Source organism: Melopsittacus undulatus, chromosome 7 (genome assembly GCF_012275295.1).
Source record: "Melopsittacus undulatus isolate bMelUnd1 chromosome 7, bMelUnd1.mat.Z, whole genome shotgun sequence".
Taxonomy (NCBI): domain Eukaryota; kingdom Metazoa; phylum Chordata; class Aves; order Psittaciformes; family Psittaculidae; genus Melopsittacus; species Melopsittacus undulatus.
The window spans coordinates 30,506,162-30,650,340 of NC_047533.1; the positions used below are offsets into that span (position 1 = coordinate 30,506,162).

The 144,179-nt window shown below is 36.0% G+C and overlaps 1 protein-coding gene across 1 annotated transcript; it reads left to right on the plus strand.

Annotated features, from left to right (window-relative positions):
• The first annotated feature begins 10,217 nt into the window (after positions 1-10,217).
• TUSC3 (tumor suppressor candidate 3) lies at positions 10,218-90,273 on the plus strand. The gene is made up of 10 exons (XM_013129046.2): positions 10,218-10,274; positions 12,473-12,642; positions 22,423-22,540; positions 25,077-25,217; positions 25,691-25,831; positions 33,155-33,244; positions 67,122-67,185; positions 79,260-79,334; positions 82,186-82,276; positions 89,992-90,273. The coding sequence occupies exons 1-10, from the start codon at positions 10,218-10,220 to the stop codon at positions 90,005-90,007; spliced, it is 963 nt and encodes a 320-aa protein (XP_012984500.2). The 3' UTR covers positions 90,008-90,273.
• Positions 90,274-144,179: the final 53,906 nt, after the last annotated feature.

A 144,179-nucleotide genomic window follows, 5' to 3' on the forward strand; every position in this document is an offset into this window, starting at 1 on the left:
GTACTGAATCTTCTCACTCCCAAAGGCAAACTATTTGTAGGGAAACTGTTTCTGAAGATTCCTCAGGCTATAAAATAAGATTTGAGGTGCACTATTTCCCCTGTGCATCAGACTAGGTTGAATGGGAGTTGAAAATGGGGTGATGGGAGGTGCCATGGTTAACTAGTGTGCTAATATTAACCTTAAGGAATTCAGATTTCAAAAATCTAATGTTGAAATGTGAGATAATAATTTGAATTGGCTGTAGTGTATCTTTTCAGCTAGCTGTGAACAAAGACAAGAAGCTGCATAAATTTTATTCACATATGAATGTATGTGTCCTTTAAAGACAGTGCAGCCTTTGACTTCAATAATTTTTCAGTGTTTTTCCTTTGTGGAGTTGTTTTACATACAAAGATAACATTTTCTGCTTCAGGATGTTGCTGAGATGCAAATGAGATTATATATACCAGGGTATATAATGTTTGCTCAGTTCTCACAATGTTTAGGAGGAGTCCATTATTGAATGTGGACTAGGCTGACATTTGGCCTGAGCTGGTACAGCCTCTGTTACGTCCTTATGGACTTGGCATCTACACAGGACTTCAGAATGCACCTGAGTTCATTTAGGTAGTCAGGAACAGTGATGTCTTCTCTTCAGCTAAAAAAAACCCCAAAACCATAAAACATAGGGAAAATGCTTTGCAGAATTATCCTAATTGCTTTCAGAAGAAATCTCTGGGATAGGTCTGTGGAATGTCAAGTTTTTTAGGCATGCTTCCTTTCTCCTTTTATATTTTTCATTATTCTATGCCAACAAACTCCTTAAAATCAACCACAAAACCAAACTGCCAAATAATTTTCTTCTTGCATTTCGCTAGCTTTAAACACCCTACACTTCAAAAGCACAGGTATTCAGATTTCCTTAACTTTAGATGCAGAATAAACAGCAGTCTATACTACTGGATTGTTACAGAATTGAAGCTTAACATTTTTTGACTTGTATAGGGCTTGAAATAGGCATTTTTCTCTTCAGCAAAAGTATAATATAGGATTTTTTATGGAAAATCCACATTGGTTTTGATGCTGGTTACTGCAGACTTAGCATATGTAAAAACTATTTTTTTTTATAGTGAGAATAGTAAGGATATTTTATGTGGTATTTATTTATATTTATATATGTTTGTGGTTTAGAAGCTTAATCTTGTGGGTTCTTGGGTTTATAGGTAAAACATGAACACCTGGAATTTAAAGAATAATAAAACTTTTACTTGTGTTAGGTAATTAGAATATGTTTCAGTGTCTTTGGAAATAACTTTTTCCACTCTAAATGCTGATAATTGTTTCGTCTGCAACTTTTTGATTGTGATCTTCAAAATTCCTAATTTGTACTTAGACTAGTTTGTGCATAGTTGGATATCTTATTTCAGAAACTACCTCATTGGCTTCTCACAAGTTAGAAGGTGCTTATTGCTCATCACTAACATATCTTTCCTCTGGCATCAGTCTTTTACTATTCAGTCATTGTGAAGAAGCAGGTGAGAAATGCAATTCTATTTTTTAGTTTCACAGTGTGCTAATCAGCAAGATAACCTTTCTTATTAATAGGACAGGTGTCAATAAGGAATAGGTAATTGAAAATCTTCTCCATAATATCAAAAAGGCATCTGCCTATGTGTTTTTTTTAATTGGGATTTTTTTTTTTTTAATCTGGGGAGATCAAGTAGCCAGAGTGCTGTACCCATGATGTTTTCCAACTAGATGCTTTATGTGGCCTCTAGATCAACTGAACCTCATCATTCTGTGCTTGTCTGGAGCAACTTATTTGAAGAATTCTGCTGATTTGTTGATATAATTAAAGGTCACTTAGCTTCCTTCCATCTTTTATGTTCTATACCCTCATTTTAGTTGTCTGTTATATAATAACAAAGTAAGGTACAGTACTGTTCTATTCCTTGATGGAACAATTTAAAAAAAAAAGATTTTCATTATTATTATGGGGGCTCTGTCAAAATTATTTCAGTATGTTTGATTGAGGCTGTTTACTGTTCAATCAGTTAGATTTCTGATTATTAAACAGTGTTTACGTGGCCTTATAACAGTTTAATTTCAGCTCTTTTATTCTTCTTCATTACAGTGTGTTTTCACTCACTCATGAAGCCAAAGCAGCTCTGATTTGTATGGTATTTAAAAATGCATTTTAAATTGTTGTTGAATTAATTTGTTCTTAGCATTCTTTCAACAGTACATGCTTCTTCCCCTTTCCAGTCTTCCTTTGTAATCTAATTCACTGTAAAGTCTTGATGCTTTTTCCATAGCTAGCAGTTCATAAGCTTCTTTTAAAAATTAAACTTGTTTTCATGGTAGCAGTTCAGTCATCTGTTCTGTACCTTCAGTGATTGAAAGTACTGTATTTTAACCTAATGTTTGAAATAACTTCAAAAATTGAAGAAAAGGAAGAAAGTTCTTTTTTTTAACATTACCTATTAGTTGTCTGGCTTGGTTGCTGGGTAAATCTTCAATGGTAGCACAGTACTCCAGGGCTTTCAGGGATTAGTCTCTGTGTGGTGATTCCATAGTGAAGAGAGCTCTGTGTTTACAGAGAGCAAAAAGGTATGGATGCCATTTCAGGTTATAAATTTTCAGAGTGAAAATCCAGTAATACCCTGAACTTCTGTTGTTCTTTTGGTTCCTCCCCCTCCCCCCTTTCAAATTCTGATTTGTTGCCAGTATTCCACCAAAAGCAAAGCAACCTCAAATTTCTAAAGTGATGTACCTCTCTGTGGTGTTACCATCATCGTTGCTATATTAACTTTCAACATAAGATCTTTTTGTTCCACAAATATACAGAGGAATGTGCAGGGAAGGAGTGGGAGGGGAAAGAGGAGCGGCAGTACGCTAATTCAGTAATGCTGTGTATCACTAGAAAAGGAAGAGTCTTTCTAGTGATACAGATTTCTGAATTACTTTATCATGAAATAGAGAATACATACACTTGGAACAAAAGGGTGATTTTTTGATGCCTACACTTGTTCACAATGGTGTCTACATTCCTCTAGATGCTATTTGCTCTATAGAGTAGAACATCCTTTACACTCACAAAGAAAAAACATAGGTGGAACTACAGTTTAAGTGAGGTCTTGTCATACACATTCTTTAAATATGCTGCCTGCTTTTTTCAACAAACACTAAAGAAGTGAAGGAAAAAAGAATAGGATCAAAAGTTTTTCAATATGCACAGTGTTAATTGTGTGTCTGAGAAGTCAATATTCTTTGTAGCAAGAGATCTACGCAAGGTATGTGATAGTTCTTGAATGGCTTTCAGTAGTTCATTGATAATTCTCCATTGCAAATTCAGCCAGGCTGCTGGATGCTCTGAGGTGAGTATTGCAGCAAGCTGAACTTCATAAATAGTATCCTGGGGAGTATATGGAAGAATTTCTGAAACTCAGAATGACTCTATAAATAACAATGAGCTTAAAGGCTATCCCAGCTAAGTTTAGTCTTACCTAAAACTCAGAAATATTTGAAATGGCAGGTTGAATGAGTATATTAATATCATAAATGCCTTTATAATCTGTAACTGAGAGATGGGTTCCTATATTTAGTAAAAGTTTTTATTTGTGGAATAGTAATTGTGCATAGAATTACCTCGAAGTATCTGCTTAAATATCATAAACTGTACACTCTAAAAGGCATGGTCATATCCAGTTCCCAGGAATGTGAAGGTTCTGAGTACTGAGAAAAAAATATACAGCTATTTAAGATTAGGAGGTTGGTCATCTCAATATTGACTTGAAGTATCTGTGTGGAGTGATGTTAGTTTTTAACTTTTTTGCATCATTTTAATATTTTGCTAAGGATTTTCCCCCCATCTTTCAATCAAGAACTTTTGCAATATTTTTGCAAGGTCACTCTCCAGTTTCCTACTGAGAATAAATGGAACTTTTTTGGTCTTTCTATATAACAAATACTCTTGGAATCATTCTGGTTGTCCTGTATTATGTTCTCCTGAGACTAATATCCTTTCAGTGTAAAGGTGACCTAAGCAAAATGTACTTCGAGGTTTAGCTGACGCTTTTGTTGTAATATCTTTTCTCTAATTCATAATTCATCCTTTTGATATTTCTCATTATGTTTTTAATTACTTCCATGCTTGTGAAAAAAACCCCAAATGAAACCGTAGGGAAAAAGCTTGGAGATGTATAGGGCATCTTGTCTAGGCTTATTTCTATAAACTCTTAAACACTTTAAGTTGTGTTTATTTAACGCAATACAGTAGGGACTTCCTGGAATAAATTGTGTGGTTGTACACTAGAGTTACTACTCTGTAAGTCGTATTGTTGACTTTACAGACTTAAATTAGATGAACCTTATCAATACTTACATTCATTAAAAATAAAATATGTGACAAATCGTGAAAATTTTGAAAAGTGTTAGTAACAAAATTGCGTTAGTTTTGGACTGTACTCCATGGAAATTAAGAATATATTTTTAAGTCAAATGGATGAAATACATCCAAGTAAACCATTATGCAGGTTACTTTTTATCTTGCATTTTCTACAGTGGAAAAGTATTAATGTTGCTACTTCCTTGTAGAATGTTCAGAAAGTGACAGCTCTGTGTAATAGGAAATCAACCAGATTTTTTTTTAATTGCTAATAGAACAACTTAGAGGATAAAATAAAAAAATCCTCAGTATTTCTATTTCTCTGTTCATTTATCTACTCAGTCTTAAAAGAACAGTTTTAAGCTTAATACCACAGAACGTAGGCTATTTTGCATAAAGATGAAAATCAGCGTCTGATTCCATGAAGCAAATCCTCAGTCGCACCTAAATGACTTCAAGTCAATGGAGCATAATATCAAGTCAGTCATACTGTGCCAGCTTCCATGGCTTCTCAGTTATGTTCAAGCAATTGCTTTTTTGTAAGTAAATAAATTATCTGAAAGGGGAAAAGCATCCTAACATATTTCTGTATATACTAGTGGTTAGTAATATTTGCATTAACTCATGCTTATTTTTTTCAATTGAAAAACAACATTTGAAAAACTATGGAAAGCTGCAGAGAAAAGGAGTCATTTGCAGTGCTGATACAGCCATTCTCAATACAAGAATTAGTTTATGATCTAATGACTTACAGACCAGATTGTACTGTGCTTCCAGTGCCTTTGGAATCTGATGTAAATGTTGCTGATTTTTGTGACAGAAAAGTATAGTGCTCACTGGAATACAGAATCATAGAATAGTTAGGGTTGGAAAGGACCTTAAGATCATCAAGTTCCAACCCACCTGCCATGGACAGGGACACCCAGTTACTTAATCCTGGCATTCTCTGTTAGACCTCGGGTCTCTTGTGAATTAAGAAATTGCATTTAACACAGTTTGTAAATTTGACATGGCCTGTGATCTAATTTCTGATTATAAACAAGTTCAAGATAGGGAATACATAATTTGGATAAAGCTACTAATGCTGCAGAAGAGAAATAAATTTTTATAAAAGTGAAATATGTTTTAATTTTTGCCAGGTTCCAGCGTAACCCAGGAACCATTGGAAGGAAGAGTGAATATCTAGAGAGAGATCAAAAAATTGCTCTTCTGTAGCACCTTCAAGTCCATAAGCCATGAGAGGGCTTTTTTAGAAGGCTTGTGCAGGACACTAGTCATTTATCTTCTCCCTTTTTAATGTATAGAGAGTGATATAAGTACATAAAATTACCTGAGTATATTCAAGTAGAGTTTATCAAGGTTTATGAATGATAAAACTGTGTTTGATAGTTCAAAGATACTGATATATTGGTAGTGTAAACATGTAGGCATCAGGTGAACAAGGAACAGAAGAGGAATGAACAATTGTAAATTCAAATAGTCTGTAAAAATGCTTTAAAAGTTAATTCCACTGTCTTTCTGCCATTAGTGTAATGGAGTCAGTAATTGCTTATCTCTGGTTATCAGATACATTCTTAGAGGAGTTAACTATTCTTCCAGCATAGTGCTGAAATGCATTTATTACTACAATTTATACCATTATTCTTAGTAGAACTAAAAACTGAAAAAGACTGCTAAAACAAATTGGAATTTAAGCTGCATAAATCAGATTGAGAGACTTGTGAAACACTTTACATGCCTCATTGGTGATACCTTGGTGGGCTGCTTTTCCTTTTTTCAATGTTTCTTGGGGATTTGATGCACCTAAATGAACAAAGGAGAATCTTTGTCAAGTGTGATCATTCAGTCTACATTAGCTGGTTTTTGTAAGATGCATATAAAGGAAGCCCAGCCACCTCTTTTAATTAATTAATTAATTAATTAATTTATTTTTATATTTTTATTTTCAACATCATAGTTTAAGAAATAATACAAACACAAAAAAATACCCCCCCAAAAAAAAACAACAACAAAAAACAACAACAAAACTGAAAACCAAACCAAAGGAAACCCCTAAACCCTGTAGTTAATTTGTCTCCAGTGGCATATATAAAATATAGTAGCAAATCATTAATTAGAAACTTCTAGTTTTATTTCTTCCTCTACAGAAACTGTGAAATATGAGCTATCGGACTGTCTTGATCAGGAAGGATTAATGGTTTGGTAATAATCAGTGCCTCGCTCAGTGTTACTAGTAGTCAACAGTCTCTGCCTGTTTTTTTGAGGACTTTTTACTACTGCTGATGTCTCATCTTAGATCTTGACCATGCCTTTCTGGGGCTGAAGTCTTCCATGTTTACGTGTCTAGGAGAACTGAGGAGGCACACTCTTGCATCAGAAAGAGCTGAAGCTTCTTGTGAAACCTTAGAGAAGCAAAGCGGTAGAGTCAATGTGTTTCCAAGGAAAGGAGGCCGATTTGGTCACTGAAACATTGAATAGGATTGTTGGGACTCTGTTAGTTGCTTTTTTAAATAGTCCTTTATGCTAAAAGTTGCCTGTGTTGTGATGTTCTGACTGCAGGCAAGGTAAAATAATCATAGAATCATAGAATGGTGTGGGTTGGAAAGGACTATAAGATCATCTAGTTCCAGCCCCCTTGCCATGGGCAGGGATACTTTGCACTAGAAAGGAGGTCTAAAGAAGAAACCTAATTTGAAATATATTTTCAGTAATGTAAAACTGTTCGAAATACATTTATATGATAAAGACAATATGATAAAACTGTTGTGAGAACTGAAGAGAAACTTCTTTTTGCCACACTTCAGCTATTTTGCTATGATGTTTATTTCCCAGATGAGCAATTCTGAATCAACAAATATTTAAATGTTTTGTTTTAAAAATATGAGGTTTGTCTTGAAAATGTCAGTGGTATCCATTGAACAGAGAGAGCAAGCAGTATTTGGGAAAATCTGGACTAGTTTTGTTCTGTTATACTTCCTCAGAGAGTATGGGTTTTTTCGTGTTTTTTTTGGTGTGTATGTCTGTGTTTTGTGTTGTTTTTTTTTTTTTTTTGGGAGGTGGGGTGGTTTTTTTGTGTGGCTTTTTTGTTGTTTTTTTTTTTTTTTTTTTTTTACAAAAGAAATTTAGAAAATCTGGCGAAAGAAGATTAACAGTCAGCTAAGGCAAAATCTGTGTATGCAGGGTGGTTGTTATTGTTGTATATGCTTTGTCTTGCAGACACCATGTCTTGGGATAGTGAATAAATAAAGTTGCATTTTGAGTAGCTAATCTGCTAGTCAGAGTATGAAAGGGAAGGCTTGCAGATGCCAAGCTTTACTGGGTTAAGAAGCAGAGAGGGGATATGGGGGTTCACTGGGAAACAATCTCTAATGGGGAATTGCTTCAGGTGCGGATGCCAGAAGCTAGGCTTGCAAGTGGCATCTTCTGTTTCATAACTTTTCAGAATTTGCCTACATTTTTGACAGGTAGCTTAGTTGTTTCATCACATCACTGAAAACTGAGATCTGTAGTAGATGACCTTTATTCTCTTTGCTCTTCATTCAGTGATAGGGACAGCTGCAAATGGAAAAATCTTTTGCTAGCCAGATTTATTTAGAATTGCTGTCCCAGGCTGCTTATTTCTTTGGGGAATGCTTATCTCCTAAGGATTCAGGTCACAGTGCCAAAGACTGCTCCTACTCCAGCAACAAAAACATTTTTCATAGGTGATCTCTTTCTGGAGAAATCATTCTCCTAAATAAAGAACTGCTTTCCTTGTTGCATAAGAAAATTCCTGGGTTCTCAGTTTTCTCAGTTACACTTTTAAGGTTTATTTAGTTTTTTAAAAATGCTGTTGTGCCATAAATTTTATTTTGTTACAAAATAGTTCAAGAACAGCAAGTAATATGTAGTTCTGTTTGTTTTACAGATACTAACATTCATGTGGTGAAACAACATGATCACATGATCATACAGCATCTACATAGGTCGTATATATTCTCTTATTTTTCTTGATCCATCAGCTAATGAAAATAAAGATAAATGATACATGGTTGCCTCTCACCTGTTGATTTAAGTGTTCTTTGTGCTTGTCAGTAAACTGTTATCTGTTGACCCTTGTGTATTTACACCAGCAAAGCTGCAAATTTTCTTAATAAATTAAGATTTTTCTCAGGTTTATGTTTTGTTTTGTTTTTTTTGTTTGGTGTTTTTTGTGGTTTTTGGTGCTGGTGGTGGCGGTGGTGGTGGTGGTTTTGGTTTTTGGTTTGGTTTGTGTGTGTGTGTGTTTGATGGGTTTTGGTTGGTTGTTTTTATTTTCCAGTTTCAGCTAAAACGGTCCCTTTGAGTTTGCAGCATAAAGCCAGGAAATACTTGGAAGAATTCCTTAAATAAACAGGTTTAAACAAATGTAGCGTCTTTACCTGTATAAACTGTGGAAAGGAGCAGAAACTAGAGTTAGTGCTTCATTTTCTGTACACGAGAGACAATGTGTCTCAGTCATCACAAGATGTGTTTTGTCTAGTGGGCTTGATTAGCAGTCCTCTCCTATTTATAGATTTTCTCTGACAGAAAAGTTTCTCCAGGAGTTAGAAAGAGGCGAGATAGTTTTTTGTAAATGTGTAGAATCCTAATGGGAGTTCACTTTGATGACAGTTTAATGTATGGTTTGTATAGCTGGATGGTAAATGGTAAAAGGAAAATACTGGAGGACATGTTCAGTTTCAGTATGTTCGTGGCAAGAAGAATTTGGGATAGATCATTGTCTTTTCTAATAATGTTCTCCTGGGTATTAATAGGTTATGGTGTTTATTATTATCCCATTAGAGTAAAAGGGAAGACTATACCTGTTTTTTTTCTGTTTTATTATGATTTTTCTTTTTCAACACTGTTCTTTTACACAGGAGACAGCTTTTGACTGCAGGTAGAGCTCATACTTGCACCTTTATTCAACAATCTGTTTTTCATTTTTGCACGTTATTTTACAGACTTTCAGTTTTCCTACGAGTACATAAACGTTACATCATGAATTATGAAATCCATGAGGCCAGTCTGCTAGCTTGAGCATTTGTTAAAAATACACAATTCTCCCCCCACCCCCTTTTTAACAGACGGATCAGTTTTCTAGGTGTAGTGTCTGAAAAGTGAGTGCCTTTTTCATCCAAAGCTAACGTAGATAGTTGGAATGTTGAACTGTGCCATATTTCCTGAGCACAGGTACTCAACTTTAAAGTTCAATGCACAGCTAAAATGGAACCTCATTTAACACTAGATATATTTCTTGGATTTCCTTCTATAATAAGATGAGGAAAAGGTTGATAACTTACTCAGCAGCATATATTGTGCACGTATTTTATAAATGAAAAAATACCAGACCTTCATCTATCTGTAAAATGTTGCCAAATCTGTAAAGTACAGGATATTCCACAAGTTTGATTATGAATTCTAGAGCTGCCAAACCTATGATCTCTTCTATCATTTATTCTGCAAAAGGAGACTTTCAATAATAAAGTGGACTAAAAAGTGTTAGGATATCAATGTGCAGTCAAGTTGCCTAAGAGAAATCTGGCCTGTATCAGAATATTTCATGATGTATGTGGTTATCTGCCATCTATTCAGTGATAACTTGCTATTCGAAAAAATTAGGTTTCTTCAGAATCCAGTGAAGCCAGCAGTAAAATTGTACATACTGACTTTATACTCCTGAAGTACTAGCTTTATTACCTAGTGTAGTACACTTAGCAAGTTAGTTTCATTACTAGCTTTTCACCTAGTGCGTTGAGAAAAGACAAACCAAAATACATGCATGGTTTAGAACATTATGGTAAGCTTCATAGTATTGCACAAGAGCTATGGGCAGGTGATGTTAGACATGGCTGAATCTGAAGGAGTCAAGGCAATTGTTGGCAACAAGCTTCCAGGTAAAACGGTGTATGGGACTTTTCTGAGTTAGACTTTTCTGGTATCACATGTTTCTTTTCCCTAAGTAAGGCCTATTCTGAAAAATGTTTTGGTTTTCTGAACAAAGTAGGATATTAGGCATACTTCCTGTTAATTTGAAAGTTGTGTATTTTTATTAGTTCTCTTTGGTTTGTCTCTTTGCTTCAGATATTAAAGCTTTTGGAAGTACAAGTACACACCCTTTTCAGCTCTGTATGTTCTATTGCACATTACCAGGTGGAGTGCTTCATGCAAAATTAGTGAATCTTTTGAAATGAACAATAAGATTTAATCCAAGTGCTGCTAATCCTAGGAAGTTTTACAAATGAGTAAATTAAATGCTTATATTTTTTTATTTAACCTGCTTTATGTTTTTTGTTTTGTTTTGGTTTGTTTTTTTAAAGAAAATACTTTAACATAATACCTTTTTTGAAGCAATATCAGAACCATAGCTGTCTTTTTGCAGCAGAAAATTTGATTTATTGGTATTCTCACGTTAAACAGAACTGTAATCTCTCCTTCACTTTTGTGTTTACAAATCTCAGCTATATTCCGAGACTAGGAGTAAAAACCTAAAAGTTTTTTTTTTAAAGACTTTATAGTCTCAAATAAGTGTGTCTGTCTCAGAAACATTTATGATTTACATAGATCAAAGCTTCCTTTGGACTCAAAAGTTCTGATGACCAGTTGTGCTGTACCTTGTAGGGAGCTCCAAGGGCCATCTTCTGCTAATTTTTAAGATGGAAGATTTGGCAGGCAAAATGCAATTTTCCTTTACCCTTATAGTTCACTACTTCCCCTAATATAGCTATTGCTACTCTTTTTATAGCCTTACTGATTTGTCAAAATGTTACAAGATGAGCTAATTTTTTCTTCATTCTGTTTTTTTCTAAAGTCCTAGAAAATCACCTTGCCTCCTTAGATTTTTTTGCCCTGTATTTAAGTTTTATCCTTGTCTTGCTTGTCATCATGTTCTCTTTTCTCAGGGTATCCCCATTTCAGTATGTTTTGTTAAGCTAGTTTATTCTTCCCTCCACAGTAGACACTCATCAGTTTGTATATGCTTTCACTAACTCATGTATTTTATCAGAGATCTCGCACCTTCCAGTTCTGAATTTCATTTGTCTTTTTTTCCAGTGGCCCTTCTTCGCTTTCTATTCTCCTCTTTTTTCTTCCCACTGCCTAGCACCCAGCTTCTGTGCAAGTTGTAATATTGTAATATTCACATTTTCTCCACCTTTTTTTTTTTTAGGTCTTATTTGATACAGGCAGCTCCCACAGTGTTGTTAAGCAGAGAACTAAAGAATTAAAACAAGATTGTTTCATTCATCCTGATGCACTGTAGGTGTAGCAGTCCACCTAGAGCATGGCCAATGCAACCTCAGTAAATCTGAGTAACTTGGGAAACTCAAAAGTCTCTGCTGAGCGTGTGTGACATCTGGCTTACTTGATTTAAAAAAACCCAAATAACTGAATAGATCTTCATAGGAATTGTTAGATGAATGTGTTTGCCTTGAGGGTTGTGTTAGCCTGCTTCTAGATCATTCATGTGATGGAATACTTTATTGCAAAAGAAAAGCCACTCAGTGATTTTTCTTTTCCTTATACACTTACAGTTCAGCCAAAATATTTTTGGGATATCAATCTTAAAAGCAACTAAAAACGTTGATGTCAAAATGGAATGTGCTTATAAGACTGCCTTCCTGTACGTAGCAAAAAATACAAAACTTGTGTTAATTTGAATTCAGTATGGTACATATTCATAAAGAAGTTCTCAGCATAGTAACTATTTCTGTCTCTTTGTAGCTACATTTTTCTTTCATCTTAGTATTTGAGTGACTGACAATATCCTGTTGTGATTATTACTAAATAGGATAAATATAGTACTGCATTTTCTAAAGTTTCCAGTTTTTAATGTAAGTTAAATGACTGTTGCACTGGTTATCTTGTATGTAGACAGCCTTACATCTACTCCTTTGCCTCCAGTAGCAACCTGTTTGGTTTCATTTTAAATGCTTAAAATTCAGTTGTCTACATAGAAGACTAAATGGTGCTATAAGCTATATAGAGGATCCCCCGACCTCCTGCTTAAGACCATTGGATCTGTGATGATGCAAAGGCAGAATATAGGTATGAAGTGTTTAAAGTTTAGTCTTAAACATTCCTCATCCTTGTCCTCAATTACAGAATCTTTTGGCTGAGAAGGTGGAACAGCTGATGGAATGGAGCTCAAGGCGCTCAGTCATCCGCATGAATGGAGACAAATTCCGAAGATTTGTGAAGGCTCCACCTCGTAACTACTCTGTGGTAGTGATGTTCACTGCTCTCCAGCCGCAGCGGCAGTGCTCTGTTTGCAGGTAATTTATACCTTAGTGATCTTTTTCACCTTCCTTATCACAAGTTTTTCACCTGCTGTACCACAAGTTTTCAAGTGAATCTTTCAATCAATGTGCAGTACACTGAGTAGGATTGTTCTCTGCATGGGATAAATGCTCACTATTTAACAAGCTCATCTATTTATTACCACATCTTTTCAACTGAGTTTTAATCTGTATGTCAAATTTTAGAAGTATTCCTAGTTTTGGGTTTTATTAAATTACAGTTGAATAAAATGTATAGAACTGAGGAAGACTTTAAGAAATCTGTTTTATTTATTTCAGTCAACCATGATCTTTCCAAAGACATTTCAAAATGGTGGAAGTGAATTATTAACATTTAATAATACAACACTTCACTGATTTTTTTTTTTTTTCAGCTAACATGTCCAAGGCTGTGATGCAGATGTGAATTACCCTGTGATTTCACAGCTTTGAGCAGTTCTTACATGGTTTTTCCACAAGGACATGCTTATTGTGGAATACAGTCTAGCACTACCCTTTGTTATGTTCTGGTGGTTCCTTTTAGAATATGTGTTAGAGTGGCTCTGGTATTCTTCTAAGTTCTTTCACTTCAAGCTCCTAGTTCAATAAATTAATCAAAAAAATGACTAATGATATACATGGAAATAGGACCAAGGGACTGAAAGCTGGTAAGGTAATTAAATGCATGACTAAAAGAGAAACTGCTAATAAAATCTTCCTAGGCCAAAGTATGCATTAGTAATTTTTGTTTTTAGTAACAGATTGGATCATTATGCAAGGATTTCTAAAATGTATTTAAATAGGCAGCAAAATACTCCATAGAACTATGGAAAACATAAGCTGTATATGAAGAAATGTTATTTCTTGGTTTTAAATAGGGGTCCTTTAAACAATAATGCAAAACTGGTAAATGTGGCAGCATATTAGATTTCTCAGGTGTTGGAATGTGACATTTATAATATAAACTTTTAACTTGTGTACCTGTAGTAATATATGGGTTTTATTAATTTTTTTTGTAGATTAATTTTTCATCCTTGAAGTCAGTTGGTCAGTTTTGAGGGAGAGTATATAAACTGCATTCCTGTGAGTTCATCCTCCACAGCCAAACAGTGAAGGGGGGAAGGAGTAGGTACAGAAGCTCCAATGCTCTGAAGTCCAATTAACAGCCCTTGGTTGCTGTTATTTCTTCTTTATGTTGCCACAGTCCAACTTCAGGAAATGAAATAGTAATTGAAACTTTACCATATTATTTTAAATAATTTCTCTTTTCCTACAAAGTAGATAAAGCTATAAGAGATACATTAAGTTTAGCTTTATAAAGGTCAGTTTGCCGTAACAGCCATAGCAGATTCTTTCCCTGTCTTATGTGCAGCTTTTTTGTAGGGCATGTGAAAACAATATAAATATTGATGTTATTAAGGAAGTTAATTTTGCTTACAGTTGTATATTGTTTACTCTACTGAAAAAGAACTTAAAAACTTTGTCCTGTAATATGCCAGGCTAGCCATTTATGTAAGATGTAACTGAAAATCTTTAAGCATAAAATAAAGGAAAAAGATCAACATACTACTTTCAGTTGGGCTTGTTTAAATAAATGTCTATGTGTGATCTACTTTTTCATTGGAAATAAAAGGAATTTAATGAGGTTGATCGTATTGCACATAAAACCATTATCAGGAAAATTGACTTTTTCAAATCAATGGCTAATTAATGGACAGGAGCACTGAAAGGATATGAAATGCATGCATTACTTTTTTGTTAGCTATTCACTAGCCAGTTTGCTTAAAGGAAAAATAGATTTTTATCTTAATCTATAATATTCTGTGAGGATACTTTTGTCCAAGATTTCAGTTTATTGCTACTCATCAAAATATTTGCAGAACAATTGCATACAAAAAGAAATCGATGTCATATATCAAATAGAAAAAGGCACTTAGACTGGAATTTTTGACTTTGAATAACTTTGTCACAAGCATTGGTACTTCCTCCCCCCTACACTAAAATTTGAGCCTTGTTATGTTTATGCACCACAGAATCAGCCTTTTTTTTGAAAAAAAAAAAAAGGTTTTGTCTTTTCCCTATGTGCCTGGATTTGACGTTTCAGTGTGTTCCCTTTTCTAAACATCCAGAGGATGAACAGAGGAGCAGTATTTTCAAAATGGATAAAAGATGTTTGTGCGCTGCATAGAGCTACATCAAATGCTAAATGTGAAAAACATAGTACTATTAAAAAAAACCAAACAAAACAGTAAATACCAAGTTGGGGAGAAATGGAAGGACGTGTGGTCCTGTTCTGTAGAAGAGCAGTTAAAGCTGATTGCTATTAGAGTGGGCCATTGTAGATTTGCATGTTTGAGGACAGAAGAGATCATGTGTGTCCTATATTGTTAAACTGTATTCTTTGTTTTATCTGATTTTGCATTTAGTTATATTTAGAGTGTTGTTAAAATGAGTTTACAGTAAAATCAGTATGACTTTTCTGGCAGGTGTTTTGAATGATTGTGGTACTGGGGATGGAGAAATAGCTTTTTGTGTTCAGAAAGTTAGTGTCACTTTTGGCACTCTTCAAAATGAAACAGTCAGTTTGAGCCAAGTTCTCTGTCAGACTAAGGACTGTTGTGTCTGTCCATTGCTGAAGGATGATGTAGTTTTTACCTTGTGTAGAGGGTATGAAGGAAGGAATTCTGCACCCCGCACCCCGTCCCAACCCACCCACCCCAATCCTTTCTAATACTCGCGAAGATCCAAATTTTGGATAAAACTTGGTTGAGGTTGAGTCATTAAATACCTGTAGGCATGATACTTAACCATTTTAAAGAAGTCTTACCTATCCATATAGCAAGGAGCTACATGTAAAAAGCTGACCAAATTCATCTTGGAGAATCATATGCTTTTCGGAGCACAGCGAGGAAGGCATTGTAACATCAGTCACATAAATCACTTAACAGTTATGATTTGTGAAAGCATTTGGAAATAATACCAGCTTATTCTTAAAATGACACATACAAAGAAGTCCTTGGTACTACAGATACTTGGATGAAACTTCTGTATGTAAGAGAATGTAGTTTGAGATAAAGGAGCTGATCTTTTTCAGTAAAACCAAAGCATATTGTGCGTTTTGTAGGTATTCCCTAGCAAAAGTTACTTAACATAATGTGATACATATATTATCACACTGTAAGATTCTCACTTTTAAATGTTAGAATCACATCTGGAGCAGCTTCGTATACATGTTAGTAGCACCTCTAGTCATTCTTCTAGAGTGTTTTAAAAAGAAGTTCCATCTTCATCCTAAAGCAGAATTTGGAGTACATTTCCATCTAGCTTTGTGGACAAGCAAGTTTGAGTTTTCTAGTCCAAACAGTATTCTAAGCTATGCGATTCCTTCACAACTGTGTTAGTGGTAGCATAAATGTCAGTTTTGCTGTTTACATAATTGTTTAGGTTCAAGATAACATAGATGCTATTGAGATATGAATTAACCGTAATAGATTAGATATCCTATGTGCTTTCGAATGTGAAGTCATTGATGGGGATGGGAAGTGTTTCTAACAATTGAAGATATGGGGTTTTCTTAGTGTGTGTTTGGAAGCATGTTTGATTAAACAGTTTTGGTCCCAGGAAATCAAACTTAGTCTTAATTGACTTTGCTTGTTGCTACTGTTCTTGGTCTATACACTCTGTGCATTAGAGTTTGATACATAAGAAGGACCTCTACGCTGTGATGATGAATCAGTTTGGGGTTTTTATTTTTGTTTGGTTGAACAGTCAGAACTAGAATCTAACTCTAAGCAGTGATTCCTCTGGATGTAAGACCACTTTCAGTTTTTTGTTTGTGCTGAGCTACTCACTCAAGTAGATAGTTTCTATCTGTTACCCACATCAGTCACACTACTGAGGAAAAAAAAACCCCAACCTTATGTATGTAAGGAGGAGAACAAAAGAATGGTCACTCCGACAGCAGCATCTTCACAGAGGTGAAGACTTTCTCATCCTGTACTTTTGTACTGCATCCAGGCAAATAGTAACTACTAACCTGACTTGAATGCATTTTTGGGTGAAAATTCTCTTCAGCTTCTCTGCTTTTCATCTTCTGTGTCTTGCAGTCTCTTCTCACGTTTTATTATCACTAAGTTTTCCCAAAAGGTTCAACGCTATTTTACCAACCAGACTTCAGCGACAACCCCCCACCCTCACTCAGCTCAATTGAGTATTAGTGCTTTGATATTCAGCTGCACCTAGGCTTTAGCTCTAGCATGCTGAAACTGTCACTGTGCTGTTTCTCTGCTTCATTCATTGTTACCATTAGCTTTTTCTTTGTTGCTGTACCATCTGATCAGGCTATAAGCAAATTATGTGAGGTCTTTTATTTCCTAAGCTTTGCTTCTCTTGTCTCACTGGCAGAAACAACTGTCTCTGTTTTGCATATCAGAGATGTCTTTCATTTTTGTCTGATTAATTTTTGGAATTCATTACTGGGGTATTTTAATTTAGAAGGGGATATCTGAGTCAGAGAAATGAAACTGATCACTTGAGTTGCCCCTCTGCCCCCGAACAGAAGCCCATCAGCAAAAAGATGTGTATTTTGTTTTGTGGTGTTTGCTTTTTTTTTTTTTTTCTCGACGTCTTTTTTTCTCCTCCATGTTTCTTGAAAGCATTGGAGCAGTGTTAGAGGCTAAAGTACAGAGTTTTAGTGGATAGGGCCTATACGTTGACCTGTTTCAGTAGTTTGTTATAATGGTTAAAATATGTCATCTCTCTGTGAATTTTAAGCCAGCTGAAACAAATGGATCTTGTTGTGCATACTTTGTTGTACCTGCTTATACCTGTGAATTCCCAAATGTTTCTTTTATAGGGTTACCTGAACCAGTTTGAATCATTGCAGATAAAGTTAAAGATTATGGTTATAATCATAAATGGTCAGGAGAAAAATGGGGAAACACAACACAGGAAGACTGTAGTAATGGCAGGTGACAATCTGCAGAGACAAACATGTAAACTACCCAAACTGAAATTATGTTTTTTCAGTCCTGTATGGTGCTTAATAGTGTTTTACTGTGGAAGTAACAAATCTGCTTCCAGATTCTTGGAAAACACAGTTTTGTAAAGACAGTATTTATGAAGAAGCTGCTAGAAATGGCTGGTAGTGCAGAGGAGTTTGTGTAGACAGTAATTTTCTTCACCAGAGTATTGCATTTTTAAAATCATCAGAAGTTTCATTATAATGAAAGGAGCAGGATTACTCCCATTAGCTAAAGTTGCATGTGTGTAAATATACATATAAAGTATATACATAAAATATGAGAGAAGAGATCCCAGATAATTTTATTAACATCTGCCCTATCAATGAGATCTCCAAGGGAGAGTTTTTAATCTAGAAAAGAGAATTCTGTTGGTTTCCCTGTTCAGGAAGGTATCTCAGGAAACTGTTTTCAAGTAGCCAGTCAAAGAATAGTTCAACAGCAAAAAGAATTCTGACAGTCAAGGAGGTGTTGTCAGAAAGAAAAAACAGGATCCTCTGCCTTTCATTTTTTTTTGCTGGTTGATCAAGAGCAGGTACTGAGAAAATCATTGACAGGTCTCTTAACTGTACTGAGAGTGAATTATCTTTTGAACTTTTGTTCAAAGAAGGAACAGGAAATGTGGAGGGAGCTGTTGAAAGTTCTGCAATTGCTTTTCCAGTGCACTTCAGGGGCTTGATAAAAGTATTGATGAGTCCTGTTTAACAAGGCATTATAAGAGACACATTCTTCCTGTGGTCACAAGTCCCCTTTCACCCCCTACAAAAATATGATCTAGCTTCTTTTCATCTGTAGAATATTGGAAATTTCATGGGATGCTGTAAATACAATAGCGTGGGTTTTAGCTTGCTTTCTGCTCCTATTCCTATTATACGTATCTAGATTGCATAAGCGCTGTAGTTTTCAGCTAGTGTCCATACTCTCTTCATTTTGTTTTATGTGTTGATTTTTTTTTGACACTTTTGCAGATTCTGCAGTGCCTTTTGTTGTGACATTATAAGTCATCCTAAACAAAAATAAAAACAAATAAGTATTCTGAATTTATTATTTTCTTGATCCTGAGAAGAAGTAAAAAATTTGCATTCAGCTGTCTCTTCATTTTGGGAAAAACATTGCAAACAAAAAACAAAAGTTTTGGAGGTAAATTGCAGCATTGATGACCGTTTACTTTAAACAGATGGGTAAGAATGGGTAGGTGACCTGGTAATGCATTCTTTGGCAATTGTACATTTGTAATTATTTTGTGCAGTCAATAGTTTGCCAAAAAAAGAAGGCTTTACTGGTTTCTTTGGCAGATAATTCCACAGTCTCCTTTATTGTTTTCCTAATATTCTGTTTGTGTTTTTCTTACTATAATGTTGGTCTTATTGGATAAAATTAATCCAATTTAATACAGCTGAAGCTATAAAAAATCTGATTATCTACTTTATCTTTTAAAATAAAACTTCTAATGTTTCATGGATGCTTCCAATGTACTAGAAGAAAATTTTGTAGAGCATTTGCTTAGGAAGCTACTTTTCATTATGTTGAATTTTATAGGTAAATCTAATAGTAACATTCCCTTTTGATTTGGCTACTATTTTCTGCTACCTGGTTGATATTACTATTGTTGTTGCTAGCTCCTGTGTTGCTGTTCTGATTAAATTCTTAAGAGGTGGCTGTAGCAGCAATAACATTTAAACCTTCTATCAAAAAATCCTGTCAAACTAATGAGCAGTGTTACTATTACAGTAATACTGTAGTGTTACTATGCATGTTACTATTCTGATGAGTTCATACCAAGTGTAGTTCTGCCTTATGCCTTTACAGTATTTCAGATAATGATAATTTCATATACTTAGCATTACTTCATAGAAACAAACATAGAATTGGTATCAACTAATGATAGCTATAGGTAGATAAGAAGTGAGAGAGTTGATGTTGCCTGATGTTAATTGGAGGTTGACTTTTTTCCCTGACAAGTACTTGCGCTTTTTTTTTTGTATCTGAAAAAGAGTAACAAGTGCTCCAGTTATTAGTGTGCTTGTATCAGCATTGTATCCATTGGAATTTACACAGTGGACTGACTGTAGGATGTTCTTCAGTTCTGCATGTGGTAATCCTGTAGCTTTGTATTTCTGCCTCTCCTTGTTTCACTATTGCTTCTACGCATTCTTCAAAAGCTGCAGAGAGGATGTGTTATGCTTTTCTATTTTCAGTGTGAGGATGGAATTATGCTTTGAATCCGTTTATTGAAAATCTAAGGCAACCTTTTGCGAAGTGATACTTCCTACCCATTATATTCATTCAGAATAGTCAAAGATGCAAAATAGATGGAGATCAGTGGAAACAAGTTTCTCAAATAGTGGGGGCATAACTGGAGTATCTGAATCTCCCAGAAATACTGTTTCATCCTAAGTGAAAGGTAAAATAAGAAGAATGATGGCATCAAAATTAAATGATTTTTATCGTGTTCTTATAATAAAAATGGTTCAGTTTTAATATAGTGGGTTTAACAGACCAGTGCCCTACAGATATTATTTAAGATTTTACAGCGTTCCTTTGATGTTGTCTGACTGCCCTCTTCAGGATGACAGTGAATATGTTAGTCTCCTTAATATTAGTATCTGTTTCTAGAAATAACTAACGCCTAAATCACTTTTTTCTTTTTATACAATTGCAAACTTTGCCCATTGACAAATTGTGTTGAGTAGCAGATTTTAATCAATCAGGCAATAATGGTGAAACTTGAGTTTTATATTACTTTGTAATGATTTCATAATATTTAGGGATTATTTTTTTGGGGGGGGCAAGAGAGCATAACATTTCATTTTAACTGTTTTTCTTAAATGATAGATTTTTTTCATGTACAGCATATTCCTCGATACAACACAGTTCCACTAGAGTTGTAATATATTTTATGCCTAAGAATGATCTCAGGAAATGGGGAGGTTCTTGACATAGGATCATAGAATCATAGAATAGTTAAGTTTGGAAAGGACCTTAAGATCATCTAGTTACAGCCCCCCTACCATGGGCAGGGACACCTCACACTAAACTGTGTCACCCAAGGCTCTGTCCAACCTGGCCTTGACCACTGCCAGGGATGGAGCATTCACTACCTCCCTGGGCAACCCATTCCAGTACCTCACCACCCTAACAGTAAAGAATTTCTTCCTTATATCCAGTCTAAACTTCTGCTGTTTAAGTTTCAACCCATTATCCCTTGTCCTATCACTACAGTCCCTAATGAATAGTCCCTCCCCAGCATCCCTGTAGCCCCCCTCCAGATACTGGAAGGCTGCTATGAGGTCTCCACGCAGCCTTCTCTTCTCCAAGTTGAACAGCCCCAACTTTCTCAGCGTATCTTCAGCGCTCCAGTCCCCTGATCATCCTCGTGGCCCTCCTCTGGACTTGTTCCAACAGTTCCATGTCCTTTTTATGTTGAGGATACCAGATCTGCACACAATACTCCAAGTGAGGCCTCACAAGAGCAGAGTAGAGGGGCAGGATCACCTCCTTTGACCTGCTGGTCATGCTCCTTTTGATGCAGCCCAGGATATGTTTGGTTTTCTGGGCTGTGAGTGCACACTGAAGCCGGTTCGTGTTCATTTTCTCATCAACCAACACCCCCAAGTCCTTCTCCACAGGGCTGCTCTGAATCTCTTCTCTGCATCTGTGGTCCTGTCATTCGATGTGCCCTTACCAAGGAAATTGTGAATGCTCCATCCCTGGCAGTGTTAAAGTCCAGGTTGGGCAGAGCCTTGGATGACATGGTTTAGTGTGAGGTGTCCCCTGCCCATGGCAGGGGGGTTGGAACTAGATGATCTTAAGGTCCTTTCCAACCCTAACTATTCTATGATTCCCTTTCCGCCTCTTTGTTCTCTCGAGCTACAATATGTATAATGTATGTTTAGTGCTGAGTTTCTCTTGCAGCAAAGAGATTTTTGCATCTACAGCTTTTAAATAAAGTGTCCTGCACCATCAGACACATGGAACTGGTTTTATTGAAACAATTTTTTGAAAAAAACTGCAGAATACATTTATTCATGCTGTTTCTGCATCTTACCACATGCAAAGAGAAATTGTCATGTGGTATAACCTTTTTTGGACTTTACGCAGGTACAGTTAGTAATATACTATAATTTTATGTTTAATTAGTAATATAAAATACTTTAGTTCCTTTGATAAAATAATTAGCAAAAGAGCCTGTGGAAAGCCCAAAGTACTGCAAGGATCCTTTCAGATTGTTTTTCAGTCTTTTTTTCTTTTTTTTTTTTCTTTCTTTTTCCTCTGAATTATTCATTGCTATAGATTTTTCCTGAGGTAGAACCTGTGGTTTTATGGTTCTGTGGTTGTGTGTGTAGAGGATGTCTTTTCTGGAAAGGGATTTCAGAATTCTTCTCCTGATATTATACTTGAGGGTCACATAAGCATGTCCTTACATGGATCTGTTAGCAGATTATGTGATGCATGCTATTCAGGCTACTTCTCTTCTCTGAGACTGTTAAATATGGAAAATATTCATTTTTGTTAACATCATCTTGGGGTTTCTGTGCCATACTTTGACTTAACACTTAATTTTGGAGAAGATAAGTTTGAAGCAAAAAGTTGCATAGCTAGCTGGAACTTTTTAATAATATGGGTGTTGAGAATGGTACTGCTGCAAGTGTAATTCATCTGACTGCTGCAGCTAGTTATAGAATCATTCTTGCCAGCAAATGCCATGTACAAATATCCAGCAAATGGATGTACCTTTGTTTCTTTTCCTTTGCAGGCAAGCTAATGAAGAATATCAAGTGCTGGCTAATTCATGGCGCTATTCATCTGCTTTCTCAAACAAACTATTTTTCACAATAGTGGATTATGATGAAGGTGCAGATGTTTTTCAACAGGTAAATGTTGAATATTGTAAACCATTATTAATTTTTAGAACTATATGTTGATTTGCCAACTGATACAAAATAAATTATTTTCTGTGTGTAGGTATGTACCTCCGTGTGTTGTACACAAGTTCTTTCTGGTTAAAAACATCAGGCATTAGGGTTTCTGTGACATTAGCAATGATAGATTATACCTGTAGCCACTTCTAGTATTTTCCAGATGCTGTTTATAATGTTTATTTATACGATACATTATATGTATGCAAACTATTTTTCAACCCATAATTAATGTAATTTATTTGAATTAAGTGAGTGTAATTAACATTTGCATTTAAAGATTTCCTTTATTTTATCATTAGGGGAAAAACGCTTTTTAAGTAAAAGAGCTTTTTAATTGCTTTTATATAATACAATATTCTTCAACTCCAGTAATATTTGTGTTAGTCTGGAAGTTGTTCAAGGAATAGGAAAAAGGCTGGTTTAGATTTTCTGCTTTGAGGAGTGAAAAATCAACTGTTGGAGAACAATCTATGATCCACTCTTGAGTCACCAGGGTGAAACACATCACTTGAAAAGAAATAATAAGTACCGACATGCATTTCTCTGATATGTTCAGCCTGGAGAAGGCTGTGTGGAGACCTCATAGCAGCCTTCCAGTATCTGAAGGGGGCCTACAGGGATGCTGGGGAGGGACTATTCATTAGGGACTGTAGTGATAGGACAAGGGGTAACGGGTTGAAACTTAAACAGCAGAGGTTTAGACTGGATATAAGGAAGAAATTCTTTACTGTTAGGGTGGTGAGGTACTGGAATGGGTTGCCCAGGGAGGTAGTGAATGCTCCATCCCTGGCAGTGTTCAAGACCAGGTTGGATGAAGCCTTGGGTGATATGGTTTAGTGTGAGGTGCCCCTGCCCATGGCAGGGGGTTGGAACTAGATGATCTCAAGGTCCTTTCCAAAAAATTTATATTTGTTTTTGAAATACTAAATTAAAAAAGTCTAATTACTGTTTAGTAAATATTTTTTCTTCCAGTTGAGATCTGAGAATGTGTTGTGTAAAGAATGTTTAACGGCTTATGATTTTGCCTTAAAAAATTTAGTTCAAATAAGCTTTAAAGTCATTTTGCATTATCCTACATGGTTACAGTAATGCAAAATGTTGTTTGGTCTTGCCTAAGCCAGTCAATACATTTTGGAATAGTCCAGTCCAACTTAGTCCTTGTGTACAAGAGTACAGATTCAGTTTATTTCGGGTGGTATGTATTTAATGTAAAAGCAAGACAGATAAAATAGGTTAAGTTTTTGACTGTGTTTGAGAAATACAGCGTTAAGGATAGGTGATACTAATGGCTATTTAAAGGTGGATTTAAAGGTGTGGTTTAGGCTTGCTTTATGTTTTTGTGTACAAACAAGGCATGTAATATGGATGCCATAGCATTAAACACCTCAAAAGTCATGGGACTGATTTTTTAGGTTTTATTCTGTTTGTAGAGAAATGACAAAGCAGTTGAAGAGCAGCTGCCCTCAAACTCTATACAATGTCAGAACATATACGTATCTTATAAAATACTTCATTAAACTATTTAACAACATTTATATTAGTCTTTCTTTCTTATTTCCAAATCAGTTTACTAAAGAAGTGGGCTACTTTTTGCTTAGATGTAAAATATTTTAGTAGCTGGTGATTTCTGTTCAGTTCTGTACTTGATTAAATGTTGAGTTTTGGTAGTGTGATAAAGTTCATTTTGCAGTAATGAAACAAACAGGTTTACTCTGCCTTTGTTATTTAAAGCTCTCCATATTGCATCATCTTTAATTATTGCGCTGATTTTGTTTATGACTCTATGTTAAGTTTTTCAAGTGTTTTGCTGCACTGTTTCTAAGATGGACTGAATATGGAGGAATTTGATATAGTACACTTATATTCTCCTATACCAAAGTTGAAGTCAAATTTAAAGTGGAAAATATAAATATATTTGTTTATCATCTTTGTTTGGGTTTTTTTTTTATATATACTGTGAATAGTTCCAGTGACATCAACACGGTTGTGTAATTTATAGGGCAAGTTATGTAGTCTAAGCTAGTTACCTAGGCCTATCTGAATTCAAAAAAGACTAGTCACCATTGGGTAGTGTGTCTTGAAGCGAATGGAAGGCTAGTTAACATTGTATAAGGCAAGAGAAACAGTGTCACACTATTTTCCTGCCCTAGAATTATAGCCAAATATACTTGAACAGATTGAGTGGATGTGGGGTCTCTGTTTTACTACTTACAGGAAAGTTCTTCCAGTGTATAAGAACTTTAAAGCTTAAGATGCTCAGAAAAGTTTGGGGGTGAAATACTCTGAATAATTAAACATCCCAATCTACTGGAAGGAATATTATTTTTTTTGCAGGACTATACTTGAAGATGTATAAAAAGAGAGTAATGTGTAGAGGAAAATACTACTTCCCATGCTGATTAGGCTTGTGCTGTCATGTATGTAAAAGGTACAATTTTTTGGGGGTAGAGTTACAATATTTTTTCCTATTATTTTTCTGTTTTTGTAGCTGAACATGAACTCTGCTCCGACTTTCATGCATTTTCCTCCAAAAGGTAAACCCAAGAGAGCTGACACGTTCGACCTGCAGAGAATTGGCTTTGCAGCTGAGCAGCTAGCTAAATGGATAGCTGACAGAACAGATGTTCATGTAAGTCTTTCAACAGTTTTAAAAGTTGAAATCAAATGTGTCTTTGTGTGGCAATTTATGCAGTTTTGCAGATTATATTCCATTCCTGCTTTGTTGAATTGTATGTAGTCTTATTTTGGATGAAAACAGGTAGTGATACTGTGATATTTAGTTGTTAATAAGTAAATCTTATATAATGCAAACCTTCTACAAACCAGATAGATCCAAAGGTAGGTGCTTCTAATCCAGACACCCTGCAAATGTGTTGAAGAAATAACATTTTGGAATTTAGCAACTCAGTATGATGCTTAAAACTTGTTTCCAATTATGTATGTATTAAAGGAAGTACTATTTTTTTCTTAGTTAAATATAAGATTAGGGTTTAGTCTTTCTGATGCTGAAACCAGATTTCAGGTACTCCCTGTTTATTTATATATAGGACAAGCTGTATGTATGCATTTATTGCAATCTGTGTTTTCATTTATGTTTTCCAGATTAGAGTGTTCAGGCCTCCTAACTATTCTGGTACAATTGCACTGGCTCTTCTGGTATCTCTTGTTGGTGGATTGTTGTACCTGCGAAGAAATAACTTGGAGTTCATCTACAACAAAACTGGCTGGGCCATGGCAGCTCTGGTATGCAGATTTTCCTTACTAATATATTTTTTATTAACTCCTTATCTTAGCATATGTGTCTTCATTACTTGCAGAATAAGTAAATTAAAAAACATTGCATTAATACAGTGTTCAGTATAGTACTATCAGACAAAGATTCATAATCTAGATTTTGGGGCTAATTCTCATTAGCTTTATCAGTCACTAATATTTCTAATCAAAAGTGTTACTAATCTCACTGCTGTTGTTCAACCTGCCCTTTTTTGTAAAATCAGTAATGTCATTGGTTTAGTGTCGATATTAATTTCAGACTGTATTGCCTTAGAGTAATGAAAGGTTAAGAAAAGCAACAAAGGCTTTTAAAAGTTTGTAAGAAAATTATAGAAGAACTAAGAAATAAAGAAAAAATTATCATTTTTTCCAAGACTGATTTGAGTAGTACTGACATTAACATCGCAGTGTTAACCTAGACAAGAATAAGATAGTCTTACAGAGTTAACTCTGAGGGAATTTTAAAACTGTCCAACAGCATGCTTGAAATACACACTTGATAGTGTACTGCAGTATTTTTGTTTATATAGTGGCTTTCAAATAGCTTGAGTAGACTGAAAAATATGGACTGTGTAGCATAGTCAGCTGTCTCAGTTTTAGATAGGAGACAGCATGCAAGGATGGCGCATGAGACAGTTAATGTGTATCAGTAACTACTAGTTACTTCTGCCATCACTGTGACTGGCAGAAGAGGAAGAATCTGAGTACCAGCGTCTAAGGCTGGTAGGGATAAAAATTTATAGGGACACAAAGTCAGGAGAATGATTATCAGCACTAGAATAGTGTCTAGCGTTACCAAGCAATACATTAATTGGGAACAGTACTTCTTAGCAATTTGTTTGTGTATTTTGACAAAATAAGCCAAGGGGTTTTTTTTCTTTTTTCAAGTATATGGTTATTCATTAATTTTAAAGACTTTGTTTCAACTTGCATGAATGTGAATCAGCCTTTCTTTGAAAGCATATGGCTAGGATTGTAGATGGAATATGAGTTGTGCAGAAGTATTTGTATTTTATTTCTCATCTAAGCTCCCTTTCCCATTAAAGTTTGGACCAAATGCTCTTTCGAGTTCCCTTCCAACGTGGGTGATTCTATGATCCTGCGTATTTTAGCTCTGCAAGAAGTTACTGATACATCCTGTAGCTGGTTTTGCCTTTTCAACGGCACATCATGTTGATGGTTTGCTGTTCTGCTTCAATTCAACATTATGAGAAGTTAACATCTTTTTTGACACTTTCAGCTGATGAGGGCATTGGCAGCCTTTATTATATACATATTACATATATGAAGTTATCTGGTACTTGTTGGGCTCTAATTAATTTTTGTAGCTAAATGGTTAAGATCTTAAACCAAACTCTTTGTCCAGAGTTCTTTAATATTACTCTTGAATAATGGCTACTGATAATGCTGTTTTCTCTGCTGTGCTATCACAGCATTTCCTACAAGTGTACATGGAATACAGCCTTTGTTTAAGCAGTTTGTTAATCTAGTACATACACTGAGGAAGGAATAAAGAACAATATTTCAAATAAACCACCTACGGGACTAGATTTCAAGTAGAATATTTACTTTTGACCTAGAGAGCCAGGGGCAGAATGTCTTCTCTGTTCCAGGATGTCGTTTGGAGGATCCTGAGCTCTAGCACAGTTTTGACAGTTCTCTTTCAAAGTAAGTCCACCATATTTAGTGTCATGTATTTTTCTACATTACCAGCCTTTTTCAATGATATTTAAAGATACACTACCACCAGAAAGCTCAAAATTGATATGTACCAATCTGATTTTTTTTTTGAGTCGTAATCTGTAGAGATCACTTGAGTAAAGCAATAATTAGCACAGCAAAATAGACATTTTTGTCAAACTTCAAATAAAGATATAATCAGGGCATTTCCTTTGTTTAACCATGCAATATATTTCTGCAGAAAGCAGTTTCATTCTGATTTCATACCTCAGGGATTCAGATCAGAAGTTTAATCTTTGAATGTTTTGGGGAATTGAGTTTTTTGTCTTGCAGAGGTTAAAAATCAGTTAGTCAAATCAAGAATGATTATATTACAATCTGTATTCAATAAATAGTTGAAGACATAATTAACTTCCTAATTGAGTTAAGAAAATGAACACATCAATTCTTTCTTATTTGCAGTTCTCCTTAGCAGTAGCTGGACATTTTACATGTAACTGTAAATTACAATGCTGAAAACTTATAATCACATTCAACTGAACCTGTGTGGACAGGGTCAATGTCCAAATGTGATCAAGCATTTAAAGAATGTTGATGCCATTCAGTAGTTTTCATCCTGCTGATTATATTGACAAGCAGTAATAGCATTAAAAGGAATTAAAATGTCATTAATGCTGTTTATTGTTGTTGCTAATACTGTTTCCTGTAAAATTCTTTTTACTTTAAAAAAGAATAGCACTTAGGGGGTGTTTTAGAAAAAGGTCTTGCATCTGAAAGTATCTTAAGAATTAATCATGGCCTTGAACTGGTGCATCCCAGTTTAATCATTACTCTTCTTTCACCTTCACAATGTTGTTAAAGGCCCTTAGTGCAAAATGGTGTTTTAGCAAAGATCATGCAGTTACCAGAAGTCCTTTTGGTTTTATTCAGATCTACAAGTGGACATACAGGCTAATGTTGTAAGTTCTTTTTGGTGAAATCAGCAGGGACACCAGATTGCAGGCTTTTGCACAGATAAGCTTATTTCTGTAAAATTACTAGAATAGGATAAGATCTGCAGACAGACGTATTCATTCGAAGGTCTTGTGTAGTTATGAATCTCCTCCATGGTGCCTTTTCTGCCAGTAAAACTTTGAGCTTCTTTTTTCATCAATGCTCATTAAAAGGAAAAATAGGGAAGATGGTATCTAGTAGAGGGGAGAGAGTCATGTCTAATAAAATACATTTATGAAGGATATAACTAATAAATAATTATATTCCTCATTAATATTTTTTCCTTTCTCAACTTTAAAAAACAATTAAACCCTTGAAAGCCTGGAAAACTACAGGAAGTCCATGTTTTTGATAAGAGCTTTAGCAGTTAGTTTCTTATTTGTAGTTCCTTTTACAGATATTGTGGAACTCAGAAAGCACAGGAGATTTTTTTTTCTAAAAGCTGTAGGTTTGGGTTTTGATTGGTTTCCAGGAGATGTTGTACTGTTAGGTAGCCAGCATTCATTAATCATTTGAAAAATAACATTTTAAATTTCAACTGAATCTCTTTCATATATATCCTGGAATTCTGAAAACTGTATCATTGCAAACAGACAAGTGTCTTGTTTACTTTTCCTTGTCTTTCAGAGCGTCTTAGTTTGTTTTGAAGAGCATTTATATGCTCCCAAATGTTGGATACTTTTTATTTGAACGAAAAATTCACAGTACCTCTCTCCCTGATTGAATGATCTGTTCCTAAAATTAGAAAACAATTCTCAGCATAAAGTGCCTCTGTGTTTTTTTGTAGTGGTTATTATTTTTTTTTTTTTACTAGCAGGGGAAGAGAGAATCCTAGAAGTATTGGCTGAATTTGATATCTCCATTGATACCAGAAAGTAGTGTCTCATAGAATAGTTAGAGTTGGAAAGGACCTTAAGATCATCTAGTTCCACCCCCCCTGCCATGGGCAGGGACACCTCACACTAAACCATGTCACCCAAGGCTCTGTCCAACCTGGCCTTGAACACCACCAGGGATGGAGCATTCACAACTTCCCTGGGCAACCCATTCCAGTGCCTCACCACTCTTACAGTAAAGAACTTCTTCCTTATATCCAATCTAAACTTCCCCTATATCCTCATAAGAGATATTTCCAATGCTGTTTTATGAGAATATTTAGGAACGCAATTTTTAGTGATACATATGGTTTTGGTAAACTTTCAGAAGCAAGACCAGAGCTTTCATCTCAGATGTTGATACCAATCACAAGACTGTTGGACTGGTTTTGTCCTCAACATTAGATTGCACAACAGCAATGCTATTAGTGGTTTCATCCCCTTGTAGAAGCACTGAAAACTCTGTTGGTATCTTGTATGCCTTAGGCATTTTTACTTACAACATTACCCAGAAGACTCTTAGAATGGCAAACCAGATGACTGAGTCACAGTACATAATATCCCATAAGATTTCTTTTTGAGATCACATCCGAAATTTATCCCCTAGATTATTTTAGATTTTAATTCAAATCTTACTCTTCGACTGTGGACATTTTTCCGTCTCCCATGGTTGCACAAAGATAAGGAAGGACTTTAGTTCTTAGATATTTGCAGAGTCCTGGCCACTTATAAAAAGAAACAGTTTAGATTCTTGCCAAGACTCTTCATTTCTTAAGCAGAGAGAATAAAAGGTCAGATGACATAAACTGGGTGGATTTCTAACATTTTAGAAGGAATTGCTGTATTTTAGGCAACTCACTACTGGTGCTGAGAGCTTGTTCAGCTGTCTAGAATGTGAGCTACAAGAGTGAATAGGGGCTACAAGGGTTTCTTTTAAAGCATTTTCTTTACTAGGCTGCCACTGTGGTTTTCTGCAGGTAATTTTTGGTTTTATGTGTGTATTTCAGATTTGCCTGTATACCAGTGGAATCTGGGAAGGCAAAGTCTGCTTAGATTAGAAGGCAGGTGCCTAGGAGTTGACTCTGTTGGGCAAAATATATTAAGTTGCTTGAATTGGAATATAAAGCATGTGCTTACAATTGTCATAACAGTTAATGGCTATGAGAAATGTGTTCTGTGCTGGTATCCTCTGCAGTACTACACGATACAGTACATTTGTCATCACTTACTATTCCAAAAGAGCTTGCTCCAAACAGGTATCATGGTTGTGAGCGGCTTCTTTACCTGCTTGTGGGAAAGAAACTAAAAAAGTAATGTGTTTTATTCAAAGACGTGGCTAGAAAAAGTTAGTCTTCTCCATATGAGTGGATAGGCATCTCAAAAGAACAGCAATAAATGCAAGTTATTAATTTCATTTTCTTCCCATAGTTAGAGAGTGGGGGAAAAATGCATGGCACTTTTCAAAGATATGGAAACCCATTCTCTTTGCTTCTGTATTGTACTTCCTATCCTTGAATTGTATATCTTATATTGGACATTCCAAGAAGTGATGTATTGTTATTTAGAAATTGAGTACAGATCCTGTAATTCTGTAGCCTTCTTTGAGTACAGAAGCAAAGTTAAACTGGAAAGAAAGGATTACATTTCTTTAAAACAATAATTGTGAAATGGCTAAAACTTACATATACAGAATAGTATAGAGTAAGTACAGAACTGGATGCCTGTGTCTGCCTGTTTGTTGGTTTGGTTTTTTTTTAACTATGCTTAAAATTAACTATTGATTAATGAATCTAGAATGTAGTTTTTCTTATGTTAACAGATATTTATCTGTTACAAAGTATATGACTGGGGTGGAGTGTTTTTTGAATCTTTCCATATGGAAGAAGGTTTGGCCCTAGAGAATGTAAATTAAGTACAGTAATGGGTAGAGTAACTTTTAATGGAAAACTCACTTTCATAGAGCCACAGTTTGCGTACTCTTAAGTGTACTCTTTCAGTGCTTTACATTTCAGCTAACTTTATCCTTTTAAAACATCTCTTCCACCTCAGTTCTGTTACCCACATTTTCAGTTTCTCCACTTTTGTACTTTCACATAGGCTATCACTCCTGTGTTACCAAAATTGCAGTATAAATTTCTAAAATAGTCTGCAAGGCATAGAAATAGCTGTTACCCTTTTCCCAGTAATTGAAACATACACTCTCTTAATTTCTTTGCATATTATTAATTAAAACATAATCCATTTGCTAGTAATCACTACCATGATGCTTTCATCTTCCGTGTTAATTACTAGACTGATATATTAGAAATCCTGCTAAGGGCAAAATGAAACATACCTTGAGTATTTCAAGTCAAGAATCTGTTCCTAGTGTAATTGAAAACTTAACACTACATCGAAGAATTATTATTTAACTTGACATGAAGATGTATTTTTTTCATTATTTTCTTTTTCTTTCTATTACAAGGGCAAAAAGTCTCAATTATAACACCACAGTTAAAATTGTTATGTACACATTTCCTAGATCTTTCTCTCATGTCATGGTTACTCCTCCAGTAATCTCTGGATTTTTGAGAGCATTCATTGACTTCACTTTGGGGTGAGTGGGTGCTGTGCTGTGTTGTTAAGATTCAGTCGTAACGCCTTGCAGAGTTTGTTCAAATGATATTGCTAGAGGTGGCAATGCTGCATTTATGGGGATAAAACCCATAAAAATAGTTTACATTTATTTCATTAATGTGTTTATGAATATTTTTTAAAGAAAACCCAGTTAACCATCATGGTATTAATCTTTACATTTGTGATCCATTGCTCAAATCACTATGACTATACTGTGCTGGTGAGAATATTTTACAATAAAAATTAGCATATATGTAAAAACTGTACTTAAAGTATGTTGGAGTTTTTGTAAGGATTATCTGTACTGGTAAGCCAAAAAGCATATTTTTAGATGATCCAAGTTTCGCATTTTTGTTTTTCTCATTTGCTACTCAAAAGATACTGTATTTTCTTCCTTAAGGTATTTATAATGACACTTGCTATGACTGTGATGACATGTAGATTCTGCAGTTATGACAATATTATATATATAAATCTGCAAGAATTGTCTGTTTTTGCAGTTGTCATGTATCACTAACCTAACTTCACACTTCTTTCCATAGGGAGTTTGACTTTTCTACCACTCAAGCAGTATTTTTCATAGCTAAAATGAATCATAGTCACATAGGACACACATGAGAATTTCAAAAAACAGGGCAGACACTTTTTTCTACAATTGGATTTTTTTTTTCTCTTATGCTTGTATATATCATTTAGTACACCTGAAAGCAAACAGGTGAGCTAAACGTTTGTATTGCATCAGAGGCAGAATTAATTTTAGGAAAGTTTGTATAAAACTTGAACACTGATTTGCAGAATATTTACAATGTATGTTTTTTACTGCTGTGAATGCTTTTTGCCATATAGACATGGCAATGTGGCAATTCCAAGTGCATATAACGTCAGGATTCTTTTAAGTGAGATTTTGAAAACCACTGTCTTGAGCTAACTCATTTACTAAGAGGAGACATTAAGAATTTTATGAGAGCAGCACATCTGTAAACCCTATCCTAAAAATCAAATAGAGTTTGATACTGTATCTGGTTACATAAATAATTATGTATCTAAAACAAGTATCACTAACAGAATGGTTTTCTATTCAATTCTTCCAAGTAAATACATGAGCATATATTTTTGCTGTTTTTTCTAGTGTGTTGTATTTGCTATGACATCTGGTCAGATGTGGAATCATATACGTGGGCCCCCATATGCACATAAAAATCCTCAGAATGGACAAGTGGTGAGTTGATTCTTTCATTTTGAGGGAAATATGATATTGATAGTAATTTGCTACACTGAGTCTACAGTTGCAAACAGTTGCAGTTTCAAGGCACTGTTTCACAGTCTGTTGGAGTCTTAAGTCTCCAGTTGCAAGCACAGTCTGTTTTGGTATTTCAGGTGTTTAGAAAGTGCCACCATCTTTGATTTGAGAAATGAAATGAGTGACCATGTTTGCCAAATTCTCTCAATCGGGTTCCCAGCTGTAGTGCATGTGTTATAAAAGGTTTGATACCACACAATTTCCACTGCCCAAAGATAAATGGTACTGTATCCTTCTGTAGAAATATGCTCCCTCATAAAGTAAAAAGCAAGTTGTTTGGGTTTTGGGTTTTCTTCTTTTTGGGCTTCATTTACACAAACCTTTGAGATTTGTTACCTCTCTCTTTCTTGAGCATTTTAGTTAGAAAAGGAGATGGCAAATATTTTCACATGCTTTGTATCATTTTCTATCACACCTGGAATTTTTCCACTGATTTTTAAGGAGTGCTTTTTACTATATCTCTTTATTCCTTCAACTTACATTCTTAATCAGCTTTAATACGAAGTTACTAATAGTTGACTACTACCAAAATTAGTTGTACCTCACTACTGCTGGCTTTGAAGGAATTCTACTTGCTCCTTCCTGATCACAAATCAGTAAATTAGAGTTCAGAAGAAGAAACTCGCTGTCTGCTGGGAAGGTAAAGAGAATCTTGGCTAGTTTCTGCCACTATTTGTTATTTACAGCTTTTCAGGCAAGTTGTTGGGATGTAATCTACAAAGCTTGCAGTGAACTTAGTAGCCAGGAAGCTTTTTTTGTAACTAGTGTCCTGTCAAGCTATTTTCAGCTTTGGCTATCACTAGTTAAAGGAGACTGCCATATGTCTTAAAGAAACAATGTATTCAAAGCTCCCTTTGTGGCATATCTTAATTGAAGTAGCAAAAAATTATGGTTTGAATTTGATTACTGATCTGCTTTTAACAGGAATGTAGCAGTTTATTGGTGTAATAAAATGACATGATTCCATCTGTCAACTTTGTTATGCAGAAGTGGAATTGATAGTGTAATAAACAATCTCTATAAAACACTGTTTATAAAAATTTAGAGTATTTCATTAGTGCCTTTCAGTATTTATGATGCTTTCCTATGGAGTGGCAGAAAGGATTAATCCTGCAAAGAAAAAGCACCGTTTGTGACCAGTTGGTTTTTATCATATCCAGTTTTGTACACATTGCCCTTTTTTTAAATAGCTGTTTCTGAAGTGTACCTTACATTAAGTAATAAAAACAAATCCCTTAAATTGTTCCTGAATTTGTGCCATCTTATCTGTTTTCAGAGTGTGAACTCATATCCTATCTGAGTGTCTGTAAAGCTGCTAGTTTAGGAGTGTTAGCATACAAAACTGAACAATGAAAATAATAGTAAAGATAGCTTTAACTTCTGGATACTAATCTGCTGTATTAGTCAGCATACATGCCTTCTTTTATGATTTTGCTTCAATATATGTCTTCAGGTAAGTTATTTTGTGCCTCTGTTTCACCTGTCTCTCCTTGTTCACAATGTGTCAGTACTTTTGCCTCCTTGGAGTTTTGTCTGTGGCAGAAAGTAAAACCAGTCACAATGTCACCAAGTTGTTGATTTAAGGTATCACTGACCGGTATAACTGTAACTTAAAGCTCTTATTTTACCAGTATTAGAAGCTTGTTAAGCATTCTGTAACCCTTTGCCTATTTTAAATTGTGGATTTTTTTCAAGTAACGCTATTGAACATTTTGCTATTTAATTTTTCTAACACTTGTGTATATTCCTGTGAATTTGAAGTCATAGAAGTGCTTATCTAACACTTCTGTGAGATTTATTCAGCCATGATAATTCACTGTAACACCGTTCTGCATTAAGTCAGCAGCTGCTGTCTTTACATCTGGATGAAATTTAACTCGTCACTTTCTTTCCAATGTCTGGGATTCATTATCAGTTCAAAATTTGTATGCCAATTTTACACAAGGATTACTTGTATGTAGTGCCCTGAAACCTTGCTAACAGCCTTATCATGTAAAATTCTGTTTTAAGAGGAGGCATAGAATAGCTCACCAAGCTTAACTGTTTTATTGTTAGCTAATTCTTAGCTTTTTATTTCATAGGAGTTGATGTTTCAGTTTTGTACTAGCTGTAGAGCCTGATACACTGCCAGAATTTGATAATATTCTGTTTCTATAAACTGCTTCTTGCCTCAGACATCTCCTGTTATTTGTTTTGTTCTTGTCATAAGTTTAGATGACACCTCATTTATTTTCCTTAAATTCCTATTTTTTCAAAAGATGAAAAGACATTGGTGTGCTTTTCTTAAACAATACTACTTACTAGTGCTAGTATCTTGTACAATAACATTACCGGTTCTTAAATTTTTTGGCTTGTGCACGAGCACAAAAATGATTCTGATTGCCTAAACTACTTTAATTCTATGATTGTATTCTTTGAATTAAGCTTTTAAACCATATTTTTGTACTTGTGTGTGATATGCTCACTTACTGAGGTTATTGCAGTTACTTTCATTCCCCATTGCCATCAGCTAATTTCAGTTTCTGGGTCCACGTGGAAGCAGTATCAACTTTTACATAGACAGCTGAATCATGCAGTGCCATTATTTGATATTTCAGTTCTGGTTTAGGTTGATGAATCTGGTGCTATTTTGACACATTCTTTCTCTCACATTTCTGGAGTTTTTAATCATTTGCCTCATACCTTTGTTAGGATTAGGCCCTTACTGACTCTGTGACTCTAAAATCTGTACCTGTTTTACTGGGATTGAGAGTGAAAACTGAACATCCCTTTGGTGTCTGTATAAAAACAGTTTTGGGAGAGTTCTGATTTTTATTCAGAGCTTGGTCTGTGGTGAGCTGGAGAATGCAATTACGTATTTTTGAGCCTTCTGCAGAGGTAGTTCTGCTGTTTAATTGACCTAATAGCAAAGAATTCTCATTAGATTTTCATAAGCTTTTAGTGAAATAGCAGTGTATAGGAAAGCTTTGATGTATATCTATCCCAGGATTAGCAGCCATTTTTTTTTTATTTGGATACAAATCCTACAATTTTTATTATGCAGTATGCTCAAGACCACATTTTTAAAATGGTTGAAATTTTGCTATAAATGAGAACAGGACAAAAGGCAGACTTGATCTAAACCACAGAATTAAGATGGTTTCCCAAGCTCATAATTTTCTTTCCTTTTCTGAGAAGAAATTATTAGATGTTTTTGTGTGAAGAGAAAAATACTGTATTTTTGTTGCATAATAGATGGTTTTCCCATATAAAATGATGCTTATTATCCACATGAAATGGGTAATGGTGTTATTTACCACTATATGAACTGGATTTTGGGTTTTTTTTTTACATCTTATATTTTAAAAACTTGTTAAAATTGCCTAAGTGTAAGACAAATTACATCCTTTTGAAGCAATTTATATCTGTGTTGCAGATTTCTCAAATAGAACACCTTGTAATATCAGATCAAGGAAGTAATTCAGTTGTGGAGTTTATTCGGCTTTTTTATTTCCCTACTTTCATAGTTCTGTAACCACTGATCTTTATTTGGGAGCAGTCTCTAAAATACCACTTTTCAGATGGTCCTGCTGGTAGGGCTATGTGGTAGTCTATGATTCTGAAGTTAAATGAAAAATACATTTCACTGCTTGCATCACTTTTGCATTTGTCAATGCAAAATTAAGGTACTGTGGGAAAAATTTATGCTTAGAATATTGAGGTTCTTAATTCACGTTAGTCCTTTACCTCTAAGTGACATTTATTCAGGAATATTCTCTGTGTTTTCTGACATGACTTTTTCATATGATTCTAATTAAAATAATTTGAACTGTTTCTTGGAACAATTTTAAAGAATGGCTCTCTCTTTCCAGCTCAGTAAGTCACAGTAAATACATTGTCCTATTGGCTTTAAACTATCTGGGATCACATTTGAAGTACATTTCACCAAGATTGTATTCATAATGCCTGATGCTTCTGAAAGTAGACACATTTCTTGGTAGCAGTTTCAATATACACAAAAGTCACTTTACTGTGTGATTTATTATTATATAAAAAAAGTTCCTACAGGTTCTTATATCAGTATCTAACATAAATTATCCAGATAGGTGTCACTTTTACTGCATCAATATTTTGGTGCATCTCTTGACAATAATCGCAACCATAGTGATATTGAGAATACTTCTTACTATTTTATCAGAATAGCCATTTTTTATGTTAAAACGCTTGATGGAAATAAATAGGTTATTTATGTTATAACCATATTTAATGAAATGGCTTTCCTGTGGTTATCAAAGCAGTGAGTCTATTTAGAAGCTGCAGTTAGTAAAGGGTTTCTCAAGCCTTTAAATTAAGCTTACATCTTGAATATTTGGCAGTGTCAAATATAGAACTAGTATAACACAATCTTAATTTTAGTAATAGATCAGTACATTAGCAAATGGGCAACATCTTATCTAAACTACTACTGGGAAAACAATGTCTATGATACCTGTCCTAATTTTTTATATTGTAGGAGTGATTGTAACTTGTATTTCAATAACTCTGTATAACATGTTTTTACCTTGTTATTAGAAATGATGAGCCTTACACAATATTTTGTATCCTTTCTTACTGTCTGAAGAAACAGAAGTAGGTAAGTGGTCATGACAGAAGAGTTGCTTAGATGAGGCATTAGAACCTCTAAATTCTTAAACTGGCCAACTCTTGAAGCATACATGCTGTAAAAATTCAGATAGCACCTTGGTGTTGCAAGCACTGCAGCTTTGGCTGAGTAAAGATGGAAGAGCTCCTGTCAACTAAAATTTGATTTTAGACAAATAATTAGGCAGAAAGTAGTCTATCATGATAAAATCCAATAAAATAGAATAGTACTATATTTTAGTTGCTGTTTGTGACAACAGAAGTCCAATTTTAATTCACTTATACCGTTTTCAAACAACAAACACTTCCCCACCACCACCTTTTGCTAATCGTAGATGATCTCCTAGAAGCAATTTGGTCTCATTTGAATGAGGAACTGTTTTGTACTCAATAGTTCTTTTTGTGTCAGAAGTCGGAGAGACCTCAAATATGTGAAATTATGAAGCATCTTAGGATAGAGTGATAATGCCACACAGAAAAAGAATTTTTTCTTAAAACAGAGAAACAGTATGATAACAAGGGGAAAATCTGTCCATGTGCTGTTATTATTCAAACAAGAGACATTGTCTTAAATCCTGCTTGAGTGCCAGGTAAGAATCTAGTTTTATTGAGTTCCTGGTCTTTACTGGTTGTATAAATGTTAAAAAGTAAGAGCCTTCTCTAATAAAATAAATTTGATGGAAAGATACCTCTGATGATCTCTAGTCCAGCTGCTTGTTCAAAGCTATCAGGTTGTTCAGGACTTTGTCTAAGCAAATTTTGAAAGTCTTCATGGTTAGAGATTCCCCAACCTGTTCCAGTGTTTCACCATCCACATAATTCTTTTAATTGTACAATCAAGGCAAATTTTATCCTTCTCTTCAGTAAAAGCTGATTTACCTGCATTCTTGATTAGAATAAACACTGACTTTAATAAAATTAGACTTAGCTAAGCAGTACACCTTTTCAGACCTCCTGACAGCATATATTTGCTGAAGTGGCACTAGTACTATTATGATATCACTACTGTATCCACACTGGAAATGAGAAAACATTAAACCTGGAGCAGTCATAGAGATTTTTCTCTATATAGATTCTTTTCTCTGAATAGAGCTGTGCAGACATTCTTCCTATAGCTATTAAACAACTTAGCCATGTCTGTTTTCTTCTATAATCTTACAAGTTTTTACAAGAGAAGAAAGGTTTTACCTACTTTCCCTATTGCTCAACACTTTAGACCGATTATGTTGTGAATCTTTCCTATTCCCCGCAGAAAGATAATTTGTAGTACAAGGGTTGCTTTATTGCAGCAGCTGGGAATTGTTTTGTGAATTGCTAAGCAAGCATCAAAATATTTTCTATCATGCAGACCCTTACAGAGACCTGGGGCAATTTTCCTTTGGAGAGCTTTTCCTTCTCCATATAGTTTTGCTAGTAAGCTCTACTGTTGTCATTTCAGTGTAACAGATCAGATTTCTCTTTTGCCTGTGAATAATGTCAAGAAAGAATGTGGATTTGAGTGACATCATATAAATGAAGCAGCATACTTCAGGCAGTCCTTCATGAACTGATTTACTCATCATCTCTGGTTCAGAGACCTCTACTGAGGTTGATCTGGTCTTTAAATGATTTAAGGATATCTTGTATCAAAGTAATATGATGCACAGAAGTGTGTTAAGCACCAGATGTAATGTATATCACATTTTCTTAGTATTCAGTACTTACAGAATGAAATTTTTATATTTATTGGACAGTAGTTCGTTTCTACATTTTTATACTGAAAAAAAAACATTTTGCACTGTCCCCTTTAAAAGGTACTATTTGTATGAAAGCTGTTTAAGATTGGAATGCGTTAGGTACAGTAAAAAGTTATAAAGACCTCTTTACTGAAGGTCTTGCAAATCTTAAGTTTTGAGCAATAAAGAAAAACATGAAATAACCTCCTTCCTGTTCACAGGTCCTGAGGTCACTTAGCAAAGTAGAATGCTCCACATAAAGAAAAAAATAGCATTGTTTAAAAGAAGAAAGTTGTCTGCATTTACCAGCACTTCATACTTCTAATATGGGTCAATGGAATGAAATTTGCCTATGACTTTTTTTTTTCTTTAATGATCACTGTTCTAAAAAACACTCCAAAGAAATGTTCATGTGCCTTTTGCACATCCTTAAGTCTGTAGTTCGTATTAATCATCTTGAGTAATTCATGTCAGGTAAAAGAAAGCATTATTCCATAGTCTTTTCTGTGTCTAAATACCAGTCATAGAACTAAACTTGAAATTATTTTTTCTATTATTATTATTTGCCTATCGACAGAGAACACTTCAGTGAATGGTATAATGAATGAATACACACCATCTGATCTTGTCAGACACTGTCATTTAAGATAATACTAATGCTGGAAATAGGGGGAAAAAGACAGATTGTTTTCAGAGCACAAGTAGGTATACAGCCATTAAAATGTTTTGTATGTAAAAACAAAACTTTACAATTGAGCTCTGGAAAAGTGCAGAAATATTTGGGCATAGCAGTGCTCTCAGAACTGGAGAGAATTTTGTCAGTGTCACCTGCTTCACCTTCTGAATGCACATTTAACTAGAAATATGCTACAGTAAGTGGAAATAATGCAAACATTAGATCAGCTGCACAATTTAAGAATGATTTTAAGAATTGATTTGTGAACCAAATTGAATTAAATTCATACTGTTAGTCATTTACTATCCTAGCAATTGATCACTTACATTATTATTAATTATCTCTTTAAAATACATGACCATAAGGACATGATGTGAATGTATATGCCACTTTAGGCAGTCTTTACAGAGACCAAAGTGTGTGCTATGGTCTTTCCGCCGTATTCCTCCCATCCTTTAAAAACATTACATTAAATTAAGGCAAATGATTTGCAAACCTTGAGTAATTGGAAAAATAGAAACAGTACAGATTAAATTTGCATTTTTTCTTTTTTTCTCATGTTTAATTTCCTGTTCCCCTTACCCTACTACTACTACAGAACAAATAATTGAACCCCCTCCAAACAAACTTCTTTAAAGCTGAGGAAAAGATTCTAGAAAGAACAGATTGGGAAACATACAAACTACTGTTACTCAGAGGATTATTTCCTGTATAAATTGAAAAATGTACCTGACAAAAATGGTACCAGATACAGCACAGGTTACAATGAATCTTGAAACAAAGAGCACAACTGAAATAATAAACACAAAACAGCAATTTGAAAATGGAAGGTACAGTGGGGGGGTGGGGGACCAAACCACTAAACCAGCCTGGATTTTACTCTTATAGGTGACCAGTACCTGTCTGATAATACATTTAATGTCTTTAAAATGAGCCACTTTTGAGTGGAAATTACTTTGAGTCTTGAATAATACTGTAATATTAGGTTATTAATATAAGTCTACTATCAAGTCCAAGTGCATAATACTGGTTTGAGGTTTTTTTCTTCTCTTTGCCCCTTTATTTTATTTGCTTTTGGCCATCTACACTGTTTTAGCTCTGATCCAGCAAACTACATGAATGCTTAACTCATAATGCATGAGTACACAGTAGTGGGAGGGCCCTTGTACATTGTCCACTCATGAGCAAAGTATAGCTTATCAGAATCTTTAAGATTTTGCTAGCAGACTTGTTTTACAGTGGTGTTCTACCACCCTTTAATTTAAACTTTTCATTATTGAGTGGATTGCAAATGCAGTATTTTTTACCTTGATTTTGACTTAATTTTTTATAGCCATATCACATTATTGAATCATATTCAGCCCATACTTACATAGTGTATCCTTTTTTCCTAGCTGAGTTTTTTTCAGATAATGAGAGCATAATTTGTGGAAATCCTTAAGTCTTTTGAAGTGTATAACCTTCATTTCTTCCCATGTAATGTAGTGGTGGTTTTTCCTTGTTTCCTTTCTGGCATCAACTGAATTCATTAGTACCAGTTTTTGAGCTCAGATCATCAACCTGAAATGTAATAAATTAGACCCAAGATCTAGAGTTCCTTTAATGTGTTTTTAAACAGCCTATTCTGTCTCCCATTGAGCCAGTTATTCAGCCTGCTTATAGTGCTTGTTCCAAACCCATTTTTCTCCTGCTTTATGTGTAAAAATGAGAGGATTAATTATCTTGAGAAAGAGATTATGCCTGATGAATCCAGTATGTATCTCTTTGGAATAAGTGTGCTATATTTCATCTAATTTTTCATGTTTCTTCAGATGTTTAATTGCTCTTTATTTCAAAATTTATTCAGAAGCATTTCATGTTAATTGAAATCTAACTTCCTTCTGTCCAGAATTTGTTTAGTTTCTATTTATGCTGTTCTAAAGGTTTTCACTAACATAATTAGACGAGTTGGCTAGAATGCATACATAAATAAAAAAAATAAAAATTGTGACTGGGCTTTAATATTTATGTACTAGTTTTGTAATTATGCTTTTGAGTTTCCGTAATTTTTTTTTCCTTCATTTTTTGATGTGACAATGATGCATTGTCAGCTGTGTACCCCTATATTCCTTTTATTTGTTGCAAGCATTGCTTAACACAGAATTCAGATACTGGGTCATTACCACGCTTTAGTGCGTATTAACTTATTTGCATGTTCTCTTTTAATGGCTAAAATATCAGCTGTGTTAATTCCATTTGCAGGGCCACTTCATCTTAAATCCTGCCAACTTTCATTTTATCACTGACCTTCTTGACCTTTTAATAGGGAAACGTATTTGCTAGTCAGTCTCTTTCCATTCTTTCTAAGCTCTTATTATTCATTGTATTCCATTCGGGAATCCTTCTCTTAAAAGTGACTATTTATTTATAAGGTGTGGGGGATACATATTTAAGATAGCTTAAGAAATTTAAACTGTTAGTCTCTGACTTGTTCAGTTCACCATTTTTTTCTATTGTAGGTGACTTCTCTCATTTTTTTATTTCAGTTGAACTTGTTTGAATTGTAAAAATCTCAAATTGAAAATTTCAGATGTGTTGTTATTAATCTTTCAGTTTAGTTTCTGAATCAACTCAGTTAATTTTATCTAAAATTATTTTATCCTTCCTGGGTCTTTATAGTGCCCTTAAAATATTACTTCTTGTTGAACCAGTCGATAAATAAAGATAGAATCTGCTAGGTGTCACATACCAATCGTTGATGTCTGCTGTTAGCAGTATCTGTTTCAGTTCTATCTAGAACATTAGTCTTCAATCTACCAAGAGGAGTTCTTTTTCTGAATGCTTTTCAGTTCAACTTTGTGATATCCTTCTCCATGAGTGGGGTCTGAATTCTCTCTTGACCTTGCTGTCCTCCTCCAAAACTTGAAGTGTTCACTGAAGCTCAGCCTATTTTTTCGTTTCCATTTTTCTGGGTTCACCTGCATTAGTGCTTAATTCAGATAAGGGGTGCTGTTTCGAAGCCCATGCTACCTTTGTTCCCACCTTCTGTGTTTTGGTTCATGCTACACAGGGCACATGGGCTATGATTCTTCTGCATGAAATGAAGCCAGATGGTGAACTCCAGGAGTTCAGCCAGTACCTTCCAAGCTGCTAGCCATTTTTTTCAGGCTATTGGACAAAATAGGAACTAGTGTGAAGTAGAACCACTTGAGATATGTACAGTAGGGATACTGGGTTTGGAGAATTGATATGCACTACTCAATAATATAAGCATAACCTTTGAGTCAGCATCTTTGCGTCAGTAATGGTGGTATTCTTCCAATCAAATTTTGAAATTTGTTCTGTTATGAGGGGTGATGTTGAGCAGGAAGCTCTGTTTCCATGAAGACATTCCAGTCACAGATATATATCTGATAGCCCTATTCCTAAGAAAAGGTGTGTCTTACATTTTACCAGGCATATTCTGGTAATGGATCATCAAATGAATGTAAATCTATTTCCTGCTAATATGTGTGTGTATGTGTGTATACATGTCTTTATATACACATATATACATCAATGAAAGCTACATAGAGCTATAGAGCTTTAGGTCATGTCTGCTTTCATCTTAGTAGCTCTGTACTGATCTTTCCTCTACTTCTTGAAAAGACCAAACCTCAGAACATAGACTTAAGTGCTTTTCTGCCTCCTTTGTTTTTATACTTTTAAGGCTTTGCTAGACTGTATGTCAGATGAAGGAATATATAATGAACTTTCTACCATATTTTTAAGAGTTACAATGAGTGAATCCTGCCACTTTTATCATGTTTTTGATATGCTATGAGAATAATTTCCTCTTAATATGCTATGAATATAATTTTCTTGTATTTAACAGTGCATATTAGAGAAATACTTTTATATCCTCTTATTTATGGCTTTCAAATGCAATATTCAGTCCTTTAATATTTTTGTAACTCTCTACAATGCTCTTGAAGTTTGAGTAGACATACATATTGAAGTTGATATTTAGATACTAGACATAAACCATTAAAAAGTGCAGCCTTTTAGCAGAACTAACAAATGCCTTGGTCTGTATACATACATTTCCTAATTGCAATACTTCCTCTTTTCGTTTTAGTCCTATTATTCCTATTTTATTTTAATTTTACAAGGTAAAAAAAAAAAAGAGTAGAACACTTTCAAACATACAGGAGTTTCATTTCAGGATTTACTCCAAAATAGTGCATTGCTCGAGAGTTTGCAGAAAAAGATTGCTGGTTGGTATTAAAAACACCAGTTCCAAGGGAGACTAAAGAATAACCTTCAAACTTTCTGACTTTGTCTCTTATCAGTCATGCAAGTGTCAGAGTCATAATGCAAATACTCAAGAAGGCTTTGAATTGTCAATAGAAGCTTCTTCTTTGAGGTTATATTTGCTGGAACAGAAGAGATAACACTATTATCAGTGGTTTTATAGTGTAGCCAATTTCTCACTGCATGTACTGAAGTGCAATTTTAATACAGTTTAGATATTACTGTAATGATAAACATGTCAGGCTGTTAAACTAAATTCTGAATGTTCCTGGTACAGTATGAAATTCCACTCTGGTCTCTGTCAGAGATTTTTATGAGAATTTTGTGAGGAAAAAAAAAAGTTGTTTTCAAGCACATTTCTAACTTCCATTTTGGGAAAATAAAATTAAGTATGCATTTCTTTGTGGTATGTGTGCTGAATTGTCAGCCAGTTGGAACTTCAGAGTTTAGTACCACAGTGTAAATACACAAAAGCTAGCACACTGTATAATATACAAATACTTTGCAAGCTATTTATTATACTGTAGTATGAATTTTTATGCTTTTTTTTTAATAAGGCATTCAAGTGCTGGGTTTTAACTGCTGACTATGTGAATTGGTTTGAACTGTTCATGGTCTTGTTACTTCTGAATTTTTTTTCTGTGGGCTAGATAATGCACAAAATCTCAATGTATTCAATAGTACTGTAGAAATTCTTGTCTAAAAATAACGTACAATCTTCCTTGAAAAAGTGTCCAAAATTGGCATCTACAGGAGAGTAATTAGGATATTTGTTGTTTAGCTTTCTGCTATAGAAGGTAATTTTTTTTCCCCCTAAATGTATGCAAGACTGTCTTCAAAGTTCCAGATACATAGGGAATTAAAGGAACTCTGTATTTATATAGATACATATTTATGTGTATTTATTTACATAGGGAAATGAAGGAACTTTATTTAAAGCACTCCAAGCACAGATTTCCTACAGATTCATTGACTTTTTAAAAGGAAATTATTATGTCTTTAAGATAGCCAAACAGTTGTCATCCATATTTGAATTTCCTCTTAGTTTTTTGTTAACTAGCTTAGCTTACCTGTTTTGAAGGATGTCATAAAGGAAAAGCAAAAAATCTGTCATGAATCTTGAATTACTATTACGACTGTGTCATGGTTTGAGCATGTTTTGAGGGTGTTTTTGTTCAAGGTTTTTTCCAGCCAGGTGGAGGAGGGGAGTCTGGGAGGAAGGAGAGACAGGACACCTGACCCAGGCTAGCCAATGAGGTATTCCATACCATAGCACGTGATGCCCAGTATGCGTACTGGGAAAGAGAGGGCTGGAGGGGTAGAGCTTAGGAGGAAAATGGAGGAGGGAGCACGCGGTGCTCGGCCAGGCAGGCTGGAGTGAGTTATGGGTTGGTGGCTGGTGGGGTGTTGTATTCTTTTCACTTGCTGTTTGCTGTATCATTATTATTTGTAGTAGTAAATGGCAGTAGGGGTTTTGTGTTATGCCTTAGCAATTAAACAGTTCTTATCTCAATCCGTGGGGGCTACATTCTTTGGATTCTCCTTCCTAACTCTCCGGGAGTTGGGGGACTTGGTTTAAACCACGACAGACTGAAACTGAAGTATACAGAAATACCTGGAATGACCTCTCTCCGGAAGCATAGCATCATTCTTTTTCAGTGATTGTAATCAGCATTTTCTGAAAATGGGATGTGGAGTTTGCCATAGATTAAAGAATAGCACTAGCAAATATTTTATAGCAAACTTTGCAAAATTAGTCATATGTCAAGCAATGTGGAGAAAAAATAGCCTTGTTCATTCTTGGTTGTAGATGGTCTTGTGGCACTCTAATGTTTGACATTTTTACATTTCATGTAAAAAGAAAAGGCTTGTATCAATACTGATACGAAGTCAAACACCAGTTTTAAGTCATTGATGTACAGAACTGGTCACCTCTATTAAAGGGTTATCTGAAGCTGGCACAGATGATGCCAAAAGAATAGGACTTTTTTGTGACTGTTAATCTGTGACTATGATAATAGAGTTAAATCTGAAGTTGCCTGAAAATTTGCTGTATTTACGAAGATTACTGACTAGATATTTATATTTTTCAGTTTCCAGAGTTGCTTGTAAATTTTAAAAGCACGTTTCTACTTGTAACAGATATTTTTATTGTGGATTCTTTATCCCTACTTCAAGAAATATGTAACAGAGTGTGAGAAGTGGATATGAGGGTAAAAAAAAATCCACCTGATAGCTAAAGTGAAGCTTTAGCTAGCTTAAAAAAACAGTTAAAAATAATAGGCTAGCTATAAAAACTTTCGTATGCATGTGCAAAGGTGTCTGTGTGCATGTATAGTTACATATCCTTATGTAAGTATATGGTTTATAATTTTTGTGGCTTTATGGCCATTATTGGCATCTACCTATTAATTTTAGATCTTAAATTTTAATATTTTGGTAAGGCTACAGTGTACCTTTATTTTATTCCTTTAGTCATTATTAGTGTTTGTGTTGTTGCTGCTGACCTGTTGCTTCATTATCATAATTTTTGTCCAGAGTCACTCGATATCAGTGTATTTATTTTTTTCTTTGGTTCTTATTGTCTCTTTACATGCTCCAGCACCTCACTGTTTATTGCTGATTCTGAACTTCTAGACTATATTCCTGAAAATGTGGAAACAGTTGGCATTCAGATATATGAACTCTTTGCCACATAGATGAAGGTATGGTCATGGTTTAACCTGGCAGGTAACTCAGCACAATTCAGTCACTTGCTCACAATTCCCCTTTCCCCTTTCTGGGAAGGACGGGGGGAATCAAAAGAATGTAGGCCCCATGGGTTTTATAGGGAAAGCTACTAGGAAGAAAAATAACTTTTACAGCTGAAACCAGGGCAAAATATTATTGAAAGAAAATAAAAAACATTTCTGAAGTACATATTTTTAATAAAGGAGGAAAGCTACACTTGAGAGCTACGAGGTCTAAAGCTTTTGGTTTACTAGTATTTTCTATTTCTTATGTTCTAGAAAGCTGATAAAAGTCTAAAATTTCATAGTTCTGGCACCTTAGTTCTAGGGCTGGATTTTTTTAGTGCGATTGGTTTTTGTAGGGGTTTTGTTTCTGTGGAATCAGCACAAGGAATGTTCTCATAGCCATAGGCAGTGCAGTATGTAGTTACTCTTGTGTAAAACAATGACATGCATCTTTCAGGTCTTTCTTTAACCAAGATCTATATCAAAAACGTCAACAAATTCCAGTATGTGGGCTCTATGTAACTACTTCTTGTTTTTGATGGGCCTGGTTCTCCTTGAAAACTAGTAAAAACTGAAGGGAAGTTATGTACGAGGGAAAAACATTATTGAATTATCCTCTGTTCTAGCAATTACATTTCATAGGTTGTAAGTTTCTTTCTGATACACTTAATAAAATATAAATAAAATCTTTAATTCTTAAAGATACCATGTCTTTGGAAGCAGTTTAAAGAACATATGCAGTGCATCAGAGATATGTAGTAAGTACTTCATTTATATTGAATTAACTTTCAAGTTAAGAGTAGAATATTGTTTAATTTATACTAAAAGGCAATGGACAATGTGAGCTTTTAAAAGGGGGAGACAAAGGATGAGGAGGTTTAACGTACTACAGCTCTATGATGCCAGGACAAGTATTAAGTCTAGTTAAAGCTTGTTGCAGAAGTTTAAGTATTGCATTATTCAACTGAAAGTTACATTGTATGGAATGGACAAGGCACACATTTAATGAATTAAAAGCTTGCTTACTACTTAAAAGCTTTTAACAGGGAGACATCAGTAAGGAAGACTTTTTGGGGGACTTGTGTTTCCTAGTAATCTGGACACTAACAGTAACCAGGGAATTACAGAGAAACTTTTGAAAATAAAAGGAGGACTTGGTTTGAAAATACGTATTAAGGAAGAATGAGAATTTGTACCAATGGGGAAGGACCAATGAAGAACAGAGCTGCAGTAGCAACTAGCGTTCCCACTGCTGGAAATGACCTCACGGGCAATATGACGCTGCCTGGGCCTGACAGAGCATCTAGCCTGCATCTAGCTAATATACTGATAGTATAGAATGTAATAATAGGAACTCACATTGGTTTGCAGAACTTTTTTACTGGTGTGTGCATCAGTGGATCGTAGGGAGCTCTGTGGATATGCATAAAGTGACAGCTCTTTATGTTGTTGGGGAGATGTATATGAACAGGGGAAACTGCATCTGGAATCCCTGATTTGAGTAAAACATGAACATCAGGGGCTTCTTTTTCATCAAGGTTCTTGAGATCTTGGGAACTGAAAACTAGTAAGCATGATTTCCGTATTTGGCAAACAAATATGTGACTATATATGTCACATTGGAGAGAGCAGCATGGCAATAGAAGGAAGTCTTAAATACTATGTCCAAGTTCCTTAAAGGTATAGACAGGAATGAGACAACTGCTGCTGGCAGTCCACTTGAATTGATGGAAGTTTTCTCATCAAATAGGTTTGCAAAAGTTACAGAATGAGGTCTTGTAAGTTCTTCTCATGAATTAATAAGGAACTGATAGGTGTAAATTAACACTTTTCAAGGTGAAACGAAATCAGTGCTATTTCACATGGGTTTATGTTATGACCTTTGCTATTTACTGTTCATCCCTTTTCAAGGGCTTGACAGTTTGCTGTTGGCCTTAAGTTATTTGAAAGGATAAAGAGAAGAGCCAGCTGTGAAGAAGTATAGTTGGAGTTCTGTGCAGAAAAGCTGTGCCAGAATGTTATTTGCCATTTTGTTGCTCTGTTGGAAGTAACTGTAAAGTGATATAAATAAAAAAGCAGCTCGTGTATTTCTCTATAAAACTAAAATGTCTGTAAAATGATTGGCTCTTAGAAGGCTATTTCTATTCAGGAGTAAGGGGATTTTGTTTGGTGTTTGTTTGTTTGTTTTTGGGGGGGTTAGAATAGCATAATCAAAGTAACCTCTAAATACTCAGTAGGCAAAAGACAAAACAACATTTAGAATTATTAGGAGAGGAAACCACATTAAATGCTATAAATTCTGTGGTTTATGCTCAGTTTAACTAGTCTCGAAAAAGCTCAGGAAATGACACAGGGTGAACTGAAGTATAGAGTGCTTCTGTAGAAGGAATGGTAACAGGCTGATTGAGTGTGGTGCGTTAAATAATGACTGACACGGCGGGAAGCATGAAGGGAATTTCTAATTCAAATTAAATTTGAAGATGACATTTTCAAATAAAATGCTTCTACATGTTAGCTATGGAACTCGTTGCTGCAGGTTATTGCACATACTAAAAGTTTACAGCTTTCAAAAAACTACTGGACAAATTTGTAGCTATTAAAACCCCTTCAAGGTGGTAGTTGCAAGGTAATCTGCCTAAAAACCAGGAATGCGCCTTGTGTTGCAGGGAGAGATTTAAAGCAATCGAAGATCATAACCTCAACATAAATATTAAACTGTAATGTCATTAATGGTATCTATCTTTGAGTATGTGAAAAGACTCTCAGGTGCAAAGTTATTTTTCTTTTGTCTGCAGCATTTAATAAAATAATAGAATAAAATTTGACTGAAAATGTCTTAAGTGTGTGTACTCCAAGAGATGTGAAAATACTGGAAGTGTCACAAGAATAAAAATTGTCTGCAGTTGGTCATTAAAAAGAAACTAGTGGACTCGTACGTTGTAAGACTGAAGAGTCTTCTGTGTAGTCATGCTAGAGCTGACTTTTTGTCACACTGGAATGCCCTCATCATTCCCATGGTGTGTATACTAGTTTGCATCCTTTGGAGTTAGTCAGATGTAAAGAGAAATGGAAAATGAGATGTGGACTGGTAGGGAGCAATACATAATCCTAATAATACATGCAGTTGTAATGCATGCCAGCTGTTCAGATTCGTTTTTGAGGGAATATGGTTCACTGGAGACGGATACTTAAAACAGAAGAGATGTTCACTAGTAGGGGGCTCTTAAACTTCTTAGACAAAGCAATTAAAATGAACTTCCTGATATTGAAAGTAACTTATGTTTTGGAGTACTTTATCAAGGCAGATACTGCATTCCCTATTATTTGAAGGAGTTCTAAGACATGTGAAAGATGCTTAGATTGAACTGGGAGAAACTTAGCTCCTACTAGGAGAAGTTGAGAGATAATAGAGGTAGTACTGTGACTGTTCTTGTCGTGATGTGTGATCAAATCTTCTTTCCTTCATAATTTTTGAGAAGTGAGCATGTACGTACATTACGTACAGTAGCTTCTAGCCATCACAGTTCCTTGTTGGCATAGACATAGCAGTATAAATCAGTGCTTCATCTATTAGTTGGCTTTTGGAATAAGCAAGGAGTAGTTGCCTCATGAAGAGAGGGGGGAGGAAAGAAGTAATGCTGGGATAATAATGGGATAATAATGGGATGCTGGACTGGCTGTGGATGTCATGAAGTGTCCCCGAGATGTTTTTTCTTGTTCAAGCACTCTATGGTAGCCATATTTTGGTTCACTGCATAATTCACTCTCCAGGTCATTTTAGAAGGAACTTGGGAGAGAGGCATTTCTAACCTCCAGAAATGTGGGTGATGGTTTACCTGCTGAATCTCTTGCCTGAAGTTATTTGCAAAACCTTTTCTTCTGTTTTGAAAGCTGGCTTTTTTATGTAGCAGTCGGTTTAGTTTTCTGCAGCTAAATGTTAGGCAGAAATAAATACAGTAGATCGAAATTCTTTAGTACAGAGTAAATGGTTTTAGTTTATAGTTCTGTGCAATTATTTGCTTTATTGTATACTACATATCTTTCTAAATATTGATGTTCTGAAATTCTATCAGCAATAAACCATCAGAATGAAATATTGGCTCTGTTGAAATCAATAGCAAAATGCTTATTGACTTCTTTTGAATCAGCATTTCACCCAAATTATTCCAGGTACAGAGAAAAAACCTTTGTGCTCTTCTATGAATATCTTGGGACTGGAAATCTGCTTAGGTGAAAGTCACCATGACATTTGTAACTAATGCTACATTCCATGTAAACTAAAGAGGTAGGGATGTGGTGAAAACTTTGTCTCTTTCAACCCATCTTTTTTCCCCCTTTATTTTAATATTAATACTCTTACTGGTCAGTTAATGTTTCTGGTTTTATTGTTTGACAAATTCTTTTCAGAACTACCTTCAACATAAAGCACTAAGTATAAAGCACCAAAAGAATACTCTGCACTTTGTGAATTCTTTTTACTTCCTGCTGGTCTTGGGGAGGCATGTCAGTTTTCTCCAGATATCTAGGCTGCATAGACTGCAAACATCTCTTCACTGACATTCAGCCTGAGGACATCTATGGAAACTTTTTTCAGACCTGGAACTCTTCTATTCTTGCATTAATTGGAAGAACAGTATGTGCTCTATTTTGTATTTAATTTAGGTTTATATTTACCTGTGATATTCTTTACACTGCTTAATCAGTATCACGTGTTGTGATTCTTTTTTGTATGGTTTCTTACAGTGTTATTTGAGTTCTAATTCCCCACCCCCTTGCTCACATTTCCAATTTAACCATAAGAGCCCTCAAAATGTTAAACATCTTACTGCATTTAATCACTTTGCTGCTATCTTTTTCATGGTATATCAGCTTTTCAGGAATTCTTATGAGCAATTTAAATTTTGGATTTTTCTTTGGCTTGTTTAGCCTTTTTGCCTATTAATCATGACTTTCTCCGAAAGGGTGTTGAGCTTTCTCTTTCTCTTATCTTCTTAGCATGTTCTTATGTACCTCTTTCAGGCATCATAGTAGTGCTTTCATATTGAACGTACGAATGCTGTTACACAAAAATTGTTGTTGACATTAGTATGGTGACTTTTTAAGGGAAATGACTATACTGTTCTAAAAAGTGAACCATCTGAGGTTTTTGATTTTCAACAACTTTGCCCAACTTAATCTTGTTTGCAAACTGCCCTCGTTTCTGCAAAATCATGATCTGCTAATGGAGAGTTATTTCTTCTTTTACTTGCTGCAAAGAGAGGAGAGTAATTTAGCATGAGATACTGTATCTACTCTTTACATATCTACTTTATATTTTAATCCATTTTGTTAATGAAATCCATTATATGGCCTTTGCCCCCAAAGCTTATTTGTCCACAGTAACTTGTTTATTGTGTGTGTGTGTGAGGTTGTCTGGGAGTTGTTGTTTGGGGTTTTTTTTTGTTTGTAGTTTAAATTCAAAATAGTAAATATGTCATGAAAGTACAGCTTTGTTATTTTACTAGTTTAGGCACAATAACTGAGCTGTGAACAACCCTCACTTCTCATATATGTAGAATATGACTAAGCATATTCTCTCCTTTCTGAGTTGGAAATGTACTGCAATTTCACAACTCAGTACTTGTAATAGTCTTTTAACTTCCTTGCGTACTGTAGCACGAGTACCAAATATTCACATGGACAAGGACTTATTAAATTTAAGAGAATTTTTCATTTGGCCTCAAATAATTCCCAGGTTTTCTTGTCCCAAATACATGGGCATTCAATGTTCTATTGATTTGTCTTCTTCTAGGTATTCATTTTTATAACTTTACTAAAGTTAGCATTTTAAGTATTTTTATATAAGCTTGAATGAAATGATCATTCTCAATGTCTGTTAAGACTTGTGCTGCTTCTTGCGGTCCTGAAATATTTGAGTTTTCGCTATTTGGGTGGGTTTTTTTGACACAGCTGATGGAAGGAACTTGAAATGCAGCTTGTTTTGCTGACAGCAATATTTGATTTGTATTCATTGCAGGCTGGAATACTTGCTAAGGGTAGCACAGCAAATAGGTCTGAGGTTTTGTGTCATAACATTGAATGTTTAGCTACTGGCTTTTATGGTATATTAAATTAATGCCTGCCATCTAAACAGAACTTTATAAAATACATCATCACAAATTTGATAGTTGCTGAAGTACAAGATGTTTAATGGCATAATACATCCTTTGAAAAAAATGTTCTCACTTTTACGTTCTAATGATTAGGAAGCATCTGCCAGTGCATAAACGATGAATTTAAATAAGTGACTTCCATAGCTCCCTTCATAAATCATGGATTCAAAGCATTTGTTATTGGGAAATAAATTTCTATTTGTCAAGTGTGCCTACTCAAATTTTATGTTCTAAACTTGGAGTGATTCCTTTGTTCTGAGTTTGTCCTGCTATGGCTTCATTTTGCTCTGTTGCTATGTCATATCAGCAGTACTTCTTCCAATGTGCTAACTAGACTTACTAAACCACACAAAAAGAAAATCCTCTGGGCAACACAAAACCTTTTTTTTAATAACTCAGCTGTACAATTCTAAAAAATACAGATTTATTAGAGAATACAGTTACAAAAATTAAAAACAGTACAGCAAAGCCTAGTAAGAATTTGGGGTCCACCCTTTTTTCTGTGCATTCAGTTCTATTTTGAATTTTCGTTCTGTCTTCTTGGCCTGTGCCTTTCTATAGTCCCTTTTCCCAAAAGACTGCTTCTTTGTAATCTTAAGCATTCATTAATAGAAACAAAGACCTGGGAAGAAGATAACAAGCATATGTCTCTTTCCATTGAGAAAATCCTGGTGTAGATTTGAGTTTCCATCATAGTGAAAGTTACTAAGTTAACTTGTAGAGGAAAACAAAAAGGAATTTGGAAAAAGACTTAAAGAATGTAAGTAATTTTCCCTTAAGTAATGTGTGGCAGCCTGAATTTTGCTTTTATAAAAATTCGATGAGATGTTCTATATCCCATTGAGTAATGTTAATATGTAATACTGTGGAGCAATAGTATGTGAGGAACTTGAAATATCAGTATTTTAGAGCTTTAGATCATTGAAATGATATCTTATTATAACAACATCAGGTGGTAAGTTACACCTAAATTTAAACAGAGTAATAAAACTCCTGCTGTAGTGATAATATACTCCCTTTTTACTGACTTAAATGTTGATACTTTATGTACTTGCATAGTTTGGTACGTAAAACCATTTTTTAATAAAGATTATTAATTTTTCCAATTTTATTCTGGGTCAGTGTGTCACATAATGACAAAATCCCAAAGGATATAAAAACCCTGGACATGCATCTATATATCTGTGACTGCTACATGAAATGAAGTAAAACATTTGTTATAAAACTGAAATAAAACTTCAGAGTATTTGAAACATATTTTGCACAAGTATAATTTTTTAATTATTATTAAAAAAATACTAAATGCAGATATCTGAAAACAAATACATTACAAATATAACTGTTGCCTCTTAATTTCAGCTGTAGCTTCATTCTCTTTTGTTTATGTTTTGTCAGTTAGCTGTGAATCTTCCCCTCAAGAATAACCCAGTATTTACTAAGAAGTATAATTTAAAAGGAGAGCAGAAACCCACTTTTGTACTTGAGAAATAACTTCCTAAATTTATGAATCTGTTACTTCATACTGTGTTCACTCAGATACCTCTTTTTAAAATAAGTCTTAAGGTTTGTAAATTGATGTACAGGCTGTGCTTCAGATGGTCCTAATAGAAAGACATTTTGGCTAGGAATACCAGCATGGTTTTCCTCTCTGGCCTGTATCTAGTTACTCAATCATATAGACTAATTTTTCATGGTTGATTTTTCATGCTGGTCATGCCTTCCTGGTATGTCTCACCTTTGTAGTCAATTAGCATTTAAAAAGCAGCATTCCAAATGTACAGATGTTTCCTCTATACTTGACAAGTTCCTCTGCTATTGCAAATCCAGAACGATGACTTGACTTACTCTGGAACCTGTAGTCAGTGGTCAATACAAAACCTGGAGCTGAAATATCTTAATACATGTTTCTGAACTGTGTACTGTAATTAGAGGCACTATCGAATTTGCTTGGGGTAGGTAACTATATCAAACACAGGACTATTGTCACATTCCCCTGTTGTTGTTAATTGAATTGTGGCTTTGGGGTAATTTGGGATGACACCTCCTCTTGCTTCTGCTACAGAGTAATTTTTTTTGTTTTATGTTTTTCACAGCTGTTTAAATTCAGCAGTCCGTTTTGGAATTAGTGTCATAGTTAAGCCTCTCTTTCTTCACTTCAGCTTGCAACGCTTTGACATTCAGGTCAAACTACCTTTTTTGCCTCACAGCTTGGAAATCAATTGAAAGAACGCTTTGAAATTTCAAGAGAGGAAATATTACAGGTCCTGACTAAGAAATGGAAAACATCTTTGAGTTCATAAATATTACCCAGAGCAATAGGTGGTTATGGTGAAGGCTATATCTAAAATGGCTATAATTTCTTTTTTAAAAGAAAATATTACCACAAACCCAGGAAAATGGAAACTTCAAGATATAGATATTTTCTGGATATCAGGAATAATATAAAATTTCACTGGTGTCAGATTCTAAACCATAATTTAAACAAAAAAAAAAATAGCTCAGCTGAATGGCCATTTTCAGCTCTTCTGTCTCTGTAAGAAAAACATAGGGGCAGTAGCTGTCTTTCCTGTGTTACACCATAATGGTGTCGTTATCAGCATCAGTGTTGTGAAGATTATCGTTCTTCCACACTGTCATGGACAAAAGGATTTAGGAGACGGGGTAGGGAAAAAGATTTCCCAACCTGAACTTAATAATGGGAAAAGTAAAGTTACTTAACCATGGTCTGGTCTTACGGTTTTTAAGAAAAACAAACAAGCAACAGAGAATCTAAATGACCAGTGAGCTATATCCCATATTGTGCTTAGAACCAGAATAAGAGCAACAAGGAAAGGAATATTTTAAGAGTTCAGAAGATAATTCTTATTAACAATTTGTTTATGTTTTTTTTTAGTGGAATGCTCTTCATGAATAATGTTTCAATCTCTTTTGTTTCCTAATTAGAAGTATCGTAGTTTGGCTTCTGTGAGTTAAACAAGAAATCTGTACTCCAGAACAACCCTAGTAACAGCTGAGCTTTAGTTGCAGCTTTACTTTCATTAGAGTCACTGGCTTGGTTGTCCAGCTGTAATGAAATGCATGGGAATGTCAGTTTTTTCTGAGATTTTTTGCCATCTTTCTTAAGTTGATTAAAATGTGGTCACGTTGTCACGCAAAGCATCACAACTGCATAAATTCCATTTCCTTAGGCAGCTAGGCTAGCCTGTGTCATGTAGCCAGACATAAGCTGTAAGACATAAGCTGTGTCATGTTACAGAGATTCTGGAATTTTTACCTATATTTCTGTTTAAGTCTCTTATGTGGGTAGTGTGTGTTGTAATGCTCATTCAGGGAGAAGACATTTATGGCATGCCAATGTATTAGGTAGTTTGGTAATTAAGTGCTTTAAGGTTAGCAATGTTTTCTTCTTAATAAAAGGTTAAGTTCTGTTTTGCATTGTTGTTTTGATTTGCTTTTTCTGAAACCCACAAAGCAACAATTCATTGAAGGATTGCTGTATCTTTTGTCTTTTCATTATTTAGTAATTTATAAATGTGGGAAACATCCCTCAGAAAAAATTCTTACCAGTTCTTTGTATAAAAGCTGAGCAGAGTGTTCACAGTTTCTGGATTTGTGAGATCACTTCTGCTAACTAATTCGTTTGATAGCACTTCTAGACACCCTAAATAATGCAGTAGATCTGTAAAAGCTGTGCAGGGACAACCAAAGCATCAGCATAAACTAGGATGTGTGTGCTATTTCAAGTTATACCAGCTACCCTTTACAGTCTACAAAAGTAGGCAGCATTTCTCCACTTTTGCTCTCAGGCTGGGAATGCAGATCAGATTCTGTCCTTGGTGCCAGATGGCTTTGTGGAAGGCAGTCAGCACAGCCTATTTCAGCCAGCCAGTCCTGTGAAAACTGGTTGCTGTCTCTGCACTCTGTTTTGGTTTGAAGCAAGGGTAAGCACAGCAGCGAGCTCAGCCATGGAAAATGCAACTCATTCACTGAATTAATATATGAGTGAATTAAGGAGTCTGTGTGAGATTGTGTTTCTGTATTATATAATTAAAACAACATTAAATATTTCTTAAATAGCTTTATAATCCATCTATTAACTCTCCTATCAGAAGTGGCTGATATGTTGTCGTGGTTTAAGCTCAGCTGTAAATTGAAACCGCACAGTCTCTCCCTCACTCCCCCACCTTCTCCCCACCTTCTCCCCACCTTCCCCTCACCTTCCCCCACGCCCCCACCCCCGTTCCCGGAGGGATGGGAAGGAGAATCAAAATAATGTAACTCCCACAGGTTGATGTAATAACAGTCCAGTAACTAAGGTATAACACAGACTACTGCTGCTATCAACAATAATAATAATGATAAGGGAGATAACAAGGGAAGAGAATACAACCGCTCGCCAACCAATATGCTGTGGTATGGAATACATCTCTGGCTCATTTGGGTCAGGTGTCCTGTCTCTACTTCCTCCTGGCTTGCCCTCCTCCCTGGCAGAGCATGAGACTCAGAAGTCCTTGGTCAGACTGAACATTGCTAAGCAGCTACTAAAAGCATTGGTGATATCAGCCCTGTTCTGAGGCTGAAAGTCAAAAATACAGCACTGCACCAGCTACCAATAAAGAGAAAAATGACTGCTACTGCTGAACCCAGGATGTATGTTTTATGGTCTTGTTTTAGTAAGTGTTATTCTGAACACCTGCACTAACCATTACACCAAGGATGTGGAAACAGGTGTAAACACAAGGGGTCCAATGTTGATTTTCTAGATTATTCTGCTACCAGAGTGAAGTACTTGAGTGTAAGTTTAGAACAATCACTAAAAATGAATAGTTACCAGTTCTACTAATTCTGTCTATTCCTCACTGCTTTCTGTGTGCATCTTAGCTGTTTTCTTGGTCCTGGTCTTATTTGCCTGTAACTGAGCTAGATTGTATTTCATGTAGAGACATTGCTTAGATAGAGATTGCTTGCTAGGAATATAAAGGATGAAATTTTCACCAGAGTGGCATTCTGTTGGCATATATTTGAGTTGGAGGTGTTCATAGAGGTAATAACTGTCTAAAAAAAAGTTGTTTATTCTGAGTGGTTTAGTATTAAATGAAAATATTCCTGTTTAATTGTTAAATAAAATGAAGATCCCTGAAAAAAAAAAAAAACGCTCAAATTATGGATTGCACATTTCTTATAGTCATATATATGGTCATTATTTTGCTAGAAGCATAAGTTCATTAATCCAGGATTTCTTTTAGCAGTGAGTTTACATTTATTTTGTGTTTAATACATTAAATTTTGAAACAGTTAAGCATCATTTGTGGATGTGCCTTTATATAGCTGGGTATCTACAGTAAAAAAAAATCGCCCTATTAAACACTTGGACATTATCCTAATAGTTGTGTGTTAATATGTGATTAGAGTAGTCATAGAATTAGAGAATGGTTAGGGTTGGAAAGGACTATAAAAATCATCTAGTTCCAAACCCTCTGCCATGGGCAGGGACACCTCACCCTAGCCCATGTCAGCCAAGGCTCTGTCCAACATCATCTTAAACACTGCCAGGGATGGAGTATTTGGGATGGAGTCCCCTTTCAGATACTGGAAGGCTGCTATGAGGTCTCCACGCAGCCTTCTCTTCTCCAGGCTGAACAGCCCAAACTTTCTCAGCCTGTCTTCGTACAGGAGGTGCTCCAGCCCCCTCCTCATGGGCCTCCTCTGGACTTGTTCCAACAGCCCCATGTCCTTCTGTTGAGGACACCAGAACCACACACACGTCTGTCATCACATGAGAGCAGAGTAGAGGGGCAGGATCACCTCCTTTGACCTGCTGGTCACACTCCTTTTGATGCAGCCCAGGATGCAGTTAGCTTTCTGGGCTGCTATCTCATGCTCATTTCCTCATCAACCAACATCCCCAAGTCCTTCTCCACAGGGCTGCTCTAAATCACTTCTTCACCCAAACTGTAGCTGTACCTGGGATTGCCCTGACCCAGGTGTAGGACCTTGCACTTGACTTGGTTGGACTTCGTGAGGTTGGCATTGGCCCATCTCACAAGTGTGTCAGGTTCCCTCTGGATGGCATCCAGGTAGATGACGTCGACTGCTCTGCCCCTATCCATCAGTTCTGTAGCCCCATCATAGAAGGCCACCAAATCGATCAAGCAAAATTTCCGCTTAGCAAAGGCATGTTGACTGTCAGCAATCACCTTATTGTTTTTCATATGCCTTAGCATGGTTTCCAAGGCTCCATGATCCTGCCAGGCACACCAGTGAGACTGACTGGTCTGTAGTTCCCTGGATTTTCCATTTTCCCCTTCTTGAAAATAGAGGCTATAGTTCCCTTTTTCCAGTCATTGGGAACTTCAGTGGTCAGAGGTTTCTAAACTGTTTAGTAAATGAAGTACAGTCAAGATTTTTTGTTTTTTTTTTTTGAGGTTTTGGATGTTGCTTCATTTATTTATTTACTCAATTTCAATTTTGTGTAGGTTCTTTAAAATTGTAAACTCATACTTTAATTATATCCTTCAGTCCAAATAAAAAGGTTTAAAATTATTTTGGCAAATCACATTCATGTGCTAACAGTTGTTCTAAGCTAGTGACCATTCTCACAGATGTGAACAATGTAGGCCATAAACAGTATCGTCTCATTGTTTCTCGCATCAGTGGTCACTATAAGGACGTTTGAGGGCTGGATGCTACAGGGAAAATAGGTCACTCTACTTGTACTATCCCCAGCAGAAAATGGTATCTTCTGTGATGGAAAGAAAACAGGAAATTACATTAGGTTTCTGTTTTCAGACTTTCACAGACCTGCCTATGCTAATAATTTCATATGAGGTCCCCTGCTGGGTTCTTAAGTGAGTTAAAACTCTGTTCTGCCTGTATAAACTGAACAGATACTACTATAAAGATAAAATAAGCATATTTGGAGAGCATGCTTCAAGTGAAGCTATGTGAAACTGTGCTGGATTTAGAAAACATAATATTTAAACAGGTAGCTGCAATAAAAGGGTTTGAGATGCATATGGTTTTATTCTGAGTCTTGCTAAGCAGGGTGCTGCTTTTGAAGTGTTACATGGAAGAAAACCTCTCTGGGGAAATATGGTTATGATTATGAAAACACAAACCATTAAATTAATATACCTTGATGTTTGATCTCGAAGGGTTTGCTTTACTGAATGAATTACTTATTCTCTGTAAAATATTTAACTTTTTTTCTGCATTCATACTTAAAATGATAAGACATATAAATGGTGTGAGAGAATGTATGAGAATTTTTGCTTTTTAAACATTTAAATACTGCTGAAAATCATGCTAATCCTGGTCTTGGAAAACACCTAAGCCTGATGTGATAAAGAATGTCATGGGGCTCACTCTTCCCCTTCTAAATTAAGAGAAAAGAACAACTTCTTATAGCTAATATATGTTCTTGGCAAGATTGATGGACTTTGAAAAAGGCCATTCTGTAGGCTTAATCTTAATAAAGTAATCCATGGCCTTCCATAATGTTCCTCTCCGATGGATTTCACCCTGAATGTGATGTAGTAAAGGAAGATAAATTAGTAGTATTTATCCTATTGGTATGTAATTCATAATTCATTCTCTTTGGAGCATAAAACTAGTATGTTGCTTCACCTCTTTCCATATATGTTAGCTTGAAATTGTCCTGTTGTCTCCATCTACAGGTTTCTTCAACAGGCAGTCTAAATTGAGTTTATCATTAAGAAGGATAATTAGTATAATTTTTTTTTCTGATTTAAATTCATTTCCAATATACTTTTTTATTAATTTGTGTCATGTGTTGTGAACTGAGGGCAAGTTATTTATCATTTATCCAAAATGGTAATAATACTTCATGAAGTAGCTTTGTATGTTATGCTGTTACTAAACCCAACTTAGTTTAATCAGCTCCCTTCACCCTTGTATCCTTCATGTACATACTCATAGAAAATAAGAATTATGGTGTTTGGTTTAGGTATCATTTAGAAATCATGATTCAATTTTGATGTTGGGTACTCCACAATTTAATTGTGTTGACTTAGAATTCACGTACAACTCACAAAGGCCTTATTTCCACTTACTTTGTTTTTGTTTTATTTACATTACATTAACAGGAAAGAGCACAGATTACACTTAAGGATTTTACTGAACCATTATAACTATAACTTTTGAAGGGAAATCACAAGCATATGCTGTGTTTAGTGAAATTTGAAAGTGTATTACATGATTGATTGTTATTCTTGACTGTTCTAGTGAGGGATTATATGTATTTACCATCTGCAGTTCAGTAACACTGAATATTTAATGTGTTTATGAATAGTAGATAAATATTTAACACAGTTTTGTGAAAATGTATATGCATTGAACAACTGTTTGTCACTGCCAAAGAAAATGACCTGATCTGGGGACATGATTATTTTGGTTAGCAATTCTCATGGCTTCTGTTGAATCAGACTTGAGGTAGGAGAATTCAAGTTGGAAAAGGACCCATTGTGCAAAGTGTCAGTCGCTTGTGCTTTCCCACCAGAGTGGTATTTGCTGTTGCATACACTGTGTAGCTGTCCAGCTCTTCTGCCTAAACTGTGTTTGCATTTCTTCTAACGGACTTTGCATTTTACACAGCCCTGCCTGTTGTGCCTCTAAAATGAAAGAGAAATACCAAGTTTATTCATGAATTTATTTAAAAGATTTTCCTAGAGCATTTGCAGCCAGATAGACTTCACATAGCTTTCAAAAAGCAGAAAAAAAAAGCAAAACCAGAAATCTTGCTTTTCTGTGTTGTAATAGCTTGTATCCTCAAATAAAATTCCCTGAGAATTGTAGTAGTATGAAAACAAAAAAACCCTCACAAGGACCAAATCCTTTATTTTGGCTATACAGGTCTAATTTTAATTAAAAGCTGGTGTGGAACCATAAAAAAAAATATGGAGAAAACTGTTTGAGAACTGTTGAATAGCTAATTTGTGGAAATTCCTTAAAAAAATTGTCTTGAAATATATTTTTTTTAGGTAAGTATGAGCTACAGATGACCATGAATTTCAAAATTTGATGATTCAGTGGCCATTACAGTGTACAAAACTGGTGTGTGTGGGTACATTTGCATAAATATGTATCCTTGCAAATATAAACTACTCTTCAGGTGACCTCACAGTGTTGTCATATGCCTGTAGGGAAAGACACAAGGACAAATGCCATAGTTGTTACCATTCTCTCTTCAAGAAAAGGTGTTTGCTGTAATTTTTAAATGAAGTACTGGTATTCTGTCTTCTGGAAACTTCTACTTAGATTTTTATCTTTTTGTCTGTTGTTTAGAATGTAAGACTGAAAATTCACTGTGGATAAACCACATCCTGCAATTCCTCCCTTATTAGAAAAGGGGTGAAGTACTGTCATAAATTCAGGTGGTTCATATTATATTTTCAAATGCAAAATCTTTTGGGTATCCTTCATCACTGGAGTGGTTTTTCATTTTCTGTACTCCACTACCATCATTCTGACTCATAGCTATAGAGGACATGCACCATGCTGCTGCTTTGAGTATTTGGAGAACAATGTCCTGGGGAAGCAATTTAAGGGAGTCTATTGATCGCACAGTTATATATAATTCTAGGTAACTTTAAAGAATGATCTATCTAAGGACATTTGTAATAGAACAAAGAAGTTAGTAGATTTTCTGATTTGTTTTGTTTTCATTTTAAAAAGGCAATTCTGGACAGTAAACATCTGCTTTATTTAACATTTTAACTAACTGACATTCAGCTAGTGCACTCTGTCTAAGTTAACCCAAGATCTCTTGCCTTCTTAAGTAAAAATCAAGTTGTTTTTTTTCGGGGGAGGGTTTTCTTGCTTATTTAAGGTGGCTGTTCCCTTTGTATTTATCCATTCCTTTCCTCTCTCTAGGGACAGAGCAGAAGGTGACAATTGTCTCTTACTAGCTTTTTAATATAATGTTTCCAGAACTAGATCAGAGACTATCCACTTCCTTACAAGCAAGGCTATGCCTTTATCAACTCACACTTAAAAGAAATACAGTTACAACATTAATCGCTATGGGACATTTAGCCAGAACTTGATATTCATTAGGAAGTTTTCAAATTGCAATCTCTGATTCAGGTGTTCCAGGCAGGTTTTGTATTTTTCAGGTTTTAGTTTGCTTGGGTTCTGTTGGTTCAAGTTTCAGCATTTGCAATACCTGTATCTAGTCCATGTTTTTTTTTCTTTCTACTGAGTTTCAGGTGGGAGCTAGGACTCTTTATCTAGGATATCTTTATTTTCATTACTTTCTCTTCTTAAGGACTTCATCTTTTGAGAGACTGACTGTTCTTGTGATGAGTTTTGTAGCTTGAAAGCTTCTCAAACAGCTTCTTGAAAAGCCTCAAATGAAAAAACTCTTAGACAAATAAGCACATTTTACATCATACAATAAAACTAATTATTTTGGAAATTTAACCAACAGGCAGGCAAAGATTTGTGATAGAGAATGTCTTTCCAATAACTGTATCCTTGTTCTGTCATTGTGATACCAGCCCTGCTAATACGTTAGATCTTACATTACATTAAATTACATTAGATTGCACCATACTGCTGCTGTAACATACAAAAAACTCACCTTGTCAGGTAGGCAAGACTAAAGTTTTTTAGTCAGAATATATTTTAAAACAATCCATTAACAATCTGATCAATTTTTATAGCTTTTAGTCTTTCCTTTGTGGTGTTTCAAGTTTGAATTGGAAGCAGTCTACATGTACAAACACTGCAAACTGGGTTTATCTTTTGCAACTTCTGGTCACCCCCAGTTTGAGGAAGGAATTTTCAATCAGTTTTCAGTCAATTTTTCAAGTGTGAAATTTGCTTGAAATGTTTAGAGTTGAGAGTGTATTTGTTGGTGTTTTTAAAATCATCATTAGTGTATGTGTTTGACAGCTAGGTAATTATAGAATAATAGAATGGTTATGGTTGAAAAGGACCTTAAGATCATCTAGTTTTAACCCTTCTGCCATCGGCAGGGACACCTCAAATCTAGACCATGTCACCCAAGGCTGTGAAACTGTTCTATTTAATTAACAAAATTAATGTAGTTTTTTGATATGTCCAAGTGAAACTATAAGTCACACAAACTTAAATAATATTTTAAAATAAAGTTACTATGCTGAGTAGTGAAGACTAGCACCTAAATTTGATTCCTCCCCAGTGTACTACAAATTTCTGTCATCAGAAGCAAGAGCATAAAATTCACTCTTTGTGGAGGAGGTGAGACTCTTCCTGCCTATTAGGAGGAAAGCTAAACAATTTCATGTCAGTAAAGTATTTTGAGTAAAGGAATTATTTCTCTATATAGTCTTTGCATGCAATTGCATGTGTGGACATACTTGGATTCTGTTCCTTCAGTGGTGTTCTGGTGAATTAAATTGCTACCATAAAGAGAAAAATAGTATATCAATAAAAAAGCATATAACTAAAAATCATATCTCTCATCTAAATGTTTTACTAATGCAGAAGGCATTTATAGTCTTAGAACTAAGTCATGTGACAAACAGTTTTATTAATCATAGAATCATAGAATCGTTAGGGTTGGAAAGGACCTTAAGATCATTTAGTTCCAACCCCCCTGCCATGGGCAGGGACAACCAGTAATACAACCAGTAATCAGTACTAATAATTTTTTTTCTTCAACATAGTATGTATTTCTTTAGTTCCCAATGTGCATTTATATACAATTTAGCATGTGAGTAGAGAAAGAGTAGTAGTGACCATATAGAAGTGCATATAGGTATTTAATAATTAAATAGTGGTCCTAGACCCTATTACACTTTTCTGATGAAAGGTTCAGTTATTTTGGTTCACATTGTATTAGTAAAGGCCATATATATTGTAATCATTATAAGCTTCAGACTATAACTTGGTGCTATGATAGTAAGAAGAAATAGATGTTTACCATTTTTTAGACACAGTTGAATCCTGCAAGTATATATGTATGATTATATATATATATGTGTGTCTATATATATATATGTATGTACCTATATATATAGGTGTCTATATATATGCATATGTACATATATATATGTATAAATAGCTTTAGCAATTATTAGAAATTATGATAGAGGGTCCCTGTTTGCAGGACTGTAGTCACAACTGAACCAGAGTGCAAGCATTTTAACTTTGCCATTAATTTTTGTTAATGTAAAATACTTCTGTTTCTTTCCTCTGTTTTAGAGATGTGTATGTATATATATAGCCTTAGTGATATTTTTAAGGAGCCCTGCAAAAAATCAGGGAATACAGATTGGCTTGTTGTCATTTCATACTGCAGTGAAATACTCTTCTGAGATGAGTGATCTTTATCTTGTTAAAGAAAAAAGATGTCTTGAGAAATGGAATCTTCAGGGTTGAAGTTCTTGCCTGGTGTAGCTTTGAATTGGGTATTTGAGCATAATATAATTGAATTTTGAAAACAATAGATAACCATATACTGAGTGAAAACTTTTATCATATCTTATGAATTACATGTTGCACATGACAATGCATCAACTGGTTTTTAACCGGAGTGGATGAAGATATTCTTTTGTATGCTGGAGCATTAGAGTATTTCAAATCTGAATTGTTCTGAATCTTGACGAGGATGGAGTTCAGGCAGAATTATTCAGCATAAAATTAATTAAAGCAGAGCATATGAGTTAAAAAATAAACTGACAAAACTCTAAATCAATAAGGAGGGCAAAAACTTTCTTTTTTCATTTCCTTGATAGGAGTGAGCATTTTTCTTTAATTGAGGTGAGAATTGTACCTGTGCCTAAGAACAATACATGTAAATAATACTTTGAGAACATGGATAAATTTAATTTCACATAGAGTGGTAAGACAACCTATTCTTTGTTTGTAACTGTAGTAGGGGAAAAGAGAGAACCTTCCTTTTCTTGTGCATATTTCAAGTCCTTCAAAGTTTCACTTCCTTTATTTGCTCTCATAGCTAGTTAACAATAAACACAAGACAACCTCTGAATAATATGCTGTATGTTCTTAATAATAAATGTATAAAATAAGCTCCCTGTCAGTAGTTATTTTTATTAGACTATGTTATTTTTACATTTAGTATTAATATTGGTCATTGCATTTACTGCAATTCCATATAAACAAACTAATTTATGAAGTAAGATTTTTTATGGGCACAATTGTAATTTTTGGAGGATGGAATACTTTGTATTAAGAAGCTTCACTCAATCTAAATAAAACTAAAGTAAAACGAATTTTTTTAAGGCAAAGTTCAGTTTTCATTCTATAAAAACCATGCTGAGATATGTCCTTCATTTCATCATCTCCCTTCTCAAAAACTGTATCTGCTGAGAAAATAAATGCATGTTCTTTATTCCACAATAGCAGCAGTGTGAAAGAGTCCAACATAATGTACCCCTGTATGAAACATTACATTCACCATATCTATGTGCTTTGACTAAATATTCTATTTTTAACAGTCCGTTTTACTAAACATACATAAACTGTGCTGTTACTTCTAGCTATTGCTTTCTGTGTTTTTCTGCAAAACAGGTTTTATTTTGATTCTCAAATATGCAGTTGTGCCATTTTCAGTGGATTTCTTTGTTCTAAAGATGATTGATTTTCATTTTTATTTTACAGAGTTACATACATGGAAGCAGTCAGGCTCAGTTTGTTGCGGAATCACATATTATTCTTCTACTGAGTATCCTTCAAACTGGTGATGACTAGAAAAAAATCAAGCTGAGGCACAGTGTCCTGTTAAATAAAATTGCTCTGGCAGTGAATACCATTGAATTTTTGAGCAGGTATTGTATTTTGGCTTATTTATTATAAGTTTAAATAAATATCCAGTATTGTTGCTGTTTACAGCAAAGTACAGCTGGCATTGTTTTTCACTAATATGGACCTTGTTGTCTCTTTTATTACTCCTGTGCCTGATTACTAATCTTAATATTTTTTCCTTTCAGAGTTATCTTTTCAGTAGCAGAAAATATTTTCTTCTCTTTTTCACTTTTTATTATAAAAGTTAGAATTTTATTATTTTCCTTTAACGGACAAGTATGCTGAAATTAACTAGTCATGCATGAAGATGATTTGTCCTCCAGCAGTCTTTGGGTTTAGTTTTATTTTAGTTTTTGTGTTTCCCACTTAATCTAAACACTTTTAGAAACTTAATACCACTTTTAGAAACTAATAACTCAATTTCATTTGTTCTGACCTCATCTCCTCACAGAATCATAGAATCATAGAATAGTTAGAGTTGGAAAGGACCTCAAGATCATCTAGTTCCAACCCCCCTGCCATGGGCAGGGACACCTCACACTAAACCATATCACCCAAGGCTTCATCCAACCTGGTCTTGAACACTGCCAGGGATGGAGCATTCACAACCTCCCTGGGCAACCCATTCCAGTACCTCACCACCCTAACAGTAAAGAATTTCTTCCTTATATCAAATCTAAACCTCTGCTGTTTAAGTTTCAACCCATTACCCCTTGTCCTATCGCAACAGTCTCTAATGAATAGTCCCTCACCAGCATCCCTGTAGGCCCTCTTCATATACTGGAAGGCTGCTATGAGGTCTCCACACAGCCTTCTCTTCTCCAGGCTGAACAGCCCCAACTTTCTCAGCCTGTCTTCATATGGGAGGTGCTCCAGTTCCTTGATCATCCTTGTGACCCTCCTCTGGATTTTCTAACAGTTCCATGTCCTTTTTATGTTGAGGACACCAGAACTGAACACAATACTCCAAGTGAGGCTTCACAAGAGCAGAGTAGAGGGGTAGGATCACCTCCTTTGACCTGCTGGTCACTCTCCTTTTGATGCAGCACAGAATACGGTTGGCTTTCTGGGCTGTAAGCACACACTGAAGCTGGCTCATGTTCATTTTCTCATTGACCAACACCCCCAAGTCCTTCTCTGCGGGGCTGCTCTGAATCTCTTCTCTGCCCAACCAGTAGGTGTGCCTGGGATTGCTCCGACCCAGGTGTAGGACCTTGCACTTGTCATGGTTAAACTTCATGAGGTTGGCATCAGCCCACCTCACAAGCATGTCAAGGTCAAGACTTCAAGATTTATTCTTTCATTCTTAGAGCAATTTAAATTAAATCTGTGTGTCTGTGAATATGCTTTAATAATCTGTAAGAAAAACTCATATACTGTCTGGCTTCTTTATACCCTGCTTCTAATCAGCTTTGTTCATTGATGGAAAACTCCAGTCACCATTAACTACTCTTAAAATACCACGATTCCATCACAAATACTACAAATTCCATCACAAATACCTACCAGCACAAGAGGAAGAAAACATCATTTCCCAATTTGAAGTTATAGCCAGATCTCAGGGTTTGATGATTGTAGCTACTATCCTGTTCTCTCCCTGAAGTTAAGTTGGCTTAGATCCTGCCCTTCTTGTGACTTCCCTGTCTACCTTCATCTTCAGTATTTACCATCCAAAGAGAACACCATCATTACGTCTTTTTGCTTCATTACATTTATTTGCCTGGCATCAGTTTTCCCACCTGTGAAACATTTTTTTTGCTCTGTAAGTAGGTGTTACTAATTTAATTTCAAAGTTATGATCATATTTTGCAGACTAAATGCAATATTTGCTATTGAACTGGAATATCATGTCCAGTTCTGGGTCCCCCAGTACGGGAAAGATGCATGCATACCATACGCTTAGCTGTATAATACAGTTTATTAAACAAGCACACTAAAGTGAATAAGCACACTAAAGCAAACAAGCACACTAGCGCAAACCAGGTATATATCTCTATATAGTAAGTACAATAAAGCAAATTATATCTCTGTATTATATATAGGGATACATATATATGAGTAAAGTACAGAGGAAAATTAGCAATGCAGCAAATCATTAGTGCATAGAGAGAACAGAAGTAGAAACACATCAATTAAATACATTGAATCATCATCCAGGCTCACGCTTCAAGCTCGGAAGCCCTGTTGCAGCCAGTGCCAGGAGTCTCAGGTAATTGCAAAAATTTGTGTGTGGTGCGTCCACCCATAGGTGAGGATTCGGATTCATCTACAAGAGGGTCCTGCTTTTATACCCTTAGAAAAACAACCAGTTTTATGCCAGCTCTGTCATTGTTTGCTTATGGGGCTGTGCTGTTTCTCATGATCTCACTGTTGGCCAGGTGCTCCAGTGCAGCCAAGTATGAAACAAATAGAACAGCTGCACACCTATGTTTTCTTGCCTCTTTCCAACAGTCACAATGAATATAAATATATATACTGTACCAAATACACTATGACAATAAACATACCCACGAGAAGGGGTTAACTCTCAAGTAGGTTCCTATCCGTTACACAGGGACAACTTTTATCAGTGGAGGAAATAAAGGAGATGGGTTTTCTAGTAGTGCTCTCTGACAGGACAAGAGGCAGTTCGCCCAAAGTGAAAACCAGGAAATTCAGTCTGAAGACAAGATGACACTTCTTACTGTGAGGGTGATCAAACTCTGGAGCAAGGTGCCCAGAGGGGCTGTAGAATTTCCATCTGAGAAGATATAGAAAACCCAACTAGGCACTGTTCTGGGTAACCTGCTGTACCCAGTTGCTTGTGCAAAGGGGTTAGATTAGATGATCTCAAGAGGTCCCTTCCAGTCTCAACCATTCTGTGATTCTGTCAATTCTTCAGGTTTTATATCATATTCTAACACTGTATCAATATCACATTGTATTTGTTAAAGTTTTGGAACCACATTTATTTGTTCATGATTTCTAAATTATGGCTTCCTTTTCTTGGTAAGAGAGAATTAAAGATAAATAGCTTTATCTGAATATTACCAGGTCAAAACTCAGTGATTATTAATTGCTATATTTTTTTAAAGTACACAGAGACAGCCATTATGTTTCAGATGAAAAGTTTCTTGCATGATATATATGTGCATTTTATTAATATCATCTTTATGCTTCCTTTTATATAGCCACAATTTATTTCTTAATTATTTTGAGGGTTTTTTTGCATTTCCTAAACTGCCACAGTTTCAAAAAGTCTGTTCTCTAAGACAGATCCTGTTGGCTTCTTGAGAATGGGAAAAATAACCCCCAAAACCAGCTAAGTTTAAAAATAAACAAAACTTTTGTTCATGACAGATTTTGTTTGTCTGACTCAGGCATTAACGTGCTATCTTTTTGTTGGCAGTGACTGTCTTTAAACTGGGAAGTTGGCTATCTACTTTAAAGCAGCTGGCTAAAAGAATCAGTGAGGTTGTACATTGCCACTTGCAAAAAGAATTCTCTAAGGTTTCATTTCATGGCTCAACACTGTTTGAGTTTTTGGTCACACACAAATTTCACAAGTGACATGAAATCTTGACAGGTTTTAAGTTATGCATGAAAGAATATTTCTTCATCCTTTCAATTTTGTAGTAATTATTAGCTGCTTCATTGCTTCATTATTTGTTTATTCAGGAAATATTGATAGAAAATATGGGAATTAGAAAAAAGGTATGCCAGATTCATAAACAGTAGTACATTCATTTTATCCTTTAAAATTTAAAAGATGCATTGAATTTTAAACCAGGACATCACTATGCTGGTAATGTACATGCTTCATTTGGTTGCTTCTTTTCACTTCATATTGATAAGAACAAGGACAAGGTTGTCACTTCTTGCTAGATGTTGAAAAGCAATGTTGTGTTTCTCTTTAAAGCAAACTTTTAATACCTGTGAGAAAAAATGTATTTGCATTGCATTTCTATGCTGGCTTTTAGATAGTGATTCTATCCAGTCTGATAGATGATTTCCATAGAAAGATCTGCTGTTTATTTCCAGTGATGTAGCTACGCAATTTTAGGACATGGGTAAGAAGGACTTGTAAAGATGTCAGGTATTTATTTTCAATTACATTATAAAGCAAAATTAAATTCAAAATTCAGAATTTTTATAATATTGTAAACAAATAGTTTCAGTCCTATCAGGTGGTTACTACATCTTAGTAGCAGCAAAATGGAAGTCTCTGTAATAATACAGCACATACAATGTTACATGAGTAAAACAATTTTACATCAATGAAAAAAATTTATACTTAGTTTTATTTCCATGATGGCTTTTCTCACAGACAAAGTACTGATAGTGCATTTAGCAGCAGATCAGAGTAACTGAAGTGGGTTAGATTGAACACTGTCTGAAGACACTAAAAACTTACAGTAAGCACACATCTCAGAACAAGGAAGCAGTCTTTCAATTCCAAAGTCCCAAACCAGGTTCTGATTCATTCTGAGGCTCCTTATAGGTGGCTGATGGGGGCCATCTTACCAAGTCGACAGGATCTTATACTGTGGGTGAATTATTATGTTTTTTTTTAATCAAAACATAGATCCTGTTGAATTCCAGGCTGCAGAACAGTGAATAAAAATTAGAATAGGCGTTTAAAAACAGTGTGGGGGGTTGATCCTGGCTGGACACCAGGTGCCCACCAAAGCTGCTCTATCAGTTCCTGTATAAGCTGGATAGGAGAGAGAAAATATAAGTAGAAGCTCATTGATCAAGATAAAGACGGGGGAGACCACTCAGCAATTACCATCACAGGCAAACCAGATTCAACTTGGGGAAATTAGTTCAATTTATTAGAAATGAAAATTAGTGTAGGGTAATGAGAAATAAAAGCAAAATCAAAGCACCTCACCCTCACCCCTTCCCTCTTCAAAGGCTTAACTTTACTCTTGATTTTCTCTACCTTCTTCTCCCTGCCAGCACAGGGGGACAGGGAATGGGGGTTGTCATCAGTTCATAGTGCATTGTCTCTGCTGCTCCTTCCTCCTCAGGGAAAGACTCCTTACACTTTTCCCCTACTGCAGCATGCGGTCTCTCTCATGGGAGAAAGTCCTCCACCAGCTTCAGCATGGGTCCTTCCCATGGACTTCAGTTCTTAATAAACTGCTTCAGTATGGGTCCCTTCCACACGGTACAGTCCTGCAGGAACAGACTGCTCCAGTGTGGGTCCCACATGGGGCCACAGGTCCTGCCAGGAGCCTACTTCAGTGCTGGCTTCCCAGCAGGTCACAGCCTCCTTTGGGCATCCCCCTGCTCTGGTGTGGGGTCCTCACCAGGCTGCAGGTGATTCTCTGCTCCACCATGGACCTCCATGGGCTCCAGGGAGGCAGCCTGCCTCGCCATGGTGGGCACTATGCAGGGCTGCAGGGAAATCTCTGCTCCAGCACCTGGATCACCTCCTCCCCTCTTTCTTCACTGACTGTGGTGTCCACAGAGCTGTTTCTGCCCAGGTGTTTTGCTGGTGTTGCTCAGATTTTTTTCCCCTTCTTAAATATGTTATCCTAGAGGTGTTACCAACATCACTGAAGGGCTTGGTCTTGGTTGGCAGTGGGTCCATCTTAGAGCTTCTCAGTAGTGGACATATGGTAAGCTTCTAGCTGCTTCTCACAGAAGCCATCTCTGTTACACCCCTGATACTGAAACCTGGCTATGCAAACCCAATTCAGTGAGAAACAGACCTTTATGTAAAGAGCAGCCCCATAATTCTATTTTTATTTTTCTTTTTACCTTAGGAAATTAGGATTTATAGATCTTTCAGACTTACTTGCCTGAGCTAGTTCTAGACTGCACTATTTGAGGTGAAATGGTTATGTGGTGTAGACTGCTGGTGTCTATTCTTGCAACCCTTCCTTCACAGAAATGGGGTCATAGTTAGTAAGTCAGTGGAAATGATCAGGTATTGATAAAAAAAAAAGTGCAGGGTAGTTCGACATTCTTGGAGAGATAAGAGGAACTAAAGGCAAGGATATTGAAGTACTGTTGCTAGAGTTACAGAGGATAGGGCTACTAAGAAGGCAAAAGAGGTGAACCTGTGTAATTGGGAGCTGACATTTTCTAAGAGGGACAATATGAAGTAAACTGCACAATCAGTATTACTGTTGTAATTAACTATAGTTGAATAAAGATACAGTATGATGACTATTGTAACTGAACAGCCAATGGAGTACACAGTGTTGAGCTGTAAATATGGCTGTGAGTGCCAAGATAAAGTGAGAAAGATAAGGAATAATAAGGTTGGATAGGCTGTGTAGAAGTTGAAAGACTTCTTAAATTCTTTCATTTCTCCCTTTAGTGGACACTAATCAGTATTTCTAATGAATGCCCATTTTTATAATTTTTTAATGTCATTCCCTGGAGAAACACTGATTCAAATGAAATATGTCTTTTTGGTTGTTTTTTTTTCCTTTTACAGTAGCAGTGAATATTTGTTATACAGAGTAAGTGTAAAACTTACAGTAAATATTTTCATTTTCAAATAAGTTTCAGTTATTAAGGAAATAATTTGTTGTACAGGAGATAAATCTAAGCCATTATTATAGGAGTAAGCATAACCTGATAATTTTTCTCATTATTACTATTAAGCTTAGTTAACTTTGCTGATAAAATGCACGCACCTAAGTAAAAGTGGAAATGTCTTTTTAGTTTGTTAATTTGAATTCCCAAGGCAGGGTTTAATGTGACAGTTGTGTAGGTGGATGTGAGATGTTGATTGAGAAGGAAAAAGAAATTTCATTGGTTACAAAGAAAAGTTAAAATTATGCCTATTATGAAAGACATTTCCTGTCCTACAGAGTGAATTTAAATGAAGTGTATTAAGTGCCTCTTAGGTGCAGGGAAACTTAACCACAGAATGAATTTAAATGGGAGATGTCTTTCTGTGTGTCAGTAAAGCTCATGCAAAGTCACCGAGCATAGGAACCTGGAAATTTGAGTCAAAGTCAGTAGAACAATATTCATTTAGCTCTCGGTTGTAAGACTTTATCACTTGTGCATAATAGAATCAAGCTGTGTTCCCCAGAGATCATGTAAAAGTGAATGATGATGACAACTAAAGTAGTGAGATAAAGGTTTTGTATGCTTGGTCTTAAGAATAAGGGAAAAATACCACAGTGGGAAAAAATAGAACTAAAAGCACAAAATTATGCCATATATAAGCATGCTTCTTAATTAACTATGGAAATCAACATCCAAAGCAGCAAAACATACTGCATGCTTTATATTATTTTCTTACATTATCCACCAATACTGTTAATATTCTAGGCTCTTCTGGCTCTTCTCAAGCCAGCCTGACTCCTCCTAACTGTAAAAAAAGCATAAGGAGATGATAGCTAGAAAAATCAAGAAGTTTCCTTCTGTTACCTCATTCTCTTACTGCTTGACCTTAAATAATTCATAATATGACCTTTTAAGAAAGATGCTCAAGTCTCTTACATGTCAGAGGTATGCAGAGACCTTAAATTACAGCTGGGATTTGTCAGTGTAGCATTCAACATAATTCTCTTTCATAAGCTAATTGAATGATACTGGATTTAATGAATTGCCTTCAAATATGTGATTCTATGATTCTGTGCCCCCTGTGTGAAATTACCAACTCCATAGTTCAGTGATTTTCAACTGTTTTCTATTTCTTGTTTTAAAATTTTTCAATGAATGTGCAGACCCCCTGCAAAGCAAATTTAGCTGTCTGCTGCTCTGACAATTGCCCCATTCTTATTTGCCTTTTGCAAATACCTGGCTACTAGTTCGCAGACCAGGAGGTATTCACTGACCACAGGCTAAAGACAGCAGCATTCTTAAGGGTCTTTTTAGGCATCAATAATTTTAATAGTTGTTTTAATTGTTAAGAAACATAGTTGTTTGAGTGGCTGAAAGATGCAGAAACATAGTCCAAAGATAATGGTTTACCTTTTGGATCCACAGATAACTTAGTTGAGTAGTCCTCAAGTGTATTCAGCTAGGAATAAGCTGAGTCTATTAAGATGCTGCACAGGTCTTTAATGATGAAGAAAAGCATAATACCAACCTAGAGTGATATTGATGATGATTTATCATATAGAAAAAGAACATGTGGTATTCTTAAAAAGATTTATAGGTGCTCAGAGAAAGAAAGAGTGATGGTGTGTATGCATGCTTAAGGATGAAGTGTGTATTAGCAAACAGATGAGACAACATACTAAGTCTAGTATTCGAAATTAAGTGCTTGAAAACAACCCAGGTGTTTGGAATAAAGAGTTAGTGGAAGAAAATGATACAGCATCATAAATACTCAGAAATACTCAGATAGTTTGTTTTAGGCAATGTATCTGTGTTTAAATGTTAAGAAATGAAGATGCTAAGAAAAATTAATTCAGTTATTTTAGTCTCCAGTATGCTTAACGTTAAGGAAACTGAAGTACTGTTATACATTTTCTTGTTCTGGAGATTGTATAGTTCTGTGATTTGTAAGCATCTAAGCAAGAAAATTTATAGACACGTTATAAAATGTATATGAGGTGGAAAAAAATACTTATTTTGTACAGTGGCAAACCACACTGTAACAATTTGTAAGATGGACTGGACTGACCCTGAAACTCCCATCAGATGTAATTTACAAAACCGGAAAGGTCACAAATTAGAAGTATAAAATCGTTTTCCCCTGAGTTAGTTTTAGGCGATCCTGAAAGATGACACCAGTATCAATAATTAGGATGTAAATCAGGTTGAAACCCATATCTTATTAGTGGTTTAGCACAACTCAGTCTGGTATCTCTATGCTACTTTGTTGCAGTTGAATTAAAATGCTTCCCAGAGTCTTTTTCTTCTCTGGAAGCTTTTACCTGGCCTTTCTCATTCTCAAGTGTCTTAAAGACCCCACAAAAGGGATGGTTCCATCGTATTATCTGTGGATTAGAAAAGCAGTTTCATAAATTGAAGTTGAAAAAAACTTATTAATAATGAATTTTTTTCATGATAGGAGATCTGTATTAGTATCAAATTGATACTCTATTAAAATGATGAAAATGTATCAGAAGGGAAAGTGGTGTAGCTTGCTTAGCATTTATATGTTTGAAATGGAAACTTCCAGCTACTTCAGTGTTGTGAATTGCATATTTCAAGGAGTTGAGGGGAACAGCAGTTCCAAGACTCATGTAATAATTCATAAAATTATTGAAAAGTGATTTGGTGTAGCTGAAGTAAGAAGGTTTTAAGGTCAAAGAATGTTCAGGATTATTGTATCAGTACAACTAGATTTCAGGCCATCAAAAAATACTGAAGTATATCTTGATTGTGTGCAATTCATGCTTAAATTGCATTCATATTCAAATAAATAATTTCCAGACTATGCTCCAGTTTTTCAACTTGAGTTAAAAGTCATCCTTTTTCACTGAGATGAGATATGCAGTGATTGCTGTCTCAAACATGCCTCCTTCTTCAGCCCTCATGGCCTGTGATGGTTATGGCCTAATTGAGAATAGATTGCACATTGAATAGCAAAAGTGGAATATTAGAATCATTGCTCATTGTTTCCTGAGCTGAAGCAAAAATGCCTTGAATGAAACCATGAAACCTGTTTCATTGCAGAACCATATCTTTTGGCTTCATCATTTTCTTCAACCTATAATAAAAATCAGATTCTCAAGCTGTGAGAAGAGGCAAATACCTTGTTTTGAAGAACTGCATGTAGCTGAAGGATATTTCCTAAATAGAATGACTGGAATGCATATTATGCTTGGATTTCTCAAATCTAAAGTTAAATCCACATGGAAGTGGTTTAGATAAAGAACTTGTAGTATGGTCAGTATTTCTGAAATTACAGCAGGTATTTTAGAAGTTTTAGTAGAAATAAGACAAATATCTCCCCATACACCATAAATTTTCCTGTTGATCTCATTACCCCTTCACAAAAAAAGTATGTGCTTTTCTTTTTTCCATGTATGATAAAGTGAACCAGAAGTTTTTAAAGTGTGTGTGGTAATCTAAAAGCACTAACTACATAATATATGTTGTCAGTTTCTACAAAAAGCGTGTTCCAGCTGGGAAAAGGAGCAGCAGAAATTTAATATGTAAAAGTGAAATAATTCCAAATTTGAGAGGACATATAACTGATTTGCACAGAAAAAAAGATTGCTACACAGGGATACATTTGTCATAAAACATAAGCATCTGAATTTAAAACATTTGCTAGCTATGGTTTATCTGAGTGCCATTTCCCCCCCTCCGCCCTCCATCTTTTCAGAATAGTTTTGTAATGGATAGTGGGGGAGATAAAGAGGAAGCAGAAAATGTCATTTGATACTGTCTTATTTTTTGCAGGTAGAAAACTGTCCAAGTAAACACTTGTTAAAATTTTGCATTCTGCACTGCTAGAGAAATACAATACTGTAAAAATCAGATTATTTTCAGGGGTAGGACTGTTGCTTTCTTTTTGTAGAATACCAAAGTAATGTAAAGACATAACATACAATGTTATAAACAGGAGCAAAAAAATAATATCAAGCTATATATTCAGTTGTAAAAAGCTAATTATTGCATTGGAATCGCAACTCAGTAAGACTGAACTTTTCCTTCAACATCACAGAGCTGAAGCAAATGACATAATGACATGCTCAGTCATGAAGTTATGAAGCTGATATCGTTGAAGCTAAAAGGCAACCTGTGGGGCTGAAAGCTCAACAGTGATGACTAAATGTGGAAAGCAGCACCTGAAGCAAAAATAGTGACAATGTGAGGGAAGCTTTAGGGGTAATGATGTGAGACTTTTTGTGAAAAAAAGCCCAGCACAGTTCAGCCAGCCACAGGTCTAAAATCCTTAGTTCTATGTATATAAAATTTGGAAGTCTCAAATCTGAATCACGCTGCTAATCTCTGGTGACGTATGATGACATTGACATTGATATTTCTAAATCCTTTTGCTCAGGCTCACCTTAACTGAAATGATATAACTGAAATTTCAGATGTCTTTGAGCATTTTTGTCTAATTTTGAACATTTCTAACATGAAAAATGTTAATATGAACACTGGTAGAATTAGTGCAAGTCTAATGTCACAGGATGCAGATACTTGTTATGTATGCAGCATGTTTGAAATATCTCTGGAGAAATATCTGCATGTAAATAGAAACATCATTCTTAAAATTTGTAATCATACTGCTACCTAGCCCTGGTATAAGTAATGCTTAAAAATCCAACCTTATTCAAGAATCAGTTAACCCCGGTGAAGTTCATATTTCCTGAAATTGTGATATATAGCTCCCTCATTCAGCTGGCTTCAGTGTGGCATTCAAGCATTTCTCCTCTTCAGAACAGATGTTATGCACAGTAGTAACCAGTCTTTTTTGTTTATACAGTTTCAAACAAACAATTAAGTGAATGGTTTAAGATCCTGCTAAATTAGTTAAATTGTTTTATCATTATGTACTTGTTCACATTTTTAATAGTTATAATGAAGCCATAAAACACTGGAAGTGACTGAAGACTTTGCCTCTGAGATGGTTTTCTGCTAAACTATTAAGCAATATGACACTAAAGAGGGAGCTAATGTCTTACCTAAAAGCAGAGAAAGATAAAGCAGTCCAACTGCTTCAGATTGTATCAAATAATCAGCCAATTGTGTGCAATAACACTGAATTATTTCTGGTTCTTACAGTTTTCATGTTTTAAAACCCTTTACTACCAATATAGAGAATATTGTAAGCTATTGGCAAATAGCTATTTCCATAACAGTACAATTTTTTTTGTGTGTGTCCTACTCAATGGCTTGTCCTTTAAAGCTTTCTGAATTTTCTTTCCTTTTTTTCTTTCTTTTTTTTTTTTTAAGCAAAAATGTACAGAGAAATGTCTTGCTACACATTTTTGCCACAGGTGAGTGTATTGGTACAGTTTTATAGAGAAAATCTTTCATTTTCTGAACTTGAAAGCTTTGGCTCATAGATGTTCCTTTGTGGCTTTCTGAGGTATCCACAATCTGCTGTTTTCCTTGACAATGGCAATACAGATGCTGCTATCACCATGGGAATGGTACTCCTGAATGAAGCTGCTACCTCCAAAGGGGATGTTGGGAAAAGGAGAAGTAAGTTATTTAATACAATTAAGATGATGTTTAATCAATTAGAAGACATTAAGAAGTTACAAATTAATATCTGATTAAATTTTCAGATGGTCTTTACCTCTAACAAATGTTTACTTTTTGTGGGGCAGAGGAGAGTATAAAAATTATGTTGATAAAACTGCATTCACAATTTTTAACAGTAAAATGAATGTTTGACCATACTTAGCCTAGGTACACTTTAACACTATGTAGTACTGTATAAATACTTTTTAGCTCTTGAATTATATTGAAAGTAAGTCAGTGACATAACAAGAGTTTCAAAAGGTTGTTTTCAAAATAGGCATTTAAGATTCTTAAGATTACAACATCCAGAGGAGTTTAAAAACTCTTTTACTTGGTACACTTTGACAGTATCATGTCTCCAGAAGAAGGTGAGAGCCAAACAGTAGATGTATTACAGACTATATCTTAATCTGTAATGTCTGAAGTGCAACTTTTATGTTTTTTTGAATGTTGTCATTCAGAATATTTGCAGGAGTATTGGGCAATGAATTGCATAAATATAGTATAGAAGTATTTTATCCAGATTGAAACTGCCTAACTCGTATGTCAAACACTTTTACTGAGTCGGATACAGTTAGAAACAAGTATGTCAGTCTGCCTTTGTACCTTTTATATGTTTTTTCGTATCCCCTGCCACTTACATTTTCTCTTGTATGAAGTGTCAAAGATCTTTGAAACATACCAGACCTCTTGTGCTGCTTCTGCTTTCTTTCTAGAGCAGTTCTTTAGCTGATTCTGTGTAATACACAATATTACAAATAGGGCTTGCCAACTATTTCCTATATAAGCATTCTGGAATTTTTCATAATAGATGGTTGAATATTGGCTAGAGTTCCCTTACCTTGATTTGAGGGTCTCCTTCAGTGAGCTGTAGATCTGCAATTTAATTTTTTAATACCTTCTACAGTATCTAGCTTTAATACCGATGTCAGAAGAGGCAGTGACATGAGTTTAGTTGGAATATGGTCTTTGAACATGACTGAGATCTGCCTCTGAGAACATGAGCACAGTGAAATAACAGTGGGCTGCAGTACAAATTCTGATGCTCTTCCTCTTGTGGCCACTACGTGGATGCTTTCTGTGTACCTGCCTTGCACTGTTAACGCTTCACAATTAATTCATCCATGCTTTACTTGTGAGTGGTGATTTCTTTATAATGAGGTGTGTTTATAAGATTTATACATGACTAGTTTTCTGAAAATAACTGCAGAGATTCTATATTTCAGTTGACTGCATGGTCAGTTTTAATGAAAAAAAGTGTTGTCAGTTTCCCCAGCTTCATGGTTGCTCATCATTTGCTCAAAGGAAGCACACTTTTGAAACATGAGTAGTTAAGTTAAATAGCAATGGCTCAGCTAAAGTAGGAATAGTATAACAGCTTTTAAAATCAGGGTATCTGTTCCAGAGTTCGAGGATTCCAGGCAAGAGAAAATGAGAGACAAATAGAATACTCTCAACAAGTTTATTAATATAGGAAAATACAGAGAATCTAACAGATACAGTAAAGGAAATTTCCGAAGAATATATACCTTACCAACCCCAAGAACCCTGTGAAGACGATGAGGAAACCGGCTCCAAGGATCATCATCGCCGTGCAAGGAGGCAGGCTCTACCGTGCCAGGTGTCTCTGCAAAGGCAACTTTGACCTGGGTGGCATGAAGTTCTGCAACCTCGCATCCCATGTAGCTCAGGCTTTTACACTAACAAAAATACCCACTCATTCTGACACAGAGGGCCAGCCTATGTTGGAAGATGTAGCCAGCAATATCTAGAAAGGTCTCCAAGGGTCAAGACTTTTCCCAGAAGTTCTAAAGTGGAACTTTCTGGGTAGGAACCAAACCAGGACCCTCAGGGAGCCACCAAAGCAGGACCTTCTGGGGAGGAGCTGAAGCGGGACACACTGGGGGAGAGAGGGGTCCACCATGGACCATTACCTCATGTGTTAGGCTCGCCTAACACAGTATCTCAGTAGAACCAAAACATTATTTAATGTAGATGAGTGACATCTCAGTTGTATGCATTGCTTTGTAATGTGTTGCCTTTTTTTTTTAATCTGTTTAAATGCAATAGAGAAACCTATTATGATCAAAAAGCTTTTATGCTACTGTTACACAGGGTGTCAAATGGTGTTCCAAATCTGATTTTTTAGTTTAAAGTATTTACTTCGCTAATTCACTCTGCCTGAGAAGACTCAAAGCACTTGCATCTGGATCCTTTCAGAAGCCTGGCAGCATTGCTGTTTATCTTCAAAACCTAAAGATCTATACTGCTATCAAGTTAAGAGTAAAAAGTGATTTGGCTACCAGCCTTGGAACTTAAAATAGCAAAATGTTTTAGTCACTAAGAACTAGTTAAAGTAGTTACTAAACTGCCTTTGCTATTACTTGAGTCGTAGATGGTTGACTAGAGAGAACACAATTCCATTAGTCAGGGGATACTTTTATAAATGTAATTTGTTTTCCAAAAAGAACAAACAACTACCTGGAATTATGTTGGTTCATATGTATAATTTACAGGGTTATTAAATCCATTATCAACAGTAAGGTGTTTGCATCCACATATGTTTGAGTTGCAAATTTCTCCTCTTTTTTTTTTGAAAACACAATCACCCTTAATATGCATAAATTTTATTTCCATATGTGTTTGAAATCCTGTCCTAAGATACTGGGCATCAGTAATCAATGCAGTATCATATTTGCATTTAACTGTGCCAAATTCACTATGAATGACTGACATAAATAATATTCTTTGTAGAGATTCCAGTTTTTAATCTTTTATGTGCTAATAAACAAAGTTATTTTCTTTCCAGTAATATGTCTGGTGGGCCTGGGTCTAGTGGTCTTTTTCTTCAGCTTCCTGTTGTCGATATTTCGCTCTAAATACCATGGCTATCCATACAGGTAATCTTTCATTAAACTCTCATCTTATAGATAGTTTGTGTAAGTTTAAGAATAGCTTTCAGGTAAACAGTCTTTATTTTTACCACTGAAGTCTGTGGGAGCTGGAAGAAGCAGGAAGAATGGGGAATAATTAAAGCAAACCAAAAATGGTTAGAGAGCTAACGTTGTTAACATTGACTGTTGATGCAGACCAGTTGAGCACAGACATGTAGTATATGCAGTATTCTATAAAAAATGTGAAAGAAAACATGTGCTTGAGTTTATAAACATTTATTAGATACTTATTTGTATATCTTTATAACTAAAATGTACATAAGACAAGGCACAAAAGCACCGAACCAGTCCACAGTGCCAAGCTATGATTTATCACTAAAAGTACCCTCTTTTATTGTTAGCCATACTAGAAAGAAAAGGTTATAGTCTTTCTTAATTATATGTACAGGTGTCAATTAAGCAGTTATAATTTGTCTGACAAGAAAAAAAAAAAGGAGCTTGCCTTTTGTGGGTGGGTGGGTTCATCTAGGATGTCACCTGCCGAGATAGTCTAGGCTTCTGATTCTCATTTTGCTAATCTGTTATACATTTATTATAGTAGCTTGTGAGGAACAGATGGTCCATAGCTATTGGAAACTATGCTGTTCTTCCATTAGTTCCATCTTTGCTCCATTTCAACTTTTTTCCAGTAGATATATATACACATATTTATAAATATATACATATGTATGCTGTTGACATAATCTAAACATGCTATGCTAGGTTTTACAATAGAGATAATATGCATGAGTGCTGTTTCCCCCCACTCTAGTTGTCCTTGATGCATTTAAAGAGATGAGATTTTCCTTTTTTCTAGTGAAAATTTCCTGTGTACTAGTCTACAATCTAATAGACTAATCCTTCACAGAATATTCGTCTATATTACTATTGCTGTGTATGGAAGAGTAAGTGGATGACGTGTAATGCAGTTGTTAATATTTTGCTAATAGATCTGGCATGATGAAGTGCCAACTAATATGTGCATAAGGGAAACATTAGTACAACAGGTTCAGAAAGTTATATTTTGAAGTAAGTAGAGAAAAAAACAACTGCATCTCTTAATGGTAACAGTTCTATTGATTTTACAGCCACTGTTAAAGAATCACATGAGGAATACTAGAGTTTTCCTCAAATACTTCTTAGTGTTCATTTCTTTGACTAGGTCTTGTGATCAGTCCAGCAGTGTTATATTATGTAATGTTCCACTAGTAAGGATTCAGCCTTGCAAAGCCAACATCTAACATTTGAACAAATACGTAAAATTTTTCTATTAGATTTTGCTGCAAGACATTAAAACTATTTTCTTGTTTACTGAGCTTATTTTCTTTATGCAGAATAATTGACATTTAATTAGATCATCTCAGATCACTTTTAGCATTTGATAACCTCATTCTCAGAACAAGGAAATTTCCTCTTGCAATATGCAGAGATGTGCTCCTGCTTTTTATTCTTTTCTGCTGGGTAAAGGGCCCAATACTGTCATCATATAGCAAGATTTTATCAGTATGGATTTAGTAGTCTGCCATCTGGGATAGTCCGTACAGCCTTTCAGTATCCTCTCTGAAGAATACCTTTGTAGCTCAACTGACTTGGGATGAAACGCAGGATCTGGTTTTCCTAAGTGTGGTGTATTTTTACTTCCCATTAATCACCTAAAACAAACTTTAAAGAAGGAATCATGAGCTTGATCTGCAGCTCGTAAGCTCACTTGAGAAGCACTGCCAAAGAACGTCAACCTGTGGTCTGATCTCTAGTTGTGTCTTCTCATAACAAGTTTACTAAAAGGAAAAAGCGGTTGTGTTACTTGCCATGCAGTTTAACAGCTTCTAAAGAAAACCTGACGCTTGTTTAATTTTTAATTCTTTCATCTTAGGAATGTTCTTATCAGCTATTAACACCACGCTTGTATGACTGTGCCTATTTCCAGACTTTGCATGGCTTTTGTGAATGTTTGCACAAGGGGTTTTTGACAGCTGTATGACACCTAGAATCTCTGAGGTTGAGCAGTACCTTGTGAACATGACTATGCTCTGTGAGTTGGCATGCCTACACAATACCATTGATGTTATTGCAGATGTAATTGCTCAGGTCTGCTACATATCCTGTAGGATCATGTATCACAAGCTTTACAAATCTTAATGTTAAGTAAAGCAGGGGGTTTCCATCTTGCTAATGTTTGCTGTTAATCTTGCATGGAGTAGATCTCACCCCCAGTCCCTACAAGGTTGAGGATGTATTCAGTCAAATTTTAATTTGGAGTTTCTAACAGAAGTCAGAGTCTTACATAGATTTTGTACTCCTCTCTTAGTATCCAAGCTAAGAATAGAGGACATCAGGAATCAGGGGTGAGGGGAAGAGGAAAAGAAAGAGAACTGAAATCTATTAGAAGTCAAATTTCAAGAAATTTAGCTTGTTATGCAATGTATGTGGAAAAGGAGTGCTCCTGTTAGTACATTAAAGCTCGTAAAGAAAGAAAATAAACCCAGGGTCGTGCTGAAAAGACTGATTTATCACAGTCCTGTTAAAATGAGATGGTGCTGCATCATGTTGTTACTATGACGGAATTATTAGATCCATAAACCAAATTCTGTCTTAAGGAGCTAAGTAGATTCTTCAATATCACAAGTTACCAGTAACACCCATCAAGTAAATTCATAAAAGAATGAACCCTTGGATGCATAAGTACATGAGAAACATTTAATAGCTAAGTTTTTCTTTGGTTTCTTTATAATTTACTGCTCCTGCAGAATTACACAGGAGCTTACAGTCTTATTTGGAGTGTCCTAAGTTTGTCATATTTTCATGGGAATAAGTTAAACCATTCAGTCTTAAATCCTCACTCAATGCGGAATTACTAGAAACCATCAGTAGAATGGATCCTTTTCCTTTGCTATTATCAAATTCCATTTGCTAGTTTCCTAAATGCCTAATTTACTTATCTGGTCCTTTCCCAGTGCTTCTGTTGGTCTCTTAGGTAGTTCTGACCCAATTTTCTTTTGCATTATTTTAAATAACATACTATTGATTCTTTGATGCTTCAGTGATCTCAACTATATCATCTTCATGACAATGGTGTAGTGTTTCTTAAGAGCAGCATTTTTGGTTTATGTGCATAGTGCTTATGAATTTTAATGAAGTGAGTGTGCAAAACACTAAGGAGGACCAGGTATATAAACTCTGTTATTTTCTCTCTCTCCCTTTAATATCCTGCATTTTAACTTTAGTCATATGTGCTGATATACAATAATCTTTTTGTCTGAAATCATTAGGATCTTCCAGGGAGCTCTGTATCCCATCAGTTGATCCCAGTGTACAAATATCTTAAGATGTGAAATATGTCTGTCCTTTTGCTTTCCCTGGTTGTAGATTTCACCTTGAAACTGACAGTCTTTATGTGATAAATTGTCCTCAGGCTAGTAAAGCTTTGCCTTTAACAATATTAACAACAACGCATGCTAATGATGTCAGAAAAGAAAGAATGTTTATATTGGCATGCCTAAAGCAACAGTCAAAGAAAACCAAAATTTGTGTTAATGCCATATGCACGATCTCAAGCATCAGCTTCACTGTCCTATTTTTAAAAAAGTCAAATGTATAAATGATTTCTGTTCTCTCACACAAATAAGTCCTCTGTGAAGCAGCACACATCCATAAAAACTGAAACAGTAACAGAACCTGCTGTGCATCCTCTTTCTCTTCAGTGACCTACATGTAGTGAAGATAAATCAGACCAGATGTGGATAAACATAAAACAGGAGTAAAAAACTGGAGAAAGACTATTTTCTTTTCTAATGTGCATCAATAAAAGTGCTAGGAATTATGCTATTTCTTTGACCCTGGTAATGCCATTGCCATTTTTAATTTCTGTGACAAACAGAAATGTGTCTAAAGAAGTGCTAAGAGCACACATCTATAAGACTGCTCTTTAGAGGACGTGTATATAGGAAAGGATAGTAACATTTTGTTTACATTTTTTTCATCTGCTTCAGCCTTTTTCCAGTTAAGTTTTTAATTATGCTAGAATTTTCTTCTTGAAGGCTAGGGGGGTGGGGAAAAAAAATGGTTCATTAACATGCTGGTAAAGTACCCTTATGCAGTGAAACACTGGAATGGGAAAGGTGAGGCAAAATGGAGGTCAGCATTGAAGGTTACTTACTGAGCAAACACAGTCATGATAGATGAGCTAGCATGTAACAAATCTCTCTGCTAGAGCCATTTTTACAATGGCAGGGCTTTTTCATCCTGTACTAATCCACCTTTTTTATGGGACCTAGATGAAATTTTTCATTTTGCTTAAATTTTCATTTTAATTGTTGGCATTAACTGCTGAAAGATACTGCAATAATTTTATGCTGTTGAACATTTTCCTCTTTATAATGCTGCCTGAGTGTTGATAGAGCTGAGAGAATTTTTTTTGGAAGCCTTCTCACCCCAATATTTAAACTGAATAAGTGACATATTAATCATATATATCAACCTTATAGCAACATGGAATTTTATCTGTCAGTTTATACAAATAGGAATGACAGACTATTCTTAACTAAGCCAAAAGCATAAACTCTTTAAGGTAGTCAGGAAGAAGGTTGGCAGGCTCTCTCGAAACCTCACTTTAGGCAGTTTCAGCCCAAGAAGCACACAGAATATTAAAAGGAATGAGGGAGGATGATAAGAACAAAACAGAAGACATCAGTACACTAGCACAGTATTATATTCCCTTAAAGACTACATTTTACTATTTGCTGTTGTTTTAGTCAAAATTATATGACCATCTGAAAAATTAAAGTTTTCATACAAGTTTTCATTAATTAGCTTTCATTAAGTACCTTTTTTAAAGAACTTTTTGGTACCTGTAATTGAGTGTTTCATCATAATCAGATTTTCCTTTATAGTCCTTCAATATTTGGTGCTACTGAAGAGAGTAATGTGAAGAGTTTTTCGTTTAAACCATAAAGAATAATCAACCTCCCAGACTGTGTATTGGTGGAATGGAAAATACATATTCTGTATTGAGTAGCTGAAAAAAATGGACTAAACTACAAGGAAGCAGAAGTAAAAGATGGCTCATTTTCATCAAAAAACCATAAATATTAAGTCAGACATGAAGTATTAATTCATTGCTTAGAGAAAAATAGCCAGTGCAACAAGAACAGACAAATTGCAAGACACCCCACATCTTGAGAATTTCTGACATTTGCTATATACACCGTATAAGAAATATCTACCCTCACTGTAATTAAATTATTTTCAGGAAAGAAATCCTGTATAATATTGAGCAATTGAAACTAAATGGAAATGAATAAAGTTGAGTATTTATTTCTTGGAAATATAGTGGTAAAAAGTAAGTAGAACAAACAATATTTGCAGACATATAAAATTAAATTTATTAACAAACATGAGCACTACTAACAACTGTTCAGATGTTTCATGTTGGTTTCATGCATAATTTAACTGATCCACCTAAAGTTTATGAATTAGTAAATCTACCTTTGATAAACGGCAAGATTAACTTTCAGTACTCAGCAAAACAGGCTACTTTTTTCACAACAGTGAAAATCAGGATTATTTTAAAAGACAGGAAAACAAGAATACACAGTTGTCAAAGCATTTTGTGTGATATTTAATGTGCCTAGGCACTGTGTTCTTCAGCAAAGAAGCTGCTATTGAAATGAAAGACAAAATGGTTCAGTCTTTTCTGTTCATTTAAACCATCCGACAACAGCACACTGAGTCCGTGAATATCCATGGACCTCCACATTCCTCTCTATGTGAAGAGTCCACATTCAATGCTGGTTTCTAGCCCTTTAGAGAAAAGATCTAAATTTCAGGTGTCCCACAGCAGACCTCTCAAGACTGGTGTTCTTCTTCCTATGGCAAAAAAAGGTTGCATGCTTGTCTGTGAGTAGGACCTTCCTTCTGTGATTACTACCATTAGGAATGCCTCTTTTTGCTTTTACGGATTTCCTGTGAGTCTTGGTTTACCATTTACTCCTCGTTTACCATTTGGTTTACCATTTACTCCTTGGTTTACCATTTCCAGCTCATTCATGTCTGGAGGGGCACAGTTTGGCCAGCCTTTCCTATTCTGCTTTTCCCTGCTTTGCATTAGGAGCCATTTTTTCTTTTTCCAGATTTATCCCAGCAGATGTCTGATTTATTACTCTAGATTTTTCAGAAACCCTGCTTATCCCCCCACCCCGCCGCCTTTTGGGTTGCTCTCTATTTTATTATTTTTATGGTGTTTTGCCTTCTTGTGGTTTTTCTGCCTTAGGCTTTTTCCTTCTTTGTGCATCTAGTCCCTTAAGTGTGTATCTCATAACTTCCTTATAACTTCTGTATAACTGTCAGTGTTTACCTAATTTATATTCTGTATTACGTCCCTTAGCTTCTAAAGATGCACTTCTCTTGTAGACAGAAAGTAAGGAACAGTAGCCATGATAGCAACATATTCATCACATACAACACTGCCATATTTGTATTTCCTTACAGTTATATCATTCAGTCTTTTATACCCCTCCTGAGCCTATCAACACTACCTGCCTGATTATTGTAATCTTCAGCCCTTCCCACTCTTCCCCCCAATTTTTTTCACTACCAGTATTCCTCTTTCTTGTTAGTTCCTTTCCTGTATTTGGCATTATGCATCTGTCCTAGACCTGGGTTATCTTTTTAGTTTCATGTGCTCAGCATTCTCTTACTTCTCCACTCAGCACCCAACAATTCGTCTCTTCCTGCATTTGCTCTTCCTGGCTGTGCCCTTTCAACAATCCCTTCACACTCCAGCACCCAGCCAGCTGCCATCTGTTTTGCCTTGGTTTGTATGTCTTGCCTAATGAGATTGTCTGCTTTCTGCAGCAGGGAACATCTTTGTACTGATTCAGTCTTTTAAGCTTATGGAATTCGTATGTATGTTTTGTAATGATTAATTAATTATGCCATGAACAGACAACTGGTGAAATTAATACAATATATGTATACTAGAGCACACTGTATTTCTATAAGGAAATGGAAGATCTTCCATGCAAAGCTAAAGGCAGTGAAGAAACCCCTCCATTCAGTAGTTCACTGCTTTTCTGTTTGCACAAGTCTTTCTGTGTTCCCATTTCCCAATTTATGACATAACTCTTCTTTGGTAAAGCACATAGAAAGGTATGACACACAATATATATCTACATTTTAAAATACAGATTTCTGTTCCAGGGGTAAAGAAACAGCAGTGTCATTTGAAACTTCTTAGTTGATTAAAATATTAAGAATTAATGTGTCTGCAACCCTACAGAGCCTTGCCAAGTCCTCAATACCCACCTCAGTCTGGGGCCACTTAAACTGTTAAAGAATGTTTTAAATAAATCTGAAACATCTCCTGGGAGAGCTTATTCTCACTTTAAGTAGTAAGAGCAGATGCAGAACTTGATTAAAGAGAACAGATGTTTGAAGTGCATTTTGCTTTTTCATTTTTTTAAAAAGGCAAACTTAAGTTTGAGTCACTCAAGTTTTATTTGATAACTTTCATGCTTGCTTAGTAATTAGTAAATGGGCTATAAAAACTTAAGAGATTATTACACAAATGTCAAAAGACTTTTTAAATTAATGTTTTGAAGTCCTTGTTTATTCTTTTCTAATAATTGTGATGCTATGTTTTATATGCATTTTTCAGTATTTAATCATGTTTTCTTTCTTTTCAGCTTCTTAATTAAATGAATTCAAGAGGGATTCATTTAGAGCTGCTTACCATGAAGATAGTAACTGATGTTATCTGCCCACCAATGCTATGTGTATTCAAGAATCTTTTGTTGGTTCATCTGTTTTTGTGATAATTTATATAGTATGCTGATAGAGAAATTAATGCAGTTTTATGCAATGAATGCCTAATTTATAGAAACATACAGTAAACAACACATTGGAAAGTGCTAAAAAGTTATGACTATAGTATGCTCAAGAATTTAAATAAATTTCATTATAATGGTCTTCTGTTTAAGGCTTCCTCATTAACTTTAGCACATGAGTCCAAAGGTATTGCCAAAATTTTTCACCTGAAGTTTGCAATAAGGTTTTGAGATGTGCTTTAGAACTGAACAAAATAATCATTGGTTCTTCAACTGCTATTAAGAGAAATACCAGGGTGCGAACTATAATTACTACATGCATCCTGCCATCACTTTGCTTTGAAACAGTATATATGTATATAGAGTCTCTGATCACCCCAGGCATGTTGAGCTGTTAGTATAGAATTATATTGTACATATTTTCATAGTGGATTTCTTCTTTTCCTGGCTCAGCAGTATTCGGAGTACATAGATTGCCAGTTCATCTCTCTCTCATACCAAGGAATGAAATTCAAAATGGTTTGTGGAATCTTGAAGGCAAGAAGTCTTAGATTAGTCAGAACTCAGATCCTTTTAAGCCAAATGGGAGGCAAAATTGGAGGATGGGGTGGGTAACAATGTTTTGTAATCCACAACATGCTTTTTTTCTGAAATAGGCAGCAGAAGGAATGTATTACCCTGAATGAGTTTTATAAAGCAATACAGATGAATCCATTGGAACAGAAGTTACAGCAGTTTGCCAGTTTTCTGTTCACCCAGCTTTGTGAAAAAACTCATGTAGGAATTTGTAATGCCATTTAACGTGCCATTTTTTCTTAGCTGATCACATCTCATATTATATGAATTGCTCATAAACATTTGCATATACCTACATAGTGTATTCTCTGTGGCTTAGGAATGAAGAATCACAGGATGCTCTGCTTCGGTTCTTCTTTTCCTCTCTACATTCTCCAGGAATGAAATCAAGTTGGAATTTCTTCCTTCATTACGTAGGGTTGCATCTAAATAAAAGGATAAGATTGACAAGACTTTACAAAAGTCACTTTATCTAATGCTCTATCTATTCATTCTCCAGAAAATACTAGTATGTTAAGAACTGTGAAATTTATTAGGGCAAGCAAAAACAAAACCAAGAGCAAGACTGCTGGTGTGGAAATGCTGCAAGGTTGTAGAGCAGCATTTAAACTGGAAGCTGGGGAAAAACTGACAAACTCAAACACACCTGCTTCACAGACTGATGGACTGTGAAGGAGGTTGCAGCCTTTTCAGAGCTGCTCGGGACGTTAGCTAAGGAAGGCAGATCACAACTGCCCATGATGCCAGTGTATTGGCATATACCAGTGTAGAAGCTAGGGTAGAATTTGCAAGATTTTTATGTCAGTGCTAGAAGCTTGAGAAATAGATGGATGAATTGGAACGTGTGGTACTGAACAATAGCCCTGCTATAACAGGCATTCAGAGACCTGGTGGGAAAAAAAATAATGAGTAGGACACTGTTGCCAGTCTGCTGACTTAAGAATGGTACAACAGGATACGCAGGTGACACGGTGGCACCATGTGTGAAAGATTACATGAAGTGAAATGGCATGGACATCTTACAGGATAAAAAACCCCAATAAAACAGCGTAGCAGGAGGTCTCTATGGTTGGAAGTCTGTATTGACCTGATATAAAAAAAATAAATCTAACTTAAACAAATAAATTAGAACTGTGCTAGTGACCCTGATCAAGATGAGAATCAGGAAGTGAGACTAGAGAAACTTCAAGTTTCAGACAGGTAGTAATAGTGAGAGATCTCAAGAGCACACAGCCTAATGATATTAAGTATTTCAGCTTGTGATGAGGCAGAGTATTCCAGTGGTACATTACTGCCTCCTGGAACAGTAATTCTTCCTGGAAGTAGATTTCAAACAATAATCATTCAAATAATAATCATTCAAAAAACAGCATAAGAGGTGTTCATGAGAGCTACTCTGTAGCAGCTACCACAATACATCACATTAATACTGTTGTAGGAGAGGACAGTTGAAGTGAAATCTGTAGTAATAAGTTGGAATAATGTAGAAATAAAAGCAGTTAATAAAACAAGCAAAAACAATAAAAAAACACAACCAAAACAAAACAAAAAAACAAACCCACAACAAAAAAAAAGGAACGGCCCAAATAGTGAGATGCCTACAGCCAGCCTGGGGACTATTAAGTATTGTATTAGAAGCCAAGGTGAAACAAACAGAGCCTAAAACTTACACAGCTCAGTAGGGAACCAGAAGCTTCACAGCACCTCACAGGTCAACTCTAAATACAATAGACCTAAAAAATCCCAGGCAGTCTGAAGACTATGCTTATGGTGGTAAGCATAGTAGCCAGCATTCTTTAAATGTATCAAAAGTGGGGTACCAGGCAGGGAACTAGTGAGGGAATTGATTACAAAGATTTTAGAAGGAGCACTGCCCAATAAAGACTACAACAGAGAAGTCAAATTCTTTGTAGCAGCTAGGCCAAAAGATGTAGATCCAGGTGGTCTAGCACCTTCTGTGCAATTGTTTTAAATACTTATGCTAGATGCTGGTAAGATCTTGGGTCCAAATGGCATTTATCAAAGAGCTCTAAAGGAAATCAGATGTGAGGTTGTAAACTGCTGAGCAAGGTACCTTCACCAGTCATTACAGATTGTCCCTCTTGCCAGAGAACTGACAGATTGCCAACACAGCTGTCACCTATAAGAAAAAGCATCTAGAGGGAAGGCTGAGCTACAGAGCAATGAACAATTTCTACTCGTAATAGGATGGTCAAATCTGTAATGAAGTAAGTCTACTGAGACCAAGGGTAAACATAGTCAGCTGAGAAAAGTATAGGGCCTTTGTAAAAGAGAATTTAAGTTCACAAAGTTGTGGAAGGCTAAAATAGTATCAGAAAAGCACATGGATAAAAATTCTGTGGCAAGACTTTAATAAAGAACCTAATCTGGAACTGGGAGATGTTTTTTTCATGATTTGAAAACCAATTAAAAGATACCAAGTAAAGGATAGGGCTTAATGGTCACTTCTCATGACAGAGAAGTCAACAATGGGACCTTCCCAAAGACCAGTGCTGGGGCCATTTGAATACGTCTTTATTAGAGATCTGTAAAAGGGCATGTGCAGTGCAGCCTGCATTATATGTAAGCTCATTGTGATGTGCTGATGGGGGGAGAAGTTCACAGGAATTTCACAAAACTCAGTATATGAGTAAAAGTTTGGCAGGAGAGCATCAATGCATCCAGAGAAAAATAAATCATGCCGTATTCAGCTAAATTTAACAGAACACAGGTACAGAGTAACGTATTTAGATCTCAAGTGCTGAGTAACAAGAACTCATACAATCACATTTTAAAATATATGCAGAAATGAGTCGTTAACTTCAAGACATTTTCATCACATGTGATGCATCAAAAATCATAGGATCCTATCTTAATGCTAATGCACAACATTATATCAAGTGGTAAAATGAATCCTATTTGTTTTAAGAGGTCTTTCCTTCCTGTTTGTAAGGAGCTGCTAGCTCAGTTCATGTCATATTTTATATGTGATCACTTCCTGTGCTATGAATTTATTGCTGTAACTATAGCATTCACAGTAGTACAGCAGCAGGTTGGAGTTTGATTTAAAGAACAAACTGAAGCAGAACAACACAGCTGTAGCACAGGCAATAGAACTGCAAGTCAACACACAATAGGCAATGCAGAGTTTTCCATTTCTTATGCGTGCTCTGCTGCATGCTACCTGGCACATATGCTTCCTCCCACACCCAGGTTTAGATATTTTTCTGCAGACTTTAGCAAGCATCTTCAAAAGCATTAGCTCCATGTTCTTCAATCCTTGTGTACCAGCAGCTGCTTCTTTGTGTCCTTTTTATGTATCACAGGCCTGAAAGTTTTTACATAGATCCAATTGATGTGTGAGGAAACCCCATTCTACATTTTTAGTGTATTTGTTAATTACTTTAACTAGATGCTCGTGCAATTGGAATAATGTGTTGTAATTAAAGGGACCATTTACATGAAAATTAAATGATGTATAAATCTGAAGGTGGAGATAAGCTAGCAGTATCTCTTAAAAGCAGACAGATTCTAAATGAGCCAGAGCATCGTACTAAAAAGCTTCAGGGTATTTTTGCTTGGGAGCAGTTTAAAAACATTAGTTTGTTTCTGCAGCCGTGCACACCTATGAAGAAAAGAAACCCATGATGATGATCAAAACACAAGGATTTATAGCAGCAAACCCTGCAACTGAAGTTGCAAAGAACATAATAAAAAAAAAAGAAAAAAGTCACTGCTCAATTTCAAATAAATTGAATCCCAGATATTCTTCAGAATAGCCAAATAAAACTCTCCACAGTGAGGTAAGTATTCTGTTCAGGATCTGGAATAGGCCCCCACGTGGATGCAGGTATCTAGTCAGGCAGTTACACACAAACTCAGGACCTCATCCCTGAAAGATTTAAGATGTCTTTAGACCAAGTTAAAAACTCTAGTAGTTATTCTTCCAGTTCTTTATAATACATGAAAAACTGAATATGATTTTGCTCTTCATGTTTGGTAGCACTTCATAACTATATTCAGTAGAAAAAAAAGCCTATAATTTTTATCTGTAACAAAAACGTAATACAGACGCTCTTGCATGCTCTAGTATGAGTTGATTTTACATGCTTGTTGAGACTTCAGGGCTTTTTCACCTTCCTTATATTTCTTGTCCTAGAGGAATTTCACCCCCATGTCTATCCCAGTCACATGCACACGTACACAAGATGCCTTGTTAGGAGTTCTTAATAAAAAAATTTGGAGCTCTTGACAGCTTGTTGGAACCTCCCAAATCCACGAGTAGATACCTATGCACAGTCCATTTATGAACAGGACTATTGTTATGTTCTCCAATGAAGTATGGGTACATGCTACATTAAGAGTTTACACAAGTTCAGAGCCCATCATCTGCCTTGTGGCTATCCAAACCAAACACCATCCATAAAGAAAATTTCAGTCAAAAACCTCCTCTGCTTTCTCAGACATTACTGTATAAACCCATTGTAGGGGAGCAAACCTTTACAGAATAGGTTTTAATTTTGTTACCCGTGCTAAAAATTTAAATTCAATTTCTTCCATTCACCCCAGTTACCTGTACTATCATGCAAGATACATGTAACATAAGGAAGCTGAAATTTTCGCACATCACAGTAAGTGTATGATACAAAAAAAACCCCACATCTTTCACATTTTCAAGAGAGGTTTGTATTGTGCATTAACACAGGTCAGTACATTTGTTTTGGAGATTTAACTTCCATAATGCTAGGCTGTGTTGATCCCTCTAAAACCACTTGAATTAAAAATAGGGAATATTTCTCTGGTTTGTATTTAGCTTTTTCTGACTGAATTTTAAAAGTACTTCACAAGTATAAAGAGTAATGAAGAAGCCTCAGAACTTCACAAGTTGGAAAGCTTTGTTTTATCTTCTAATAGTTACATTTTTGCTTTAGGAGTCTTACTCTAGAGAGAAAGAAAGCCTCAAGGTAAGTCATTACTGAGGAGTGCTTCAGGCAAAAACAGTGGGAAAATATGAGTTTTATCTAGGCTGTAGCATACACACTTCCATAAGTATTTGTTTCCCCTCTGGTAGCACTTGGTGCAGGAGTTTTATTCTTTGGATTTAAGGATAGAGAACAGGAAGTTTTACATTATGTTTAAAGAGGAGGTGTTCAAGTCCTGTTCAAGTTTTAGTTTGTTTTGTAACAGAATGTGTTTTCACTAGCAATGGAGTAATTATGAAGAAGCAGAACTACTTCTTATCTGAAAGTACTTTTGTTGGTCAAAGCTAATGGAAGTCATTAGTATCACAGGAAGCTTGTAGCCAGTTTTTGCCCTCAAAAGGGATTATCTACCACCAGAACATCTGATGGGAAGCAATAAATCGCCTCATTACTAAGACTGGATTTGGCCATTCATCTGTGTCAACAGAAAGTCCTCTCTAGTCAAGGTATTTTGAACTAGGAATAATTGCACCTGGTGCAGAACAGAGTTTAATCCTTCATCTTCTATAACTACTCACTCTCCTCAGCTGTGTTTAACCAATTCTTCCCCTCACCTACTTCTTGGATAGGGTCATGGCAGGTAGATGTCCCTACTTCTATGGCACTTTAAGTCCTCATCAGCTAATTGCTGCTTAGATGCCCTGTTTTCTCCAGGCTCTCCTCTTGCATCCTTTTAAGCCAGAGATGCAAAGCTTGAACAGATTGTGCTACAAGTTTTCTCAGAGAATTTTATTAACCCCAGAGTGTCCAGCCCCAGACCAAAGCTCTCTGTCCCCATACAGAGGACTTCCCACAGCCACCCAACACAGGGAGCTTCTCCCCTTTGCCAGATTCCCTGCTGCGCTCCTAAGGGAATAACCTCTCAGAAGAGGGCTTGGCTGTCCTGATGCCCATGCCCTTTGAAGCAGAATGATCTTTTCCTTTTCACAGCTTACATGTTCTAGAACCATGAGAGGAAAAAAAGGTAGATATCAGGCTCTGTTGTATGGTGTCACATCAGTCCAGAGAGGCCTTCCCACAGTTAGCAGCCTGTTTCTGGAGGACAGGCTGAAACACAATTGAACAACAAATATGGCTTTGCAAAAATAAGTTTGCAAGCATCATTTTTCATGCAAACACTGCAATTACTTGCACCTAAGGTCTTCAGTTAACATGCAACATGGCAAATACTTGAATAAAGAGAACACGCAGAAAGAGCAAAGTAAGTGTTTCTCCAGCACTTCTCATTCAGTGAGAGCACGATATAGTCACAGTTCATTGCCTTTATAATGTTATCCCATTGTAGGTTATGTCAAACTTACCCTCACATTCACTTATTTAGGAATTTTTGTAAGCTTTGAGATTTTTAATGAGCATTTTAAATGTTGCAAGTTACAAAGTTGATGACAATAATGGTGCAAATTTGTCCTACATCCCTTTTGGTAATCACATCTGTCAAAAGCCATTTCCCAGCTCTCACTTAAGAGCTGTGTCAAGGGAATTTGCCTAAAGGAAGACAAGATTTTCTGCTGGGCATATAGCTCCCTCCCCAGGTGAGTTCCACAAAAAAGTGTGTAAGCCACAGGTACATGCATCACAGCAAATACTAAGACTGCCTTTTGGTTCACAAAATAAAACCAGTGAAAGCATTCATGCCAGTGCATCAGGATAGTAAATGAAGCTATTATTATCTATGATTAAGGCAGACAACACTGAAAAATCCAGCCACGACATCTGCAGATATAGGATTTTTCTTGTTTTAAACTGTTGCCAGGTGAGGCAACACTTGAGGGGCTGAAGAAAATTAGTCTTAAGTGGCTACATACTTAATTATCCAAATGTCATAAGGTCTCAAGACCTCTGTCCCCACAGAGAATCCTGCTAGGAGAAATCTGAAATCTATGTGATTTCTCAGGGACGCTCAAGACATCAGTGTCTTCTGACAGACAAGTAATGGTTGCTCACATCTTAGTGCTCATATATATAAAAAAAAACATATATATCACTTTATATATGTATATATCTTAATGGGTATATTAATCTTCAGTTACAGGTCAGGCAGCTGATACAACCCAGTTACTAATGAAACATTCATTAGCATTCAGTTTTTGTTGTAGCTCCCTTACCAGAAATTGCATCCACAAAGCAACGTACCCACCTTTACCTCTGCACTAAAGGATGCTCTGATGTGTCATGCATTGATAAAGACAAAAAAAACCCAAACATACCAGGCTCTCAGTTATCACATGCTAGCTGCAGCTCATTAACAAGTATATTCATCCAAGCTTTCCCTCTGTATGTTTCCCTCAATGTTTGTATTGTGAAGCAGTAAGGGAATTAGACCTCATTCTCCCCATAAATATTATTTGTGTTCAGTTATGTGCTGATAATCCTTTATTTAAACTTGAGCATTAGTTAGCAGTCAACAGTACATGGTATTTGTCTAGGTAACTGAAAATATACTCCTAAATAACATGACTAAATGCAGAAAAACATGTTGTAAGTAATTACTGGCATTCAGTGCTACCACCTGCACAAAGAACCCAGCTGCAGTATTTTTAGAAGGTAAAACACAAAATAAAGGTTTTCCATAATGTGTATTATAGGAAATGGCTGGGAAGATTTCATTCAGCCCATACTCTGCAGACAGGATGCTGCGGGTGATTTTAGTTGAACAACACAACTGTAGGATATAGGAGTAATTTGGCTCGTGGATCTGACATGTAACCTTCAGTGTCAGAAGTACTACAGCTTTATGATATACAGAATGGGTAATCCTGGCTTACAAAAGCTACAATTCCATTTTACATGAGTCTTCTCTTATGCAAAGTAGTTGTCTTCCTTATACTTAGGAATAACTGAATGGTTATCAATCTGCTCAGTTTAGGAGACTGCTGGGCTGAGGATTTCTTCACTCGTGTTTCCTGTGGGCACACATTTGCACTAATTATCAGTGTCATCTTCGAAGTCATAATCATAAATGACATGGCAAAAACAAGAGGGCATAATATTTCTGATAAAGAGAAATTTAATCCAGTTTAAAAGTCTCATTCATACTAAAAAGCAACATTATATATACAAGTTATGACTTCTGTACCTATTATTTCAGTTTCCATTTTCAACACAGTAAACCAGGGTTATAAAGGAAAAAGCAGCATGAAACTGAAAAACTTGGAACATTTCCAGTTTTAAATGCAAGTTATAATCTTCCATTATTTCCAAGCAGATGTGAGCTCAGGAAGATGGTAAAGGTAACTGGAAAATGAATAAAAATCACTTGATCAAAGCAAGAACAAAAAAAGAACCAATGCACCCATATACTGCTTCTCTCTACATCTGTACTTAGTTGTCATAGATATTGTGATGGAAGGTACAGGCTGTTTGCTCAATTTACTGAATACCCTTACAGTTTTATTTGAGACAAGCACTCTTCCACTGACACAGGCTTCCTAGAACACAGGAGCAGACAGTATGCTCAGGAGAGACTGAGCAAGCAGGGTATCCACAGCACAAACTGAGGCTTAAGGCACTCTTAAGAAGTAGAAGAAAGCAGATCCACATCTAAAGATCCAATGTGGTAAAAACCATCCCATCCAAGGGACACACAAGAGATAACATGTTTTTTTAGGACCCAGGACAAATGAAAACACCTATTGTACAAGGATATATTGGGCAAGATAGCTCAAAGTTAAATAACTCATATTTAATAAGGATTCTGATTCAGATTACCTTAATAAAACTCAACCTTCAAAAAGTGCAAAGTCTCTGGCATCCTAACTTCAAGCAGAAGATAGAAAGAGCTCAATTTCACCTATGTCTGATCAACTCAAGAAAAACAGGAATCTCAGATAAACACAGCATTGGAATGGCTTCACACATCTCACATAGCAATCCTCACAAATAAAACTTGTACTTTTTCTTTCTGTTCCTGACATAATACAAAAACCCCTGAGTCCACAAGACATGCGATGAGTGCTTTCATAGAGAAAGGTAAGTTACAGGTGATGTTTACCTGCATGCTCACACACCAGTAATTTTCTCAGAGCAACAATCAGCACAGTCCCAACAGTGAGCTGCAATCCCACAGCTCCACCTGGGACAGCCTCTGTCCTCCAGAAAAAAGCCTCTCCAGCACAGCTTCCTAGCACAGTTCTCGCCAACACCAGTCACACAACACTAGTGCTCATGAAATCAATACCCTCCATATCTCTGAGGTTTCCTTACTCTCTGGAAAGCTTTAGCTGCCTCCTCCTGCTCTTTTATTCACAGCAGCTGAGCCCATTTCCTTCAGCCCTGCTTTATTCATGAGGTTAACCCTGGTGTTGCCAAAGCATGCTTCTAAAATCCTGTTGGTGCAATATATAAATACTAATTGGAGCCCTAACACTAGCTGCAATTGTTACTTCTGTGTGTTGTGGCTACCCCTTAGAGCAGCTAAATGAAACTCAGCATTTGGAATTTTAAACTGGAAATACTTTCTCAAAATTGTGCATGTTAATTAATATGATCTGGACACTTAGGAAAAAAATATACATCTTTTCTTTTTTCTATGGTTCTGCTTTGTTCAAAATTGGGAAGAATTCTGGAATTTAAATCACAGAAACTTTGAAGCTATCAGTGTGATTATAACAATGAAAGACATCACTGGCCCTTCCTTTTTCTTTTCTGATTGACATCATTGCATTTACTAATATTATCTGAGCTTTTGCCAGAGTCTTCTGCAAAGGGTGCATTCATTAAATTTTAAAGCTCGGGTGTGCAGTGAGTGACTGCCTGTGAAATGAAAGCTCTGTTCTAGTGAGTTTCAAAGCTGAACACAAGCTCAAAGGAAAATTGCTTCTCTTCTCGAATCCTTCTTAAAACTTTGAGCAGATTTCTACTTAATCATCTTCAAATTCACTTGGCTCCTAAACTGGAGATGCTTATTTGTAGCAAAGGAAAGACTATTTTGTATATATTATTGCAGGTGGGCACCACTTGATTGTCAATAATGGAATACCTTTATCTGAGACAGTCCTGAAAGTGATGTTTATACAACTTGGGGAAAAAAATGTAACCTGCAGGATTCTAGCTACAGATAAACAGGAAGCCCCTATTGTTCAAACTCTGGCTAACAATGTATGGTTTGTAATGCTTTTCTCATGCTTGTAGGGAAAATATGATGCCAAATAATTTAATGCATTGGATTTTTTTTCTTCTTTAATCTAATTCCCTTCGATCTAACAGCTAGTGCTTAATTAAGACTAATCTTTGCTAATGAAATGATTAAAAAAATCACAAAAGAGAAAATTAATGGTCATAGGTCACCTTCTGACAAGGTCTGCAGCTTTTTCAATGTGAATCCATTTGATGGACCTACTGCCTGCCATTACTGCTCTTGTCCAATGTCACAGGGGTACAGTCCATCAAAGTAACTATACATGAAGTATGCTATACTGGTGCTAGCTGCCATGGTGAGAGATGTAGTTACACTATTGAACATCACCTTGGCTGAACCCATTTAATTCTTCTGTCTTTACAGTAACAGAGAAAAAGATTAAGAAAACATGTTAACAGCGTTAAGGGCTGTCCTCACAAGTCCAGATGTTAAGCTCTTGTGTCCTTTTTCTAATTGCAAAGAAGGAATGCAAAATTTGTGGAATAAAAATGAAAATAAAACCAAAATGAAAATAAAAATAAATAAATAAAAAAGTCATGCAAGTTCAGTTTAAAGCCAATGCTGGGCTGAATCAGCATTTGACAATCTGTGGTTACACTGCTCTCTGCAGGACCACCCAGAGGGAAATTGCCTATGTCCTGCAGAAGCCCTTGCAGAATCCCTGCAGGGGTGTAGCACAAATCTGGATAGCCACTCTACTTACTACCCACTCCTTTTTCCAACCAGTGCTTTCTGGCCTGCCCCCAGGTGTAGACACCATTATCTGGACTCATCTCAGTGACCAAAGAGCAGACACCATCTTGACCAAGCTGAGATTTGAGGGCATAAAGTGCAAGAGGGAGCACAGCACACCTGATGCACACACAGCTCCCACACATCTGGCTGGAGGTCTGCTGGAGGAGTGAGCATGTATTCCCCAAGCATTCCCCTTCCTCACCTGCAGGGTAAAACTGGAAACTGATGTTAGTTTTATGTGATTTTAAATGTTTCCTTAAATGCTTGTTAACTTTTTTTTTTTGTTAGTTAAGCAATACAATGGTAAAATGAATATTACTGTAGGGAATTATCTTCCTTCTTCCATTCTGTATGTTACTTTAGAACAAAAATACTGATCAGGGAAACTTTAATAGTTTAAAGTTTCATAAAATCTGATTCTGAAAACCTCTATTTATTCTGATAGAATGTTGAATAATGTCAGCATTTGTTATCTTATCAGCATGTTCCTGAAGCAATAACATCAATAATTGTTTGATGTTGAATGAAGTCACAGAGATCAAATACCAGGAGTCTTTGCTTTTAGATCTTTTCTCCCTCTAATTGCTGTTTGCATGACAATGGCTTCTTTCCTTTGCTTTGTTTATTGTTGTTTCCCAAGTAACATAGTGACACATCACTGACCACTGATCCATCCCCCTGCCTCCAGATCCCCTTCATATTTTGCTTCACATTTATTTTTACCTATTACTATTGTTGTCTAACCCAGCCAGGACTGGTGACATGCAGTGCATAAGTGCATGCAGCTGCTGGGGAAACAGCTGTAATGGTCCTCCCTTCTCCTCAGACTACAACAGAAAGCAGTGCATGAGGTGTATGAGCACATTTTGATCTATTTGAAAATATTTCTGACTAGATGTTTGCAGTAAAGTTCCAGGGATCTGGAATTTGCTACCTGATTGCTCTGGAATAGTACAAATACAATAAGCCTCACATTCTACCACACATCTCACCCTTGTACTTTTCTAGACATTTAAAAATAACAATTAGACTACAAATCATTTTTGAGGAGAGAAAAGATAATGCAATGAACTGACATTTTAAAAGTAAATATCAACTTTGCAGATACTGTTTTTTTAAGTACATAAGTATTCCTGCTGATCTAACTGCATCTGCCTTACTTTGTCTGCATCCCATAGTGTCATTATATTGTCTTGTTAAACAACTGCTGTATGCAAAAGGTCTATGTGCTTGTTTGATAGGCAGAGTAATGCCTGAATGTATCACTTTGCAAGGGACCTTGGGATCTTCCACACAGGAGAGCACTGAACCTTATCTTTACTACACTTCCATATTTTTTGAAGATTTGTCAATCACTGATATTATCAGAATTACCTCTTAGTGCTAATTCTTTCAGTGCCTCAAGAGGAGAAATCAGTTCTAATATTTCCACTGATTCACAGAGGAACAGTAAAGTAATGGCAAAAAAGATATGAACGTACTTGAAGAAGGAAGGTAAGTTTCTCTGATGATGATGTAGTGGGATGTTTTGCTCATGACTATCTCTTCCTCTTAATTTTCATTCTTTTTATTCTGAAAAGAAAAAGGATCTGAGATTTGTAACTACCTTTATCTGTTTTGCATTAAATTCCTTGGGATTCACCCATCACAGAAAAATTTTAATTACATTGTCAGTATTCATTAAACTGCATTTTGACTTGAAGTTCATTTTCTGTCATGAATAGAAAATTTTAAAAAATTAAAACTCATTTAGAAAAACTATTTCAATTCCTTTAACCAAGAGACTGACATTTCACAGGCTGAAAACAGGCAACAAATCTAACTTTTTGCAAATACTGAGCACAAAAGATTATGTAAACAATAATATGAGCAAACATTTATAGAACCTGAAAGAAAAGTAAATGTTGGATAAGTGAGAGAAGGCCTTGGGAAGGAGGGAAGGAACTGCCAAGATGAAATAACCTACTGCTGTCAATACCCTTGGCCATAGAGTTAAAACTGGTACCTGCCTGACTCACCCTGTTTTCATTGGCCTGGGCTGAGCCTTGCAGGCAGGATGGAATAAGCAAGACAACAAAGCCCAGAAAGAGCCAGGGAATATCAGCAGTGAGACACAGTGAGTGACCACTCTTGACCATATTTTAGACTAGAGAGATATTTCTGCAGCAGTGAGCACAGAGAAAGCATCACCTATCCCAAACTGCATTTCAGTTTAACCTCTGTGAAGCTGTTTTTATCAATTCTGGTGCTAGACTGGTGGTAGGAAGAAAGAGGTGGCTGGCCTCCAGTGGCCTCAGAGAGCACATCCAGAGCAGGAATACATTTATGGGACTGATTGTATCTGCATTCAAAAACCTTAGGCAGATAAATTAATTGATGATATTTTCCATTTAACCAAATTCCTCAGCACATTATGTTCCGCAAAGTCTAATTAACCATTAAGTTATACATATTAAGTGTAGGCTCATTCTAACTTCTCCCTTAGGTATTTAACATCTTTGGTTGCTCACTGTACTTTAATTCCATTTTTACCTTTTTAAAAATTTTATTTTAATTTAATCCAGTGATCAGAGAAACCTGACTGGTTTTAGACACTTCTGTTACAGTTTTTGAGCCAAGTCTTTGGCTGGTCTTTCTGCTGACAGACACTGTAGAGATACAGCAGCTGACAGATGATTAGAGCTCCATGTGTCCAATCACCAAGTTATTTCCCTTTCTGCATTCTCTGATTGACAGGAAAGGTGAGAAATTAAAGTTCAAACACACTGTAGCAAATGAGATAGATAAGTTTAAATTTACCACTGTGTAGAGAAAGTAGCACTTCCCATTACCAAACAGAGAAAAAATACTGCCCCAACTGTCACAATTTTGACAGTCAGAATCTTTATCCAATTATGGGTTTGGTTTTCTTTTTGATAGCAGAAAATAAGACATGATTATGATGTGTCCTGGATTCAAAAAAACGCATCACTTTGTGTGTGTGTGTGTGTGTGTGTGCATGTGTGTGTGTGCTTTTAGGAAATTAAATGTGATTTAATGCTGTGGATGTGATTTAAAACAATGGGAAGAGAAGGGAAGGGAAGGACTCTTGAGATCCTTGTAGAAATGATTCCAGATGGAAAACATAACTAAAAGGCAGATGAGATAACAACACTAGAATATAATCAGAAGCAGTTTTGCTTCCTGATGTAACTTGTTTGAAGGATGCCCAACCAGGAATCACTGCATAAATCCACAGGACTCCTTAGCAACGAAGATAGAGTCCTTGCAGAAATGGGGACTGCTGTAGCTGAACAGACTTGTCACTGAAGGCATTCAGGATCCTTAGTGGTGTTTAATTTAATCCTTAGTGGTGTTCCTGGGTTGTGAAATAACTGCATTAGGTTTATGTGAGTCGATTTGCTCCAGTTTGACAACTCATCACAAAAGCACTTGCATCATGTACAGATGCAGACAAATATGCAGACAACTATGACACAAACTTAGGTACCTTTGGAAAGAGTACAGATAACTTATATTTCTTGATTATGCCTTTCATGGGACACTAACAATATCCCTTCTCCCTCATTAGACTGAAATTCTCTTTTAGTGTAAACTAAGCTTATTAAGTTTCACAAACTTTTTGCTGTTCAGCTTAGCCAGCAGACAACAGTTCAAGTCAAATTTTGGACTACTGCTCTTGTCCAGCAAATACTTAACCTTAGGCTGTGACTTAACCAACTAATAGTAGAATGTTGTGCCTTGGCCTTAATGTTATATAAATCTAAAGCCATTGGAATATTAGTTCTAGTGATTATCCATCCATATGGATGTTATTCCTGTTATTCCCACATTTATACACCAGCAATGAAAAACAAAGGTCAAATCCTGATGGGTGATATGCAAGCAAATTTCATTTGTCTGTGTCTTTGAGCTGAAACTATTATGCACAGCATCTAGTTTCTTTAGGAGTCTCTTAGGCAAACAATCAGTATTCCATGAGATTACATTTCATGCTTCAGTGAATATTTGGGAATGTATTGACCCATTTCATCTCTTTTGGGATTATTTTAAGTCTTGGAAGAATGAATAAAAGAAAAATGTAGTTAGCAGGGTACACCTGAACTGCAGGGTGTTTGATTCTCAAGCAGGAAACTAGTGGCAAATGACTAATAAGCACTGCACAGAGTTATGCTCTTTTATAACACATTCTCTGAAAACACTCAGCCTGCTTCCCACTGCAATGTGCTCGCAGTGATGCAGAAAAGGAATGCGATGCTTCCTCACTTTCAGCAACATGTGTCATAGTCTCAGAAATCCATATGCCATTTGCCTAGGGAGCTTGTAGTGGCTAACATTGTGTTCCAGACACAATTCTATTCCGTGTTTTTAACCCTGGGAATAATTCTTGTCTATATTTTCCCCTATGATCTTGTGCTCAGTTGAAAATGCTAGATTATTGGAATGCTTTTGCTAGCAGAATAAGAGCAAACTTTTATACTTCATAAATTTACAGATTTTTACTTCAGTCCCAATTTTTGTCTACATTGCACATGTTTCGACGCTTGCTCTTTGAGACAAATGCAATTGGAATAGCCCCTATTTTTATCTCAGCTATTTTAATTTTCATGTGCACTGTATTCAGTGCTAGATTTAGTAATGCTCCAGGATCATAACTGCCTTACAGCAGGGACTGTCTTTGAAAGTGCTGTGGGATCTAACCTTGAAATACTTCTCTAGTAAGACAGTAATTGTTTTATATTTTTTCACAAAGATCAGCTACATCATCAGGATTTCTGTTTTGTTTGTTTGTTTGGTTGTTTTTAATGGCAGTTTCACATCTCCAGAGCTCATGGTTCTGCTTAGTCCACCTCATTTCCCCCATTACCCAGTCTGTATGGTGGAATTTCAGGACAGTGTATCCTCTATCCTATAACAAATTTGGAAATGGCCTTATGTCTCAACATCTAAGTGACTGAGATTGTATTTATTTCCTGTTTAAAAAAGTTTAAAATCATGAGGCTACAGGCATTTGCATGAAATTTCCTTTAATATGCCAAAGATTTCTTGGGCCTAGCATTACCCATGAAAAGCAAGAAATGTGAAACATAAGCTCTGTCCTCTGTGGGCAGAATGCCTCTGGCAGCTAAAACTGAAGGAAAGAACTTTGTTACCCTACATCTCCAAAACAGCAATAGTTGCAAAAGTCACAATATTGCCTTAAGGTTATTTCTTATTTTACCAAATGCCTTCAGGGGACAGTCAATCTTTGTTCTCTCTCACACACTGAAATAGAGTTTATATTTCATTTATTAAGGGAAGGAGATGTAATAATTTTTTATATATTTTTGCCTCCTCAAAAATATGTCTGTATAAGCTTTCTTATTAGTATGAGAGCATAAATAAAATGTATATACAAGAAAAGTATAGACTATAGGTAAAAGCTTCAAAATCTCACTTCTAATATCATTCCAGCCCTGGTAATTTCCATTATACATTCAGTCATTTTGATTCAATACAGGGGGAGGGAAACAGCTGGAGAGAAGCAAACAAGGTGGGATGTGCAGTAAGGACTTTTCACTTTCAGAGCTTTCTGTCATGGGAAATGATGAGAGAGTGGGAAAAGTGCCTTTAAAATTAATAACATACTGGTTTCTATATAGGTAAATGGCATTAGGGGGAAGCAATGTAGTTGAGAGTCAACAGAAGGTGAGCAAAGACTGTCACACTAATTCCTATGGGCAAGGTGGAAATGCTCATGAATATTCTCTGCTAGCTCTGAGAGGAGTGAGAAATCAAAGAATGACCCAGACTGGACAAAAGCAGAGGGCAATTTACCTCCTGAAAAAAGGGAAGGACAAAAAAACTAAAGAAAGCTTTTTTATTAGGAATTTCATCACTTCCAAGGTAACATGAACTAATTATTGAGCCAGTGTACGACCCAATCAGGGAAAAGTGGTTAATCCTTATTTGATTGAACTAAGCTTCCAATTTTGCTAAAACACTCTACCATTCATACATAATCTATCCTTGCCGTCATATCCTATAGGCTGCTTGGGATGTAGTTCTTTGATCTGTTCAGACAGCCAAAGAAATTTATGCCTACTACTTGTTCCTTCTTTCCTTTTATGATCTGCTTCAATCAAGAAATAGTATGTCTTCCAAGATGTAGTTCCAGCTCTCAAAGTGTTTAAATCTAAGTTCAGAAGGACTTTGGCATAAAGCATGTTCTTTTATACCCCTGAGATCCTGCCACCTTAACAGTCAAGGCATCCGGGTTCTCACTGAGCTGAATAGTTAAAAGGAGCCAAGGAGAAACCCCCTTTCATAAAGGCTGTATCCTGCCTTTACAAAAGTCTGTGATTTCCACTCTGACATGAAGTAACCATGGGGAATATTGCCACCCATCTCTCACAGAAGCAATATCCTGCATCTGGACAGAAATAAGGCCTCTTGTCTCACCATTCCCCCTGGGTCCTGACCTCTGTGGGTACAAAGATACAGGCTTGGGATGAGTCCAGCCTGAACTCTGGGATGGATCCGAGACACTGCAGATCATCGGGACTTTGCAAGTGGGAGAGGTGCTGCTCTGGAACCAGTCTACTTCATCTAGAGTAACACTTAGGATCAGGGATAGATAGTACTGCTCCTGCTCACACCAGAAAGAGGCCTTTTCTCCAGGATGAACCTAGGGAAAGGAAAAAGAAGACTGCATAATCAGAAATGCAATTTTCCACTATATATCACCAATCTTTCTCCCTTTAGTAAGCCCCACATTTCTATAGCCCTGCCTTTATTTACATTTTCTTTTGAACAACTGATCTTGATCATAAGTACAGCATACAGTCACTTGTGAGAATACTTTTTGTGAGAAAATCTGGAGGAAATATGCAGCCATTTGTACCACTGTATGATTAATAAGTAGTATTTATGCTGACTGCCAATATGCAATTCCCATTTAAACTTAAACAGCTAGTAGGCTCTGATGTATTTCCAGTAACATCTAACTTCCTTTCTTTCATGCTATTAGGAATGCCATCAATATTTCTATTGTATGCCTGTTTGTACCTATGTTTAAAGCCTCAACGAGCAAATACAGGTTCCAATCTTACAAAAAGATAATTATCTATTTGAAGAGGAACTTGATGAAGACGACCACTAAGTTTCTCAGGGATTACTGCTCCTGCTAATTGGCAGTTATCCTAGAAAAGGAAAATATGATATTACAAGGAATTATAGAAGTTGTAGTATACTGATTATTCAGGGTCTTTATGCTCCTTTTAATCCTGTATTCTACAAATATCTCTTGAACTAAGGAAAATCTGAAAGTTTCCCAAAAGGGAACACTGATACTACTAAAAGCATGGCTTTTCTGACAAGTGCCAGCTGACAGTGCATGATTATAGCTGCATACATAAAATATAAAAGCATCTTGCAAAGAGCGTGATGTTCAAATCCTGTTGCAAATTTTAATCATAGAAAAATATGGTAGATAACTATATAAAAATAGTTCTGTTTGCCTTGCACATCAGGTTTGTGAATTTTGAGAGACAATGATAATATGTAAGCGTCAATACAACCATGAACTTAAGTTAAGTCTGATATATTTTTGGTGTTGAATATTGAAAGTGAGTAATCCAATGCATCAGTTGTGACAATACTAACAGATTGATTACATATGTACCTAGCACTGGGACTGGCAATTCCACTGTGTATCCAATCTTATTATCAGGCTAGGGAGGGAGTTTGTTGCATACAAACCCTACTGCATAATTAATGACATAAGGAATCCCCTTGGACCAATTAAAATTTTTGTTTACATTTCCATCAGGTGAAGTGTTTCCCAGTTTGGCATTACTTACCACAGATATGCAGCCAAAATAGAATTTATTGCTCATAAGTTTTTCAGCAGTCATAAATCTAACATACACATAGCTTTTTCTTAGCAATACGAAATTACATGATTAATTTTTAAGCTACTACATATTACTGTTAGATCCAAACACATCCTGTTTCTTTCACTAGTTTATGATGTTTGACATTTTGAATGGAATATATATTAATTTTATTCACTTACTTTGGTTTGTGTTGTCTTAAGCCTAGAAATGGTGTATGGAATGTGAAAGAATATAATGCTTTTTCATACAGCTAGGGAAAATGAGAGGGATGGTATAGAATACCACAGAAGGATGTAGTCTTGAAAAAGAAATTACCTCCAGTGAAGTTACACCAACAACGAAGTTGACCTGCAATTTTTACTCCACTCTGAACCATTTAAAGAAAGGAAAACACTATAGCCTTTGTTTGCTGTTATAGAAACTTCACAAAACTGTAAAAGAGTACAGAAAGGGGGTTTTATCTTTTATCCATTTGGGGAAGTAAATTTAATTCATATGGCTCAGGAGACACTAGTTGTGCCTTAGAAAGCATAAACCAGAGGTTCTGTATCTAATATGGTTAAAACATGTCACCATTCACTCCTGAAGAGGATCGTAAGAGTCTTTAGAACAAGGAGTTGCTAGAAGGAAAAGAGGCAAATAACAAATGGGATAAGAAAGACTGAGGTACTTGCACTCGTACATCTGTGATAGGTAATAAATGCTGAACATGAATGAAGTCTGCATAAAATCATACACAAGAAAAAAAAGCATATTTCAATTTAATTGTAATTTGCAAATTCAAGGTGGTTTCTCACAGTATACTGGAAACATCAATGACAGTGTTTGGACAAATGCTATGAGATTTTATTTTTAGAATCTAATTTTCATAGTGGTGCAAATATCCCCCCTAAAGCTAGGGAACAAGAAGAAGATGCCTTCTAAATTGCTGCCAACCAGGAGCTATCTCTTTGCCACATCACAGCTTCCAGGAAACATCTCAGCAGGACTTACTCAAGGAAAAAGCTACTCAGCTGAAGTTTGGAGCCAGAACAGCATTGGAAGCTTTGCATTATCCCAGCTGTACAACATGTTTTGTAGCAAGGACCTTGTATTTTGTACTGGGCTGGAGCTGTCTTGTGTTGATAGGAGACTGTATGCAAGCATATGACAGAGGAAATAAGGACCACTCCAGAAATGTGGTGTACGTGAATTACTTTTTACCTCAAGTAAATACCTTTTTACCTCTCCCCTTCTTCTTTATTTTGGTAGCTAAATGTTGTCCATGTACAAATGCAGTCACATTGCTCAACTGAAAAACTACTTCAGAAAATTCATTCTATAGTCTGTATCATAATATGTTTGCAATATTTTGCTTTTACTCTACATTATTGTGCTTAAAACTTGAGGGATATAGTGGAAATATTCTTTATTTGCACATATTTTAATTTGGGATAGTTTTGGGTAAATGGAACAAAGTTAGATTCAATGATATATGCCATATATGTTATATCAGATACATTTCTGAATTCTTACAGTATATTCATACACCTACATATCAATTTCAAAATTACTGTTGAAGCAATGTAACATTTTAAAAGATGTTGTGATAAAGAACCATAGCAGCTCAGGGCATTTCTGTCCAAGTTGTTTTCCATTAAAGGTATTGTTTGATATCATTCATCTTCAACATGTTGTGTTTCCTTTGGGCTTCTATTACTATACCTGCTATGTCAGTCCCATTGTAGCAATGACAGTGATTTATCAAGCACATTAAATCTGCAGTATCTCTGGCTCAAAAAGCTAGTTTTTCAAATATTAAATCTCAGATGTGTCACATTTAACCTGCTGTGAACTCCTGAAATAACTGTGATGCTTTATAAAAAAATTAAATTTGATTTTATTAGCAAACTTTTTACCTCTGTGTAAAATAGAGCATTATCAGCTGCTGAAGTAAGAGATGCTGTAGAAGCATAAAAATTATTTATACAAGGAAAGCCAACTTATCCCAAAGAGTCTGTCCCTCTTAAGCTTATCTTACCCCCTACCCTCTGATATGTCACTGTCTCCTTCAATTTTCTCTCACCATAAAAATGTCTAGCTGTCTCTTAAGATGATTTCTGCCATTTGCCTCACTGGGCACACTGTACCAGGCTGAGCAGGTTAGCCTGTGATAGTTTGTCAAATCAATTCCTGATTTAGACCTATCTATTAGATCATCTTGAAGTCTTCCCTTTTTCTGTGATCACTAATGTTGACACATCTAAAGAGAGCACAGAGAAGAACATAAAAGACTACAAGAAGATGCTAAAGGAAAGATGAAAAGAGCAGAGCACATTTAGCTTAGTCAGATATAAATGAATAGATGTAATATGACAGACACTCAAAGTACAAGTGTAAGGAGTTAGAAGAATATTTCAGGTAAGTCAGAAGGAAATAACATTTATGGAAGAACTGTATATGATGGATGTATTTATAATGGTATAACGGCATCAAGTGTTTTCTAAATGCACTAGGAAAGAAAAGATTCTGTTCTGAAGACCTTGAAAACTAAAGTGAACAATTTCAGAATCATGGGCACCTATAGGTTTTCTTCTACAATAGGTTGTTGGGAGTGTCTGTGCTGCTGAGTCTTTTCACTCTCCTAACCCTTCTTTCTGCGTGCAATAAATTACATGCAATAGTAAGGGTGATGAAAAGGAACAGACTTAAATGAACAGTGACTGAACTAGATGCACACGTCAGCTCTGTGTGTGCATATTCAGAAAAATAAATCACATTTTCTTTCACATACTGATATGTGTAAGAGCTCCCCAATAGCTTCTTAGAGCTGATAAGACTTCTTTTTTGGCGGAGAGTAGCTGAATCCCTCTTTGAAACAAAGATATTAAGGTTATGACAACCTATCTACCTTTTAAAATTATTATCATATTTTCTAGCATTGGAATCTGAACTCTAGACAATAGTATAAAAGCTTTTTGCTGGCTTGCTACACATGAATGAGTTTCAGCTTCTAATAATAAAAGATGTATTTGCGATCTCTCTGATGTACATTTAAAACCTAAAGTTACATTTTTCCAATCTCACTCAATTTGAGACAATTGCAAAACTTTCTTTACCAGCAATATAATAATACAGACCAAATAGATACAGTCTTTAGATAAGTTATCATCTATTCCTGTTAGGCGCAGCTATCACTTTCTATGTAAGATTGTATGCCAGTGGGCTGAACATCCAGCCGAGGAAGATAAATAATGTTCTCACCAGTGCCAGAGTTTCAGTGCCTGTCCTCGAGACTTTCTGTTATTGATTTATAAAATGAAATATCTCAAACAAAGCAACCCAAGCCACTTGAAACAGCGAGAAAATTTCAAACTTCATCCCAACTACTCCTGCCCTCCAGGCAGGTGGGTGAGGTGGAAACCCTGGCTGCTACCACCTTGCCTTAATAATTCTGTGACAGGTTCCACATTAACCTCTTTACATGTAGGGGATCAGGAAATTCTTCCATTTCCACGGAATACTTTTCACAATAGTGCAATTAACATTAGTTTCATACTATCACATATGACAAGAAATGGCAGAAGAGTCAGGTTTTGTAGCTTGCTTTGTTGCTGTATATAAAAATGCTGAATTGTGGTTTATAGTTGTGCAAAATTGTGGGAATATTCAGCTACTGGGTTGTTTCCCTATATCAGCTCAATGGCTTGGGAACAGGGTCTTGGGTTTGTTTTTTTTTTTAAATCCATTTTCTGCAGCTCTTAGTTTACCATTGGAAGGTGGTGATGAAGATCAAAATAGTAACTATCAGCTCTTTCATTAATGTATTTTCTCCAACTCTGATGTAAGTATGTTAAAGTGAAGGTGAGAGACCAGGATAGAGAGCCACTATATTAGATCTTACAAGCCCAAGTGAAAACATGCAGCATGATGCAGCATCCCTGGTTGAATTTTCTACTAATCCTCTGCTTCTTACTGTTATTTTTCAATTAGATAGAATTATATAAACATGGATTTTAGAACAGTTTCAGATGTGTCCTGGAGACAGGAGCTCTCCACCTTCATTAAGCTGCCTGACCTTTGTGAATAATGCCTGGTGTTTGAGGAGAATTAAAGGACATGGTAGTTTGCAAGAAGGTTTAATTCCGTGGTTTTTTGATTGACTGAGGAAAATTCATTTGATTTGATGAATGCTGTACTTACAGGTTCACAACACAAGGGATCAAAACCAGAATGGCTCTTCCAGAAGCTTCTTATTTATTTGAGAAAGGATCAGGTCTGATGGATGGGAGCAAAACTTGAGTTTTGCTGAAACTTTTTTCTAATGAATAAACCCCAAATCATCTTGAACTCTGACTTTAGACATGACTTGATTAGGTCAGATTGTCCCACTATCTCCTCAAGTACAGCAATCAGAAAGTTGCCAGCTAAGAAAAGGTTATGTAGCAAAACCAATGTAAATTTCATAGCACAGAGTAACTGCTAAAACATTTCTACTTAAGTGGAAGCCGCAAGGGGTTTGGCAGTGAGAATGCAACAGCCACATACACTTTGTGCTCCCAGAAGAAAAGGTTCCTCGGGGTTATGTGAGGACTGACAAGAGTAGCTTCAAATCCGAATGCATTCATCATCTCCTGCGTATCAATGGGAGGAGCTATCTTTATAAGAATGAACATTAGTTTTTGTATGTTTATCTTGGCTTATGCATAAGTTTTAATCCAATGTTGTGCCTGTAGAAAATAACAACAAAATTTGGACAATGTTGAATGTAGACCTTGTAAATGAATCTTCACCTATGCAGCTAGACCCGTTTTCTCAAACAAATGCAAGGGGGTGTTCATCTCCAAATAGCAATGCCAAATGCACAGTTGGACCATCTACTTCAGACTAAGTATGGAGGGAATTGTTTTACGACAAAGTCAGAAAAAAGCTGTCAAAGTTGCCATTAATTACATGCAAAGGATTCAAATGTTTTGCTTCAATTGAGCAACTGCACTGTGATTCAGACTCAAGGCACAATCTGGGAATTTCTATGAATTTTTGGAATTCTTGGTTAAGACAAGTGTTCATAGAGAATTATGTCTACTTCCAACTTTTGCAGTGAATCCCAGCTTTTCTAGACATCATTTTTAGCTCTTCTAGTAGCCAATCTTTACATCTCTGACAATTTGAACAACTGTGGGCATAGTATTTGACATGAAATCATTTCAGGATCTATATACTCAGATAATTTTTCTCTAAATCTACTGGACTATTGTCTAAACCTACTGAGCTCCATCAATATGGGTTTATATTTGACTTTAGCTGCTTTCAGAGACTGCATGCCTATATAAGCTGAAGTATGCTCTGTCTCCAAGCTCAAGCTTGCCTTTTATAAAGGTGAATATATCCTGTTTCTTTTCTTTACCCTAAACAAGGATGCCTTCTTTTTTTTCTGAGATTGATCTTTGCTTTCATCTTTACCTTGCCATTTTTCTGCTAAGATTCCATAGAAAATCCACTAATAACCTTTTAGACAATAAACTCTCACTGCTGTGTTTATTAGGTTTCCTTCATCCATTTTCCAGTTTCTCTGTTCTGTCTTCAACATCATCAATTATTTTTTATAAGTTAAATGAGTTTACTTATGAAAAAAATCAGACGAGTGTGGCATGATCTTCATTTGCTAAAATTGTGATGCATTGTTTTCAGTTTTTCATTTGTGTCCAGGTTCCATTTCAGTCTTTGTGAGAGTATTCTCCATCTCCATAGTCATTGATATCCCTATTTTGGTATTGCTTTCATGGCCCATAGTGTCTTTGTAACTTGAGCACTGAAGCTATATATTAATTTAGTTTGGGACCCATGCACTAGCTCTTCTCTCAAATATCATCATTGTTTAGTCACTTCCATCTTCTGTCCCCAAAAGCAGTCTTTCTTTGTTTTAATAGCTCACTGTACTTCTTGACTTCAAGTTTGACATACGTTCCTGGTCATCCCTCCTTTTTCCCACTCCTTTTAGATGCTATCTATAGCTCAAATATCTATCACAAGGTGTTCATGTTCAAGCTGTTAAGAGTAGTCTTTTTTTCTCCAAGGATTTTCCTGTCTTTTTCTGAGATGTAGATCCTAAGTATTTATAGTAACTTTAACTGAAAAAACCTCTTTGCTTCCATCACACCTCTGTCCCTTAGAAGTTTGTTTGATTTTCCCAACTTGATTTATCTTTTTTCCTCTAATTCTGCTATTTCAAAACCAAGTACCCTAGTTATTCTTACTTATTTACCATTTAACTTACAATATTCCACTTTGGTTATTTTTAACATGAGCTTTATCTGAAGTATTTACCAAAATTAAGTTTAAAGTAGCATTTCCTCTTTTGGACCCTTTTTGATGAGAAAATCTCTCAACAACTACATCTGTGATTTACTGATCCTATAGATATTTGCTTCATTTAATTGTCAGCCTACTTCCAGTAACTCTGAACATTCTCATACGTCTCTAAATGTTGGTAATATTTCTTCCTCTAGAAACTCCATGAATGTCTCTGTCCTTATCTATACCTGCCTCAAAACCTCCAGTATCCTACCAATAATTCACCTTTTATCACGTTTCCCCACATGATTTTGACTCCAAAAGATTATGCTTTATGTATCTCATATCTTGTTATTTCCTGAAATTTTTCATATCCTTAAGATAAAATCAACTTATGTCTTTATTTCTGTCTGTCCTGAACAATGCATATCTTTTCAGACCTGTGTTCCTGCCACAGCTGCTGTTCTAATATGCTTCTGTTACTTGAAGAATATTATTTCTCAGGTCTTGCACCAACAATTCTTATTCCTCCGTTATGCCTCTGAGGCTGCTGGCATTAATATATAGCATTTCAATTACTTTTTACTGAACAGAAACTAATTTCCTTAGCAGGATTAATCTTTCACTATCAGTTTCAGCTAACTGGCTACAGCTCTCATCTGTATGAGTACCTTCTGCTTTCTATCCATTCCCCTGACCACTGATAATCTGTTATCCATTGCTGTGCCTTATCTATCTGATTTCTTTCTCCCTGTATATTAAAACTGCAAAAAGATATTTAGAAAGGTTAATAAAATAGAATATTAACCCTTAGAAGGGGAAGTAACTGTTTTTCTTTAGTTTAAAAGTCATCACAAAATTGGCTTTTAAGGCCTTGGTTTTTACCACTTTTGAGGGAAAGAAGGAGATGCTACATAACCTTCATTTCTTTTACTCCAAAACATCCATTAGTGCAAAATGATAAACTTTAGAAACTGATGTTGATCCTCATCACCCCATTTCACTCTATTTTCATTCATCATGAATTAGATTTAAGTGCAATGGCAACTAAAGAAGGCTGCCTCCTTTTCTTCAAGCATTAAGGAAGAAACTATTCAATGTCCTTTCTAAAATGAATGCACACTGGGAATTTGTAGAACATGAAATTCATCTATTACTCAGATACCTAAGAGCATATTTACAGGACTGCAAATAACTGAGGTACTATCACTTAGTAAAATACCTCTTGCAAGTATTTTAATCAGATTTACTGCTGACATGCAGCAGATGCACCCATTTAGTCTATTGCAAATGTAAGAGAAATAGATTAATTTATATAATCTGAAGACTGTTTAAATATATATATATATATATATATATATATATATATATGCAATTTGAAATCAGATTGAAACCCACTGCCTTCAAGTTCCTGTTTAGGATTATGAAGTGATGGCTGGCTATAGTTTGTTTAGAATACTAACCCAGCAATATTGCAGCCAGCTGGCTTACAAGACATTTTTCTATTGGTTTTCTAATTATACTGTTTACCCTTTAACTGGTTTGATGTAATTTACAATGGTTTATTCTTAGTATTTTTAATTCCCTATTTTTATGCTTGCCTGCTATATAAAATCAAATTACTTAGATAATAAGCAAAATGCATCAAAATCTGCATCACTCAAAGTCATTCAGATCCACCAAAACACTTCATTATATTTCCCTGTTGATTTTCACTTCCTAAATCTTCTGTTTCACCTTTTAGACAAACAGGGTTCTTACAGCACTACGAACATTCTGCAGATATTTATCTGGGGTAGTCTATAGATACTGTAGTTGACTGGGTTTTTAAAATTATTAAGATTTTGCACAGGTTTTTGCAGAGAAGAGTTTTCTGTTTCCTCCGAGCCTTCTGCCTTCCAAAGACATTGCCACAACCACACAGAAACCTCTCTTCTTCTGTGGAGCAGATTGAAGCCACCCACTGCAAGGCTGTAATGGTTACAGAACACTGTTTGACCTTTCTCTGTGCTCCCTCTTACAGGGGAGAAAGCCTCTGGCACCGTGTGTCAGCACTGCCAGCAGCTCTCCACAGCTGCATCTGTTCTCCCCACTACACTTTGACATAAAAAGTTGCCAGAAGCCTCCTGTTTTCACGGCTCAGTGGAACGTTTTCTTGCTTTACTGACAACTCTGTCAGCAGCATGGGCCTTTCCTCTCCTCTTTGCAGTTTTTACATCCCAGATATAACCTTGCATAGATTAGGCCCAGGACTGGGCTGCTAGCTGCTGTGCTTTTGTATGGCTCTGATGATATTAAATTGAATGCCTAGTGACTTCAGGTTGTTCCTCCCTTTCTATATTTGAGAGTGAGGGTAAAAGCAAAGTTAGTATTTCTGCACAAATAAGAAAACTTAGTTTTGAGCATCAAGTGTTCAGTGTTCTTAGTCAGAAAGGTGATGAAAAAAACTGTAACAGCACTTAATGCTCACCCATGACCTCGAAAAATCTTAACAATGCTTTTCCTATGGACAGACGGCTAAGGAAATTTCAGCTGAAAAGACAAATGTTAAATACCCATATGCACAGAACATAATACAGTTAGTATTTCATTAGGTCTTTTATAAGAAACTGGTGGGTTTGGATTTTTGAACGTTTGGTCTGATCTTGATTTAAGAGGAAGGAGAATTTTTTAAAAGTAATGAAATCTCTATTCACTTTTAGGTTATGTGAGAGTGAAACCAATGTTGCTTTTTCGTTACACAGATAATAGAGTAAGGCATCCAAAATGTCTTAACAGTGGAGAAATTTGACTGATAAATAGTTGGCAAACTTCACAAAGTTAACATTGCTACTTAAAAGTAAAGCATATTTTTAAGCATTAGAATTCTACTGGTTTTAATTTTAAAGGTTTTATCCTGCCTTTTCCCATTATGCTATTTTCTGTATTTTGATATGAGGTTGATGAATAAATAGTCCCTAAAGGTAATCCTTCAAACATTGAGCCATCTCTTGGAATTACCTCAAAGCTCCGGATTTTCTCAGTAGTTGCTAATTATTGTTATTCTCCACTAAATAGCAGAGAACAAACATAGGCAGCAATCACCCACCACTGGCAATTTTAAAATAAATCAGGTTGGGTTTTTTTTCATGAAAATAGAGAGTTAACTTAGGCAAGTTCCATTACCATTCTTATATAGCAGATTAAATGTCTTGATCACCCTCCCCACTCAAGGCCTTTCAGTCTATTTATGTCCTTCTTAATGTGAAGACAATGTACTTCAGGTGTAGATGTCTGTAGGAGTCATGCCCAAATTTTAGCCAGAATAGAAAAGTGTGAACCCCAAGTTTATAAAGTTTTGGCTAGAAGATGATATAGTGATTCCCCCTCCTCACTTGACAAAATAAGGGATTAACCAGCAGTTTATGATGTTGCAATTTTCATGTTAAATAAACTTTGAATAACAAAAGAGACAGCTTTCTGTCTTCATAATATCACTCTGTAAGTTTGTGTGTCCACTGTTTCTCTCTGTCTGGAAAGTAGTATTTCCTTATTTTTTTGACTTAGCTAAAAATGTTGTTGTTCAGACTTAACTAAGACAGTAGAAGTGTCTTTTTTTTTTGCAAAATTACTGCAGTGCCTCAGCTACTATCCTACCAGTGACTAATACAGACAACAATTGTGATAAACAAAATAAATAGTTTGCTTCAGCAAAAGCTTACTTTACCTTTGTTTTCACATTGTAACCTGCTTAAGCACAATTCCATAGGAGGATGGGAAGAATGTAAGTTCCTGAAATTGTGAAGCAAACAGGAACAAGAGACTTTTACTGCCAGACATAGGATATGTGGCAGTCATGCTTGATCGAACCAACCTCTAATTTGGAAGTAACAGAACAAGTTATATAATAAGGGCTTTAGGCACATGCACAGGGTTAAGTAGATCAAAAGTTCATATCAAAGAAGACTGCTGGTCCTTATCAACTAGCTCTTAAAAGACCCTCCTGGGTATGCGCAGAAGAAAGAATGAAGACTGCATCAGCCACTGGGAGGTGGGATTCATCTTCCTGAAAGTCCTATGAATACGTAAAAGGCTTGATTACAACCAACTTTGACTCTGTATTCACAGGTGTGCATGCTGGATATGAAGGTGTGCACCCGGTGCTGTAAATAAACCTTTGCTCCACTGACTTTGTCCCCAGTTAAATTTTTCTAAAGGTGAGCTCATTTCTCACATAATTGATTGCCCAGAAAGGCTTGGTAAATCAGATGCACCTAGTCTACATGCAGTGAATTCTACATTTACTTAGTTAAGGAACAGGACGTGTGGACTCCTAGAGATGTGTTCTGAAGGCCAAAGCTGAGGACTAGGGGCAAAAACTCCTAAGGCATCTTTTTAATCTGCTATTTGATTCTGTATTTCAAAAAGTGTGTTAGTTTGTCATGTTTGTAAATGTGAAAAGTGATAAGCAGGGTAGCCTGCTCTTCAAAAAGTGCTGTTTACTGGCAGCACCATTAACTAAATACTTTTTTGTCAACATAATCAAGGAGATTGACCATCACATTGTTACTATTTATTTTAAAACACAATACAATAAGAAAAAATAATATCCAGTTCTGCATGCTAATGAGTGCTAATTGCTTCCTGAGCAGCAGGTTTTGCTGCTCTCTAGAATTAATTAGTTTATAAAGTTTGTAAAAAAATAAACTTGAGTAATATCTTGGAAAAAAAATAGTTAGGGAAATGCTCTTGATAGTTTCTTCCTCTTGGAAAAAACACGTGATAAATGATCAACCAGCAGTATATTCAAAAGCCTGCAAGAAGTGGCTGTTTTTTGCACAACTCAGAGTGGGCAAAAATGTAAGCACCTTTTTATACCATACCAGTGTTCAAGATTCCCAGGAGTCTCTCTGAGAAAGTTTAAATCTGACTCTCCTGTGGAGGCAATGGACATGTCAATGCACTGTCGGAGTTTAAGCCCAGTCGGCAACTCAGCCATGCAGCTGCTCACTCACTCCCTCCCCCAGCTCCCCCCTTGCTTCCCCCCTCCTCCCTGAGGGGTGGGGAAGAGAATCAAAAGAATGTGACTCCCACGGGTTGAGATAAGAGCAGTCCAGTAACTAAGGTGTAACACAAACCACTGCTGCTACCATCAATAATAATGATGATGATAAGGGAAATAACAAGGGAAGAGAATACAACCGCTCACTACCTGATATTCAGACTGACTTAAGCAGTGATATAACCCTAACATGTAATTGCCCCAGTTTATAATCTGAGCATGATGGGCTGTGGTATGGAATACCCATTTGGCTAGCTTGGGTCAGGTGTCCTGTCTCTGCTTCCTCCTGGCTTCCCCTCCTCCCTGGAAGAGCAAGAGACTCAGAAAGTCCTTGGTCATAGTAAACATTACTGAGCAGCAGCTAAAAACATCGGTATAATCATTGCTGTTCCCAGGCTGAAAGTCAAAACCACAGCACTGCACCAGTTACTAAGAAAGAGAAAAATGACTGCTACTGCTGAACCCAGGACATGCACACATAAGCAACTTCATGCTACTCCAGAACTCACAGCAATTGCAATATGGAAAGTGACAAGTCAGTTATGCTATAGGTGGTGTTAAAGGATAGTTTTCAGGTCAAGATGTGGCCCAGAGGGATATTAAGAAGAGTAACAAGTATATGTTAAAAAAAGGGAGAAAACAACCACAGAAAAAGCATCTGTTATCATACTTGGAAGTTCTCAAGGCATTAAAGTAATATTATCAGTTAAATCGTAGTGTCAGTGGATGATTTCATTTAAGATGACCTGCTTAGCCTTCCCCACACAGGAGGGACTCTGCCCTTTTTCAGGATACAATTTATTCTCCAGCATGAAACTTAAACAAATATCAAAACAAAACAGTTCTCCCGCTTACCACAGGTAAGGAAATTGAAGAAACATACACTCCCTGCTGACTTCTCTTTAATCCCCCTGTTCAGGCCTGTTGCAGGATCCTGTCTTCTCCCCTGCAGCTCTCAGTCAGAGCTGAACCACTTGCTGATTTTTATAATCACTGGTTTCTTTCCTAGTAGGTCTTATAATTGAATGTGTGCAGCTGATTGCAGGCTGAGTGGGGCCTAAATGTCCAGGTTTCCCTGTTAAAGGAACCGGTATTCCTTCAGTAGACTATTTGCATAACAGTGAAAGTTCCCTCCCACAGTCCTCTCATGGACCACCCTATTTCCTTCATAAAATTCCTACAAGTATCTCTAATATCCCCATTATTTAATTTTGTGCAGCTGCATCACACATATCTACCTATCAGGCTTAGGATTCTCAACATCAGCAGCAAAATAGCTCTTACTCCTATGTCAATGCTTTACCCTTAACATCTGTATTACGGAAGGGTATTGCAAAGAACAAAAAAACCCCAAAGCCACAGAAACATGTGCTGAAGATAATGAAACATAATCAACACTTCTGAAAAAAAAAAAAAAACAACCCTTTTCTCTTCTTCTTGATTTTCTCCAGATGTGCTCAGATTCTGTCTTTCGAAATACTTGGTATAGCAAGAGAAAGATGTAATCAGAGAGTAACTTGGATTTTATGTGAACAAGGTATACACTGACTCTAGAAACTGCTTGGGCTCCTGACTATCCTGACTTACCTAGGCTCCTGACTTAGACACCTCTGCAAACTGCCTACACTTAAGAAGCATGTCCTATAGTTCTACATCTCTAAAAAGAGCATAATGACCTCTCATTTTACAGTGCTGCTGTGAAGATAAATGCAGTAGAAAAGAGGTCAGCTGAGATATGATAGTAGATTGTTAAGATAGATAGATAATTCAGTGAAGATAATAATGTATTATTGTCCCTTTGATAACAGCTCGTCTTGACCTCTAACCACATTTGCTTTGTCGTTTGAAGGCAAAGTTTTAATTATTTGGTGGGGTTTTAATCTTTTCAAGTGTAACATTTAATCATATGCATTCATACATCTGTAAAGTAAATTTTATGGCATGGTGTAGTAAACTTCAAAATCTGTTACATCAGTTAGTGCTTTAAAAAGTCACAAGAATAATTTGGTTAGGCACTACAGCCTGCTAAGCTTGCTTCTAATGGGCAATGTATGCCAAATAGGAAAGGTATTGTTTAAAGAAGAAAACCTATTTGATGTTCCATCTCTCTGTGACATCTGCAGCTGAACTACTGGTACCAGCTCAGAGAAAATGAATCTTTAATTTTCTCTGGCTAATCATCATAACAGATCACATAGCTTTTTATCTTGGATACAAACTAAACCACTGCATGCAATGAAAAACTTTTTTTCTCACAGGGCACTAGCAACAGATAATGATTTGTTGCTTTCTAGTCATGTTCCTTTATGTATCACATTTAGCTGGGTACAAGAAATAAATATATTTATGGATGAGCATATAAATGAAACTGTAGATCTTAGTCATGTTTCTGTACTAAACCAAATCAGCTTGCAAATGAGGTAAAGTGCATAACCATTTTAGCAACACAGAAGTTCATGAATTATCCCCCAAATAAATGGTGGAGTACCCATCATGTTCTGTTACATTTGAAATTATAGAAATTGGCTTAAAATGAATTCAAATGCAAATTAGAAACACTATACAGCAGCTGATTTTCAGTTTTCTTGGAGTAATTAACTATTAGAAATGTCATTCAATGCAATCATATCTACATATGTTCCGGGCAATGTATTATTCTTTTAGATGATTTTGGGAAAATGACTGTCTGAAATTTATATTGGTTTCTTTACACTGAGCAAGTCCAAGGCCAAAAAGAAAGCCAAATAAATAAGAGGAAGCTGTAAAGCTATCTTGCTGAGATGATAACTGTATTTTGACCATGGTTCCTTCTTTCTGCAGTACAAACACAGAGGAAATTGTATTACATTAAGTAATAATTGCTTTTCTAGGGGGATAAAGTTCATTTCATGCTGTAGTATGTTAACTTAATACAGTAGCACACCACCACATTAATATATTTAACTCAATTTCTTAGAATGCCTTTACTGCAGAGATCTATGAAGTTGCATAGCTTGGCTTTGCTAGGCTTTGTAGGTACCTCTTCATTAGTTTCAATTTACATGGATATATGTCTCTCAAGGTTCACTTTAATTTGTGAATTGAGTCTTAAATAGCACCTGTGTTCCCGTCAAAACATAAATTACATATACAAAATTAGATCCAAAAAGATTGTATACAAGAACATAGTCAAACTCCTCAAAATCAGCTTCTTTTTAACCCTGGAGATACTTGAAAATTACAGGCACATCAAGTGCTGAGACTGTTTTTCCCAAGGTCTCTCAAAATCAACTTCAGGATAAGCCCTAAAGCCCTGCCAGATGGACAGCGCTGAACAACTGGTTATGTGGCTCGCACCCAAACTCTGCCAGATGCCCTCTGTAAAGGTTTTTCTCTTTCTCAGAGGTCATGCCTTGGTTAGCCTGCTCAGATACATGTGGATCTGAGAGTACCCTTAGCTCTGGGCACACAGGTCAGTGGCCGGGAGCTTAATACAGGCCAGGGAAGGTGAAGGAAGCCCCAAAGGAGGGCAACTGTACAAGGGAACAGATTGTCAAAACAAAAACATAACCACCAAGAGTATGGCCAGAGCTTGCCTCTTATTTCTTCATTAAACTCTATTTACTCCTACTTGCTGACTTACCATCAACAGAATAAAGAAAGTTTATCTAATGAAAGATTCCAAAAGGCCACCTACTTTTCTGGATTATTTGCCTAGACCAAATAATGCTTGCCTCTTAGAAATATTTGTGCATGTGCATGTGGGGGTTTTGGAGAGGAGGGGAACAAGAAGGAAAATAGTGTATTCTGTCTGCATTTTTTTTGTCCAGACTATGAATAAGAAATACCAGCTGTTACCTTCAGAAACACACGATGGAGTCTTCTGATACACAGCTGCTGGACCAGTGTGTGTGAAAGTCCTCCTCAATAGTTAATCCTGGAAATGAGTGCAGTTTCATTTCTCTCCTGGCTATATGGGATGAATTCAGTTATTTGTCTGGCTTTTTAAAGAACTACTCTGTTTGGTAGTGTTAGAGAAAGGCAGACACACACACACACACACACACTCTTGAGATCTTCAGTGCCTGAGGGCATTTCCTATTTCCTGTAGCAGTGAACTTATCTGTGCTCCTTCAGAGGAGAAAAAAACAAGATGAAATAACTCCTACTTTATCAGCAGCCTCTGAATGTTTCTGTGCTACACTTTCCTGTCACCCAGCGAGGGCTACATTCTCTTTCCCGGTCCCAGATGATTAAACACTACGATTTTTCTTAGAATCTGAGAGAGCTGCTTTTGGGTTAGGGGTATTAAAAACTAATCACAAGGAACAGTCCTACATGAGAAATCTTCAGCACTTTCCTGTCCTCATTATCAGTGGGGCAATCAAATGAATTATTAGCTCAGCTTTTTTTCCAGACAATGAACTCTATGAAGAAAATAAAGCAAAGCAAAGGTGGATCTCTTTCCTCAGTGATACCTCTGGGTCACCTGAAACAAAGCATTAGTAGTCCTAATTTTCCAAGGAGTCTCTCTCCACTCTCTCAACTAACTGAAATGATCTGGCCATAATTTTCAGAAATGATGGAATCTATCACCATCATGCATTTCCATCTGTGCACTATTAAAAGAGGCCAGGCAGAGTATGTATCCAGCTCACATAGAAAACATGCATTTGTGCATGCATATCCATGTATCTTTCCAAAGTATTAAACACTGCAATGTTCAAGGTCTTCCTGTACCTCTGTGAAACAGATTAGTATCATCCAACACTATTCCACAAATAAGTTCTTTAAAATATTTGCCATCCTATTCCCTGTGACTCATTTCCCTAAGTTATTTCAGACACCATGTCCCACATCTGTGAGCGACTCAGGTACATTTAGCACACTAATTCTCATGGAAAATGAGTGGGATCTTGGCATCTGATTTCCTTATGAGCTTTTGCGAAATGCATCCTAAATAACTTGCTAAAGGTCATAGAGGGATTATTTAGTGAAATTAGGAGTCTTGCTTTGATTTCCTGATGTCGCATCTGGTATTCTTACCACATCCACAACCTGTCTTAGCAATTCTAACATCCCTCAGAAAGCTATTTTTCTATTAATACAGCAGTACGAAACACATCACTTTCTGTGACTGTCTTATTTTAGAACAAACCAAGAATCTCTTTTGCAGAGAACCCACCCTTTCTCTGTATTTTGTCAACATAGAGAACTTTATATTATGAATGCAATTTTGGAACTATGGAGTAGTGCACAGCAAAGAGACAATTTGTGTCCTTCTGACTTAATTTTAACAAGTATATAATGCTCTCCAAATATGGATTTGAAGGTTCTCACACAACTGACCACTCTCTCCATGCATTTTACTGTATCTTATTTCTTTTACCCTTTGATATGCTGAATACTGATGAAATTATTTAGGCTCTGTAAAATATATAATAACAAAATGTTTTGAAATAATTCCAGAGTTATATATTTCTAATGTTAAATTTGAGCCCAAAGAGCATTAGTAAGTTACATTTTTTGGAGAGATGGGGAGAGGGGTGCTACATGTATAGCCACCAACTCCTGGAGAACTGGAAAGAGTCTTTTGAGCTTTTGACATGCTGCATTTAACTTAAACAGTGATTCAAAATTCTGGACAAGCTTTAATACCGATGAGATTGACTTCTCTGGCCTCACAGGTATGAGAAACAAAGCGTAGATAAAATCATCCAGTAGGAAAGATCATTTTGATTGTAAATGAGTGTCTTAGGGAGCATCATAGAGAGGGATGACTTGTAAAAACTGAAAATAGGAAACATTTGCCCTGTGACTAAATTCTTCATAAAATTTAGTCTGGCTCCTCAGAGAGTGTCTAGTTAAGTTTTAAAAGAATATTTTTCATAAGATTGCATATAATAATAGGTTTTTTCACTTGTCAGCTGAGGAATGAATATTTTAAATATACAAGGAAGATTCAAAGATAAAGAGGGTTTTTTCAGCTGTGTTGCATATATATTCATATATAAAAATACGTGCAAATACGTAAATATTATGTAATACTATCTCTTTAAATTGTAAATCTGACAAATTCAATATATTTGTTAAAAGGGACAATTATTACTCTGAAAGTAGACAGGATCAGAAGATGCAATTTCTTAAAACCCTGAAAACATTAAACTGGAGAGTAAAATATTACATACCACTGTAACTACAAATAATTTCTCCTATCATTCAAATCATTCAGGTTGTCACTATCAGCCCTGCTTTTTGTTTATGCTGGAAAATAATTGGTTTCTACAACCCAGTTGTAAATTGACCAATTGTAAAACTGCTTATTTTAGTATCATCAAATTATAGAATGTTTCAAGTTGGAAAGAACCTTAAGATCATTTACTTCCAACCCCCTGCAGGGACGCTTCACACTAGACCATGTTGCCAGAGGCTCTGTCCAACCTGAGCCTGAACACTGCCAGAGATGGAGCATTTTACCACTTCTTTGGGCAAATTGTTCCGGTGCCTCATCGCCTGCTATCATATCTATTAACTTCTATCAGTTAAAGAGTAAATGCTGTTCACTCCTTAAGCATAGATTTCTCAATCCCAAATACATTTACTTCATTGTTACAAGTGAATTTGCGTTACAAAACTAGATGTATATCAAAATGCAGTTTTTATGTCTAACTTCTACTTTAGATTTTGTGAAATGTTTTACTTGGTATACTTAAAAGTGACAATTTATATTTAAATAAAATTTGCTTATGGCTAAAGTTTCTGGATGGATTAAAAACTCTATTTCTAGTTACCATTTGAGGATCACCTTCAGTTCTTCCCATCCTAGAATCTAATTTTTTCTAGTGCAGTACATACACATACAGGTAAATAGCCTTAGGTTTTACGTATCTTATTGTTATTGTTAACTACGTTGAAGACATATATAATCATGAATCACAGAATCCTAAAATAATTATGGTTGGAAAGAACTTTTAGATCACTTAGTTCCAGCACCCCTGCCATGGGCAGGGACACCTCACACTAAACCATGACACTCAAGACTCCGTCCAACCTGGCTTTGAGCACTGCCGAGGATGGAGCATTTGCCACTTTTCTGGGGAACCCATTCCAGTGCCTCACCACCCTCACATGCCGCGGCCAGGTGGAGGGGAGAAAACACCGATACGATGTAGGTTCACAAAATGCTCCGTTTATTGATTACAAGGCTGCTCTTAATATACTGTCTTACACACGATCATGCATTACTTGATTGGCTGCTTCACTTTGCCCACGAGGGATACACGCTCCCCTTTACCTCTCCTGATTGGTTTCACACCTTCACTTCAGCTTAGCGTTACATCATGCTTCTGCAATTACTGGCATCCTGTTATTGCATTCCTGTTTTGCTGATCTTGACACTTCTTCCTCTTTTAACCTGGGGTCAGAAGTTCACTTTCTCACAGCTTGCTGTAAGCCTGTTCAAGCGCCCATGCTCGACCCCCAACACTCACAGTAAAGAATTACTTCCTTATATCTAACCTGAACTTCCCCTGTTTAAGTTTGAAGCCATTACTTCTTGTCTTATCACTACAGTCCCTAATAAGGAGTCCCTCCCCAGCATCTTTATAGGCCCACTTCAAATACTGGAAGGCTGCTATGAGGTCTCCATGCAGCCTTCTCTTCTCCAGGCTGAACAGCCCCAACTTTCTCAGCCTGTCTTCATATGGGAGATGCTCCAGTCCCTTGATCATCCTCATGGCCCTCTTCTGGACTTGTTCCAACAGCCCCATGTCCTTTTTATGTTGAGGTCACCAGAACTGTACACATTGCTCTTACAGAAGTTACATACTACATGTTAATTGAGTGACCAAGCAACCAAGTAGCTTGTAGCATCCCCAGAGGCTGAGACTCAGTGGTTTTCTGACGTACAGCAGTTCTTTTGTGAGGCTGTGTTCCAGAGTTCGAGGATTCCAGGTGAGAGAAAATGAGAGACAAATAGAGAGCTCTCAACAAGTTTATTAATATAGGAAAATATAGAGAATCTAACAGATGCAGTAAAGGATATTTCTGACATTTATTTATCTTACCAACCCCACAGACCCTGTGAAGAAAATCACAAAACCGTCTCCGAGAATCATCATCGCAGTGCACCATGGCACGCTCAACCTTAGCAGGAACCCGCATGGAGGCAACATTGACCTGGGTGGTATGAAGTTCTACCTCCCCTGCATCACATGAGGCTCGGGATTTTATACTAACAAGCATGCACACTCATTCCAGTGCAGGGGGCCAGCCTACATTGGAAGAAGTAGCCAGCAATATCTGGAAAGATCTCCAAGGGTTGAGATTTTTCCAGGGCATTCTACGGTGGAACTTTCTGGGTAGGAACCAAAGCTGGAGTCTCCATGGGGCAGTCAAAGTAGGATTCTCCAGGGAGGAGCTAAAGCAGACAAACAGTATTTTTCTATCTTTGTGTGTTTCACCATAGACCATTATCTATTGTCCATGACACAGACCGTAATGGCTGTGCCACTACAAGGTAGCACACCAACATTTGGTTTCTTTGTTCTTCAGAAAACCTGCACACCAGCTAAGCTGGTATGAGTTTGCTGCAAGGGAGTACATGTCATCAGTCCCTACAATGTCCTTCCAGTCCTGTTTGTGCTGTTTAGGTTGCCTATGCTTGGTCAATCAGAAGAAACTAAATTACAGAGCAGAGGTCAACCACCACACCTCTTCAAGCAGCAATACTTGTTAGGTCACTGGGTGAAAAGCAGATAGATTCTGAGTGTCTAATCCAGTTACAAAGACTGCTTACTTTTTTAATACACCTTATTCTTTTTTCATACAGAACTTCTGTCACAACTCCTAGAGGCTGGTTTTATTCACGGTACATTTTAAGTAGCCATCTTCTTTCACAGTAAATCATGCAGTCTTCTGTTGAAATGAATGTTAGAATCTAATCTGGTACCATGTTTGCTGGGATTCTTAACCAACTATATAAGGTGATGGAACCTTGTAATAAAGCAAACTAACTTGATTTTTATTAGAATTTAAACAAAATAAAATCCTGCTTTTCCAAAGTAGCACAAATTTGATTTGATTTTTTATTTTGCACTATAATGCTCCTATAAATTATCCCCAAGAAAAGAAGGCATAATTCTGGCTAATACTGACACTCCTTAAAGGTAAAAAAAAAATATATATATATATATTGAGGTTTTTTCTTGATACCTGAAAAAAAAACCTATTTCAACCTTTTATTTTTAGGAACTGAAAAGAGATCAGAGCTGAAGACAGTCCTGTTCAAGTCAGAATCAGATGCTTTTACAACATTCAGTTTCACTGACATGGTAAAATATTTCCTTGTGGACTGATATTTCCTTCTTTTTTTTAATTTTTTTTTATTTGTCTGTACTATGCTTTTTGTGGCACTGGGATTGATTTTCTCTTTCATTTTCATTCCTGTGCCATTCGTAGTTTGACTTTTTATTTGCCCTAGCACTATGGGCATAAAAGTCATTTGATCTCAGGGTTCCCCAAGAGCCTGGCATCTCATTGAAATGTGATGAAAGCAACGAGGAAAAGCTAAGTCTCAGCAAGAAGTTATTACAGGAAGAAAACACTAGTAGGGGCTCAGCTATCTTTCAGATATAAGAGCTCTTTGAAGAGCTGGAGGAAAAGTTCTTCCTAGCAGGGCAGTCTTAAATTTCTGGATCTCCTTGGGTGTTCTCAGTGTTAGCACTTGTGTACCTATACAAGAGGTGTATGCTCACCCACACTCGAAGGCATTTAGGTTTCGAAGTCCTGCTGATTGGTAAATGGTAGAATTTCATGGGAGATCAAGTTAGTGATAAACTAGGAAGCTCTTATTTTTCACTGAATACAAGTCAGGTAGCAGGTTTTCTTGGCTGAAAATCAGCCTGCAGTGAAAAACAACCTTTAGAGTTATTCTAAAATAGGACTGGATGATGAGTGCAGGGTGAAAAAGATTGTGGAAAAACAGTTTTTTTGACCCAGGGAATATAAATAAGTCTGTTTGACCACCAGTATCTCATTTGATTTATGAGAGCCCAGAAGTCACAACTCCAGAGGGCAGTTGAAATATTTTATGTGACTGATAATGACCACACATTCACCCCCTGAAGCAGAAATATCTGCTTTGTATTCATTAGATCAGAAGAAGTTCTTTCCCACAAAGGTGTCCTTTCACCACTGCATATTTTATATCCTATAGAGGAAAGACTTTTGGGGGTTTTTTAAAACAAAAAATTTTATGTCTAGACACAAACCAACCCATACAAGAAAACAACTGAGATCTGACTATAGTCAGAGAAAACTGCAATAATAATTGCGGTAACTGCAATAAGTCAGTTATAGGAGCTATGAGCTCTTTCACAGAAGTCCCCCACCTAGCAGTAGTCTGAGCTAAGTACGTAGTTCCTGTCAGCCACTCTTTTCTGTAACTTTAAGCTACTCAAAGCTGTGTGTTGAAGCTGTAAGGAAGGATAAGTGGCTCCAGCTGGATTTCAGTCTTCCCATCACTGCTAGTTATTTTATTGTTAACAAGTAGTTTTATAAAGTTAATTCTTCCTGTGCTTTAGTAATTTTAACCTCCATTGTTTTTGTACCAAAAATCAATAAAAACTATTTTCTTAAAGAACTGTGAAGCTTTCAAATGATGCACAGCACAGTCATGCAGTAGTCCTGAAATGAAAAACTACATTTTGACAGCACTGCAGTCTAATCAAAACACTGTGAGGCAGGAGAAATAGAGGTTATGGAAAAACTTACAAGTGTTTGAATCCTGTTGCTCATGGCTTTGCCTAATTCTGCTGAAGGGCAAAAGTGAAAATAATTATTTCATGTGTAAACTGTGTGCTAAGGCCCAATCAAAATTACCAAACATCTAGGAATTAGGATTTCATAATGTGAAGGGCAAATATCTAGTAAATAGAAGTCACACATGTTATGGATTACTGTAAACCTCAGGCTGTTTTTCACAACAGCTACCCCATGAAACAAAACAAAGCCCTAAACCCACCACCAAATGACAGAAACATACAGTACTCTAAATGCATGATCATAACCTTGACTGGTTCATCTTAAATATTCTGAAGCCAGAATAAGTCTGAGGAATGCATAAGCCTTCAATACATTCTCAGGTTTCTAGTAAGCATAAAAGCTGTTTTTGTACAAAAGTTGTCATTACACACTAGCAGTTTATTAGAAAGAAAAAAAAACACAAATAAATAAATAAATGAATAAAAAGATGTGGAAAAGTTAAACTCCTCTAAAGCGGATTGAAATCCCCTGAACTTAATGTCATTTAGCAACTAAGAATAACTTTTGTTTGGAAAATGTCATTATATTAATATATAATAATATGAGTAAATTTCTATTCTTATTTTATTCTCATTTCTTATTTTTATTGTTTTTACTTTACAGACTTGGAAATTGGTACTTTGCAAACAGCATCTAAGTTTTCAAGGTTCAACCTTTCAATCTGTTAACAGTCATTTTAATTAAAATTGTAATGCTTTCAGTTGCCAGACTTAATTTTTAAGTTGAACATCATGTACACATTTTAGAGAAACTAACAACTTCTTTGATATAATTTGGTTTTTATTAATTTCATCTATGAACTTCAATGAAAAATCTCAAATGAGAATCAGTGTATGATGTAAAAGCTAAAAATAATCAAAACCAGGTGCAATTGATATAAACTTCTCCACTAGGACAAGTTTTCTAACTGAAGCCTATGGGAAGTTTTGTGTAGATAAGGTGAAAGGATGATAGAAGAGAAAACAGACTTCCCAAATCTGAATCATTACGTATTATAGGCTGGATTTTAGAAGTCCTTAAAACATTTTAGATAAAATATTTTCATTGTAAAAGGCAAATTTATCTTTATCTTGTATTACATATTAGCATCTGGTAACCTCAGTTCTGTCAGAACACTCACATTTTCTGCTAGCATAATCTTAGAATGAATTGCAAAAGTAAGAGAAAACCAGTGTTCACAACATTCCTGTCACATTTTATCCCTATAAGATACAGAACACTTTGCATTTAGCTGTTGTTATGTATCAGTTAAAATCTACAAAAAACAAAACCAAAAATCCCAAGGCAGTATGCTTTCATTTGCTGACACACACATGGGTTGATTGGTTTGAGATACATTGGTTTCACGCCCATATATAATATGTGTGTCTCCCACTTACATCCCCAAAAAATAACTTCTTAACATTTGCTTTTAAAATCTTTTGATGTATATTACTTCTCATGGAGTTTATGTCTACAAAGTCTGCTAAAACAATGACAAAGAAATTATTCTGCTTTTATAAAAACCTTGTTCTGGAGCTCCTCAAAATATTCAAATATCCCAGAGCACATCATATTTATGCCTGTAGGGTGTCCATCGTCCCTGTTTCTACAAGTCACATTCTTTGCCTTCACCTCCTGTTCCACATGTCCTACAAACATTTAACCATCCTGGCATGCACTGCTTTCTGCAATACTGCTGGGCTCAAGCATTGAAAATTTTGGGTAGTTTCCCCTCCAAGGCAGATTCTGGATAATACTACTGGCACTGTGGAATCACTTGCAGTTTCTGAAATTTTATTCTGCTTCAGAGTCGCATTTCCAGTCTCTTATCTACAATTATTATGCCTGGAAATTTATCTTCTTGCTGAAGGTTCAGCTGAGATCCCAGTGACTGCAGGGATTAGTGTTATAATAAAATACTGTGAGTTGGAACCACTATTTGTGAGGATGGTTACCTGCAGTGAGATTGCTAGGTGGAGCTGAAGGACACATAGCCACATGGCTTTCATGTCTGAAAGCATCTACATGTAGGGTAAGTCCGTGCCTCATTTTCTGTCATTCAGGAGGAGGACTACAGACATTCTTCATTTAATATATATGTAAGATACAGCTTACTGACATACTGACAGCTACTTGTTGGGCAGAGAAGAGATTCAGAGCAGCCCTGTGGAGAAGGACTTGGGGGTATTGGTTGATGAGAAAATGAACATGAGCCAGCAGTGTGTGCTCGCAGCCCAAAAAGCCAACCGTATCCTGGGCTGCATCAAAAGGAGCATGACCAGCAGGTCAAATGAGGAGATCCTGCCCTTCTACTCTGCTCTTGTGAGACCTCACTTGGAGTATTGTGTGCAGTTCTGGTGTCCTCAACATAAAAAGGACATGGAACTGTTAGAACAAGTCCAGAGGAGGGCCACGAGGATGATCAGGGGACTGGAGCATCTCCCATATGAAGACAGGCTGAGAAAGTTGGGGCTGTTCAGCCTGGAGAAGAGAAGGCTGCATGGAGACCTCATAGCAGCCTTTCAGTATTTGTAGTGGGCCTATAAGGATGCTGGGGAGGGACTCCTTATTAGGGACTGTAGTGATAAGACAAGAAGTAATGGCTTCAAACTTAAACAGGGGAAGTTCAGGTTAGATATAAGGAAGAAATTCTTTACTGTGAGGGTGGTGAGGCACTGGAATGGGTTGTCCAGAGAAGATGTGAATGCTCCATCCCTGGTGGTGTTCAAGGCCAAGTTGGACAGAGCCTTGGGTGTCAGGGTTAAGTGTGAGGTGTCCCTGCCCATAGCAGTGGGGGTGGAACTATATGATCTTAAGGTCCTTTCCAACCCTTACTGTTCTATGATTCTATAACTGGCCAAAGTCTGCTAAAAAAGCAACCTTTCAGAAGACAGCTTAAATAATGGTAATAAAAAATGGTCATGTGCTAATGGAAACCTCAAAATGCTTGATTCTAACATATCAAATAAAAATATTTTCATTTAATTGTTTAAGAGGAATTCCATTCCACAATTTTTTTAAATTCAATTAAAACACAGGGACAGAAAACAGAATGAAAAGTTTCATCTTTGGTCAAATAATATCTTTATCAGGAATGGGCTATTCAGTTTTATAAAGGAATTAACTTCAAGTTATCTCAGAGAAATATGTGTCAGCATTTACATTCATGCAACAACGAAGAAAATCATTTATATGTTTAACCCCATTTTAATTCCCAGAACATCAATTTGGTTTTCTGTTTAGCTTGGACTGTGGATTTGCTTGATATATACTTAAGTTCCATGCCACCTGCCTAGCACATTGGATACTTCTTATAAACCACAGACAGTATTACACAAACAACTGAGATTTTATCATTACTGTTGAACTTCCATTACAACAGCAAATAAATCTAAAGTGCTGAGCTAGAACAGTCAACTTCCAAATTTAGTAAGTGTTTTAAAGCAATCAAATGTTGTATAATTATCCCATTCATCTCAGATTCTGTCCACTCTTTGGAAATCTTTGGGTGGGTAATCCTGAGCTGCTAAACTGATGGAGTCCATAACTTTTCCTCTCTTGGTAGTCTGGATTCATCCTGGATGTATTCCCGTACAACAATTCCTGTGAAATCAGTGTATCATTAGTAAGATGGGATGTGACAGGTTGGCATAATATTAAGAAATAGACATATTTAGCAGAAAAAGAATAATAATAAAAAAAAACACAAAAAATCCCCAGATCACATAAAAGCTTTGTGTTTGTACTATGCAGCCTGACCACAATCTTTCTGAGCCTATTATAAGCATAAATAGATCCTTGCTGAGGCCAAGGTTTCTCCAGTTCTCAGTGTCAGCCTGGAGAGCAGAAGTTGTTTTCTCAATTGTGAACTTGGAGATAATAATGCAGCCAGCATTCGGCCCCCCTGCTTACAAGCACATGCTTGCCATGGTTTTGTCACATTCCGCTCACACTGGATAATTGCATTATTATTTTTTTGGTACGAGGTAATTTCCCGCAGTTCTATTCATAAGTTAATTGTATATTATGATAAAAGTAATATAAAATATATGTAAGTAATAGATCAAATTATCTTTGATGATTTTAACTCAAAAGTTAGTGAACACTTGGCCTAAACATTTGCATATGTGCTAAAGCATGTGCTCTCTTTGAGAGTGAGAAAGTCTTGGGAACAGAAACCAGTCTTTGAAAGATCAGTCTCAAGGAAGATCACAGAACAGACAGAATCCCACAGAATTTGTACTTTTTAAATAAGCACATCTAATGTGAATGTAAATAAAAAAAAATAAAACATTGTTAATAAAAGCAAGCCTACTTGAAACAGAGAAATGGAGTGAAAAAATGAGACTGACCGAGTATAAAGTATGCATTTTTAAAATATGCAATTCAAATTCTCCTCCTTCCTTCATAATGCAAGATTGGGACTTAGATGGTGTTTCAAGTAGTAAGGTCTCTTGTAGAATTTTGTAGCATGAGTTTTTAAAACATGGAAAAGTTGTTAGTGACACAGATGCAACAACACAATGACCCCGTTTTAATACAGCTTCTTCTGAATTTGTTCAAAATTGATCAGAATGTGTTTAACTTATTTTTCTGGTATTCCATATGAGCAGGATTTGGTTAATAACTTGTGGCAGAAATCACATTCAGTAATATTGAATAATTTCATTGATACACTTCTATTTGCAAAAGTCAGAGAAAAGGTCACACAAGTTTACATTTGTTTTCTAAATGTCTTGAAAAAGTAAATCTATATTGGAAGCAGTTAGTTTTCAGATACTAAGTCCTCCTTAAAATGGAACAGAGTTAGGGAAAATGTCTAGGCACTGCTTCTGTGTCTGCTAAAACATTATTCATGCCTGTAAGAATATTTTAACCCTTCAATTTTGTTGAAGTTTTCCAGAATTGTATTTTTCTGATCTGTAAAAGTGCCTGAACTTTGGAAACATAGTCATAATAGAAAGTAAGGCAGCAGGTTTTGACAAATAATGAAACAAAAGAAGTGTCAAGTACAACATTTTTTTTCCTTTTTTGTTTTTTATATTTATTACACTTTTTCAAATATCATTGCAAAACAATGCTGTCAAGGGTGATCTATTGTCCTTTACCATTCAGACTGTAACCATAGTAATTCATACTCTTCAAAATCTCCTTGCTTAAACAAGTAAAACAAACAGTAATAATGCCAAGATAGTGATTCATCAGGAGTTCTGAAATAAGCGTTAGATACATAAAGAAACACATTTTCTGAGTCCGCTTGCATGAAACATGATGATCTGAATTGAATCTTTAATAACACAATCCCCTTCAAAAAACCTTGCCTGTCAGTTATGAGCTAGAGAGCTAGAAAGCTAGAACTGGAACCCATCTATAGCGGAAAATTACTGAAGCAGCCTAGTTAGATTCTAGATCTATAAAATCAGCCACCTAACTCAGTAGTGGGACAAAGATGACAATATTATAGGAAACGCACTCTCAAGTAGTGTATTACTAATATTAACTAATTACTTTGAGATAACATGTTTATCCTAAATTTACAATACAAAAACTGACATAATTAACTGAAACTAAAAATTTACCAACTGTTCTCCAGTTCAAGATACTTCAATTTCCTGAAGCCCTGTAAAGCAGTACCTGGTATGTGAACTATCAGCACTATTTAAATGTGTTTAGTGCCAAACAGCATCTACTGACATCTGAAATGCCACATAAGGAACTTCTTTCCATTGCCCAGTTTGGATTTCACATTGGAATTGGGAAGGTCAGAGGTGAAATGCATCATGTGTCATTTTCAGGAGAGGCTGAGCTATTGAACTTCCATTATGGAAGTTCTCAGAGTATCTTGATTTTTTAGTATTTTTGTGAAATATAAAGACTTCCAACAGCTTCTGAAGCGATCTAAACATTATTCAATTGTCTAGCACCTACACTATTAACTATCAGCCCTTATGCAATATATAGTGCTATACTGCCCAAACAATACCTTGATTTATCTGGTTAGGCACAATTTCCACATCAGTTCTTCCAACAAATACAACTATATACTTAGTATTTACCTGGTGTAAAGGAAATAAATCTGCCAAAAGGACAAACTCTATCTGCACAATTATTTCTGATATTTATTATTACAGCCCATTCTTAGTGCTTAAGAAAAATTTGGCAGAAGAGATTTTCAAATTAAAGAATGAGACATGATAATTTACAAAGCTACATTGGCTAAATATTGAAATGGTGACTTGACAACAGCTAAATGAGACTAACACAGCAAGTCAGAAGTCACTAGTTTACAGAAGAGCTGGCTCTCAGACTGGGGACCATTAAGACATTCTCTCATGAGAGTTTCCAGTTATATGACATTGAAATTTGGTTTCACACAGCAAACAAAAACACACACATATGTTTTTGGGATATCATCACCTGGAAGTTCCTTACTGTACTATTAAAAAAAAAATCTCAAAACAAACAAAAAAAATGCAAAAGAGAACCCCCATGTTTTCAAAACTCCTAGGATTTAAATATGAGGTATTGTCTATTAAGTGCACAGCACTAACACAAGCGTTAAAATCTACTTTCTTCAGAAGACCCTCCTATGGAAACTGATTTATGCAGACATCAGCAAAATTCCAAATATGTTACCTTATATTATCTTTCACACAGCTTATCCATCCGCTGAGCATGCTTGTCACATACTAGAAATAAATATCATTGGCTGGGGTTGGCTTCTCACCATTCTATGCATAGGAAGAAATGCCCTCAGATAAACAATATATGGAGTACACCTTTACAAACTTTAGAGGTAGGTTGATGAGAAACCTATACAGTGCCATCTTGTGCTTTTTGCCTGTTGTACCATAGATATCACTAAAATGGACTTAATTTTGGACAGATTACCTAGTGCTTCATTATTTTTAACATTGTCCACATCTACATTTTAAAACCTTTCCTTGTGCTATGTAATAAGCATAAATGAGCTGGCCTGTCTGGAACTGATTTCTAGCAGATTCCAAATTTACTTTGAAAAGTGTTGTCTCCAGCATACCAATTTTTGTTCCTTCATGAGCTATGGATAAATTTCTTAATTCAAGCTGAAGTGAAATAAAAAGGTGAAAGGAAAAAAAAAAAAACAAAAGGGGAAAATGAGTCAATGAAGCACTGAAAAGTTTGGTTTAGTAACACGACTTTGAAGACCCAAGATCCTCTGGAGTGATATTTCAGATGGTGGCGATAGATCTTCTTGACAGATCTGGAGCAGGTGTATTACTGCAGTAGGTATACTATCTTTAATAACTGTTAAGAAGTCCTAACTTGGACTTTGGAAGATGTGGGAAAGAAAAGAAACAGACAGAAGTAATCCAGAAACATACAGATTCAAAGCTTTTAACTAAGGCCACTCATCCCACAGGTCACTGACAGATGGTGCTTTAGCTCAGAAGTTTGAAGAGCAGACATGAGCAGCTGAGTCACCCTTATCATGGATTTGGAGAAAGGTTTTTGCCTCTCTGAACTCGTCTCCGCCTCCATCTCCTCCACATTACCTAGGCAAGGTCTGGTTATCCAAGCTCTCTGAAGGTAAAATCAGTCATCCTCTAAAGGAATGTCAGGCAGACAGACATCAAATGCCATCTCCTCTGGCTCTCCAGATACTGCCATTTCAGAAAGACGTTATGAGAGACAGCTGGTTTTTATTTTGTTCAAAATAAATCATCCATGTACTAATTGGTATGCCAGAATGAGAATACCTGCCTGCTACAATGTAATGAATGGTGCTGGTAACAGGGAAATGCCAATACTGGTGTAGCTGCTAGTTAAGCAGGGGTGACTTTTTTTTAAAAAGGATCATGCAACCCAGGCTCAGACCTGTCTGAAAGTGCAAACAGACATTTTTTTTCCATGAAATTATACTAGGACCAATATGCTTTCAGTTTGTCCCTCTAGTTCCCGAGGCTGAAAAGCTCAGATTCTGCAAAATGTAACCCATGTAACATACGTTATAAAATAAAGAATTTTATCAGCTAAAACATCTTACTGAATGTTACTCACATGGTGATCTGAGGCAGATTATGCTACTGAAGCTTTATTACTTACTGGTATTTAAAACTAAATTGGTCCAATAGATAAAAGCTTATTGTGCATGACAGAATGGAGTAATAACTTGTAAGTTAGCTGTGAGCTTTCCTAAAATCACTGTAAATATTGGAACAGACTTATTCTGTATTTAAAAATATTAAAGAAATTGCATGAAAAAACCCAAATTTTTTTCATAGTGGCTTTGAAAAAAATACACGTGCAAGAAAAAAAGATTTAATTCCTCTTAATTCCTGGACTAGAAACTTGAAAATGTCTATGACTTACAACAGCAGTTTTGGTTGTTGTTTTTTGGTTTGTTTTTTTTTTTAAATCAAAATTGAGCCTGCATGTAACAGAATGATCTGTATGCAGAGTATGCAGCTAACCACTGCTATTCACCACCAATAACGCAGATGGATCTGCCTATTTAGGTTGTGAAACATATGGCTTTAGTAAGGAAGAAATGACAGCTGAGATAAGTATCTTTGACAGAGTAACTCTAGAAAAAGAATAAAAAGTTAGCTGCTTTGAAAATTGCCTTGCTTTCTTCAAAGCCCACACTCTTCACTTCACCCTCTGTCATCTTAATATCCATGAGTTCTGTTTCATGCTAGAAGTTTTTCATGTCTTTGTACCTTTCAAAATTATATGAGATACATGGCCAGGAGCAACTGCCAGGATTAGCATTACTGAGCACAGAACATGCTATTTCTTTTAAGTCAGAGAAACCAATTGCTTTCATTATACTAAAAATTTACCATGGATTATATCTCACCTTCCATTACATTTTGCTTTTCTGTTAAAACTATTAGCAGTGGATAATTTCATTAAAGTCCAACTTTTCTCCTTAATAGAAACCTTCCATCTGCTTCTGATTTTTTTTTTTTTAAGAATTTTTAAAAGGCCTAGCTAGGACTAATTATCTGTAGTTTCACCAGTTGCTGAGCTATAGTTCTGGGGAAATAATTCTGACACATGACTGTGGAATTTTAAGAATTTCCAGTTAGTTTTGATAGTCCTCTCAGCCTGAAAATTAAAGAGGCGCAACGTCATGCTTTGTTCTTTTTATGCAATAATGAGATCAGAAATTTTATACAAAACAAAATTTCATTGAGGTTAACTGAAACAGAGCAGAGTAGAACAGATAGAGTAGTTTTCCCTGTTTCCAGAAAGACTGACATATGTTCTGTTTCAATGCTACACTAAGGTAGTCATGGTACACTGTTGTTTATACAACAGGATCAATTACGTTTGCAAACTTTAAAAATATGAAAGAACTCTGCTAGTGAATGTCAGCTATATATGAGGCTTTAAAACTGAATGACGATTCTGGAACAAGTGAACAATAAGACATCATTAGAACCAGGATGTTCCTTAATAGGAGAAATATATAAAGAAGTCTGAGAAAGGTCAGTGGCTAAAATGACACAAACATCTAGTTCTGTTCTCACATTTTCCTTTGTACAAATTATTTACACAAATCCTGTACTTCTAGCGTGTTTTCTGTGCTGCAGGTACATGATGGTTTCTGCTGTAATGTGAAGGATAAAAAGGCTTCATTACTCTAAGCAACATCATAAAACTCAAGAACTCAGTTGAACTAATTTTGTTTAATCTAGTACATCTGTAGATTTTAAGTACAGCTATCATCTAGATATCTATGACAAAATATAATAGCTATTAGAAATACTATTATAACCTGATCACAAATGAAGGATGACTAGTATTTTTTTTTTATTATTGTATCAGTCTTTTACAGTGTTTTGGATAGGATACAGACATGTATCTTAGCAACCTTTTTTAAAGAAGAGACAGTTATTTTTATGGTTAACAATAAGCTTGTACTCAAGCCATAGAAGTTTGAACCTCAGCCAGCTATTAATTTGATGGACCTATTCTTCTAGAAACCCATTATAGTTTTGTGCTGGCTTCCTGAGATAAAGGGTTGCACATGGCATTCACAGTGAATTATGGAGGTCCCAGAGGTATTTCAACTCTAAATAAAGTCTTTCGAGACAAGGAACGCAGAAAGGCACTTGGTGTAACTTCTGTGTCTAGTTTAGAAGTGTGAAAATTGTCACTTCTGGTTTGGTAGTAATATCTGGATAAGAGCCCAGACTGAAACCTCATAATTTCTTAAAGATTTTCCTACTAGAAGTAAGGGTTTTAGCTTATCTGAAAGACAAGGCAACATGATACTAGTGTGGCAGCTGAGCAACTGCATTAAAACTGACACTGAAGAAAGACTGGTCTGTTTGGGTGATCTTTTTTCCGCTTCATTACATTTACTTATTCATGAAGGAATAACAGCTTCAAACTTCCCAAGAACTTCTCTTTGAACATCAAACCAGTAAGCAGCACTTAAAAACCTATCTGTTTCAAGAAGGAATATTTACGTAGGTCACTAATGGCAATTCCTGCCACAACAGTGGCTGTTTGAATAAAGCTGTACCTCAATGAAATAAAAAATCTGCAGTTAGGTTTTCAATATTCTTGCAAAGAAATACTGTGTTATATCACACTAACAACTCACACCAAGTAATGAAATTCTAGCATTAGAAGATCTAATGTTAGGAAGGAGGGCGCATATTACACTGAAAGTATTCCCCATAGGCTTCAAAATTTTAGATTTTGTTTACTTTCAGTGGCATTAAATTTGTATCTTATCCTGCTCTGTGGTTGTGGGGGAAGCTGATCTTTTTCTCTGCACAGTTTGCGTGAGAAACCACAGGCCCTCCAGAGGCTGACAAATGAAATGACAATTAATTTTACTGTTAGCTTCCCTAAAACTGTATCAGGGGAACAAAAGTCTTGGCAAGTTCCTATTCTTGTAAAAGAGCCAAAGTAGAAGGAGAAAAGGAGAAAAAGAGAAAGGAAAGAAAAAAATCAAGAAATATACTCACCACCCCACAGATCCAGAAACATCTTCTTGGTCACAAAATAGAAATCCTTTCAATTATAGTCCTTGTAATCCATAATTCCTGATTGAGGTCCAGAGTAGAGGTACACAGACACACACACATACACATACGTTCTAACACACCACATGCCTGAAGGCTGAGTGCCTTTTTATAGGATCACTCCAGGGCCATCAGGTAAACCTCCAATTCTCCTTGTGCCTTGGCAGTCACCTCAGCGTCTGTGCAGCTGTCTCTGAGCAGGCTGTTGCCCCAGCTGTTGATCTTCCTGGCCTTAGGACAGACAACACATGAATATATCCCCACACCTTCGTGGAGCACAATCCCTGCTCTACCCCCAACCAACAACAAAGAGGCACTCAGACTCCCTCAGTTCCTTCTATCTTTTGAGTTGTTTTGAAACACACAGAAAAAGAATCTCTTGACCATCACAATTTTTTACCAAAATTTATTGCTGTTTCACCCATATGTTAGTTTTTTCTTGCAATTGTGATCTTGATATAATACAGTGGTCTGTTGTCATATAATTGGCATAAGAAAATGCAGTACATTTTTAGTACAGCAATTTTTATCTGCCATTGATGTAAGTAATCTATTTTCAGAAAAAAAATGTTTATGTGTTTCACACACAGTATGATAGTTCTCATTGTTGCACTGGATGAAAGCACCAGGTGAAATGAAATGCAGTAATGTGACCAGAACATTTTCTTCTGAAGATGTCATTTTCAGTCTTAACTGATTATTAGTTACAGAGGTCTCCACATACAGAATGTTGTTTTTTTAAATGCTACAACATATTCTCTTTAGATTTTTGAGGAAAGTTAAACTCAACAGTAGACTTATTTCAGAAAATACTGGAATTTACTGGACATTTTCAGAGTTTTAAAAGAAAACCTAAGTTTGATACACAAGTATAAGCCTATATGATTACCCCTAGTGTGAAGAACAATACTTCTTGGTATAGCAAAAGATATTGTAAACTAAAGAGAAACAACTTTAAAAGGACATATGTTATAAATGTGTACATATTTGTCTGTGTGTACAATTATGTTACACACTTTTTAAATTTAGTTGTATAACATGATTTTAAATATTTATTATAAACACTTATGTAGCTTAAAAAACAGTTTAACATACCTAAAAAAAAATCAATGACTTAAGACTGGGCAGCTAACTCTGTTAAAACTTAGAAAATCATAGAAACACTAACACTTAAATGGAATAATTAAATGGCGATAGACTAGCCACACTATATTCAGTACATACAACTCAAACAAAAAGAAGGGAGTGCAACTGGATTTTAACATTAAAAAGGACTACAAAATTGGAAATTCAATCACTTGGCAGACAAGAAATATTCCTCATATGCTGGGCATTGTCTGAGGCCCAATTAGAATCATATAAAACTTGATCCAGTTCAGCTCCAGAGAGAATAATCAAAACTAGGTAGGGAGTTAGAGCAGAAACCAATAAAAGCAGAGGTGAAGGAAGACTTTTTCGATCCTAGCACATGCCACACTCCTTTCCTTTATGCTTTGTCCAGCTTCTCCTATGTTTGCTTCTCTCCCTTTTGCTGTGGATATGGTAATTCCTCATCCAAGATCCCAGCACACGGTGGAGGTCAGTCCTATATGATTCTTCTTATTATCCTTTTTA

Coding starts and splice junctions, on each gene's coding strand:
- TUSC3 (XM_013129046.2), top strand. CDS start 10,218: ATGGCTGAATCTGAAGGAGTCAAGGCAATTGTTGGCAACAAGCTTCCA. Junction 10,275..12,472: donor ACAAGCTTCCAGGTAAAACG/GTGTATGGGACT, acceptor CCTCAATTACAG/AATCTTTTGGCTGAGAAGGT. Junction 33,245..67,121: donor ATCCTCAGAATGGACAAGTG/GTGAGTTGATTC, acceptor TTTATTTTACAG/AGTTACATACATGGAAGCAG.